At 44.0% G+C, this 144,179-nt stretch overlaps 5 protein-coding genes across 8 annotated transcripts in view; 3 read left to right on the top strand and 2 right to left on the bottom strand.

Moving 5' to 3' along the window:
* The window catches only part of eif2ak4 (eukaryotic translation initiation factor 2 alpha kinase 4), a 25,033-nt gene extending 16,783 nt beyond the window's left edge, over nucleotides 1–8,250 (bottom strand). The window contains exons 1-22 of the mRNA XM_071366173.1: nucleotides 7,875–8,250; nucleotides 7,623–7,738; nucleotides 7,219–7,321; nucleotides 6,895–7,068; nucleotides 6,668–6,748; nucleotides 6,275–6,423; nucleotides 6,085–6,185; nucleotides 5,818–5,975; nucleotides 5,162–5,700; nucleotides 4,502–4,617; nucleotides 4,222–4,376; nucleotides 3,628–4,061; nucleotides 3,468–3,531; nucleotides 3,297–3,383; nucleotides 2,880–3,002; nucleotides 2,256–2,360; nucleotides 1,953–2,019; nucleotides 1,773–1,852; nucleotides 1,353–1,454; nucleotides 1,172–1,222; nucleotides 748–984; nucleotides 267–342 (exon numbers count right to left, since the gene is read on the bottom strand). Of these exons, the coding sequence (XP_071222274.1) occupies nucleotides 267–342; nucleotides 748–984; nucleotides 1,172–1,222; nucleotides 1,353–1,454; nucleotides 1,773–1,852; nucleotides 1,953–2,019; nucleotides 2,256–2,360; nucleotides 2,880–3,002; nucleotides 3,297–3,383; nucleotides 3,468–3,531; nucleotides 3,628–4,061; nucleotides 4,222–4,376; nucleotides 4,502–4,617; nucleotides 5,162–5,700; nucleotides 5,818–5,975; nucleotides 6,085–6,185; nucleotides 6,275–6,423; nucleotides 6,668–6,748; nucleotides 6,895–7,068; nucleotides 7,219–7,321; nucleotides 7,623–7,738; nucleotides 7,875–8,009 (3,253 nt within the window). The 5' untranslated portion in view covers nucleotides 8,010–8,250. The remainder of the gene's footprint in view (nucleotides 1–266; nucleotides 343–747; nucleotides 985–1,171; nucleotides 1,223–1,352; nucleotides 1,455–1,772; nucleotides 1,853–1,952; nucleotides 2,020–2,255; nucleotides 2,361–2,879; nucleotides 3,003–3,296; nucleotides 3,384–3,467; nucleotides 3,532–3,627; nucleotides 4,062–4,221; nucleotides 4,377–4,501; nucleotides 4,618–5,161; nucleotides 5,701–5,817; nucleotides 5,976–6,084; nucleotides 6,186–6,274; nucleotides 6,424–6,667; nucleotides 6,749–6,894; nucleotides 7,069–7,218; nucleotides 7,322–7,622; nucleotides 7,739–7,874) is intronic.
* Nucleotides 8,251–10,109: 1,859 nt separating this feature from the next.
* On the top strand, nucleotides 10,110–13,664 carry LOC139553629 (actin, alpha cardiac muscle-like). Its single transcript, XM_071366172.1, has 9 exons — nucleotides 10,110–10,193; nucleotides 11,238–11,388; nucleotides 11,555–11,683; nucleotides 11,816–11,926; nucleotides 12,036–12,120; nucleotides 12,521–12,682; nucleotides 12,821–13,012; nucleotides 13,129–13,310; nucleotides 13,433–13,664. The coding sequence occupies exons 2-9, from the start codon at nucleotides 11,260–11,262 to the stop codon at nucleotides 13,574–13,576; spliced, it is 1,134 nt and encodes a 377-aa protein (XP_071222273.1). The 5' UTR covers nucleotides 10,110–10,193; nucleotides 11,238–11,259; the 3' UTR covers nucleotides 13,577–13,664.
* A 14,009-nt stretch (nucleotides 13,665–27,673) lies between these two features.
* On the top strand, nucleotides 27,674–39,858 carry LOC139553628 (rho GTPase-activating protein 11A-like). 3 transcript variants are annotated; one of them, XM_071366168.1, is made up of 12 exons: nucleotides 27,674–28,735; nucleotides 31,303–31,370; nucleotides 31,507–31,603; nucleotides 31,722–31,978; nucleotides 32,081–32,244; nucleotides 32,353–32,493; nucleotides 32,651–32,725; nucleotides 33,139–33,312; nucleotides 33,410–33,548; nucleotides 35,404–35,512; nucleotides 36,397–36,517; nucleotides 36,657–39,858. In XM_071366168.1, exons 1-12 carry the CDS (start codon nucleotides 28,604–28,606, stop codon nucleotides 38,174–38,176), a joined length of 2,997 nt encoding a protein of 998 aa, XP_071222269.1. In that variant the 5' UTR covers nucleotides 27,674–28,603; the 3' UTR covers nucleotides 38,177–39,858. The 3 variants fall into 3 exon arrangements, with proteins under 3 accessions (XP_071222269.1, XP_071222270.1, XP_071222271.1); XM_071366169.1 differs by lacking the exon at nucleotides 32,651–32,725; XM_071366170.1 differs by lacking the exons at nucleotides 36,397–36,517; nucleotides 36,657–39,858 and having other exon boundaries at nucleotides 35,404–35,665.
* A 9,512-nt stretch (nucleotides 39,859–49,370) lies between these two features.
* LOC139553627 (gremlin-1-like) lies at nucleotides 49,371–52,025 on the top strand. Its single transcript, XM_071366167.1, has 2 exons — nucleotides 49,371–49,601; nucleotides 50,171–52,025. The coding sequence occupies exon 2, from the start codon at nucleotides 50,172–50,174 to the stop codon at nucleotides 50,721–50,723; it is 552 nt and encodes a 183-aa protein (XP_071222268.1). The 5' UTR covers nucleotides 49,371–49,601; nucleotide 50,171; the 3' UTR covers nucleotides 50,724–52,025.
* A 2,295-nt stretch (nucleotides 52,026–54,320) lies between these two features.
* LOC139553626 (formin-like) lies at nucleotides 54,321–142,575 on the bottom strand. Of its 2 annotated transcripts, XM_071366166.1 has the most exons (19): nucleotides 142,207–142,575; nucleotides 138,553–140,284; nucleotides 122,670–122,833; nucleotides 109,713–109,833; nucleotides 106,090–106,151; nucleotides 103,833–104,524; nucleotides 99,659–99,800; nucleotides 91,845–91,932; nucleotides 86,570–86,631; nucleotides 85,821–85,909; nucleotides 84,745–84,874; nucleotides 84,388–84,534; nucleotides 84,227–84,286; nucleotides 83,997–84,117; nucleotides 73,738–73,830; nucleotides 61,863–61,914; nucleotides 57,978–58,127; nucleotides 56,569–56,650; nucleotides 54,321–56,414 (listed from the first exon to the last, which is right to left on the bottom strand). In XM_071366166.1, exons 2-19 carry the CDS (start codon nucleotides 140,159–140,161, stop codon nucleotides 56,370–56,372), a joined length of 3,909 nt encoding a protein of 1,302 aa, XP_071222267.1. In that variant the 5' UTR covers nucleotides 140,162–140,284; nucleotides 142,207–142,575; the 3' UTR covers nucleotides 54,321–56,369. The 2 variants fall into 2 exon arrangements, with proteins under 2 accessions (XP_071222267.1, XP_071222266.1); XM_071366165.1 differs by lacking the exons at nucleotides 122,670–122,833; nucleotides 138,553–140,284; nucleotides 142,207–142,575 and adding an exon at nucleotides 110,162–113,016.
* Nucleotides 142,576–144,179: the final 1,604 nt, after the last annotated feature.

Here is a 144,179-nt window from a genome sequence, read left to right as displayed (position 1 = left end):
CAGTTTGATTTCACAGAAGTGTGATTGACTTGGAGTTACATTGTGTTGTTTAAGTGTTCCCTTTATTTTTTTGAGCAGTGTATAACCAAACATCTGCCTAGAATTAGTCACTAGAGACAACAGTATATATGGGAGCAGATGTTTAAGTCAAGGCCCCCAGTGAGGTCTTCATAACAGGGAGTTAGAGTGGAATGGGTCAAGTCGTTTGCACAAGAGAGTAAACATGACTTCAGCTCTTAAAATGGGACAAAAAAGTCCAGACTCACCGTGTTTCTTGAAGATCCTGGTAATTGTTTCGTACACATACTGTTGCAATTTAGCACTGTTGAAATTAAAACTACCCTGCAGCAAAACAAAACAAACAGTCTGTTATGAATCAAAAGGCATCGATTAAAGCTTAAACAATCCCAACATCATGTGGAACAGATGACGGGAGAACTGCAGCGGAACACAGGACCAGCATCATTACTGTGTTAACAGTGACACCTACAGGAGGAGATGGGTAGCTCTTCCCACTTTGGACCATTCTATTCTGAGCCAAATTCTCCAATACTTGGAGAAAAAGACAAATTCTCCAATACTTGTCTGTCACAAACAGTGGTTTGAGACGCTATGAAATGGCAGAAAGAATAATCGTACCCAAGCTTTAACGTCTGGTTGGCTTTGTGTTGTGTTTGTGTGGCTAGGTCAGGTTTGAGGGGTCTGGTCCAATGTGTCGGTGTGTTGGCCAGAGCAGTAGCCTGGTACCTTGTGGAGGTCGATATCGTAGGTGTAGTCCATGACGGGGGAGGTGTTCTGGGAGAACAGCTGGTTGACCATGGTGCGGTAGGCCTTGCCATTGACGTTAGCCATGGTGTGCTGCAGGACCTCGTGGAGCTCCGACTCCTCCATCTGGGGCGGGGGCAGCAGATCACTCTTCAGGAGCTCCTGGGCCGTGGGACGCAGCGCCGGGTCATGGTTCAACAGCCAGCCAATCACCTTCCTCTGAGATAGACACAGGGAGATTGATCAGTCAATCGGCCCATACCGTGTAATGTCACTCAGTTTGGTTTCATTAAACTTCCCATCATCAGACTATGTGAACTACTTCTACTTTATACATAGCTTCACAAAAATTCACAGAGCTGAGAGTATAACTTGTGTAACATGAATTGAATATGTCCTTAGTCACCTGCATTCCACTCTTACACTCAGGGAAGTCTTCAGGGAAGTGGATGTCCTCCTGCAGAGTGGAATGACAGAGTAATGGGACAGTGATGAAAGATGAGTGATTGAGACCCTTCCCGTGCCCCCTCCCCCCCCCCCCCCCACACACTACACCCGTCTGTGTTCCCTTCGCTGGACAGACTCACCATGCGCAGCTGGCTCAGGACTGAGATGCGTTCAGATCCGGTGGTCATGGGCCGGTAGGACATCTCAAACAGGATGATACCCAAGCTAAACAGATCCACTTTCTGAGGAGAAACACAGATCACGGGTTGAACCCTCTCCCCTTTTACATCAGGTTCATACAGTCCATTCAGAATGATATATTTCCTAGTGAGAATACAGTAACACCGTTGGGAAAACCTTGAACTGCCTAAAATGACAGAGGACATTAGTCTGTGGTCCACCCAGGAGTCAAGGGCCTTAAAAAGTCATTATAAGATAGTATAATTCTTTTGAGACTTCTTTTGAGATCTTTTATGAATGATTGTACTGAGACAATACCTCTTTATTTTGTTCTTCTGAATTGACTTTGGTGCTTGTTCCATTCGTACTGTATTTCTTACCTGGTTGTAAGTGGCTTTAGTATTTCCTTGCACCTCTGGACTGACATACAAGGCAGTACCAACCATACCAGTCATATTCTCTGTTCAGAAATAACAAGGTAGAAAATATGAGCTTAACAGAGTCACAAAGCCTGAAACACTTGGGACAGTTTAATGTGGAAGGATGTTGCTTCTCAGTACCTGTTGGGTCCGATTTGAGAATCAGAACAGAGCCACTCTCCTCAATATCCAGTTTACCTGCTGCAGCCTATGAGGAAATTAAATGTACAGTCAAAACCACTTATTTGTTGATTCTTGACTTTTTTGGGCTTGCAGAAGGCAATAACGCATTACAATTCTGACATTAAGACAAAAAACACAAGAAATACATTAAATTGATACAGCGTCAAAATTCCACTTATAGACCTCAACATGAACTTCAAGGTATCAGTTAATTCATCTCTATCACCAGGAGACAGCGAAGCTGAGGACATTAAGGCATACCACATTAGCAGGATGGTCTGTGGCCAGGCCAAAGTCTCCAATTTTCACATGGTCCTGAGAGTCCAAGAAAATGTTGACAGGCTTGAGGTCTCGATGAATCATCCCCTGTTGGAAGGGTGATGGGGAGGTGATCAATTAGTGCTAATTGGAACCATGGCTAGAAGCATGTCATGCGCGTAATCATCGTTGTTTTGAGCCGTGCTGTGACAGCTTGGCTTCTTGGTGTATAGGTAGGAAGGAACATGTATGCCAGAACATTTGAGCGTTTGAAAAAATGAGAAGAGGATCCTTTAAAACACCGTTTTGCATCAAACACATTTCAAAACACTTCGTACAGCACAAATTATATCCCATATCAATGTCCACCATGAACCTAGCAAAACCTTTCTTTGACATTGGGATCTGAAGATTTAGCAGATACTTGGAGTGGAACAACATAATCACAAGCAGTGACTGTCCTGGACTTCCTACCTCTTAACCGAATGTGACAGGACAGTACCCTCTCTCTCTCCACTCTTCTCCAACTCTATGATCTTAACATGATATCTCTGTTCCACACCCTGAAGCAGACATTGAACCCTACAGTGCACTCTGATTAGGGGAGATGGGGCTTTACAGACAGACCTGTTCGTGGATGTAGGCCAGGCCATCCAGGATCTCCCTGAAGAACCTCCACAGGCGACTGTTGTCCTGATGGAGGCCCTGGTCAATGGTGTCTCGCAAAGTGCTTTTTTCACAGTATTCCATCTGGAGGGAGGAGAGAACACGGGTTAGATCAGGGTTCTCAAAGTGGGTCAGGGTGTCCACGGCCAGATCAACTATTTAAAAAAAAAAATAATAATACATACATACATACATACATACATACATACATATGCACATACACACACATATATATAAGTTGTGTTCTGATTATGAGGGGGTCTCTGATTAATTTTCTGTCACGGCACAAAAGGTTTGAGAACCCCTGGGTTAGATATCAGACATAAAACAGTGCCCTCTAGTGTAGTATTAGTTAAGTGCTAGTGAACTGAGCCTTACCTGGATGTAAAGGTAATGTGCTATGAGCTGTGGCCTCTCCGAGTCTGTGCTATCTATCGTGTCACCCTCCACTCTCTTGCTTGGCTCCTGGGAATGGAGATTACATTGAATGTAATTGGTGAAATTGTACACACTAGTAACACACACTATGGCAATAATGTGAACACTAACCTGAGATATGCTGCCATTCCCATTGTCAAAAATGATGTCACTCTCTGAGTCACTGTTTGATGGGCTAGACGCAAACAAAACAGATATCAAAAAGTGCATTTTATTTCAGTATATCAAGTGTACAGGGCACTGCACCAGATGTACCCTCAAAGGAACTCACAGGAACGAGGCACAGAAGACATCCTCTTCATCATCATCGTCCTCATCGCTGGTCTCGTGGCCACTACACTTGGCGCTAGAGGACCTTTCGATGGAGGTGCTCCACTCCACCGAGCTGGCCAGGGCGGGGGGAGGGGCGTTGTCCTCCACGTTGTCAAGAATGCTGAAGCCCAGCTCATTGAGTCGCAGAGAGGGGGCTCGGACCTGGGGCAGATTCTCCGCTGTGCTCTTGGGCTCGGAGCTGTCTGAGCTCAGGACCCCCGTTGAGGGGGTCTCGTGCCTCTCGATCCAGGCGTTGTAGTAGCGGACGATGTTCTCATGGTTGAGGCGTGAGAGCAGCGTCACCTCACCTTTGATCCTACGGAACTGCTTACTGGCCGGGTTCACCTGGATACGCTTCACAGCATAGTAACAGCCATCCAACTTGTTCTGGACCTGCACACAAAGAGAGCGGTATGGACAGACAGAAAGAGAAACAAAGATGGGTGGGGAGACAAGAGAATACAAACATTATGTGAACAATAACCATGGACTAAAAGAAAAGGGGAAGGCTATGAAAGCTACTGTCAGCTATGCTATATTAAACATGGTTTACCTTGATAACGGCACCAAAAGCTCCTTTCCCCAGCAGCTGTAACTCCTCAAACTCATTGAAGTAGCGTGAGAACTGCCTCTGCAGCCCAGTGCTGAACGGGGCGTTGAGGATGTGACTGTGAGGGATGACCGACGACGCAAAGTCATCCCCATTGTCTGGGAGAGGACAGAATACACCAGTCAGGACTCTATATGGTCAATCAGAACTCTGAAAGGTAACAATTTTAAGACTGAAAATATCTAGTGGCTCTGTTCTGAACTTTGTAAAGAGAAGTTGTCACCTTCTGGACTAGCATCCTGGCACTGTAGAGGGGTCTTTGGAAGTGGAGGGTTGAGGAAGGGGTGGTCCAAGAGCTGCTGGGTGTTCCAGCGGTCAGAATCATCCAGGCACACACACCTACCACACACAAACAGTGAACGTTGCATTACGCATGGAAACTTCCAATAGAGCTAACATTCATGTAGGGGATTCCTGGCAAGGCCCACTGTGGCCATCAACATCTGGTCCACACTGTGTTACTCTGCATCCACGCTACACTAACACTGGTACCCAAACACAGAGGACGAACTCCGACAACCAAACCCTGATTAACACATTGTCCATGATAGGAGGACAATAGGCCAAAAGGCACAGGAAAGTGAAACACATCAAAATTAACCTGTATGTGCAGTGTGCCTGGTTTCTATCACAAGAATAATAAAGATGACATGTTTCCTAAATCATCTAGCTAGATATACAAAAAAACATATGTGCTAATGAGTCATAATCTGTAAAACACATTTTAATTTAACCACAGAAAAATAAAGTTTTAATTGACTGCCACCATAAAAAGTGAGAAGGTCCAGGCATGGAAGAAGTGGCTGAGACTGGGCTGTCTAGCTGTCACTGAGACTAGCTGTCTGGCCAAACTGAGTTGATGGTTATTGTCAGGCAGGCGCACCTGTTAAGGAAGTCCTGGAAGTCAGCTGGCAGGCTGGTGGGCACAGACACAGGGTACTCCCTGACCTCCTTCCCCTGGCTCAGTGCCAGCAGCATAAGCCCCAGGCTCCATACGTCCCCTTTCTTCCCAGCCTTGGTGGGAAGCATGTCCTCACAGAAGCGCACGCGGGCCTGCACAAAGATGTCCTCATTGCAGATGTCACCCAGTCTCTTGGAGAGGCTGTAGTCTGTGAGACGCACATTGCCCTGGTGGTCCAGCAGCACACTAGAGGCGCCCAGCTGTTTGTGGACAACAGAGTTGGAGTGGAGGTAGTCGAGGGCAGCCAGGAGCTGGGTGGTGAGCAGACGGAGGCGCTCCAGGGGGATGGCGGTCTGGCTGGCCAGGCTCTGGCTCAGACTGCTGCTGACCCCGACATACTCCACCAGCAGGTCCACCACCAGGCAGTCATCCCTCTCACTGGAGCTCAGGGCCTGGTAGTGCACCAGGTTAGGGTGCTCCAGCTTCAGCAGGGAGTTCAGCTCACTCTCTGCTCCATGGATCTATAAAGAAATGGACAGAGGGTATTACTTAGTGTGTAGGCATCTGTGTTATAATATCTTGAAATCTATGACTATAGCATCTGATGTCAGGAAGGATCTCAGCAAGGAATTACTCACCTGCTTTTTACAATTGTCAATCTTCCTGATTTCCTCGCTGGTGAAGAACTTGCCAATCTTCTTGTTCCAGCGTAGGATCCACTCGTATACTACAGCAAACTCTCCGTTGGTCGCATCGAACGCATTATAAACATTACGGCCAAGCCTCTCACTTTCCCCTGCCAGAGACACAGACACATAGCATACTGAGGCGCACAACTGACAGTACAGTAACCTACATTACAAAACAACATAATGAGAGATTTACAGGAAATTATAATCTCTTACCTAGGCACTTCCCTCTATGCACTACGATGTCCCCCAGGGTACTGTTGCTGAAGTGAAGCACTTCCTGTGAGCGTTGGCTATCCTCGCTGTATGTGTCCCGTCTGATGACAACAAAAACAACATGCAGAGTTAACTCCGTGTAGTTCAGGCACAGAGCTATATCTTAGGAATGTATGTTGCTGGTCCGTGCCTGTGGCGGGTGTTCGAGTTGGTTCGTCTCCGGTGGTTGGCCCCTTTTCTGGGTTCAGTGAGCTCAAGTGGAAGCCCAGGGGAACAAGGTGAGCTGCCCAATACAGAACAACTTTCCACGGCAGGCTGGTCCAAACTCTCAAAGCGCTCCTGGGCAGTCACAAAGCCAGAATATGTTTACATTTCATGCTCTGTTTTGTATGGAGGTTTATGTTTAATATGTAGGTCAAGTCAAGCATGATTTTAATTAATTTGGTTTCAAACAATATTATATTAATTGATGATCAGTATCCTAAAAACCTAAAGTCCGTCACTTTTCCAAAGAAGGATAAGAAGTCTTGGTTCTAAAAAAGTGAGTTGGCTAAATGTAAACATTTGAAGATTATGAAGGCACCTGTTTGGCCATTTCTTTCCTCTTCTTCTCCTCTCGTTTCTCCTCCTCTCTTCTTTGGATTTCAGCCATGATCTCAGATTTCTGTAGCGATGAAAGGGTTTAAAGACATAGTACATGTGTGTGTGTGTGTGTGTGTGTGTGTGTGTGTGTGTGTGTGTGTGTGTGTGTGTGTGTGTGTGTGTGTGTGTGTGTGTGTGTGTGTGTGTTTGTGTGTGTCTCCTCCTCACCGTCTGCTCCTCCTGCCTGCGGCATTGATCCAGTCGCTCCTGCTCCTCCAGGGCTAGCCTCTCCTGATGCAGCCGCTGGTTCTTCAGCATCTCCTCATGGAAGGAGCTGGACGGACGCTTGTTGTGTTCACTCAGGAACCCCTGGACATGGTCCGCAAGCTCATAGATCATCACCTGGGGGAAGAGAGGGGGAGGTGATGGAGAAAATATGTCATTTTGAGACTTACACAAAGACGTGACCAAAGCAAAATTATAATTGTAGTGTCTAAGGGTTCAGTGGAGATGTTTGTCATCTGTCTGCCGGCCTGTAAAAGTCTATCTCACCTCCCCACACCGCTCTGCAGCCAGTTTAGTGAGCTCTGTCTGGAGGTTCTGGAGGTTGTCATTGGAGAGACCTTTGGCATTCTTTAAGTCAAGCTCTGGAGGCCTGTCTCCCAAACAAACAAAGTGCTTAAAAACATATACCATTTTGTTCCAGACAGATGAAATTATTAGGCGATTGTATCAAACCAAAAGACACGTTGAACATACAAATCAGGCAAAGTATTCCTAATGCCAGAGGTGGCGGCTGTTATTTATATTTCATCAGACAGCAACAGCTGGCCCGACTACACGTGGCCCCAGTGGTGTATACTAGGAAATATTATCTAACATTATACATCTGAATCTAGGGCAAGATATACTGTATGACATGCATTCCATCGATGGATTGATCTAATGATACTCACACATCTGGGTAGGTTGGTGGGATTTTGACCTGTAAGTCCACTGTCACATAACTTTCCTTCCCATTGCTTAGTCCGTTAGGTCGCAGGCACAGGTATACCTCGGGTGGCCTTTTGATCTGAATGAGGAGAAAGCAGAACACAGAAGGACACAAATATAGGAGTTCTTGTTGGTGTAATCAACACCACGTCGCATTAGCAAGTCAGCAATCAGGAACTCTATTCATCAAACAATTGTGCTGAAAGTAGGCCTACCTTCCATGGACGGTTATTCCGCAGATCCTGAAAATCATCTCCAAAAATGGATGCAAGCGCTTCTAGTTCGTTTTCCTGTTGAACAGAATAGTCGTCGGTCCCACTCCCAGCTGCAGAAGTCTGATGACAACTCATCCTACTAGCTGAGCTACATGGACACACATGTCTCGCGCATACACCCGTCTTAATATCGAGGCGAATTAGTTACAACCTATTGTAACACTCGTCTTTTGTTACTTAGTAACATTACAATATCAACCTCGGATAAAGTTACGCGATCAATAATGTATCTGATTCCAAAACGTTGAACTTCCAGCATTGACAGCACCACGGAATCACAACATAGTCGCAACGCTGGTGCATGGCAGGCGTCATACTTGCCGTCGCAGATGTAACGTCATTACGTAACATTTCCAAAACATAACTGTAGATGGCAGTAATGCACATCTCTAAAGAAAAATGAAATAAAACATTAAATTGAAGTTATGCAATTCATCACACATCTGTCCACCTGACATCTTTATTATCAACCACAATTTGCAACCACAATTTGTTGTGTAATTATCAAGGCCAATAATTCCTGTCTCAAGTGACAAAATACTCTGGATGATGGTGATGAGGAGGCCGAGTGGCTAAGTAGGGAAAACAGGCCGTAATAAAAAACAAATATTCTGGTTAAAATATTTTTATAACAGATATTCATTGGTATAAGTTATTGGTGTAAAAGGCTCTGGGTGTGATAAGAGAGTTCAAAGAGATGCCTGTGCTCAGAACAAGCTGTGTGACATTGAGTTGTGTGAGATTCAGATAACATCTTTCAGATAACATCAGTGTCAGTTTAACTGTTAACTCCCATCACTCATTGGCTGGCAGAAGAACACAATTACACTGCAATGGAATTCTAAACCATAGCATCCAACACCTATCTGTGGACATAGAGAAAGTAACACCTATAAATAGGCAGGCCTAACATCCAGTGGGACAGCCTAGAGGAAAAAAATGCTCTCATATAATCCAGCCATGGATATAAACTAACAGACTCCAAAGACAACCATCTGCTACAGTGTCCCCTGTCTGTTCTACCTGCCTTACAAGTCAAAATATACCTGACAACATCAGATGGACGACTGCCATTTATAATGCACTGTACCAATAGTGCCCAGTTCAGTAATATGGGTAAAACGTGTTATAGAAAATAATAATTCTGATCATTCAATAGGTGATTGATTTTCTCAATACATTTGAAAAGGTGAAACCTGAAAGACTGTATTTCCTCATAAGGTACATAGAGAAAAATAAAGGCTGTTGAAGGGGGTGGGACGAATAAGGATCTCAGTTTGCAAACTCAACAAGGAGGGACCCCACTGGATGGACATTAACGACACCTGTTACACACCGTGACCCTAAAAGGAGAGAGCAGGACCAATCAGGGCTCAGCACGGTGGACGCAGACCAGTCAGACCGCCAGCTCGGAAGAAGGACGAGACGTCATAACCCTCAGCTGTTCACCATGTTTAGGGGCTCAGCTCACATTCCAGCAGCAGCCTAGCCCACTGACATATACAGTGTTTTACTGACTGGACCGAAGCCTCTCTTTTTTTATCTCCTTAACAAGGCCCACAAGTCTACTATTTCCGCTCATACCTAGTGCGTGTCAACGAAAACACTGTGACACATCTGCTCAATGTTTTTAGAGAGAATTGTATGATGTACAATTTCAGTAAATGTCTTAATCACTTTTCAGATTTCTCACAAACCCTGTCCTTTAAAACAACAACACCATCAATCTAAATGTACAATGACCAATGCACCTTTTTGTATGATTTCAGAAATCATGACTGATCAGAACCTTGATTCAGAATTCTTTAAAGTGTCAAATGGATGCACTGAACTTGCTATAATTAAACTATTCTGTTTGTAAAAAAAAAAACACAATTTAAATGAAAGCTTTACCTACAGAAAAGTATTTAAATAAAGACCATTGTAATTGCATTTTAATGGTCTGACACCTTTGTGATTACCATTATAACACCCAGACATCTTAATAAAACAAAACATTCCCTTTTCACTTCTCATTTCATCTCTAAAGCATATCAGTCTGGCATTTCTCAGGAAGCATCTCACCATTTTTGAGGAGTTCCATCTCAACCAATCGCATAATTTCACTTGTAGGTTGTTTTTATTGTTTCTAGCAGCTCTTATTTGGACTTGTGTGAACTCCAGGCTCCACCCCTGGTCCCCAGACCCCACTCTTATTTAAGGGTCCTCTCACCCTCCTCCTTTGTCCCAGTGGAAGCATCAGTCTTGTGCTACAACTTGGTGAGTGCATATTTCTGTATATTACTACTTATTTCTATGGAAAACATGAGACTTTGTGGGGACTAGGTGTCCACATTTGAGTTATTTGAGTACATCTTAACCTGGCGCTGACCAGACAGAGCTGGTCTCTGACATTGGATGATATAGTGTTTTCTACCTGGATGGGTTGTTTGTAGCTTTATTGATGCATGAACTAGAAGTACACTTCAAACTGAAGTAACTGCTTATTGGAATGGATTCATGCTATCTCTCCAAAATAATACAAGGCATTCAGCTATTCAGAGATTTATCATCGGGTGATTGTGGGGAGGGTGCAGGCAAATACAGTGTAATAACTTAGTAAACAGTTACTGATACGCCGACCAACGCTGGTCTGGTCAGGTACATTGAGACAGAACTAAATAGCGTCTAATGAATGAAGCCATTATAGGCAGATGGAGCAAGGAGCCATGCTGTAAACAGAGGTGTTACAATGTGCCGACAGCTGCTCTCTGGGTTGGCTCCAACTCTCCCATGTCTGAAATAGTTCCAGATAGGGATCCATGGAGGTCAATGTAGCACTTGGTGTAGCTGTGCGTGGAGCAGCCAGGGGGTGGAGCTTAAAATAGATAGCTGGTCTTGCTTCCTGCTTCCACTGATATGCCCCTTTTTGGAGCTACCTAGGCAGCCCTAAAATGTCCCAGGAACAATCATGACAGCTGATACATAGTATCAGTAACTTCACAGCATGTTTGGGACACAAATAACATGGGATACATTGTAGATAGCTGATATTTTAAATACAAGGAATTGATAACATTTTCAAAATAAGTTGTACCAATTTGACTACAGTAGTAAAATAAATATATTATTCCAAAAGACAAAAAAACTTCTGTATATCAGATGCAAACATTTTTCATGTCAGTACAGTAATAAATCTGTGGTTGTGAACAAACCAATTAGGATAGGCTTGCTTGAAATTCTTTCAATGGTGGGGGGGGGGGGGGGGGATTGCAGCTGTTCCCACCACTCAGTCTCACCCCTGTGACTCTCTGTCACACACAGACCATCCCAGTAAAGCCTAACCATGTGTGACGACGACGAGACTACCGCCCTTGTGTGCGACAATGGCTCTGGTTTGGTGAAGGCTGGATTTGCCGGAGATGACGCTCCTCGTGCTGTCTTCCCTTCCATTGTTGGAAGGCCCCGTCACCAGGTACTGTACCATAATGTAACTGGGGCGGGTATAGATTGTGCCATTGTACTGACACACATTTATAGGGGGAAACTGTCAAAAATGGTGCAGTATGTTAGTATGCAGTCTGTCATCTCGGCTACAGTGATGATTGTGTCACTCCTAACCTCTCTTCTTTCTCATCCAGGGTGTGATGGTGGGTATGGGTCAGAAGGACAGCTATGTAGGTGATGAGGCGCAGAGCAAGAGGGGTATCCTGACTCTGAAGTACCCCATCGAGCATGGCATCATCACTAACTGGGACGATATGGAGAAGGTGTGTCCTAAATTACTACACACCTCTTACAACATCTTGCTGAGTTTTGGCATTGACTTTGGCACAAGACTAGGAGTAAATACATGCAGCATAATAACATAATAAACAGGGAACTCTTTCGTATCCTTGCAGATCTGGCACCACACCTTCTACAATGAGCTGCGTGTGGCCCCTGAGGAGCACCCCACCCTGCTGACAGAGGCTCCCCTGAACCCAAAAGCCAACAGAGAGAAGATGACACAGGTACTTTTAACCCCATTATTCCCCCCACTTTATTTCAAATCCACGTCTTCTGTTAGAGCATAACATTCCAGCAAACTTCTGAAATGTCTCTCGTATTCTTGTCTTATAGATCATGTTCGAGACCTTCAATGTTCCCGCTATGTATGTGGCCATCCAGGCTGTCCTGTCCTTGTACGCCTCCGGTCGTACCACCGGTCAGTATTCCAGGACACTGCCTCTTATATGTACCAATGTCAACCATGGATAGTTGCTATATTACTGATACAATATGTAGTTCGCTTCCACACATTAGTGGTCAACATAATCACAGGAGACAGCTAAAATCAAGTTGATGCACATGTATAACAATAGTGTTGAGTAAGTGAGCTGTTTAGTTGTCAGAGATAGCTAGATTAATTGTTCCCCTGTTGTCAAGGACATGGTAATCCCTGTTTGGCAGGGTATGTGGCACACCTTTAGCCATTGATGTCAGCGGCATTGTTTGTTTATGATGTGACAAATGCTTGGAGTGATTCCCATATAACAGCCAACCATTCCTCTGTCAGTCAGTCATGTCTGTCTGACTGACTAGCGTGCCTTGCCTGCTCCCTATAGGCATTGTGCTGGACTCTGGTGATGGTGTGACCCACAACGTCCCCATCTATGAGGGTTATGCTCTTCCCCACGCCATCATGCGCCTGGATCTGGCTGGTCGCGATCTGACTGACTACCTGATGAAGATCCTGACAGAACGTGGCTACTCTTTCGTGACAACCGGTAAGGAGAGCTAACTTCTGTCAAGGAGGTTATGCCTCATTTTTTAGATTATTGTAATTTCTGTGTGTTTAGAGCAATCTCTTGCTGTGCAGTTCTGTAAATGTTCTTCCTCTCATCATTGAAACATGCCCCCCTTAGCTGAGCGTGAGATTGTGCGTGACATCAAGGAGAAGCTGTGCTATGTGGCTCTGGACTTTGAGAATGAGATGGCCACCGCTGCCTCCTCCTCCTCCCTGGAGAAGAGCTATGAGCTTCCTGACGGTCAGGTCATTACCATTGGTAATGAGCGTTTCCGTTGCCCAGAAACCCTCTTCCAGCCTTCCTTCATTGGTAAGTCATACTTACAGTATGCATTATGCATTATGGTTGCAAAACAATGTGTTATTACAATTAATGTTTTTGTGTTGCTGTGTCAATTAATGGACTTCTGTAATATCTTCTACCAGGTATGGAGTCTGCTGGTATCCATGAGACCGCCTACAACAGCATCATGAAGTGTGATATTGACATCCGTAAGGACCTGTACGCCAACAATGTGCTGTCTGGTGGTACCACCATGTACCCTGGTATTGCTGACCGTATGCAGAAGGAGATCACAGCCCTGGCCCCCAGCACCATGAAGATCAAGGTAAGGGACAATCCCGCCATGTTAACCTTCAGGAAGTTAACTATCAAGTTAATTGTAATGTTCTGATTTACAGTGGGTCTACGTGAAACTAAGCAATTCCCTGTACTCTGTTAATCTTCTAGATCATCGCTCCCCCCGAGCGTAAGTACTCTGTCTGGATCGGTGGCTCCATCCTGGCTTCCTTGTCCACCTTCCAGGCCATGTGGATCAGCAAGCAGGAGTACGATGAGGCAGGCCCCTCCATTGTCCACAGGAAGTGCTTCTAAACAATCAATCCCCCCTTCACCCATACATTCATACTGTGTTTACTGTATATACATGTACTGTTGTAATAAAAATAGATCCTTGTAAGTACATTTGTTCTAAACTCTTATCGGCATTGTTATAGGCCTATCAAGATGCCATACGCCAACTTTAATCAATTTATCTATATATCTATCTGGAATGTGCATAGAAATACTGAATATTGAAAAAGTAAATATGATTTTTGGTATTCATATTTTCCTTTGACTGATTGATTGCATTTATTAGACTATTTTTTAAGATGCATACATAAGGGCACTCCAGCCGGTGACGCCTCCACATACAATTTAAGAAAATCATCAAGTATAGCACAAAGCTTATTTCCATTGTGGTCCTTTTGGAGGGGGAAGCTCCTTTGTACAGTTCCATTTCCTAATCAACAACTCTGGACAGGTACATCTCCCTTGTCTCACATACCCCTTAGAATATAAAACAATAATACCCTAATATACAGTATACAAGACAATCACAATATGATCCACAATAGACACCAAAAGCCAGACCATATGCTATCCCGGGCATTTTCTTCTCACCCACGTGCTATAGTCTTACAACATGCGGCTATTTGAAGATGGCCCCGGAGGGGCTGGCTGTCGTCTTATCGGCTCTTAACCAACCATGCTATTTTGTTAGTTTTTTTGCATTTTTTACATAATGTTGCTGCTACCATCTCTTATGACCGAAAAGAGCTTCTGGACTTCAGAACTGCGATTACTCACCTCAGATTAGACAAAGAGTTTTTCTTCAATGAGTCGGATGGGAGGGATATACTACAGACACCCGACCAGGCCCAGATCCCCGTCATTCGCTGGAGAAGGAAACGGAGAATTCGTCTTAATTTTGTATTTATTTTTATAGTTTTAAAATGTTATGATTATTTATTTGTGTTGTTCCAAATGTCTGAATAAAGGTTACAGTTAGTGCAGTATGGCGCTTTTTTTGCGGGGGGGGGGGTGTGAAGGGGGGGGTTCCCCCAGGGAGCCATACAAGTTAGAACCACCACTGCATAGAGGAAAAGGTCACATGTACAGGCAGATTTCAATTCATTTATAAACAACAGAAAGAAAAGTGGACCCGGCACACTCCCTTGGGGTTTTGGGTTTAGACAGAGTCCCATCCACACCATCTGCTTTCTTCCTTGCAGATAAGAGCTAACCCATTTTATTGCTAAGATGTTAAAGCCCATGGCTCTTAGTTTGATTAACAGAATGTTATGATCCACCGTATCAAACACCTTTTGAAGACCTCCATCTAAGCTCCTTCCTGATGTGGTCAGTTAGATATTGTAGACAAAGTGTCGGTGGAATGGAATTTCCTAAAGCCAGACTGTACCTCATATAATAGGTTGTAGATATAATTCTACACATATTTCTGGCACAGTTTAAACATTACAGTATAGCTATCCTGAGCGGGTCTAGCAATCTGCATTGGCTGTGTTTTTTAATGCATTTAATTAGTCAAATCTACCTATATTTCCACTTACTTCAATACACAGTCAGAGACTCTGGTAAAGTAGCTGCTCAACAGGAACTGAATGTATAAAGGCATCTGCATTTCCATTGTGTGGGTCAGTGGGATTATCCAATGTTGACGAGTGGGGTGGAAATGGCAGTAATAGATGCGAAGAAGACAGATGATGGCCGAAGCATTTATCCAAGTGCATAGCTCTCCAAATTTGTCAGAGGGGCAGAGGGGAAGAGAGAGAACAAGAGAGGAGCACCCTGGAGTTCTGGATAGGAGGGAGGTTGTAAATGATGCGTTGAAAGCACCATTTACCATGGCAGAGATGAAAAGGGAAATAGGTAAGGCTGGGTTAACTTGGGAAAGATGAGTTGTGTTATGTTACTGTATGTTGGCCCATCTTAGTGATGAGGCACTGGATAAGGTATTGGTGTACAACATAATGTGGGAGGAGGGGAAACTACCAGCAGCTGGAAGTAGGCAGTAGTGGTACCAGGGAAGGATCCAAAGAGGCAAACAAGCTATCCGCCAATAGCTTTAACATCACATGTATGTAAGATTATGGAACGTATGATTACGGAGAGGCTAACTTACTTCCTGGAGAGCAGGGGGCTAGTATTGCCACATCAGAGTGTGTTCAGGAAGGGGACCTTTGGACCCAGTGCTCTACTTGACAAAGGTCAGGAAGGCTCAGGTGAACAAGGAGGCTGTTTTAGCTGTGGAAAAGGCGGATGATATGATGTGGAAGGAGGGGTTGTTAATCAAGCTTGATATTATGGGGGTAGGAGGAGGAACGTAGAACTGGATAAAGGATTTCCCATTTGGAAGGTCTATCCAGGTGAGGGTGGGGAAGTCTCTTTCAGGCAGCTGCCTGATGGGTAATGGTACACCATAGGGGAGCGTGATTAGTCCTCTGTTGTTCTCAATCATAATCAATGATGTTTACTCTCAGATACGGATGGATATTGGGAGGTTGTTATTTGCAGATGATGGGGCCTTATGGAAAAGGGGAAGAAATGTGCCATACATAGTCAGGAAGGTACAGGAAGCAATTGATGAGGTAGAGCGGTGGGCATTAAAGTGGGGAATCAGGTTCTCTGTAGAGAAAACTCAGTGTTCTTTACCAGGGTGAAGGTGGGAGATGAGGTACGCTTGAGGTTATATGTGATACACTTGGAGAGGGTGGGGGCCTTCAGGTTCCTTGGGGTGTACTTTGACACGAGGCTGACCTGGGCAGAACACATTGAGAGAGTGGTGGGAAAGTGTAAGAAGGTGCTAAATGTGATGCACTGTCTGACGGGGAAGAAGTGGGGGGCTGGGCGTTCCTCAATGAGGACCATGTATGTTGCATTGATCCGATATGTAATAGACAGTGGTGGGCCGTCAGGGCCAGCAAGGCCTTCTCTGCTGGCCTAAACATCATCAGAATATAATTTTTTTTAAATATATTTTCCCACAAATATGTATTAAATTATTCCCCAGAGTAAGAGTTATACTCTTCATTTCATAGCTTTCCTCTTGGTTGCACTGCTTCCAGCCCCAGGTTGAGATTTGGAGGGCTGGTCTTTATGTTAGATCTTTTATCCAATCATATTCAGCCATCATGTGTTGCCAGGGGTCTAAAATCTGCCCTCAGGCCTTCAGAATCAACAGTGCGGGCGCTTGTAGCTTAAAGTGAATGGAAATGAAAATTTTGTGTCAACCAATCAGCTTTAGAGTTGGCTATTGTACGCCTGCTGGCTGGCTCCAGTGTTACACAGGAGCCAGCTAGCAGGCGTAGTGCGTGCACGTCTTTTGATTGGATATTGAGAGGCAGGTCCTATGGGCAGGTCTATGCAGAACCTCAGAACTAGGTAACTGAATTTGATAAACAAATTAATTTGCGTACTACTAAGCTGTTTTTTCAACCCACAATGGCGGAAGGAGGAGAAGATATCGATTTTGTCGAGCATATAATTATAACGCCATTCTCAAGACGAACTTTTCAAGAAAAGTTAGACATTGTAAGGAGAGGTCGCCCGACGCCGACGCTACAAAGCCTGTCACAGGCGGGAAAGGGGTTCGTTCGCCACTTTCAAAGTTTCAACTACGAGCGCTATCAATGGCTCACAGGCTCCGAGAAGCACTGCAAACTGTACTGCTGGGAATGCCTATTATTTGCAAGTGATCGATTTGGTGTTTGGAGCCACACTGGCTTTGCAAACTTGAGTTGTCTAACCAAGGCAGCAACGAGACATCAAAGTACGGCTGGGCACTTACAAGCAATGGTGCTTTACGGCTGGGCATCATAATGATGGTAATAAGAGGTGGATTAATTCGGGTGGGACTGTGTAGGACCTCACTGAAGGCCCATGTCCCAGGCCCACGGCACGCCACTGGTAATAGAGTATGGCAGTATAGAGTATAGTTTGGCAGCCTGGACATCATTGGAAAGGCTAGATGTCATACAGGGGGTAAGGACTTAGAAATATGTAGTGGGGCATTTCGGACCTCCCCAGTGTCTGCACTACAGGTGGAGATGGGGGATATGCCATTGCAGATTAGGAGACAGCAGCTGGCAATTAATTATTGGGTCAACCTACAGGGACATGGGGTGACTCATCCTGCAAAAGGTATTTTACAAGCATGCTTAGGAACATGAGCGAGGACAGAACACGAGTCTTGAATGGGTGGCTAATACTCAGACGAGAGAGATGGGACTGTGTGGAAGGGAGTTTAGTCCAACGGTGGCTATTCTTGTAAATCCACCATGGCTACTCCCGCCTCCAGTAGTTGATCTAGAAGTGTTGAAGAGACTACAGAAATATAGGGAGGGTGTTGATCCATCTGATTTCTTTAAGAGATGTCTGGATACTGTGTTTCAGGATTTTGTGGCCATTTACACAGATGGTTCAAAAGATCCAAGGACAAGACGTACTGAGTCAGTATTTGTAGTGCAGGAATGTGAGATGAAAGTCAGGAAATGTATTACAGATCATCTGGCTGTATATACGGCTGAGATGATGGCCATACTGTTGGCCTTGCAGTGGGTGGAGGAAGTCAAGCCAGACAGAGTAGTTATTTGCTCTGATTCATGTGCAGTGTTGATGAGTCTACAGTAATTTTCTCCACGTAGCAGACAAGACCTGCTTTATGAGGTGCTACAAACCCATGGCAGGATTAGACAGATGGGTATACAGATGATATTTACTTGGGTCCCAGCCCATGTGGGGGTGGAGGGGAACAAGGCAGTTGATGTACTGGCTAAACAAGCACTTAGTAGTGGGGATGTTGATGTTGTAGTTTCAATGAGCAAGGCAGAGGCAAAAAGCCTGATATGGACAGTGATGGTGCAGAGAGGGCAGGAGTAGTGGAACAGAGATACTAAGGGCAGGCATTTATTTCAAGTACAGAAGAAAGTCAGGGAGGGGAGTGTAGCAATATTGATGTTACTCATATTGATGTTACACAGGAAACGGAAACCAGTTGTTACTTACTTTATTAATGTGCTGGTTGACAACATGCCTAGTAAAGTTTGTTTAACTATATATCTTTGTCTGTCGTGACTAAAACGCAAAGCATACTGAAACATGGTGGCAGCGGTACTCAAAAGGACCTGGATCTCATCGATGTAAATGAAGAATACATCCCAGGCGGCAGTTTGAAAAAGTGCCTCGTTTACGGGCTAGTCATCGCGCCGACCGTCTACGTTAGCTGGCTATCGTGAGTGACTCTATGCTAAAAGCTAGCTGGCTATTGGATACAAGCAGATTCGTGAGTAGCTAACATTCCATTCCACAAATAAAATCGCCATGGAAAATGCACTGAAACCTCCGGGAAAAATAGACTTTGATGATTGTAATTTAGCACTGACCTGGAAAGATGGAAAGAGGAATTCAATTTGTACATGGCTCTGTCAATGAGAGAAAAAACCGAGGACTAAAAAGTGAAGCTACTGTATTATCTCATTGGGGGAAAAGGCAGAGAGATTTGTGAGACCCTGTGTGTGGGCAGTACAAAAGACAATCTCTCTGTTGAGGAAGTAATTGCAGCCCTGGATGCATTTTGTGATCCCAAGAAAAAATTATCTTTCAATTGTTTCATTTTTCATGTGAAGTCAGGGCCAAGATGAGAGTTCAGACAAATATCTCACTGAATTGAGGACTCTAGTGGCCACCTGCAACTTTGGAGTAATCACAGACTCTCTTATCAGGAACAGAATTGTGTGTGGCACATGTGACCCACACTTAAGAGAGCACTTACTCAGAGAGACTGTTCTCAGTTTAGAAAAATGCATACAGATTGAAAGAGCTGCAGAACTGTCCAGACAGAGAGCTAAAGTCATAAATGTGCAGGGCCCTGTAGCAGTGCATGCAGTAACACAGAAAGAGAGATCGAGAGGAGACCCTACAGAGGGACAAAGCATTATACAATGCAGATACTGTGGACTGACACGTGAGAGAAAAAAGGAAAAATGCCCTGCATATGGACAAAAATGTAAATCCTGTGGAAAAAACTATCACTTCTCTACGGTTTGCAAAAGTGCAGGGATCAGCAAGAGAAAGAGTCCTGGCAATTGAAAATGGGTCAGCTGACTCAGAGAGAGGTGAGGATGTTCTGTGCATCACACTAGGGCCAAAGTCAGAGAGCATCAACGTGGTGCAGGAGAAAACCACAGACCACAATGCAGCACTCTTTGTAACCATGCTGGTCAACAAAAAGTCAGTCAGATTTCAGCTAGATTGTGGTGCTAGTTGTAATGTTATCCCTGCAAACCTAAAAAAAGCCAGTCACCTAGAGCCCTGCAGTCGGGTATTGGTGATGTTTAACATGAGTACTCTGACGCCACTGGGGAAGTGCACACTTAAAGTGATCAATCCACACAATAAGAAAACCTACCGAGTTGAGTTCATTGTAGTCAACAAGAATGTGCACAGGCCCATTCTGGGCAGTAAGGCTATCCAGGCAATGGAGTTGATTACTGTGCAGCATCACAACATCCTGGCCATCGAGAAAACAGTATCCTGGACTAAAGCGCAAATTGAACAGGAGTACTCTGATGTATTCCAGGAAGATGGATGCCTACCTGGCAAACTGAAGCTGGAAGTGGATGAGCGAGTGGAGCCCGTCCAGCTGCCAAAGAGAAGAGTGCCAGTAGCACTATATAAACCACTCAAAGAGGAGCTCAGTGGTCTAGAGAAAAGAAGGATGATAAAAGCACTTGAAAAAAGCACAGATTGGATTAGCAGCCAGATCGTAGTGAAGAAACAGTCTGGAAAACTAAGATTGTGTATTGATCCGAAACCTCTCAACAAGGTGCTCAAGAGGAGCCATTACCCACTTCCCACTGTTGAAGACGTGCTGCCAGATCTGAACAGAGCACGTGTGTTCTCTGTTTGTGATGTAAAAAATGGATTTTGGCATGTGGATTCCAGCTATCTCACCACGTTCTCTACTCCCATGGGACGCTACAGGTGGCTGCGCATGCCAATGGGAATCAGTCCAGCCCCAGAGATCTTTCAGAGGAAGTTGAACCAGGCAATGGAAGGTCTTCCAGGAGTCAAAATCATTGCAGATGACATCCTGATTGTGGGAGAAGGAGACAATGATGAAGCGACGACTCTGGACCATGACAAAAACCTGAAAATGCTCCTGGACAGATGCAGGAAGCTCAATATCAAGCTGAATCCGAAGTAGCTGCAGGTCAGGCTGAATCCGAAGAAGCTGCAGGTCAGGCTGAAGGAAGTGCCCTACATTGGCCACCTGCTAACATCAGAGAGGTTGAAAGTGGACCCAGGAAAAGTGACAGCCATCAAACAGATGCCTAGGCCTACAGATGTGCAGGGGGTGCAGCGCTTCCTGGGCATGGTAAACTACCTAGCCAAGTTCTGCAGCCACGCCACGGAGCTCTGCGGAGCTCTGCGAGCCACAGCTAACACACAAGGACTCACTGTGGGAGTGGTCAGAGAGACATGAGCAGGCTTTCAATAAAATCAGGGATACCATTGCACAGACCCCTGTGCTAAAATAATACAACCCAACAGAGCAGCTTGTACTACAGTGTGATGCTTCAGAGAGTGGGTTAGGAGCAGCCTTGATGCAGGGAGGACAACCAATAGCATACGCCAGCAGAGCCATGACAGAGGCTGAAAAAGGGTATGCACAGATAGAGAAGGAGCTGCTTGCAGAGCCCTGACAGAGACTGAAAAAGGGTATGCACAGATAGAGAAGGAGCTGCTTGCAGTGGTGTTTGGCATGGAGAGGTTCCACCAATTCACATATGGATGAACTGTGGAAGTGCAGTCAGATCACAAGCCTCTAGAGAGCATCATGACAAAGTCTCTCCTCAGCGCACCAAAAAGACTACAACGCATGCTCATAAGACTCCAAAACTACGAGGTCAGTCTCTGATACGTTCCGGGAAAACATGTGGTGCTGGCCAAAACCCTGAGCAGGGCGTACCTCACAGAACAAGACAACAGAGGCCGTGTGGAGGTCGAAGTGGAATCAATCAATATGGTACACTACCTCCCTGTGTCAAGCAAGAGACTAAAGCACATCCAGAGAGCCACTGAGCTGGACCGGGAGCTCCAGACACTGAAAAATGTGATTCTGCAGGGGTGGCCTGAAGTGAAAGAACATGTACCCTTGAAAGTAGCCATGTATTTTCACAACAGAGATGAACTAAGTGGAGTTAAATGGAGTTATCTTCAGAGGTCAGCGAGTCATTGTGCCTACTGCCCTCAGGTCAGAGATAATGCAGCGAATCTATTCCTCACACATAGGAACAGAGGGAAGTCTGAGAAGAGCTTGCGAGTGTGTCTACTGGCCAGGCATGAATGCACAGCTGAGAACATACATGGCACAATGTAGAACCTGCACTGCATGGGGTATGAAGCAGCAGAAAGAAACATTGAGGCCACACGAAGCACCAAAGTATCCCTGGGAAAAAATAGGGACTGACCTGTTCCAGTTCAACGACAGAGACTACATGGTCACAGTTGATTATCTCTCCAACTTCTGGGAAGTGGACCATTTGGAGAACACACAGTCGAAAACGGTCATTCAAAAACTGAAGACACACTTTGCACGCTATGGGATACCTGACATCCTTTACTCAGACAATGGTCCCAAGTACTCTTCAGACAACTTCTGAAGGTTCAGCAAGGCTTGGGACTTTACACACAAAACATTGTCTCCAGGATACCCGCAAAGTAATGGGAAAGTGGAATCGGCAGTGAAAACAGCCAAAAGACTGATGGCAAAAGCAAATAGAGCAGGTGCTGACCCATAATCCAAGATGGCGTAGCAGTCAGACGTCTTTGTCTTTGTCCTGTTGTGTCCCATGTATATATCTTTTTATATATTTGTCTTCGCATTCTTTTTTAAATTATTTTTCCTAATCCTCATCTTCAAAATACTCTCCTGCAACCCGCCTCACCCAATGTGGTGTGGATCTGTTTTTTTCTAAAGTATTTCTATTTACCTCGGATCTGGAATCCCTCAACTGAAGCTAGCCAGCTAACTAGCTACCAGCTATCAGTCAGCTAACCACTGCTAGCAGTCATCAGCTAACCTTTAGCTCGGAAAGCTCTCGCCAGTTCGTACAACGCGTTTCAAACCAGAGCATACCGGACCTATTTTTCTCTCCATATCCCTGGATTCCTACAGTAAACTCTGAACCTTTTCATCTGGATCATTGAAGCTAGCTAACCGCAACCCGGGTTGACTACTCCTGGCTAATGTTTCCGTCCCGGAGCAAGCACCAATTAGCCTGGAGTAAGCCCATGCTAGGCCCATCTCCCGGCTAGGGCTCCTGGGCTATTCCTGAAGCCCACTCCTGGGCTACAATATCCGGACCCCTTCTACTGCCGGTACGGGGCACAGAACCCCGCCGATACTTCACGACTGAAATACCGACATAATCTGCCCGAGGATTCCAACAGGCCCCTCAGGGGCGATGTCCCCCGAAGGCCCATTCTGCTAACCACGGCCTGCTAGCTATCTAGAGCATATTGGACTGTTAGCTGATCCATCGGCCAGTTTCTTGGACCACTATACCCATTTTTCCAATTGGACTTGGACCCATCTGCTACTTGGAACCCTACAAATCCACGACTGGTCTATCGACGTCACCGCACGGAGGAGGCAAAAACAGACTTTCCTCCATCGTGACGTCCCTCTAAGGCTCTTCTGCTAGCTTGCTAGCCCCGGCCTGCTAACTGTCTGAATCGCCGTGTCCCCAGCCAGCCCAACCACTCACTGGACCCATACGATCTCTTGGCTACACATGCCTCTACTCTAATATCAATATGCCTTGTCCATTACTGTCCTGGTTAGTGATTACTGTCTTATTTCACTGTAGAGCCTCTAGCCCTGCTCAATATGCCTTAACCAACCATGTTGTTCCACCTCCCACATATGCGATGACATCACCTGTTTAAACGTCTCTAGAGACTATATCTCTCATCATTACTCAATGCCTAGGTTTACCTCCAATGCACTCTCTTCCTACCATACCTTTGTCTGTACATTATGCCTTGAATCTATGCTATCGTGCCCAGAAACCTATTCCTTTTACTCTGTTCCGAACGTGCTAGACAGCCAGTTCTAATAGCCTTTAGCCGTACCCTTATCCTACTTCTCCTCTGGTGATGTAGAGGTTAATCCAGGACCTGCAGTGCTAGCTCCACTCCTACTCCCCAGGCGCTCTCATTTGTTGACTTCAGTAACCGTAAAAGCCTTGGTTTCATGCATGTTAACATTAGAAGCCTACTCACTCAGTTTGCTTTATTCACTGCTTTAGCACACTCTGCCAACCCGGATGTCTTAGCCGTGTCTGAATCCTGGCTTAGGAAAACCACCAAAAACCCTGAAATGTCCATCCCTAACTATAACTTTTTCTGACAAGATAGAACTGCCAAAGGTGGCGGTGTTGCAATCTACTGCAGAGATAGCCTGCAGAGTTCTGTCTTACTATCCAGGTCTGTACACAAACAATTCGAGCTTCTACTTCTAAAAATCCATCTTTCCAGAAACAAGTCTCTCACCGTTGCCGCTTGCTATAGACCACCCTCTGCCACCAGCTGTGCCCTGGACACCATATGTGAATTGATTGCCCCCATCTATCCTCAGAGCTTGTGCTACTAGGTGACGTAAACTGTGACATGCTTAACACCCCGGCCATCCTACAATCTAAGCTTGATGCCCTCAATCTCACACAAATTATTAATGAACCCACCAGGTACAACCCCAAATCCATAAACACGGGCACCCTCATAGATATCATCCTAACCAACTTGCCCTCCAAATACACCTCTGCTCTTTTCAACCAAGATCTCAGCCTCATTGCCTGCATCCGTAATGGGTCTGCTGTCAAACGACCACCCCTCATCACTGTCAAACGCTCCCTAAAACCCTTCAGCGAGCAGGCCTTTCTAATCATCCTGGCCAGGGTATCCTGGAAGGATATTGACCTCATCCCGTCAGTAGAGGATGCCTGGTTATTCTTTAAAAGTGCCTTCCTCACCATCTTAAATAAGCATGCCCCATTCAAAAAATGTAGAACCAGGAACAGATATAGCTCTTGGTTCTTTCCAGACCTGACTGCCACTGACCAGCACAAAAACATCCTGTGGCGTTCTGCATTAGCATCGAACAGCCCCCGTGATATGCAACTTTTCAGGGAAGTTGGGAACAAATATACACAGGCAGTTAGGAAAGCTAAGGCTAGCTTTTTCAAACAGAAATTTGCATCCTGTAGCACAAACTCAAATAAGTTCTGGGACACTGTAAAGTCCATGGAGAATAAGAGCACCCCCTCCCAGCTGCCCACTGCACTGAGGCTAGGAAACAATGTTGCCACTGACAAAACCACTATAATTGAGAATTTCAATAAGCATTTTTCTACGGCTGGCCATGCTTTCCACCTGGCTACCCCTACCCCGGTCAACAGCCCTACGCTCCCCACAGCAACTCACTCAAACCTCCCCCACTTCTCCTTCACCCAAATCCAGATAGCTGATGTTCTGGACCCCTACAAATCAGCCGGGCTAGACAATCTGGACCCTCTCTTTCTAAAATTGTCTGCCGAAATTGTTGCAACCCCTACTACTAGCCTGTTCAACCTCTCTTTCGTATCGTTTGAGATTCCCAAAGATTGGAAAGCTGCCGCGGTCATGCCCCTTTTCAAAGGGGGAGACACTCTAGACCCAAACTGCTACAGACCTATATCTATGCTACCCTGCCTTTCTAAGGTCTTCGAAAGCCAAGTTAACAAACAGATTACCGACCATTTCGAATCCCACCGTACCTTCTCCGCTATGCAATCTGGTTTCAGAGCTGGTCATGGGTGCACCTCAGCCACGCTCAAGGTCCTAAACAATATCATAACCGCCATCGATAAGACATTACTGTGAAGCCGTATTCATCAACCTGGCTAAGGATTTCGACTCTGTCAATCACAACATTCTTATTGGCAGACTCAACAGCCTTGGTTTCTCAAATGATTGCCTCGCCTGGTTTACCAACTACTTCTCTGATAGAGTTCAGTGTGTCAAATCGGAGGGCCTGTTGTCCGGACCTCTGGCAGTCTCTATGGGGTTGCCACAGGGTTCAATTCTCGGGCCGACTCTCTTCTCTGTATACATCAATGATGTCGCTCTTGCTGCTGGTGATTCTCTGATCTACCTCTACGCAGACGACACCATTCTGTACACCTCTGGCCCTTCTTTGGACATTGTGTTAACTAACCTCCAGATGAGCTTCAATGCCATACAACTCTCCTTCCGTGGCCTCCAACTGCTATTAAATACAGGTAAAACTAAATGCATGCTCTTCAACCGATCGCTGCCCACACCTGGCCGCCCGTCCAGCATCACTACTCTGGACGGCTCTGACTTAGAATATGTGGACAACTACAAATACCTAGGTGTCTGGTTAGACTGTAAACTCTCCTTCCAGATTCACATTAAACATCTCCAATCCAAAATTAAATCTAGAATCGGCTTCCTATTCCGCAACAAAGCATCCTTCACTCATGCTGCAAAACATACCCTCGTAAAACTGACTTTCCTACCGATCCTCGACTTCTGCGATATCATTTACAAAATAGCCTCCAACACTCTACTCAACAAATTGGATGCAGTCTATCACAGTGCCATCCGTTTTGTCACCAAAGCCCCATATACTACCCACCACTGCGACCTGTACGCTCTCGTTGGCTGGCCCTCGCTTCATACTCGTCGCCAAAGACACTGGCTCCAGGTCATCTACAAGTCTCTGCTAGGTAAAGCTCGCCTTATCTCAGCTCACTGGTCACCATAGCAGCACCCACCCGTAGCACGCGCTCCAGCAGGTATATCTCACTGGACACCCCCAAAGCCAATTCTTCCTTCGGCCGCCTCTCCTTCCAGTTCTCTGCTGCCAATGACTGGAGCGAACTGCAAAAATCACTAAAGCTGGAGACTCCTACCTCCCTCACTAGCATTAAGCACCAGCTGTCAGAGCAGCTCACAGATCACTGCACCTGTACATAGCTCATTTGTAAATAGCCCATCCAATCTACCTCATCCCCATACTGTATTTATTTATTTATCTTGCTCCTTTGCACCCCAGTATCTCTACTTGCAACATTCATCTTCTGCACATTCTACCATTTGAGTGTTTAATTGCTATATTGTTTTTACTTCGCCACCACAGCCTATTTATTGCCTTACCTCTCTTATCCTACCTCATTTGCACAGGCTGTATATAGATTTTTCTACTGTATTATTGATTGTATGTTAGTTTATTCCATGTGTAACTCTGTGTTGTTGTATGTGTCGAACTGCTTTGCTTTATCTTGGCCAGGTCGCAGTTGCAAATGAGAACCTGTTCTCAACTAGCCTACCTGGTTAAATAAAGGTGAAATATAAAAAGGTGAAAAATAAAAAATACCTGGTCATGCTGGATCACAGAAATACCCCATCACAAGGAACAAATAGCAACCCTGCAATGGTGCTCATGGGAAGATGTACAAAGACACTACTTATAATGAGTGAAAAACAGGACAGCAGGAAGGGGCAGAATAGAGGAGGCTATTGTTACAAGATTAAGGGTAGGACACAGCCAGTTGAGTAAGACTTTAAATGTGATAGGAAATAATCCGACAGGAAAGTGTGATTATTGCCAGGAAACAGAGACAGTGGATCATGTATTGATACAGTAGCTTGTGGGTGCTTTATATGCACCACAGTCAGTTATGATTGCATGTCAACTTATATTTACTAAATAATTATTAATATATGCCTACTGTATGATAGCAAGCGAACTAATGTTTGCCTGCCTAGCTACTTCTGAAGAAGGCAAACGTTTGACAATTTCCAAAAACTCACCAAACAAAAACATAATTACTTTTAGGAGATGTGTTTGTACAGTAGTAGCAAAATGTCTAACCTATTTACATTCGTTTTTACTTACACTTGTATTTTCACTCCAAAAGGACATTGAGGTTTTACGTTTCGGCGGACTTTTCTTAGCAGATGTACAATCGTCGCGAATTGAATTATGGGGCGTTTCAGGCCCCGAAGTGACACTCGCAAACTCCATTAAAAACAAGGGCTGAGGGCCTTGCAAACTTCCCTTGCTTGGCTAATCATTTGGACCGACGACAAATATGACCGCGGGGATTCCCCCAAGGGCATAGGGCTGTCTACTTTGAGTTTGAAACGCAGCCATTGGGGCTGTCTACTTTGAGTTTGAAACGCAGCCATAGGTTCAAAAATGTTGTTATATTTTTTTTATAGAAACGGGTTTGAGTTAGGATTTAGTTTTTCAAAATCTCTGGCCCACACTCCAGTACATTAGGTGGCGGTAATGCACCATAATGTTGGATGCCAACAGCCGATAAACCCCAACGAAGAAGAAAAATAACATTGCGTGGGTCTTAATATTTTGAACCCACTCTAGCCAATCAGAGCGGAACATGTGAAACGCTATTGCCGTTTAAAAGATGTGCGGAAAAATATTTCAGGGAAACGTAGTCTGCAAGCAATGTAGCTAGCTAAAGCAATTCAGATTATATAAAACAAGAGAATAGCTATGTATTCAGGTAAATGCTAGAATATAGATTTAGGCATACGGTAATATACATTAGTTATGGTTAGCTAGCTATGAGAATTGTTATTTAGCTAACGTTAGATGATTTCGAACGTGGGCTAGCCACACGAGAATGATCGCGCCTAGCTGGGTCGATTCTGCTGGGACTGGATAATTGGCAGTGACTCGGCGGTTGCTTTTGGTCGACCTAGCTAGTTGCAGGTTACGTGTAGAATGATTTGGTATGTCAAGTTAGCTAGATTGTTTTGAATGAGAAGGGAATACGCAAATAATTTTTGGCGATTTAAAAGGAAGGGGACCAGGGCTACGATAACTAATTTAGCTGTTATGCTGACGCGTTAGATTCAAGAGGGATGATAGTAGCTAAGCATAGACCTGCAAGTTGGCTAAGTTGGTACAGTATATGTTGAAAGTTTAAGAAGGCACAGTGAAAGTAATTTGTAAAGTGAAAGATGAAGGTAATGGAAAGAAATGTGATGCGTCTGGCTATTGTGCAACACCTTCGTACTGCTTATGGGATAAAGACTAAGAATTGGAACAAAAACAAAGCACGCACCAGCTGCAAGTTGACAGCTAACAACAAGGTAACGTTAACTACGTCTATTTTTGTTTAGCTTACAAGCTAGATAAACACTCAAATGCTTAACGTTACTCTTAGACAGAATTGTCAGACTTTGTTTGTAAAACAGTGCCTGAATGAGTCAGTTGGTGGGCTAAGTAGCTAACGTTAGCTAGCTAAAATTCCTTGTTTGCAAACCGAGAAACACTTTTACGGAAGTGGTTTGTTTTCGTAACAGATTCATGTAATTTAGGCAGCAGGTTAGGATAATTAACGTATCAGGTTAGGAAAATGGATGGGTTAGCGAAAGTCGCTTCGTAACGAAGTGGCGTGAAAAGAGTCCTTTTGAGAACCATTCTGGCTGACTAGCTAATTTGCATTCTGTCATTGTAATTCACTTTCATTGTTGGATTAGTCTGTCGTCTGAATTGTGTTGGTGGTTCGTAACTAGCTAGTTAAGTGCATCAAGATGGCCACCATTCTTCCTGTACCCAAGAAGGCAAAGAAAACTGAACTAAATGACTACAGCCCCATAGCACTCACTTCTGTCATCATGAAGTGCATTGAGAGACTAGTCAATGATCATATCACCTCCACCTTACTGGCCACCCTAGACCCACTTCAGTTTGCATACCGCAGGTCTACAGACGATGCAATCGCCATCACACTGCCTTATCCCATCTGGACAAGAGGAATACCTATGTAAGAATGCTGTTCATAGACTAGAGCGCAACATTCAACACCATAGTACCCTCCAAAAGCATTATCAAGCTGGAGGCCCTGGGTCTCAACCCCGCCCTGTGCAATTGGGTCCTGGACTTTCTGAAGGGCTTCCCCCAGGTGGTGAAGGTAGGAAACATCTCTACTTCACTGACCCTCAACACTGGGGTCCAATAAGCGTGCGTGCTTAGCCGCCTCCTGTACTCCAGTTCACCCACAACTGCGTGGCCATGCACGCCTACAAACTCGATCAGGTTTGCAGACGACACAACTGTAGTGGGCTTAATTACCAACAACTACAAGACAGCCTAGAGGGAGGAAGTGAGGGCATTTGTAGTGTGGTTTTTGGAGGAAAAAAACTCACTCGTCAACAAAACACAGGATAAGATCGTGGACTATCCACATCGAAGGGACAACGGTGGAGAAGGTGGAAAGCTTCAAGTTCCTTTGTGTACACGTCACAGACAAACTGAAGGCGCAACAGCACCTCTTCAACCTCAGGAGGCTGAAGAAATGTGGCTTTTCACCCAACAGCCTGACATACTTTTACAGATGCACAATCGAGAGCATCCTGTCAGGCTTTATCACAGCCTGGTACGGCAACTGCACCACGCTCAACCGCAAGGCTCTCCAGAGGGTGGTGTGGTCTGCACAACGCATCACCGGCGGTAAACTACCTGCCCTCCATGACACCTACAGCACTCAATGTCACAGTTAGGCCAAAAAGATCATCAAGGACAACAACCACCCGAGCCACTGCCTGTTCACGCCGCTATCATCCATAAGGCGAGGTCAGTACAGGTGCATCAAAGCTGGGACCAAGAAGCTGCTTTTCAGTCTATCTCAAGGCCATCAGACTGCTAAACAGCAATCACTAACTCAGAGGCTGCTGCCTACATGGAGACCCAATCACTGGCCACTTTAAATGAATCATTAGTGACTTTAAATAATGCCACTAATAATGTTTACATATCTTACATTACTCATATTATATGTATATACTGTATTTTATACCATCTTATTGTACCTTGCCTATTCCGCTCATCCATATATTTATATGTACATATTCTCATTCACCCCTTTAGAGTTATGTGTATTAGGTAGTTGTTGGGAAATTGCTAGATTACTTGTTAGATATTACTGCTGTCGGAACTAGAAGTACAAGCATTTCACTACACTCACATTAACATCTGCTAACCATGTGTATGTGACCAATAAAATTTGATTTGAAGTGAATTGTTGCTAATGTTTCAAATGATTGACAATAGTAGACACATTTGGCATACATAATAGTGCCGTGGACTGTTTAATTGGGCTTGGTGATGAGACGGTAGTACATGGCACATGCTTGCCTTTGGCAGTTAGCCTAATTTGATTTAAGGCAGTTGGTTTGGTCCATTAAACTTGTACTTTCTTTCCATGGGGCAGGTGAAATTTACTGGCAGAAAATGTAGCAAGTAAAAGGCACAGGGCTGTCATTATACTGTAGTAGGCTGTTGTTTTTCAAAAGCACAACTAGGCACCTATTTTCCAGTCTCTCACTAAAATACTTAGCGGAATGTTTGACGCTTGGCAGCCACAACATAGCGCTAGCTTGTATTTTGATCAGGTGATGAGTTACAAACTACTTCCTTTTGGTAGGGGAATGCCTAACTGTTGTAAAACAGCTTTCAGGGCCTTCTGTTAAATGGGGACAAATCCCATGTAAAGACGTGTGCCCTTTCACAGACATTTCCGTGGCGGGAATTTGGATGGGATACCAAGTCGAAGCTTATTAGTGAGCTTAGGCCTATGTAGGATAATTAAACCAGCTGCCATGCAAAGCCTTCCTTATTGAAATCAAACATAAACTTGTTTTAACATGTTTTCCAGGTGAAAGTGTTTGGTGTACCGCTGGAAAGCCTTCTGCAGTACAGTGTGGAGAATGGGAGTATACCATGGTAAGATAGGTGTTTATCTTAGCTAGAACTTCTACTTTCTAACAAAATATTTTGTCGTCCTTCATTTGTGTGTGTTAGGCCTATTCTCTGTCCTTTTTTTAGGCCTAATGTTTCTCCTATCCCCTTGCTCGCCCAGCTTTCTCATAGATGCATGTGCAAGTCTGCTGGAGCATGTGGATACAGAGGGCTTGTTCAGAAAGTCTGGCTCCGTTGTTCGTCTGAAAGCACTCCGGGTGAGTGATGGCTGGAGATTGACCCTGCTGGAGTTGACCTTGCTATAAATAGGAAGGCCCTGGCTGCTGGAATAGTTAAACACAAGGCCGTATTGTTTTTTGTTTTTTTTCTGTGCAGGTGAAGTTGGATAAGGGTGAGCGGTGCCTGTCCACTGCCCTGCCGTGTGATGTGGCTGGCTTGGTCAAGCAGTTCTTTAGGGAGCTACCAGATCCTGTTATGCCTACAGAGCTGCATGATGCCTTCCTCAAGGCCCAGCAGCTGCCCACAGAGGAAGAGAGGACCTCTGCCACCCTGCTGCTGTCCTGTGTACTGCCTGACCGGAACATGAGCATTCTACGTTACTTTTTTGGCTTCCTCAACAAAGTCTCTCAAAGGTATGATTTCACAAGTTTGTCTCATTAAATAGTATCATTTCACACTACCATTTGGACTTGGTCAATCATTCTTTCTCAATCTGGTTTTGCTTTTTCTCTCAGGAGTGGTGTGAATAAGATGGACAGCAGTAACCTGTCTGTGATCATGGCTCCCAACCTCTTACACGCTGGAGACGGGGCAGACAAGATGAACGCCAGCACAGAGAAACGCCTCAAGCAACAGGCAGCTGTGGTCCACTGCCTTATAGAACACGCTTCAGACTTCGGTAGCAGTTCAAGCTTTGTTATTGTAGTGTCATCAATCAACTGGTGATTGAAAGTTAAAAGGGAATGTTCATAGCAAACAGTATCTAAAATGTGTCTCTGTGTGGTAGGTGTGGTACCTCAGTTCATCATGGAGAAGATTCCAACCATGCTGGGCTGTGAGGCAGGTGTTCTGTCCCCTACTCTTGAGCGACTAGAGGACTTGGACACAAATTCAGGGGCCAAGAGGAGATGCAGGCGCAGTCTAGGGGGTAAGATACCCTGGAAGAACATTGCCCGTAGAATTTGTATTTTTTCCAGCATTGGGTCGTCTTTGAAGTTATATTAAATGATCCAATGTTATAGGCTTATTCTTCCTCTGTAAATCTCCATTGAATTTCAAGATATGGAATGGTTTTTGCATTGCAGATATGGTCAATGGAGCTCTGAATAAGTTAAAAACAAATAGAACACCCACAAATACTCCCCAGTCTGACAGATATGGTAGGTACCTCGGTTAGGTTTCGCCTCCTGCCGTCGAATGAGAGCATCAATGCCCCATAGCTCTGACGCATTCATTTAATCCAGCCTGCAACAAGGAATCGGCTGCTTGTCTTTCACAGAAATGCAACTCTTAATTTTTTTAAGATTTTTTTTTCATTTGCGCTTATGTAGTGAATGAGTAGTAACACTGTCTTGTCATTTTTTTTCTTGCTATTACATTAATGATTTGATGCCTGCCCAAATTGTCTTGCCTACTCTGTCTGTGTGCTTGTATTTGGCTTTAATTTTATCAATCGATGCTAATCAAGAATTTTAGCAAATTATTTCAGCTGTTCTGAATATTTATGTGGGAGACTGTGACCTAATAGTGAATTCACTCTTGTGATTAAAAAAAAAAAGTTCTTTCCCCCCAGTCTTTTCTTCTGCAACTCCTGTGATAATTACTCCCAGCTCCAAGAGAGAAATTCCTTTGGAATCTGGTCATAGTTATGGATTCTCCAACAAGAAACGGAGATCCATCAAAAAGAACCTTGGTTTAGAATTATTTCCTAATACTCTGTTCGGTGGAAGCTCCACTCCTGGACCAGGTAACTCCACAATGACTCACAGCCGTATTTAATCAAAGTTTTTATTTTTTACTAAAAAGTATTCATGTGCATTGAGTGTGTTGCTCCTGTTTTTCAGGATACCTTGACCCAAGTGCCTCAAAAACCCTCGACTCCTCCCATAATGCTTTGGCCTTAGTTGGGAGGTCCAGCGGGCAGTCTGCCAGGTCTGCAAGGAGAAAGAGCAAACGACTGAGTCACCGACATTTTGTCGACAGGTACATACAGTGGGGAGAACAAGTATTTGATACACTGTCGATTTTGCAGGTTTTCCTACTTACGAAGCATGTAGAGGTCTGTAATTTTTATCATAGGTACACTTCAACTGTGAGAGACGGAATCTAAAACAAAAATCCAGAAAATCAAATTGTATGATTTTTAAATAATTAATTTGCATTTTATTGCATGACATAAGTATTTGATACATCAGAAAAGCAGAACTTAATATTTGGTAGAGAAACCTTTGTTTGCAATTACAGAGATCATACTTTTCCTGTAGTTCTTGACCAGGTTTGCACACACTGCAGGAGGGATTTTGTCCCACTCCTCCATACAGACCTCCAGATCCTTCAGGTTTCGGGGCTGTCGCTGGGCAATACGGACTTTCAGCTCCCTCCAAAGATTTTCTATTGGGTTCAGGTCTGGAGACTGGCTAGGCCACTCCAGCACCTTGAGATGCTTCTTACGGAGCCACTCCTTAGTTGCCCTGGCTGTGTGTTTCGGGTCGTTGTCATGCTGGAAGACCCAGCCACGACCCATCTTCAATGCTCTCACTGAGGGAAGGAGGTTGTTGGCCAAGATCTCGCGATACATGGCCTCATCAATCCTCTACTCAATACGGTGCAGTCGTCCTGCCCCCTTTGCAGAAAAGCATCCCCAAAGAATGATGTTTCCACCTCCATGCTTCACGGTTGGGATGGTGTTCTTGGGGTTGTACTCATCCTTCTTCTTCCTCCAAACACGACGAGTGGAGTTTAGACCAAAAAGCTCTATTTTTGTCTCATCAGACCACATGACCTTCTCCCATTCCTCCTCTGGATCATCCAGATGGTCATTGGCAAACTTCAGACGGACCTGGTCATGCGCTGGCTTGAGCAGGGGGACCTTGCGTGCGCTGCAGGATTTTAATCCATGACGGCGTAGTGTGTTACTAATGGTTTTCTTTGAGACTGTGGTCCCAGCTCTCTTCAGGTCATTGACCAGGTCCTGCCGTGTAGTTCTGGGCTGATCCCTCACCTTCCTCATGATCATTGATGCCCCACGAGGTGAGATCTTGCATGGAGCCCCAGACCGAGGGTGATTGACCGTCATCTTGAACTTCTTCCATTTTCTAATAATTGCGCCAACCGTTGTTGCCTTCTCACCAAGCTGCTTGCCTATTGTCCTGTAGCCCATCCCAGCCTTGTGCTGGTCTACAATTTTATTCCTGATGTTTTTACACAGCTCTCTGGTCTTGGCCATTGTGGAGAGGTTGGAGTCTGTTTGATTGAGTGTGTGGACAGGTGTCTTTTATACAGGTAACGAGTTCAAACAGGTGCAGTTAATACAGGTAATGAGTGGAGAACAGGAGGGTTTCTAAAAGAAAAACTAACAGGTCTGTGAGAGCCGTAATTCTTACTGGTTGGTAGGTGATCAAATAATTATGTCATGCAATAAAATGCAAATTAATTACTTAAAAATCATACAATGTGATTTTCTGGATTTTTGTTTTAGATTCCGTCTCTCACAGTTGAAGTGTACCTATCATAAAAATTACAGACCTCTACATGCTTTGTAAGTAGGAAAACCTGCGAAATCGGCAGTGTATCAAATACTTGTTTCCCCCACTGTACATCATGTGGTTTCTCAAAGGCTATTTCCTGATCCTATGTGGAATTGAAAATGCACCCTGTTCATGTACTGCTCAAGCAGATGACAACTTAATGTCTAAGCTGATAACGATCTCAAACACACCAACCTTTTCATTTCACACTCTGTTGCATCGGAGGAGAGGCCTTCTTATTAAATGTTTATATTGTATAATATTTATAACTTGACAATGGTTGAAACAGTATGTTCTTGTCTGTTTTTCAGAGTAGAGTCGGGGAAGGCTGGTTGCTTCTCTCCCAAGGTCGCCAAGAAAGAAAATGTTCGCAAGTCCCTGCGTCTACGCTTCAGCCTGGGCAAGAGCAGCAGAGACCCTGTAAGTGCAGATACCCATGTATGACCTCACACTGATTATCTGCCCCTCAAATGGGAGGAAAAGACTGCTCTCAATCCCAGCCTTGACGATGAACCCCCCCCCCCCCTAGCTAATTTACTAATTGTATTAATCAGAATAAATCATCTACATTTATGCATGGGGTACAATTTTGCACAGTAGCACTTATTTCTAATCTTTTTAGGTTTTCTTTTTTGGCTGTTGGGCATATGTTTACTTTCAATAATGCATGCTCAGATAATAAATTGACTGGAGCCCATTTTGAGGTTGTGAGCTTCTACTTTAAATCAAATGTTCTTGTTTTCAAGGCGAGAATTCTGTTATTTCCGCAGGACTGTTCTGTAACATTTGATGGAATGTTTATACTGATAAACTAGTGAACCAAGATGTTTATATTCTAGGATCTGAAATATTTAATATAAGTGAAATCTAACATTTTAAGACTTTAAAAACATTTAATATTAACCAAATATTATATTTACCTAAACTGAACTGTAACTTGGTTTATGCATGGGTCACTTTATAATGCACATACTGATGTATATTTGCAATTTAATAAAACAATATTGACCAACACTAATTTCATCTGAGTAACTTTTTACCATACACCGAAGACCCTTAAATTATGATGCATCAGATTTTCAAATAAACTTTATTTGTCACATGCGCCGAATACAACAAGTATAGTCTTTACTGTGAAATGCTTACTTACAAGCCCTTAACCAACAGTGCAGTTCAAGAAGAGTTAAGAAAATATTTCACATAACTTAAAAAGGTTTTAGTGTAAGGCAACATTATATGATTGACTAAAAAGTATATGGCTCCATCCCAACAATGTAATTTCTTATTCCATGCTGGCGATTCAGAGAGAGGGTTCAGAGTTCATTGGTTGGCGACTTGCCACTCCAGAGAGCACCACCAGTTTTTGCTTCACCAAAGATGCCAAATTTAGCCCTACTGTTTTGCAAAACAAGAGTGCCTCAAAGGGTGAGTCCCTTTTTTAAAAAACTTACTAACATTATTTATAATGTACTTTCATAATTTGTGCTAAAGTAATGCATGAAATGGATCAGTGTTTGTTGTCCCTTGTGGGAAGTGATGTCTGCTAATGCCCACTGCTCCACAGGCTCCAAGTTTTACAGTAAGTCAGAGGACAACCTGCTAACCCCCCAGTGTGACGGCAGTGCCCTCCGGACGTCTTGGAGTGGGGAGACCCCTGATGAGGGCCATGTCTTCAGCGGAGGCTCCTTCACTGACACCCCCATTAACATGTGTCTGAAGAACAACTACTTCTCTGAGCCTGCCATTGTGGTGGCCAAGCCCCCCATGGTGGCCAGCTTCCCCTTCCCCTCCAGAGCTGAGAGCCTCGAGAGTGAGAGCTCATTCAGCCAGACTCTGACCAGGCCCACCCTGCTCAAGATTAAAAGAGCCTTCACTGAGTCCGGCAGCGACCTACAGGGAGTACTGAGGGACGACAGTGCCCCCTCTGAAGGGGGCAAGGCAACACAGCCTGAGAACACTCAAACCGATTCAACAGATTCAACTCCTTCTGAATCTTCTACACTCAAATGTGTGTCACCAAACAAAGAGCGTTCTGGCATGCCAACTCCTTGGAGGCATCTGGCTGATGACCAGAACATCACATTTGGTCAGATTGAGTTTGTTCCTCTGTCTCCCTTGTATATAGATAGTGCCCTGTTTGAAGTGGAAGGATGTGGCAGTCTGTCAGAGAAGGCCTGTGACTGGTCGCTGTATGCTGGTGACAGGTCTGTGGCGGGAGAGGCAGATACTGTGGCTGAGCAGGTGAACTGCAGCAAGCTGATCGATGCCCTGGACATCCAGAGCCCTGCTCACTTCACACGCAGTATTGCTGCTGGGGTCCAGTCCACTCCATACAGAGCTTCAGGGCTGGAGTACTTTCAGGAGCTCAAGACCCCTCTTCCCCCTGTGGGTACAGTGCCTGTAATGGTACATGTTGATGTGGCATCCCCAGAACCCAGTGCCCACCCCCAGAGGCAGGAACAGCAGCCAGTGGAGCTGCCTTCCCCAGGCACCCTGGAGACCCGCAGGCTAAGGGTGGTAGACCACATCCAGCGCTTCAACAAGCTCACCCTGTGTTCACCCAAATCACAGGCCAAAGCAGTCAGGTCCCCCCTCAGGTTCCAGCGTACTCCTGTGCGCCAGTCTATCCGCAGGATCAACTCCTTGCTGGGGAACAGGTGGCCTGTACCGGCTGGTATCACCTCCTCCAGCCAGGTAACCGCCATCCCTGTGGGAGGGGCTGTCAGCCTGGAGAGTGGCCTGTCTGCTGGGGCTCAGCGCCAGCCTCACCAGGGCCAGGCAGATGACCAGAGAGGCCCCACACTTGACACGGTCCACTCCACAAAAAGCTGTCCTCCTCCAGTCCCACCCAAGAAGCCAGCCAGCATCGCCCGCAAACCCAGGAATTACACTCTAAGCGACGTGACCAACAAGGTACAACTGAAGGCCAAAGGTGACACACCTGTTAAAGACCCAGGAGGTGAAGGTGGGAGGTCTGTGGTACAGCAGGTGGTTGAGAAGGATATGTGTTACTACAGAGGCTCCCCCAGGAACCCCCTCAGCGAGGGCAGACTGCTGTCAGCCACCAAGCCCATAGACGTCTAGTAGAACTCACCCTTCACTATGCAGGTCTCCCTATCTGGATATATACTGTCTCATAGTATGGCTTCAAAACATTCCTGCAATTTTTATGTCTTCAGTTGTTTTCAGGGATTTAATTTATTTTACTTCTTAGATACTGTTCTTTGAGTGCTTGGGGTGATTGATCTGTTGCACTGCCTTAGTAGTTTACTCTGTTGGTAAAATAGTTTTTCACATGCATATCAGTGTAAAGGAATGTGTATTTTTGAAGGTGTTTGTAGTCTGTTAGACTAGTGTGAAAGGCAATTGCTGAACGGTTGGGTGTATGGTATGAAGTTTTTAGAGTTAAAGGACAAAACCACTTTATAACCAGTTATTATGCTGTTAGTATATGCCCCACCATAAGATCTGATACTAATTTTTGTCTGTCATACTGCACGATTACTAGTTTTTGTCATTTAAGCTTCTGCATTGCCCATATCTACAGTATACTACAATTCCCAGGGTGCGTTTCACCTACCAGGATGCAATGCTCTGTCCAGTCGGCAGTTAGCTTTACAAGCTTCATCTGAGTGCATTTCATATTATAATGCTTGCATGTATATCATGCTGAATATATGTTCATCCCACCTTCACCAATCAACTGCATTACACTCAAATAATAGAATTTAGATGCTAAGCATACGTTACTGTATCTGATGGTTAGCTAGCATTCTAGCTAGCCTGACTGCTACATCCAAAATAGGTTTTTGCAACAATAACAGCTGAGTTTAATCTTAGCTACTCTCTTAAACAACAGTCCAACATGTAGGCCTGTTAGAACACATTTATTATGACATTTACAGGCAAATCACTATGGAATCCTAGTCTCTCATTTAATGTATATTTTGTGCTGACATTAGCAATGCTAGCTAAGTACCTAACCCTGTTGCATTGGAAGTAGTGTGATCAACAATAGCTGCCAAATACAGCCTTAGCAACCATCCAACAATATTAGGCCTATTGGGAACTAATGAGAATATAGGCTATTTGGAGCTGCAACTTTGTTGATGGTGGGAGTGGTTTTGCCAAATGGAATCATGGCAATTTGAGCCTTGATCAACAGAAACGCATTGATGTAAACTAGCTATACATATCATTCTATAGGTTTTTGAGCGTCTATTTATTTACAGATATTAGACGAAGACAACCGAGCAACATATGATCAGAACTAGATGGGTTATATCGATAGCTGAAAATTACTGTCCATTTATTTTATTAGTCATTTCAGGGATCCTACTTGAAAACAATTTCTGGTTTTGCGCATCACTAAACAGTCAATATACATGAAATCATAAAGTTACACAAACTATGTAAGACATCACTAAATACTTCATAACAACCTAGATGTTGAAAGTGGCGGAGTTGCCCATTAAGATTTTATTTGTGCTTTTATTTATTTTTTCATTGCGGTCCTAATTTGGTAAAGGTCTACGAAACTATTTCCCTACTTTTATTTTCTATAATTTAAGGGCTATTTTTTACTATGTTAATTTGCTTTGGATTAAACATGTTAACTGACCAATACACCTTTGGGGGAAATGTATGAATAAAACTTGTCATGCAGTATTTATTTAAAGCACCTCTGCATTGCAGTCTGACCATTTCAAAACTTGTCATTTTTGTTAAATAGAAAAATCCAAACATTAAAAATATGTTTTTCTTAACTTGGGAACAATTCATAATACTGTCTGCACACATGCTCTTTAGGACATATTATTTAGGGCAGAGTTCCCCAACTGGCGGATTTTAAAAGACAAAAAAAAACTAAATCCGTTCCAAGTGATTAGAAGTTTTGGAAATCTGTTCCAAAGTATTCCCATGCATAATAGAGAGATGTGATCATGTAAATAATGAAAGAAAGGTTTGACATGATTGTTTTAGTCAAATGTTATAACTGTTTGGCTACATGACCATCCTTCAAGAAGAAATTTGCCCGATGCTGAATCGAGCCAATCACCTCTGGTAATTGCAATTTACTTCCAGAAGGGGGTGTACTAAAATCACTTGTTGGAGCAGCTGCAATGTATACTGAACAAAAATATAAATGCAACATGCAATAATTTTCAAAGATTTTACTGAGTTATGTTCATATAAGGAAATTGGTCAATTGAAATAAATGAATTGGACCCTAATCTATCGATCTGAATAGGATACCTTGAAATGCTGTTTAATCAGCTTCTTCATATGCCACACCTGTTAGGTGGATGGATTATCTTGGCAAAGGAGAAATGATCACTAACAGGGATGTGAACAAATATGACAAAAGCTTTTTGTGCATATGGAACATTTCTGGGATCTTTTTATTTCAGCTCATGGAACATGGGAACAAGACTTTTCATGTTGTGCTTTTTGTTCAGTATACATTTTGGAGTATATAAAAATGGTGGAACAATAATTTGGACCACAATATGCTATGAAAGTGATTGTGGTGGCATCAGGTGATCATTCCAGTCATTTGATAATGCCATTAGTAAAACATCTGTTCATTTGGCGGTTCTGCATTGGTTATCCCTGTCAGGTATTGTTGCTATATTGCTATGTGCACATGTAGAAAAATATCCCTAGTGCTTGAACTGAGTAAACATTAACAATAGTGCAAAACCCAAACTGCACACTGCAGTAGAAAATCAAACCCAATGACCAGTCCCTATCATAGCGTATTGCTTTCTAAATAGACATATAGACAAAAAAAACAATTGGAGCATTGACCCTTACCCTAAGAAAGGTAGAATGAACATTACTGAGCGATAGACGGTGAAGAGCTGCGAGAGACGAATTGCCATCTCTAGTTTGTTAGCCAACATGAATTGCTTAGAAAAAAAGAGAGTATATTCAAATTCATACGATAAAAAAAAAACTAGACATCTGTTTTCTGACACAACTGCACATTTTAGAGTGGCCTTTTATTGTCCCCAGCACAAGGTGCACCTGTGGAAAAAATCATGCTGTTTAATCAGCTTCTTGATATGCCACACCTGTCAGGTGGCTGGATTATCTTGGCAAATGAGAAATGCTCACTAACAGGGATGTAAACAAATTTGTGCACAAAATTTGAGAGAAATGTGATTTTTGTGCATGTGGAACATTTCTGGGATCTTTTATTTCAGCTCATGAAACATGGGACCAACACTTTACATATTGCGTTTATACTTTTGTTCAGTGTAGCAGCACTACTGTATTTCATATGAGATTTATATGTGATTTATGTGACTGCTTAATCCAGCAGATGGTGCCCTGTCTGTCTTTTTGAGAATGTCTGTGCCACAAGCTGACACTACTCTCACCTACAAGGGAAAGAGAGCTTGTGAAGGCATATCACTATTGATCCATAGGAATGTAACAAAATTTGGATAACAAAATTTGATCAACATGATATCACTAATTCCTCTCAGTTGAATCAAAAGCTTGTCTGATAACCTCAGGCAAATGACCTTACCACTGCACACCTTTAGCACTGGTAATGGAGTATTCATGAGGACATCAATAAATAAACTATAGTTGTTATTGAGGTGTTTAGACCTCAAACATTATAGACAGAGGGAGGGGATATGTGCATCAGTGGGTCGTTAGGGACATCATATGCACTACATCCAGGATTTTTATTCCAGATAGTGACCATTGCGCAGTATTCAAGCATATCCACATATCCCCTCCCTCTGTCTATAATGTTTGAGGTCTAAACACCTCAATAACAACTATAGTTTATTTATTGATGTCCTCATGAATACTCCATTACCAGTGGAGTATGGATGTTTGTTATCCTATTAAAAATATACATTTGTAGATTGTTTTATTATTTAGGTTAAAAGAGGAGACCATTTTTCACCAGAGTTTAGATTAGCAGTAGGCTATCAAGCCATGATGGCGTGTTAAATCTGAAAATAATAATTGCGCACAATGCATCCTGACGAGGTCTGTCAACTAATTGAATTGATTCAGCAATAGGAATACCATCACATTGCTGGCGCGTCAATTAATTGCCTTCACACCTCACTCACCACAGTCCTGTGCACAACCGTAAGGTGCGCTGCATGTCTTTTTGTTTGAAAGACCCTTATATTATCATGGCTTTGCATTATGTTGACGTTGCTGCGAATATTGGCCGCCAACCATGTGTTGCGCAGATGGGGCCAGTAGACCTACAAATAATGCAGGACTCTGACGAGCAACAGAGTGGAAAGACTCAGGATTACGGTTATAACTGCAAACATGGCCTAATCAACAAATCCACTCCTTTCAGAACTCAACATATCCTGTGCAGACCTTCAGCATAGGCGCTGTGCCAGTCATTTGGCACACGGGTGTGGATATGTATGCCTCAGGAAAAACGCCTGACTACCGAATATGAAGTAAAGTTGCCTAAAATAATCAAAGGTGTAGATTACTGTGACTGGTTTTTTCGATAGAAAAACATAGTTGTTTTATTTTTATATTCTAAGATGCATAGCTAGCAGCTTATTTGCCAAGGTGAAATATGGATCGTTCCTGTCCTAAACAACGTGTAGGCTATAACCTATAGGCCTACTAAAGCTTAAACATAACACATATTGACGCACTGTCTTTGCCCCATAATCAATAAAAGCACTTTTTATGAAACGGTCTTAAAATGTGTAAATGGACGGGAATGAAGTGAGACAAAGGAGTCTAGGCGGAAATGTCAGGAATAAAATGTGACTTGTCTTGTGGGGCTTATGTTTTCATTTCGAAACAATCCATTTTTGCCGTGGGGTGTGTCGGGCTTTTCTCTAATAGATATTCAAACGCCATGCTCATTTCTCAGCATTTCTTTACAGCACACATGTGTCCATGACAGTTTTTAATGAGAGATTTTTACAACTTTTGGCTGTTTTCTATAAGGCTAAACATACGTCTAATTAAAATCAAACATTTCTCAATTTGGCGAGACAGGTGACAAACACTTCGGTCAGAATTTTTTTTGTGGCTTATTCGTTTCGCAATCGTAAATATTAGTAGGCCTAATTTATAGCAATTTGGGTCTTTGGCAAAGTAATGCATCCAAATAAAAAAATATATAAAAAATTATTTTGTATTTCTCCAAATCGGAAACAGGTCACTGAAATTATAATTTCAGGATACAGAACATGATACATTTCGCATTAACATACCCCATACTACCTATCCTAAAATGCTCATATCATAAAGCCTATGGATTGGGGACAGTTTGAATAATTCAGTAAATACGTTTATTCTATTGAAAAATGAATTTAACTGCAATTTAGTCTTGTGGAACTATGCCTATGCTATGAAATGTGATCAATTTATTCCGAGTCTATCATTTACTCCTCATTAATATATTGCCAAAACTAGCTCTGTCATTATAAATTGAATCAATAAATGGTAGCGTGCAATCCAGTTGGGCCACATGCATTGTTAGCCTATTTGTGGTAAAACTTTCTTATAGCCTACAATCCTATCACATGGCACTGTATCAATTGGCATCCCCAAAAGGAATTAATCAAATCAAAGTTTATTGGTCTCATACAGATTTGCAGGTGCACAGAAATGCTGTGTTTCTAGCTCCAACAGTGCAGTAATGCCTGTAAATACAAAACAATAAACACATAATCCAAAAAGTAAAAAATTAAGAAATATCGGAACGAGCAATGTCGGAGTCCGGGAAATAGTGCATTAACAAAATATTCAGACCCCTTGACTTTTTCCACATTTTGCAACCTTAGTCTTATTTCTATTTTATTTATTTTTATTTTTATTTCACCTTTATTTAACCAGGTTGGCTAGTTGAGAACAAGTTCTCATTTGCAACTGCGACCTGGCCAAGATAAAGAATAGCAATTCGACACATACAACAACACAGAGTTACACATGGAATGTCCCACCGTACCTTCTCCGCTATGCAATCTGGTTTCAGAGCTGGTCATGGGTGCACCTCAGCCACTCTCAAGGTCCTAAACGACATCATAACCGCCATCGATAAGAGACATTACTGTGCAGCCGTATTCATCGACCTGGCCAAGGCTTTCGACTCTGTCAATCACCACATTCTTATTGGCAGACTCGACAGCCTTGGTTTCTCAAATGATTGCCTCGCCTGGTTTACCAACTACTTCTCTGATAGAGTTCAGTGTGTCAAATCAGAGGGCCTGTTGTCCGGACCTCTATGGGGGTGCCACAGGGTTCAATTCTCGGGCCGACTCTCTTCTCTGTATACATCAATGATGTCGTTCTTGCTGCTGGTGATTCTCTGATCCACCTCTACGCAGACGACACCATTCTGTATACTTCTGGCACCTCTTTGGACACTGTGTTAACTAACCTCCAGACGAGCTTCAATGCCATACAACTCTCCTTCCGTGGCCTCCAACTGCTCTTAAATGCAAGTAAAACTAAATGCATGCTATTCAATCGATCACTGCCCGCACCTGCCCGCCCGTCCAGCATCACTACTCTGGACGGTTCTGACTTAGAATACGTGGACAACTACAAATACCTAGGTGTCTGGTTAGACTGTAAACTCTCCTTCCAGACTCACATCAAGCATCTCCAATCCAAAATTAAATCTAGAATCGGCTTCCTATATCGCAACAAAGCATCCTTCACTCATGCTGCCAAACATACCCTCGTAAAACTGACCATCCTACCGATCCTCGACTATGGCGATGTCATCTATAAAATAGCCTCCTACACTCTAATCAACAAATTGGATGCAGTCTATCACAGTGCCATCCGTTTTGTCACCAAAGCCCCATATACTACCCACCACTGCGACCTGTACGCTCTCGTTGGCTGGCCCTCGCTTCATACTCATCGCCAAATCCACTGGCTACAGGTTATCTACAAGTCTCTGCTAGGTAAAGCCCCGCCTTATCTCAGCTCATTGGTCACCACCCACCCGTAGCACGCAACACCCACCCGTAGCACGCGCTCCAGCAGGTATATCTCACTGGTCACCCCCAAAGCCAATTTCTCCTTTGGTCGCCTTTCCTTCCAGTTCTCTGCTGCCAATGACTGGAACGAACTGCAAAAATCACTGAAGCTGGAGACTCATATCTCCCTCACTAGCTTTAAGCACCAGCTGTCAGAGCAGCTCACGGATCACTGCACCTGTACATAGCCCATCTGTAAACAGCCCATCTATCTACCTCATCCCTCTATCTATCTCATAATTTATTTATTTAACTTGCTCCTTTGCACCCCAGTATCTCTACTTGCACATTCATCTTCTGCACATCTATTCCAGTGTTTAATTGCTATATTGTAATTACTTTGCCACAATGGCCTATTTATTGCCTTAACTCCCTTATCTTACCTCATTTGCACTCACTGTATATAGACTTTTTCTTTTCTTTTTTTCTACTGTATTATTGACTGTATGTTTTGTTTATTCCATGTGTAACTCTGTGTTGTTGTATGTGACTTTACCTATTTTAGAAAGAGAGGGTCCAGATTGTCTAGCCCGGCTGATTTGTAGGGGTCCAGATTTTGCAGCTCTTTCAGAACATCAGCTATCTGGATTTGGGTGAAGGAGAAATGGTGGGGGCTTTGGCGGGTTGCTGTGGAGGGTGCCGGGCTGTTGACCGGGGTAGGAGTAGCCAGGTGGAAAGCATGGCCAGCCGTAGAAAAATGCTTATTGAAATTCTCAATTATAGTGGATTTATCGGTGGTAACAGTGTTTCCTAGCCTCAGAGCAATGGGCAGCTGGGAGGAAGTGCTCTTATTCTCCATGGACTTTAGTGTCCCAGAACTTTTTTGAGTTTGTACTACAGGATGTAAATTTCTTTTTGAAAAAGCTAGCCTTAGCTTTCCTAACTGCCTGTGTATATTTGTTCCTAACTTCCCTGAAAAGTTGCATATCACGGGGGCTATTCGATGCTAATGCAGAACGCCACAGGATGTTTTTGTGCTGGTCAATGGCAGACAGGTCTGGAGTGAACCAAGGGCTATATCTATTCCTGGTTCTACATTTTTTGAATGGGGCATACTTATTTAAGATGGTGAGGAAGGCACTTTTAAAGAATAACCAGGCATCCTATACTGACGGGATGAGGTCAATGTCATTCCAGGATTCCCCGGCCAGGTCGATTAGAAAGGCCTGCTCGCAGCAGTGTTTTAGGGAGCGTTTGACAGTGATGAGGGGTGGTCGTTTGGTCACAGACCAATTACGGATGCAGGCAATGAGGCAGTGCTCGCTGAGATCTTGATTAAAAACAGCAGAGGTGTATTTGGAGGGCGAGTTGGTTAGGATGATATCTATGCGGGTGCCCGTGTTTATGGATTTGGGGTTGTACCTGGTAGGTTCATTGATAATTTGTGTGAGATTGAGGGCATCAAGCTTAGATTGTAGGATGGCCGGGGTGTTAAGCATGTCCCAGTTTAGGTCACCTAGTAGCACGAGCTCAGAAGAGAGATGGGGGGCAATCAATTCACATATGGTGTCGAAGGCACAGCTGGGGGCAGAGGGTGGTCTATAGCAAGCCGCAACAGGGAGATACTTGTTTCTGGAAAGGTGGATTTTTAGAAGTAGAAGCTCGAATTGTTTGTGTACAGACCTGGATAGTAAGACAGAACTCTGCAGGCTATCTTTGCAGTAGATTGCAACACCGCTCCCTTTGGCAGTTCTATCTTGGCGGAAAATGTTATAGTTAGGGATGGAGATTTCAGGGTTTTTGGTGGTTTTCCTAAGCCAGGATACAGACATGGCTAAGACATCCAGGTTTGCAGAGTGTGCTAAAGCAGTGAGTAAAACAAACTTAGTGAGTAGGCTTCTAATGTTAACATGCATGAAACCAAGGCTTTTACGGTTACAGAAGTCAACAAATGAGAGCACCTGGGGAATGGGAGTGGAGCTAGGCACTGCAGGACCTGGATTAACCTCTACATCACCAGAGGAACAGAGGAGAAGTAGGATAAGGGTACGGCTAAAGGCCGTCTAGCACGTTCGGAACAGAGAGTAAAAGGAGCAAGTTTCTGATCCTATTCTAGAATGGAATAAATTGTTTATTTCCCTAATTAATCTACACACAAATGTAGACCTGCACCAGGCTGGGAAGACTGAATCTGCAATAGGTAAGCAGCTTGGTTTGAAGAAATCAACTGTGGGAGCAACTATTAGGAAATGGAAGACATACAAGACCACTGATAATCTCCCTCGATCTGGGGCTCCACGCAAGATCTCACCCCGTGGGGTCAAAATGATCACAAGAACGGTGAGCAAAAAATGTCTGTGTTCTGGCAGCTTCATTAAATAGTACCCGCAAAACACCAGTCTCAACATCAACAGTGAAGATGCGACTCCGGGATGCTGGCCTTCTAGGCAAAGTTGCAAGAAAAAGCCATATCTCAGACTGGCCAATAAAAATAAAAGATTAAGATGGGCAAAAGAACACACACTGGGCAGAGGAACTCTGCCTAGAAGGCCAGCATCCCGGAGTCGCCTCTTCACTGTTGACATTGAGACTGGTGTTTTGCGGGTACTATTTAATGAAGCTGCCAGAACACAGACACTGGACAGAGGAACTCTGCCTAGAAGGAACTCTGCCATTTTGAGCCTGTAATCGAACCAACAAATGTTGATGCTCCAGATACTTAACTAGTCTATAGAAGGCCATGTTTATTGATTCTTTAATCAGAACAAGAGTTTTCAGCTGTGCTAACATAATTGCAAAAGGGTTTTCTAATGGTCATTTAGCCTTCTAAAATTATAAACTTGGATTAGCTAACAAAACGTGCCATTGGAACACAGGAGTGATGGTTGCTGATAATGGGCCTCTATGCCTATGTAGATATTCCATAAAAAATCAGCCTACACTGTATTTCTGAACAATTTGATGTTATTTTAATGGACAAAAAATTTGTTTTTCTTTCAAAAACAAGGACATTTCTAAGTGACCCCAAACTTTTGAACAGTATATATATATATATTGGTATGTATGGACAGTATGTATAAATAAAGCTTGATTTGATTCGAATATATAAAAAGAAAAGGTGTATACAGCAGTAGTTATATAGGATGAGACATGACTAGAATTGACTATATACATATAAAGTGGGAAACAGCATGTAAACATTATTAAAATGACCAGTGTTCAATGACTCTATGTACATAGGGCAGCAGTCTCTAAGGTTCAGGGTAAAAGTACCGGGTGGTTGCCGACTAGTAACAATGGCTGAGGCCTTTGTTGGTCTTCTTGGCCTTCCTGTGACACTGGGTACTGTAGATGTCCTGGAGGGCAGGCAGTGTGCCCCCGGTGATACGTTAGGTTGACCGGGCTGTAGAGCCCTGCGGTTGCGGACGGTGCAGTTGGCATACCAGGCGGTGATACAGCTCGACAGAATGCTCTTGATGGTGGATCTGTAGAGGTTTGTGAGGGTCTTAGCTTTTGACCCTCTTCACAGCCCCGTCAATGTGGATGGGACGTGCTCTCTTTTCTGTCATGTAGTTCACGATCAGCTCCTTCGTTTTGTTGACGTTGAGGGAGAGTTTATTTTCCTGGCACCATTCCGCCAGGGCTCTCACCTCCTCCCTGTAGGCTGTCTCGTCGTTGTTAGTAATCAGGCCTACCCCTGTTGTGTCATCAGCAAACTTGATGATTGAGTTGGAGACCTGCGTGACAATGCAGTCATGGGTGAACATGGAGTACAGGAGGGAGCTGAGCATGAACCACTGTGGGGCCCCTGTATTGAGGATCAGCGTGGCTGAGGTGTTGTTGCCTACCTTCAACACCTGGGGTCGGCCAGTCAGGAATAGGACCCAGTTGCACAGGGCAGGGTTCAGACCCAGGGCCCTGAGCTTAGAGATGAGCTTTGACTAATATGTAATTATCATTATCATGTAATTTCTATCATGTAAAAAGCAGAATGTAAAATAAACCATGACTGCTCCCTCTCTTCTCTCCCCCTCTGTAAACATAGCCTATAGAAAATGTGAGATATTAGAGATAACATGCAGATGAGTAAAATAGGCTAGACTTACTTTATATTTATGACATGCATTACATTCCCAAATGTGTGCCCAGTTCAGCACTGAAGTTTGCATGGTTTCCATGAAATACGTGCCAAAGTTCTCCTACACCCCCTCCCCCATGATATTCCTTGGTTGTCTGTTTTCTTAAAGTGGATTCGGGGAAGTGTTGAGGGGGCGGATAGTTTTGATTTTCCTTGCATCATGCTTAGCCAATAATGTTGAGGGATCTGTTGTGCACATCTCAGCTGGCAGACATTTAAAAAGGAGACAGTCCGGCGCTGCAGCATTTTGTATTGAAACTCCAGCCGCTTTCTATGGAATCGTTAACGACTCCAGACTCCCACCAACGCGCGCCCCGTCTGCAGTACTACAGTCTCCACCATTAGCTGCCTATTGCCTCGGGAGATTTCATAAAAACACCCACCACAGATTATTTCATTTGCGGCTACTTGGAGCTTTTGACAGGTGAGTGAAGTGAAGTTCAACGCTTAACATCTGAGAAAGTATGTGCGTAAAACTTGGGCATGTTATCGAATTAGGTTCCTTATCATGTCACACGTGGTTGTATGTATACCTATTCTGTAGTTAGAATACATGTCTCAATGATTATTGTAGACTATTGTAAATATAAATGTGAAATTAAATGATTACTTTCATGCAGAAAGATTGTTTTTCTTTATTCGGTTTTACTCAATGGCTTTCGCCCTATAACTTGGCTATACCGCAAAATCCATAAAATATACATTTGTATTCTGATAGCTTTTATCTTCTTTCTGGTTTGACGATTGAGTTGGGTAATGTGGACTATATTGTGAATATAAAAACAAGAAAATAAATATGTTCATTAAAGGCAATGTTTAATGTTTCTATTCCTCTTAAATCGCAAGTTGTGTGTAATGTTTCGTGAGGCCAAAACAGACGAGAAAGCCCATGCATTAATTACGCAGCGTAAATCTGGGTTGTCGTTTACAACAAATATTAAAATGCTAGGCTATGGATGATGATTCAACATTCACGTATCTTTCCTCTTCAAGGATGGCCAGATCGGCGCGTATCCTCTGTGGCATGGTTTTCGTCCTTGGGCTGCTGTCATCTCCAGTGGTTTCCAAAAGGATCAGGGGCTCCCAAGGCGCCATCCCTCATCCTGACAAAAACAACCCAAACGAATCGGAGCAGCAGCCACAGACACCGCAGGCGGGCTCTGGTTCCCGAGGGCGGGGAAAGAGCTCTGCTGCACCGGCTGAGGAGGTGCTGGAGTCCAGCCAAGAAGCGTTGCATGTCACGGAGCGCCGCTATCTGAAACGCGACTGGTGCAAGACCCAGCCACTCAAACAGACCATCCACGAGGAGGGCTGCATCAGCCGCACCATCATTAACAGGTTCTGCTACGGACAGTGTAATTCTTTTTACATCCCCAGACATGTCCGCAGGGAAGAGGGAGCCTTCCAGTCTTGTTCATTCTGCAAGCCGAAACGATTTACAACCATGACCTACACTTTGAACTGCCCGGACCAGCAGCCGCCCACCAAGAAGAAGCGCATCCAGCGCGTAAAGCAGTGCCGCTGCATATCCATAGAATTGGACTAGTCCTGTGGTGTGATTGACCGGGATGCAGCCAATAAGTCTGCTCATCATACCGCTATTGGATTGCTCACATGAACGAAAAAACCCATATGACTGACTGGGAGCATATTTCCCTCTTCCAAATATGGGAAAATGTTCAATCTGCAAGGAAAGTAATAAATTACAAACATGTGCATCCCATGTTATAGGCTTGTGTAGATAGGCCTATACGTGGGCATACTATTTTGTAAACAAAGCCTGCTGTACCATATACTTTTATGTGTCAAATGTTGTATTAATCAAATTGCAATAGCAGCCTGTGGCAAGCAACGTTGCATGGTATAATAACATGGAATGAACACAAGCTGCCGATTGACTTGTAACCAAGCGCACGGCTTTTCCAACCTCCGCAAATAGGACTGCAGAACCATTTCACAGAGGATGTTTACACTCTTTTGGACAGAAACATCCTTAGGCAATCACAACAAATTTCAATGGAAGGGAATATGACGGGACAATGCATTTAAATAATGGTTGAAGACTAGTTTCCACTATGTGGAATTCGAAGATAAGTGACGACTATTTAATGTGGCAAGAATGTTCCACTGATTTGTGACTCCAATGTTCAGTATAGCCTAGCGGAGAAAAGAGAGCTTTTGTAAAGTATGCTAGGCCTATACCTATGTTCGACGCTATAAATCGAAACAAACAAAATGTTTGTATTAGTTTGACATTTAAATAAAAATGGTCGATGTTCACTGAATGTATAAAACATTATGAACACCAGCTCTTTCCATGACATAGACTGACCAGGTGAATCCAGGTGAAAGCTATGATCCCTTATTGATGTCACTTGTTAAATCCACTTCAATCAGTGTAGATTAAGGGGAGGAGACAGGTCAAAGATGGATTTTTAAGCCTTGAGACAATTGTGTTTGTGTGCCATTCACAAACTATTTAGGTGCCTTTGAACGGGGTATGTAGGTGCCAGGGGCACCGGGTTGTTTCAAGAACTGCAAAGCTGCTGGGGTTTTCACGCTCAACAGTTTCCCGTGTGTATCAAGAATAGTCCACCACCCAAAGGACATCCAGCCAACTTGACACAACTGTGGGAAGAATTGGAGGGGGATGGGGTGCAACTCAATATTAGGAAGGTGTTCTTAATGTTTTGTACACTCCGTGTACATAATTGTTTATAATGCTATAGATGGAAGCGTTTCTTTTAGTTTTAAAATGTTATTCATACACCAATTGTATATGCAACCGGTTTGATAATTATATCAAAGCAAGTGATCCACAAAACAAAATAAACAGTTATTGACATTGTTCAGTGTTCACTGAACGTGCTTGTTTTTTGCTCACATTCTTTGTCTGAAAGTTGCAGTAAATTAACCCACACCCAAACTGCAAAGACTCCCGATTTCATACAGAACATTTTATGCATTAGGTTAACCCGAAACACCAAATAAAAGCATCTTCTCCAGCGATGGGGTTATTTTCTTCTTGCTTCGAGCCAACCTCTTGCTGGGACTTTTATACGTTCCTTAGACCCGTGGACAGCTTACATTTCGTCGTAAAACGAATATAATTTATGAGGGAAGACCACAAGAAACGCAATTACATGTCAGGCACAACAACCTTTTCAAGAACCCCATTGAAACGATGTTATCAGAATTTACAATAGCCTCTACCTCGGCTCACAGCCACAGGCCCAAGTCTTTCTGTGGACAATCTGACGCTAAATGGACAATCTGACCTAAATGGACAATCTGACGCTATGACGCATTTGTAAAACCATTGCTGCGTTACTATTTTTTTGTTCAGACGGTGTACTGTAGATGGTTCTCTACACTGTTCTCTAAAAATAAATACATCAACCAATCAATAGCCTTTCGCTAAAAATGTAATGCCGAGTTTTCTTCATCAAATCTTTATTGTCCAGTTGTTTAAGCCTCGTGCGCATTTGCCAAATGGTAATTTGCCACCCCATGCGTAAAAAAATACATCCGCTTGTAAATGCAAGGTTTTAGGCTAACGCTTGCAAGGTTTTAGGCTAACGCTTCGAACACACCGACTGCGTTATTGCATCACTGCTGCATAACATTTTGCGCAGCTAGGCAACTATACTGATGCAGGTACCTTTTGCAAATGGTCGCATGCGGTTGGACACATGGAGGAGAGAATAATTTTCGCAGTATCTTCAAAACCGTGTCTTTTTGACACAACTGCTGACAGCTACAGGGACATAAACACACAAAATGCTGCTTGGAGACAAGCGTCCACGATAGTAGGATTGCCAGGTCAGTTTAGTAGTGAGCTTGTGCTAGATGTGGCTAGTTAGCGTTAGCTAGCAGACCCACACAGACCTGCGCTTTCGGCGGGGCTGGTCCCGGCCCAACAGCGCGATCAAGACCACCTTCCTCAACGTTGGTCTCATTGTTGAAAGAGCCTACTCTGCCTATCTTTACTATTTATTATTGCATTTCGCTCCAAAACTGCATTTGAGGGAAATTATATTATAGGCTCTCACAATTAATTTGAGGATGTCATCGAATAAATAATATACTTGGCAAATAAATGTATAAAAAATGTAAAGAAATTATGCAATCAAACTGTTTTTATGTAATCACAAATTTTTACTGAATGTGTATGCAAAAAAAAAACGACATTCATATTTTGCTACTTTCTGTCAAGTCCACTCATACAATTTGATGCATACGTTCGGTATGCACCACACAGAACGCACTGCAACTGCCTCTGCAACGCAATGCTGCAAGGCAAATGCAGCGTTCCATTGGAAATGAATGTACTTCTGGTGTATCGAAGCGCAATGACGCAGTCGGTGTGTTCGAAGCGTTAGAACATGTCAGTTGCCTCGCTTTTCTTCGATTTAGCCTTGCCATGCCTTCACTGTACTTAATGTAGTGCAGAATAATCAAGTTTGCGGCCAATTGTAGGCAAATACACAAGTCATGTTTTCAGGGAAATTGATTGTTTCTATCCATTTCTATCCATTTAACTTAGGTCTATTTTCTCCCATTATTATCGCGCTTTCTAACATGTTTCAATTATTCATTCATAATGAAAATATGCATTTTGAGAGGAACAGGTGCAATTTAATAAATAATAGCGCATAAATTAACCTCTTAATATGTATTAATGAAACAATTTGGCTACTTGAGTCATTGTAATAAACATATTTTCACCTTTGTTTAGTTACTGCATCATTACTGAGTCTGAATGTTAAGCCTATTAGGGAGTCCTGAAAGTAGAGAAACAATTTACAAGGATGCTTATTCATTTCGTTCATTTCCATAGCTGCAAAGTTCCTCATCTATAGACTCCAGTTAAGACTTTGGTGACTGAAATGTTGTGATGTTTGTGATGTTTGTCATCTATTACTTTGACCTCGCGCAAATTATTTATTTTACGATAAACATGTAAAAAACGTGGAAACATATATCGGCCTGTAACTAAATGAACCAATATACATTATAGATAGGCCTTCATAATATTTAACTTCTAGCCTACTAATTTGGTTTTGAAAAAATGTAAAGTAAACAGACAATTTGCAATTGTAAGATTATGAAAACTCTTCATGCAAAATAATGGCACATTCAATGATTATGAAACAACGATGTTATTTTTTACACTCAATAGGTTCTGACAGGGGTAAAGTATACACATGGCTTGATATGAGTAATCGTTTCTATTTTTAAACAAAGTAAAAATGTTCTTGATTTAAATAAATCAAAAGGCAATATATTTAGCCAAATTATACTCTCCCTATCAGTTTGGATCAGGTATGAAACAAGATAATTTGGGGTAAATGAATAAGGCTCTACATAATATGTCACATCCAAATGAAACTAAACACATTTTTCACCTGACTATTGAGCCATTCATGTATCCTCCTCAAGCTAAGGGTAGGAATCAAATAATACACAAAAATACAGCCTCAAAGAGAAAACAGTTCATGTTTTGGCATAAAATAAATCTTTCATATCATTTATAGTTTCCCCTATCATTTATAGTTTCCCAAGACAACGTTTAAATCTTCCAGAGTTAAATTACAAATATTTTGTTAAATAAATATAATATGGTTTTCTCTAAAAACTCAAAATGGATGATGCAATTTTTATTGCAACATTAATTCATAAATGTTCTTATCATAGCACGCAAGCCATAGAATTGCATAGGAGTTTAAACTGAGGTGTAAAAAAGTGCAATACATTTGATTAAGTACCATTCTGAGAATAACAGGGGATGTAGCTTAGCTACTAAATACAGCTGATGCAAGAAGGAAAGTGCTTAGAATTGTGACATACATATGTCATGAACGACATTCATTGGGAACAACTAACGATTCTATCATATACACTTAAAAAATGTGTCAGGGCAGCCATACTCAGAAGACCTGTTGCTTTTCTCAGCGTAGCTTATAGCAGGGTTGTTTGTTCATCTCAGAGCGTGATGTCTGACTCGGGGGATGAGAGCAAGGCATTGCTGCCAAGGTCTGGCATTCTCTGGCTATCACCCAGGAGGGGTCAGTCTGGTGCAGTGAGAAAGTTAACACCGTTACATCCAGTTTCCACCTTCTGACCAGGACCCATATCGCTATGCCTTCAACAGGACTCTCCGTCCAATAAAGACTACTGATTCTCTTCATAATACATCAGGTCAAACGTTTCAGTCTCTGCTCATATGAAAACAAACACCATATGAAATGCATTTACAAGACACACTTCAAAAATGGGCCACAGCAGACGAATAGCTATTCTTTACATGATAGTATTGTATATTGCTTTCATATTCTGAATCATTGTTAGAATAACAACTCCTGAATGTCTTACTCATTCAATCGTAATAGTTTCTCTGCATGAACATCACCTGGTAGCCATATCTGTTAACATAGCCCAACAACAATGAGGCCTCCTCTTTATTTTTGATGTATTTATTGTATTTGTATAACCTAGCTACAATGCATTGGATTATGTCATCAGGATGTGTGATGCTGTCCTTAAAGAAACCCAGACTGAGGAATGAATGTAGGTCCTCAGCTCCAGCAGGCCTAGGAAGCCTAGCGGTCAGGGGTCAGCATTGTAGATATGTCAGCTGCAGTGCTCATTATCCTGACCTCCAGCACCCCTCAGAGCAGGCTCTACAGGCTGGCCATTCAGAGGTCACACCAGTGTGGATGAATGAGGTTGACCTTTGACCCCTGTGATTCTCATCATGTAAGCTGTTTAGTCAGCCATGGACCCTCTGTGTAGACTTAGCAGCCTACATAGACTTAGCAGTCGGCATATCTACAGCAGGGTGTCAGGCAGACAGGTTCCTATTTCCCATGGTGTAAGTGTTGGTCTGGATGGTGGTCCTAGGGATACACAGTGATGGAAGCCACACAAGGTGCCTCTCACCTGGGAACGAGGTTGAGGTGAAAGAGGGGTGCCCCATGGAGAGCGGTGGAGATGGTCCAGTCAGTAGGGATGGTAGAATGGGGCCGTAGTAGAGAGGTCCACAGCGTGGGGGCACGGAGGGCTAAATGAGGTATGATGTTGGGTAAGAGGCAGGTGGTAAAGGCGAGAAGTGGTGAAGCCAGCAGACTTTCCCCATCTGCCATCTCTCTCCACTTCCTCTCTCCACTCTGTCCTTCATTGGTCATCCTCTTCAGCTGGAGGACACGCTGGCTTCCTTCTGACGCAGTCTCTCTTTCTATTGACAGAGGAGAAAAAGGGATAGCTGAGATTTATAGCATTGTGTTATATGATATGATCCACCATGATCGACTGTGTTAGTAGCCAAGGTAATAGCAACCATGTTACTGATCAAAATATTTGAGGGAGGTTGAAGGGAGTCCAGTTCTTACCAGACTGTTGGCATTGATCTTCTTGGTTTCCACCCTGTTCTCAGCAGTGATCTTTTTCATGTTCTCCTGCGCTTCCTTCAGCCTGGAAGAAAGAGTAAACATGTCTCTATCTATCCAGGTTAAAATAACCTTTGATAATATTACATAAACCATAACAACTCCCTCAAATCTGTACATTGTGTCACATATCTGACCATGTGGCACAACACTGTCATGTCTAAGACAGAAAACCTCTTGATGTCTGTTAGTAACATTGGCGTACATGAGTTAGTTAGCTAACAACGGCCTCAGTCCCTCCAGAAGGTATTTGTACTGTAATAGCAGCATGTACACACCACAGTATGTATCCACCCTGGGCACTATTGTATGTGGCACAGCGAAGCACCACCGCAACATGTTATATTTTACCGCGAACACTGCATGGAAGCATGGCACAGAGAGTCCTCATCCTCCCTCACAGCCCCACTCTGTTCTGTTGAGCCTTCTGGAGTTAGCAGGTAGTGAAGCCCACCGCTTAAAGCAGGGAGAATGACAGTGGGCCAATGAGATAATGAGCTAGACTTAAAAACACTTGGGTTTTATGGGTGTGCAAACCGTATTTAAAATAAAGTTAATTGTACATAAGCACAATCAGCTGTGTGTAATATGGGACATGATTGCCTAGTAAACAATTAAGAGAGCACATGGATCCATGGAATGGCTGGGAGAGCATTACCTCTGTCATAACTCACCAGTTCAAAGATAGCTGCCCTGCTTTACTGTATGTATGGTGACTGTATGTGTGCATGTCTCCATATGCAGTAAGCCTGAAGCCCTGTGGACTGGTCAGATCATGACAATGTGTTTAACAGTCCTCCCAGAACACACAGTCTTTAATGAGCCTCTGTCTCCTCCCAGTAAAGCCAGAAGGACTCCAGGAGAGCTGCTATCCAGCAGTTGGACTCCCATCCAACACCATGCCTCGGGTCAGATGAAACACCGTAAATCCAGCCCCAGGCTTTGACTCTGTACCAGGCCCTGGTCCCGGCCTGCCTACCTTCTCTTTGATGCCCCTGTGCTTTAATAAGAACTGGTAAAAGCATCTCCACTCCACACTGTCTACAGAATTTATAACGCCCTGTTGGGGTGTTTTGTACCACACATAAATATGATGAACACCAACAATCTGCTACGTGTTAATAAAGATGGGTAAGAAAAGAGCGACTAAAGGTACTGTTCAACATATTTAAAGTGTAAAGAATGAACTTTGACCCTATCACAAAAAAATCCCCCTTTTATGTCATCAAAAAAAGAACACTCAGGGTTCTGGAAATAGATACAGTTGGAAAGGAGCTGTAGAACTGTCCCCTTCATCACAAGCTGTGTGATTTAATATGATCTCTGATGCAGGCCTGGATTCTTACACTCACCTCTCCTTGGAGATGTTCTTACACTCCCGCTTCCACGTGTTCTTGAAGTCGCTGCAGAACTCATACCAGAGCATGAAGACGTAACCAGGGGCCACCTCCTTCTCCCCAGACTTTGGCTTGAGCCCAAAGTAGCCCACCATGTCCAGGAAGCTGTGTGGGAGAAACAGAGGGAAGAAGAGAGAGGGAAGAGAGATAGAGTGAGAGGACATCCTGCTGGGTCACAGGGGAGAGCCGGTAGCGGAGGTCCCGTTATCACATTGACCTCTACTACAGCCTGAAGGGGAACAGTGCCAGGGGATCTAGCCAAGATCTGGCTGACACACACACACACACGTTGTTTCGATCCAGGAACAATGGTTATTGGCAGACAATATGCAAGATGATCACAGGAATGTGTAAATGTTACATCAAAACACAGCACGGTGCTGGCAGATATTGAACATGCACACACACACACACACACACACACACACACACACACACACACACACACACACACACACACACACACACACACACACACACACACACACACACACACACACACACACACACACACACACACACACACACACACACACACACACACGTAACGTTCATCATCCTGCACTCTGAGACATGCTTGACTCAAACATGTTGTGGATTAGGTCTTAAAATCGACAAATAGAAGGGAGTACTACTTGAAGAGATTCAAGATTCTCAGTCTTTATGAGAAGAGAATCCACAACCCTGTGTATGGCAGATCCTCAGACTAATTCAATTGTAACCAAATCTAAATTCTTCACAAGGCTCTCAGCAGTGCTCACAGGGCTTGAAAAGCAGCCTGCTGCTCCGGGGTTTTCTCTAACCCAAACATTAAAGGCATTTTCTAGGCCTGTCTGTCACACGCTTGATATAGAGGAGTCATGATTCAGGAGATGTTCCCAGATTGACACAGAGGTTTTGACCTCCAGATGGTAGGTGGCTGTTGCGACGCTAATGTAAGACATGTTGGGCGGGGATTGTTGGGGGACGGGGCAATGTGCGCGGCAGACGGCTGCTCCCAATTCCTCAGATAACTGTCATGTGCTCCTCCTCCGACGGTGCAGTATATCATTCTCGCCTTGCCTCGCTCTACAACCAGAACAGACCAGGCCAGCAGAACCCAGGAGGAACACAACAGAGGGAGGACAGCCGGGCATCAATTCTGGAAGCCTTTGTAGACCCGACCAGCATGGTCCAGCGTGATTAACTAGGCCGCTTTTGTATTGGCTCCTTCCCTGACCCTGGGTCAGGTGTCAGAGCTCACACAAATCACACACAGTCTGTAGTGTGGTGAGCTTAGCTCTTTCCCTTGCGTTTTCTTACTCTTTCGCTCACACACACACATTAACACAAAGATGCACCACACACACACACACACACACACGCACACGCACATGCACACGACACACCCGCACACTCCAAGTCCTACAAACACATATCACGTACTTCTGGAGGGCTATGACGCAACTACCGTGAGACGGTTTATTACTGTACCTATGTTCAGCATTCCTCACTGACGGCTGTAAAATAGGCCAGTTAAAAAAGCCTGTGCAACCGGGTATATCAAGAGGATATTTGGACCGCTAAAACATTCCATACAAAAACAGATTAGAACGATAAACACACTTTTGTGATCATCTGTTGTTTCTTTAACAGAGATAAGACATCTTCAATATACTATGGATAGTGGAAGTTGGGACAGTTCAAATATCCCTCAACGAATCACCCTGTAACCACATACGTATGTAAGCAGCACACACGCTGCAGTCGTGTCATATGAAATTGAGCATGATGAGGGAGGGGAACTGTAATGGTCCATTAACTGTGGACGTATCAGGAGACCTCAGGGAAACTGAAAAATAAGGAACAAATTAGGATTGCGTGTTCTGGAGAGGACCTCATTACTCACTGCATAGGATGCCCAGGAAAACTATAACAACCCCCAAACCTGATGTCATAAACTGTGTATCATATCAGCTTCCCATAAAGTCATTTTACCAACCAAGTATCCAAATTCACTACAACCCATTTAGTCCTATGATGGTGGTTGTCTTGAGGCCACATGGACCATAACAAACAACCGTAATCCCATTCCTTGACGGGTTGGCCCAGGGTTGGCCCAGGGTTGGCCCAGCGTTTCAGTAGCTAGCTGTGGTGATGTCTATGAGCCTTATTAACACGGGGCCCCAATGTGAGGGTCGGTGCCCACCCAGGGCCCAAAGAACACACAGCACACACACACTATAACCGACACACATCACAGCACACACACACCAAGGCCCACTGCCCATATTCATCACCAGCGTGTCACTTTTATGAGGTGCGTCCCTGGGAACCTGAGAGCCCCCCCCCCAGCGCCAGGCAGCCCCCGGCCTCGTTTAGGTGAAATTAAAGGCAAACTTCATTAAAGGCTGGGGGCTGTTAGCCGCGGGACCCTTTTGATCAATATCCCCAAGTTCAACATCTTCATTACACTGGTGTCAGTCACACAGCCACAGACAGAGATATCACAATACCACCAGGAGAGGGAAAGGGAGAGAGAGAGGGATAGTGGAAAGAGAGAGAGCGGAAGAGGGGACAGAGCGAGTGAGAGGAGTGAGGGAGACAGAGAGAGAGATGGAGAGACCCATGCATACCCAAGCTGAGTGCTTCTCTTGGCTTGAAATGGAAACATGAAACAGGGACGTTTGGAAACTTTCTCCTTTATGTGCTTTTCATGATTTATGTTGGAATTGGGAGAGTTATGATTTAAAGCAAACAATTCTGGTCTCTATCTAAACAAGGAAAATTATTTTTTTGTTTGCTCTTTCTAGTGTGTTTTTCCGATATGACATTTTCCAGATATGGTTTCGCTCTGACACTCGTTAAACGTCTGCCAGTTGACCATATCTCCATAAATCAGATGGGCCGCTTCTTACAGTGACTCTGTAACGTCGTTCGTCTGAGGAAGAAGGAGAGGACCAAAGTGCGGCGTGGTACGTGTTCATGACTTTTAATAACACTGAACACTAGAACAAAAAATAACAAAACGGAACAAACGAAACAGTCCTGTCTGGTGCAGACACAAAACAGAAAACAACTACCCGCAAAACACAGGTGGGAAAAGACTACCTAAGTATGGTTCTCAATCAGAGACAACGATAGACAGCTGCCTCTGATTGAGAACCACACCCGGCCAAACACATAGAAATAGACAACATAGAACAAAAACATAGAATGCCCACCCCAACTCACGCCCTGACCAACCAAAATAGAGACATAAAAAGGATCTCTAAGGTCAGGGCGTGACAACCACACACGGAAGATAAGGCTTGACAACAACTGGAGTGGAGTGAGCACAGTGTGTGTATGTAAAAGTATCGGCGCGGGAGCAGTGTGTGTATAGGGAGGTGTATGTGAGTTTGGTGTGTCTAGATAGGCAGCCATTCCTGTCTCAGGGCCAGTCTACAGTGGGCCAGGTTATGACCTGGGTTTTCTGCTACATGACTGAAGAGCCTGGATACCACAAGGCCCCAGTACTGAAGCCTCTGTCTTATCACAATCCGTATCTGATTACTACAGACAGCTTTACAAATGACCTGCATTACTTTTATCTGATGTAAGCCATGTTAGCTATGTGAAACATGTTAAATAACCATCATGCCCTCATGAAATCCACCATCCATTATACTTGGCTGGGTTCCCTTCTGAATGTCAAAAGGTCTTATAAAAGCCAACATTAGAGTATTCCAGAGGTATGCAACCAGCCAGGTCAGAAAATAAAGAACTCCTCTGTTACACAGATGACATGTTGTTTGGTCTAAGACCTCTAGGTAAATCATGTTGTGTTATCATATTAGAATGGATAGAGACGATTCATACCTTTTCTGTGCTGCATTGAGCCTGTCATCCTCAGCAGTGTGGTCCTTTTGAGCTGGAAAAGCCAAAAAACAATATGGAGTAAACAAACCTATGTGTGAGGCAGTATTCGTCGAGGCATTGAGGTCAAAGTACATACAGTAGTGGGAATAGATATTTCCAATGGGAGGTCAACTGAGGTACAACAATGAGACTCCATACAGTCCCACTGATACAGGGTCACACTGGGTGGAGCCCAGATGGGGGCACTGTGGGAAAAGACCTATCCTCTCCCAGGTGGAGGGATGAGTGTCAGGGTGGAGGGTCACCAGGTTGACATGTCTAGGGTGAAAGAGCATGTGATAGAGGTGTCTGTGCATTTCACTGAGATTGATTGTAAGAGATAAGATAATTGTGTGTCAGTTGGTAGAACATGGCGCTTGCAACGCCAGGATAGTTAGTGGGTTTGATTCCCAGGACCACCCATACATAAAATGCACGCAGTATATATATATAGAGTACCAGTCAAAAGTTTGGACACACCTACTCATTCAAGGGTTTTTCTTAATTTTTTACTATTTTCTACATTGTAGAATAATAATGAAGACATCCGAACTATGAAATAACACATATGGAATCATGTAGTAACCAAAAGTGTTAAACAAATCAAAATATATTTTATATTCTTCAAAGTAGCCACACTTTGCCTTGATGTCAGATTTGCACACTCTTGGCATTCTCTCAACCAGCTGCATGAGGTAGTCACCTGGAATGCATTTCAATTAACAGGTGTGCCTTGTAAAAAGTCAGTTTGTGGAATTTCTTTCCTTATTAATGCGTTTGAGCCAATCAGTTGTGTTGTGACAAGTTAAGGGTGGTATACAGAATATAGCCCTATTTGGTAAAAGACCAAGTTCATATTATGTCAAGAACATATAAGCAAAGAGAAACAACCGTCCATCATTACTTTAAGACATGAAGGTCAGTCAATCCAGAACATTTTACAAACTTTCAAAGTTTCTTCAAGTGCAGTCGCAAAACCCATCAAGTGCTATCATGAAACTGGCTCTCATGAGGACTGCCACAGGAAAGGAAGACCCAGAGTTACCTCTGCTGCAGAGGATAAGTTCATTAGAGTTAGTTGCACCTCAGATTGCAGCCCAAATAAATGCTTCACAGAGTTCAAGTAACAGACACATCTCAACATCAACTGTTCAGCGGAGACTGCGTGAATCAGACCTCCATGGTCGAATTTCTGCAAAGAAACCACTACTTAAGGACACCAATAAGAAGAAGACACTTGCTTGGGCCAAGAAACACGAGCAATGGATATTAGACCGTTGGAAATCTGTCCTTTGGTCTGATGAGTCCAAATTTGAGATTTTTGGTTCCAATGCCATGTCTTTGTGAGTCGCAGAGTAGGTAAACGGATGATCTCCGCATGTGTGGTTCCCACCATGAAGCATGGAGGAGGAGGTGGGATGGTGCTTTGCTGGTGACACTGTCGGTGATTTATTTAGAATTCAAGGCACACTTAACCAGCATGGCTACCACAGCATTCTGCAGTGTCCCATCTGGTTTGCGCTTAGTGGGACTGTCATTTGTTTTTCAACAGGACAATGACCCAACACACCTCCAGGCTGTGTAAGGACTATTTGACCAAGAAGGAGATTGATGGAGTGCTGCATCAGATGACCTGGCCTCCACAATCACCCAACCTCAACCCAATTGAGATGGTTTGGGATAAGTTGGACGGCAGAGTGAAAGAAAAGCAGCCAACAAGTGCTCAGCATATGTGGGAACTCCTTCAAGACTTTTGGAAAAGCATTCCAGGTTATGCTGGTTGAGAGAATACCATGAGTGTGCAAAGCTGTCATCAAGGCAAAAGGGTGGCTACTTTGAAGAATCTCAAATATAACATATATTTTGATTTGTTTAACACTTTTTTGGTTACTACATGATCCCATATGTGTTACTTCATAATCATGATGTCTTCACTATTATTCTACAATGTAGAAAATAGTAAAAATAAAGAAAAACCCTTGAATGAGTAGGTGTCCAGACTTTTAACTGATACTGTACAGTATATATATACAGTGTGTTGATGAGGAGTGTGAGTTGGTGATGTCTGGGGTGTGGTTGTAGTAGAAGAGGTCTCAGTGGACTTTGTTGAGGAGGGGAAAGGAGCAGAGGCGCGGAGCAGGGGCACAGGCAGCACAGAGCTGGGCTGAGGAGTGAGTGTATGAGGCTCGGGAACTGGAGGCTCCTGTGGACTCCTGCCATGTAAAAGTGTCTAAATGCAAGGCAGATGTGTGCGGCCGGCCAGGGCGAGGTGCAAGAATTTATCTAGGGCCAGAGAGTGCCTGTGATCTCAGATTTATTGCATTTTTCCAGATTCATCCTTTTTACAATGATGGGGGACCTTTCCCACTTGAAGATTTAAGAGGGGGAAGTCTCCCAAAAATTGTTCAAAGGCAGGTTTGCGGGTCTTTTGGGAGAGGGTGAGCTTAAGCTGCAACCACCCCATTTTTTATTTTTTTTTACATAAGGAGGCTGATTGTCTGAGATAAACCTAATGAAAGGAAGGGGTGGCCATGGCTGGGAAGGGGGAGGAGGGGGGAGAGTCATGACCAATGGCGTTAGTCACAGCGGGGGGGTCGAGCAGGCGCCTGAGGTCCTCTCTGGTGCGGTTCTGTGTAGAGGTGGCACCAGGCTGGCCGGCGCTCTGAGAGAGAGTGGTCCACAGAGCGAGAGAGAAAGAGAAAGAAAGAAAGAGAGCGAGAGAGCGAGAGAGCGAGAGAGCGAGAGAGAGAGAGAGAGAGAGAGAGAGAGAGAGAGAGAGAGAGAGAGAGAGAGAGAGAGAGAGAGAGAGAGAGAGAGAGAGAGAGAGAGAAAGAGAGAGAAAGAGAGAGAGCGAGAGCGAGAGAGAATGTGTGAAGTTTCTCTTCCTCCGCTACCTGTGTAAACATGAAACCAGTAGTGGCTAACTAGAAAGTTATGAGACACGCATGCTGAGAGGGACAATAAATTAGGCCTTTAAAACTCTGACACACTTTTCCAAACCACTGGTTTACCAAGCATTCAGATAACGAAGGGCTAGGGAACTACATATATAAGCTGTGTTAAGGGACTGGAAGCTTTCTGTGAAAGAAAATTACACAATCTTTACTGTATTGGTTACTACAGCTCCACTGCTATAAAAAGGTTTTGATGTACAGTGAGGGAAAAAAGTATTTGATCCCTTGCTGATTTTGTACGTTTGCCCACTGACAAAGAAATTATCAGTCTATAATTTTAATGGTAGGTTTATTTGAACAGTGAGAGACAGAATAACAACAAAAATATCCAGAAAAATGCATGTAAAAAATGTTATAAATTGATTTGCATTTTAATGAGGGAAATAAGTATTTGACCCCTTCTCAATCAAAAAGATTTCTGGCTCCCAGGTGTCTTTCATACAGGTAACGAACGGAGATTAGTTTCTTACCTAATCTCAGTTTCTTACCTGTATAAAAGATACCTGTCCACAGAAGCAATCAATCAATCAGATTCCAAACTCTCCACCATGGCCAAGACCAAAGAGCTCTCCAAGGATGTCAGGGACAAGATTGTAGACCTACACAAGGCTGGAATGGGCTACAAGACCATCGCCAAGCAGCTTGGTGAGAAGGTGACAACAGTTTCTGTGATTATTCGCAAATGGAAGAAACACAAAAGAACTGTCAATCTCCCTCAGCCTGGGGCTCCATGCAAGATCTCACCTCGTGGAGTTGCAATGATCATGAGAACGGTGAGGAATCAGCCCAGAACTACACAGGAGGATCTTGTCAATGATCTCAAGGCAGCTGGGACCATAGTCATCAAGAAAACAATTGGTAACACACTATGCCGTGAAGGACTGAAATCCTGCAGCGCCCGCAAGGTCCCCCTGCTCAAGAAAGCACATATACATGCCCGTCTGAAGTTTGCCAATGAACATCTGAATGATTCAGAGGACAACTGGGTGAACGTGTTGTGGTCAGATGAGACCAACATGGAGTTCTTTGGCATCAACCCAACTTGCCGTGTTTGGAGGAGGAGGAATGCTGCCTATGACCCCAAGAAACCATCCCCACCGTCAAACATGGAGGTGGAAACATTATGCTTTGGGGGTGTTTTTCTGCTAAAGGGACAGGACAACATCACCGCCTCAAAGGGACGATGGACGGGGCCATGTACCGTCAAATCTTGGGTGAAAACCTCCTTCCCTCAGCCAGGGTATTGAAAATGGGTCGTGGATGGGTATTCCAGCATGACAATGACCCAAAACACACGGCCAAGGCAACAAAGGAGTGGCTCAAGAAGAAGCACATTAAGGTCCTGGAGTGGCCTAGCCAGTCTCCAGACCTTAATCCCATAGAAAATCTGTGGAGGGAGCTGAAGGTTCGAGTTGCCAAACGTCAGCCTCGAAACCTTAATGACTTGAAGAAGATCTGCAAAGAGGAGTGGGACAAAATCCCTCCTGAGATGTGTGCAAACCTGGTGGCCAACTACAAGAAACGTCTGACCTCTGTGATTGCCAACAAGGGTTTTGCCACCAAGTACTAAGTCATGTTTTGCAGAGGGGTCAAATACTTATTTCCCTCATTAAAATGCAAATCAATTCATAACATTTTTGACGTGCGTTTTTCTGGATTTTTTTGTTGATATTCTGTCTCTCACTGTTCAAATAAACCTACCATTAAAATTATAGACTGATCATTTCTTTGTCAGTGGGCAAACGTACAAAATCAGCAGGGGATCAAATACTTTTTTCCCTCACTGTATGTACAGCTGAGCCAAATACATTTAAACTCAGTTTTCACAATTTAATATTAGAGATCGCGCACCAGCTGTTGTTAACAAAGAGACACACACCTCCCCCTTGAGCTTACTCGCGGCTGCCATTCGATCCTGCCGATCGAATGGCAGTGATTGTACTTTCGCCAATAGAACAGAGGGTAAAGGCGGTTTATGTACTCGCCGACGTAGTTTCGTCAGGGTGCCCGCACGTCGAACTCTCTTACGTCATCTTTTCCTTTTTCCAGTCTCTGGGATTAGGGCCTGGTCAGGGGTGAGCAGTATGTCCTATGTTGCCAACTCGTTGAAGTAGAAATCTTCATCCAAATCGAGGTTACTGATCCCTGTTCTGATGTTCAGAAGCTCTTTTTGGCCATAGGAAACGATGGTGGACACATTATTTACAAAATAAGTTAAGATCAACAACAGAAAAAAAGCACAAAATAGCAGAATTGGTCAGGAGCCCGTAAAATGGCAGCTAGCTATTGCAGCGCCATTCATTCTCATCTTATAAAGAGGCTGAGAGCTGCTGCAGGCACGACTCCAACACCATCCTTAAGTTTTCAGATGACAGTTTGTTTCTTCAACAAGCAGGAAGCACAGGATATGCTGCGAACACCCGACAAGACCAACATCCCCGTTGTTGGCAAGTGAAAGAGACGCAGGTACAGAGGACACAGAGCGGGGTGCCTCGTAAGGATCCGCAGAAGGCGAGTGGGAAAGCTGCCGTTACCGTCAATATTACTCGCCAACGTACAATCATTGGACAATAAATTATACGAGGTATGATCACGAATATCCTACCAACGAGACATCAAAAACTGTAACATCTTATGTTTCACTGAATCGTGGTTGAATGATGACATGGATTCAGCTAGCGGGATATATACGCTGCACCGGCTAGATAGAACAGCACACTCCGGTAAGACGAGGGGGGCGTTCTGTGCATATTTATAAACAACAGCTGGTTCACGAAATCTAAGGAAGTCTCAAGATTTTGCTCGCCTGAAGTAGAGTATCTTACGATAAACTGTATACCACACTAATTGCCAAGAGAGTTTTCATCTATACTTTTTGTGGCTGTTTATTTACCACCACAGACGGATGCTGGCAATAAGACCACACTCAGTCAGCTGTATAAGGAAATAAGCAAACAGGAAACCGCTCACCCAGAGGCAGCGCTCCTAGTGGCCGGAGACTTTAATGCAGGGAAACATATCAGTTTTACCTAATCTCTATCAACATGTTAAATGCGCATCCAGAGGGGAAAAAAAATCAATGACCTGTACTCCACACACAGAGACGCGTACAAAGCTCTCCCTCACCCTCTATTTGGTAAATCTGACCACAATTCTATCCTCCTGATTCCTGCTTACAAGCAAAAATTAAAGCAGTTAGCACCAGTGACTCGGTCTATAAAAAAGTGGTCAGAAGAAGCAGATGCTAAACTACAGGACTGTTTTGCTATCACAGACTGAAACATGTTCCGGGTTTCTTCCGATTACATTGAGGTGTACACCACATCAGTCACTGGCTTTATCAATAAGTGCAACGAGGACGTCGTCCCCACAGTGACTGTACGTACATACCCCAACCAGAAGCCATGGATTACAGGCAACATTCGCACTGAACTAAAGGGTAGAGATGCCACTTTCAAAGTGCGGGACTCTAACCCGGAAGCTTATAAGAAATCCTGCTATGCCCTCCGACAAACCATCAAACAGGCAAAGCGCCAATACAGGGCTAAGATTGAATCGTACTACACCAGCTCCGATGCTTGTCTTACGTGGCAGGGCTTACAAACTATTACAGACTACAAAGGGAAGCACAGCTACAAGCTGCCCAGTGACACGAGCCTACCAGACAAGCTAAATAATTTCTATGCTCGTTTCGAGGCAAGCAACACTGAGGCATGCATGAGAGCATCAGCTGTTCCGGACGACTGTGTGATCACGCTCTCCGTAGCCGATGTGAGTAAGACCTTACCAGGACGTGTGCTCCGGGCATGTGATGACTAACTGGCAGGTGTCTTCACTGACATTTTCAACATGTCCCTGATTGAGTCTGTAATACCAACATGTTTCAAGCAGACCACCATAGTCCCTGTGCCCAAGAACACAAAGGCAACCTGCCTAAAACCTATTCCCCCTCAGGAGACTGAAACGATTTGGCATGGGTCCTCAGATCCTCAAAATGTTTTAAGCTGCACCATCGGAGGCATCCTGACGGGTTGCATCACTGCTCGGCCTCCGACCGCAAGGCACTACAGAGGGTAGTGCGTACGGCCCAGTACATCACCGGGGCCAAGCTTCCTGCCATCCAGGACCTCGACACCAGGCGGTGTCAGAGGAAGGCCCTAGACATTGTCAAAGACATTGTCAAAGACTCCAGCCACCCTAGTCATAGACTGTTCTCTCTGCTTCCGCATAGCAAGCGGTACCGGAGCGCCCAGTCTAGGTACAAGAGGCTTCTAAACAGCTTCTACCCCCAAGCCATAAGACTCCTGAACATCTAATCAAATGGCTAAAATACCCCTTGTATATAGCACCGCTATTGTTATTGACTGCTGCTCTTTAATTATTTGTTATACTTATCTCTTACTTTTTTTTAGGTATTTCCTTAAAACTGCATTGTTGGTTAAGGGCTTGTAAGTAAGCATTTCACTGTAAGTTCCACACCTGTTGTATTCGGCGCATGTGACAAATAACATTTGATTTGATTTGAAGTTAGGGACTCAACATTACAGCATTCTATCAAAAATGTCCAAAATCTGAGCAGATAAAACAAGAGGAAGAGCAGTACTGTATCTATGGAAGGGAAGCAGGGGTGGGTCACAGCCCCCACAGCTTCCTCACAGCCTCCTGACAGTCTCCCAGGCAGTTCTGGGTCAGCGCTCCACAGACACGGTCACATGAGCTGCTCTGCTCCCCTGCCTCGCACAGGAGCAAGCATGGAGTGCACTATGACCAGCAGACTCTCCCTCCTCCATAAAAAAGCATACAGTGTGTATGAGTTAATACTGTTACACATGCTTGCTTATGGTTATCACTGTCCATCAATACCGATGACGAGATTGCTACCAGAAGCACACCGGCACGCCTGGACGCCTGGACAACACTAATACTGTTTCCACAGTCAATTAAATATTCAGATCCTCCACAACCCTTTTGTGTGAGAACTGTTCATTTGTTCTGTATATTGAAGTCATAGAATCATCCTCAAGAGATGAGCAATGGAAGGGACCTGTCACCAGCACTAAACCACACTGCTTCACAAGTAAGGGTAACTGCTGGAGGAGCTCTGTTTATTAAGAATGGTTTATATGTTTCCCACTGGAAAGTTTATGTTTAAGATGTGTTTTTGTTAACCAATACCATTTTGTAGCCAGTGGCAACCATCATGGTTTAAAGACCTTTCAAATATTCTGTGATTTTGACCAATAATACAGATAGAGGTTTGACACTCTGGAATGTTAAAAAGAGTAAACATTCTAGAACACATTTCCACTTGCAATGTGTAACTAGGAGACAAACATACCAAGGCAGACTTTGTTTGCAACACATACAGTACATTAATCATTTCTATGCTGAAAACACTGCCCTGCCTCCAGTTCTCACTCTGTACCTCCAACAACATATGGATGCAATCTCTCTCTGAGATACCTCATTTGCATTTTTTATAGAAAGAGCCTATTGTTTAACAATATTCTCTGTCCGCCGCAAGTAATGTGTGCAATTTGCCCTTTAATGTAGTAAAATGTAGATCGCCTTGCGTGACGCTGACACTTTTGTCTGTCACTAGTACTTTGTAGAGATAAAAGACGTTGTTGAGAATGTTGGCCTCAGAGGAGGTCCACTTTAAGCCAACTCTGATGCTCTACCAGACCTATAGAGGTTTATAGACCTGAGTCAGTGTGTTTTGTTAATAGCCCCCTCTTTGTGGCTCTTTGTGGCATGCAGAAATGTGAAGGCCCTCGCCTGTGGCAGCTATGTGAAGATGGTGAAGGTGGCGAGATTGCATGCAGGTGGTTGTTGGCTTGCCAAGTTGCTTTGAGATGAATTCTGTTTGGTTGCACTTATGTTTACCCACTGCGAGACTGATGAGAGCTTGATCGTTTAAAACCAGTGAACTGTGTGAGAACATTGGCAGAAGCACACCTAAGTACTGTATGGGAGTCCTAGTTGGCACTCATTCAAATGGGGAAGAGCTTCTGTATGTATTATGGTGCTTTAGCGACACAAGCCTGGCATCCACTCTGCATAAGCCTGACACAAGGCCTCTCCCTCTGTCTGCAAGACACATTGTAATGCAAGTTAGGATCAGATGTGTCTGCTATGTGAACAATAACTTCTGGGAATATTTACACAGTAATTTCCAGTAAATCAGGGATCACACCCCGTCTCTGTAAACTCCTTCCCTCTGCCTCTCACATCCCTATGATCAATAGTAATCACAGTTGAACACGTTGGGCCGTTGGAGGAACGCTCTGAGATGGATGTCCACTTTCTCTCTAGGAACACTATGACCTCTGGGTTTCCTCATGCTGCATACCACAGAAACCATACAGGAGCCTGTGTCTGCATGATGGAAGTGAATAAGCTTTATGTTTTCAATGGCAGCAGCTCTACTGGCTGACTGGCTGCCTTTGCAAGGCACTGGAGGGGGCTGTAGGAAGCGTCTGGGGTGAAGATGTCTAGTGGAGGGGGGAGAGGTAGAGGGGATCAGAGCGTCTCCACCTCGGTGCAGTGTGTCCCTGGCTAACACAGTGGTCCCCAAGCTGTCCAACCAGCCTTTACGAGGCCTCAGCCAGGGATGTCCTGCCAGCTTTATAGCAGCCATGAGTACAGGCAGCATGTTAAGGGCAATGTGATCCTCTCTGCAGGGTTAGGCTTTAGACACCTGTCCCTGACAGGCAGCTCTGTCTCTAACTAACGCTGGCCCTGGGCTCCACCACCACCCAACTAACGGCCTGACAGGGCAAACAAATATAGTGAAGAGCTAAATTACAGCTTTGGGAAAACAGGATCTTTCTAGTTTCTCTCTGAGTTTGGTTTCTTTACATGACATTCTCCTCAGCAATAAATAGTCTATGTGGAGAATATTTAATCTCTGAAGACAGATTTGGAGAACAGTGGGTTCATTCTCCATTCAGAGAGGTGACAGGCTGGCTTAGAGACATGACAGAGGGGGTGAATATACATCATCACTATCTACTGGTAGAACTTGGGAGTGTGTCACAGAGTATGATTTGGCGGTAGGATGAGGGGGAAGGTCGTCTCATCACTCAGTCCAGTGGATGGGCTCTGACACAGGCCTCTGCTTGCCTCAGATACAGTGAGTGATATCAAAAAATCGAGGATCCTCATTTCCAAGAGCTGCCATTATAATCAGTAGAGAAAAAGTGGCTTACGGAGAACAAGGGGAGTGTAAACACATCTAAACACCCAATCAGGCCAGACCAAGTGCAGTCACTCTGGCCTCTGGCTTTATTAGCTCTCACTGGGGATCAAACAGCCTGCGCTGCCCTGCCATGCCTGGGTTAGGTGACACGCTATGAGTCTGCTGGAGCAGTATTTACTAAAACAACATATAAAAACAACACATAGCACCCCCTGGAGGTCAACACATGGGGTCATGTTTAGGGTTGCAAAGCTATCGGTGATTGACCAAAGTTACCAGAATCTTTAGTAATTTTGGTAATTAACAGAAAATATATGGCAATCTATTGTAACTTTGGTCATTTATACTTGAATAACTTTAAAAAAAAATATTCATATATAATAATATAGTTTTATATCTATATTCTATATTGTCCATAAGTTTCTAGTAGATGGACTGAATGGTTGAAGAGAAAATAGCCTAATAATGAAAAAATTTATAATCTAATCAACAATGGCATTATTTTCAATCAACTCTGCAACTCTTCCAACTATTGACTTTTCTTCACAACTGCTACCAGTTTGACGCCAAAACATTGACAACCAATACATATTGATATAGTAAATTTTAAAAATATATATATAATATAAATATATATATATATATACACAGTGCATTCGGAAAGTATTCAGAGCCCTTCCCTTTTTCCACATTTTGTTACGTTACATCCTTATTCTAAAATGGATTTAATAAAAAAAATGTTACTCATCAATCTACACACAATACCCCATAATGACAAAGCGGAAACAGGTATCTAGACATTTTTGAAAATGTATTTAAAATAATTTACATAAGTATTCAGACCCTTGAGATGTTTCTACAACTTGATTGGAGTCCACCGGTGGTAAATTCAATTGATTGGACATGATTTGGAAAGGCACACACCTGTCTATATAAGGTCCCACAGTTGACAGTGCATATCAGAGCAAAAACCAAGTCATGAGGTCGAAGGAATTGTCCGTAGAGCTCAGAGACAGGATTGTGTCGAGGCACAGATCTGGGGAATGGTACCAAAACATTTCTGCAGCATTGCAGGTCCCCAAGAACACAGTGGCCACCATCATTCTTAAAATGGAAGAAGCTTGGAACCACCACGACTCTTCCTAGAGATGGCTGCCCGGCCATACTGAGCAATCGGGGGAGAAGGTCCTTGGTCAGAGAGGTGACCAAGAATCCGATGGTCACTCTGACAGAGCTCCAGAGTTCTTCTGAGGAGATGGAAGAATCTTCCAGAAGGACAACCATCTCACAACCATCTCTGCAGCACTCCACCAATCAGGCATTTAAGGTAGATAAAAAGTAATGGGGTCTGCATACTTTCTGAATGCACTGTACATGCAATATACTTTGTGGACTTCAGCGGACAGAGGTTGCTCTCCAGTTTTGTGATGAAACAAAGGTGTTGTTGAATTTATTCTGCCACTGTATCTTCTTATTGTCTCAGCCTTATGCCTATATATCATGCTGGCAAGGCATATGACTAACAGGTTATAGAGCAAGTAACGCAATTAACACAACACATACAGCAGGTTCTGATATGGCTTTTTTTCCCTGGCTTCCCCAGTGATTTTACCCATGCACCGCTACTGTCCTAGTCATGTCTCTTCTCCTCCCCTCTCTGGTTATGGTTTGTTTTACTCACCGGTCGAGACGAAGGCCTCCATTTTCTCCTTGAAGGGCTGGAGGTCCTTCTCAGAGGAGCTAGCACACACCTTCTGAACAGCCTTTTCACACACTGAGGGAGAGAGAGAGCGGGAAATGTTAAATATCTGACATTTCTCAGCAGGAATGGATTAAAAAAGCTCTGGCCTCGGTTGGGTGGGGGAGAGAAAGTGTGAGTGAGAGTAGACTGTATACTGCGGTGTACTGTGTGAATTTGGCATTTATTATTGGGCTAAGCTGTAAAACAATAACAAGCGTGCCCAAACAGCAAATGTAGCACATTTCCAGCACTTTCATAAGTGAGTTGACCAAAACCTGCCGAGGGAAAACATTTGAGGGGAAATGTGTGTGAATCTCCTCCAAAACATCCCAACCAGATGGCTATTGAAAAGACCTTGCAATCACTTAAATGAGCTTGGTCTGCATTCAAAATGAGAAATGTATTATAAATCTTCATAAACACAGACTGTTCTTTGAATGTGAGTAGGGTGTTCAATCTGTTACTCTCAAAAAATGTGAGGAGATAACACATGTTGACGCCACAGATACTGGGGTAAGACAGTCATCCAACCAACACCATGAGTGTTTGGCCCACTAGCTGATATGACATGGTGGCAGTAGATGGGCTGTCCTGTTCTGGCTCTCCCCAGTGGAACTGTACATGTGGGTGACGGCTGAATGTCGAAGCCTTGTTTGTTGTGGATGGGTCTTTGTTGCCCTGCCAAACCACCTAGCTCACACAGGCTCAAAGGAAACAATGATGACTTGGGCAAACGTGAGCCAAACTATTTAATTTCCTCCTAACAATCAGCGTGGGACGCTATATACAGAGCGGCCTGCCGGAATAACTTTTGCAACTTTACTCAAACCTGCAAGTCATTAATGAGTGCAGTAAATACCTTGTGTTGGTTATTACTGCATAGCTAAATGTCTTAACAACACAACAGGAACACTTGGCTGGTCAGAGTGTGAGACTGCTTCACTGGTTTCCAGAATAATCCAGAGGGATGTATTAAGAACAGGTGAATATGCCCAGTTACCCACAATCCTTTTCCAGGGTCTCAGGAGTAGTTGCTCTTGAAAGGTGAGGGACTAAACTTGAACTACTGCACACTAATTGAGTAAGAAAATACATAATCTACAGCTGAGGGACAACCATGACACAAACCTGATCAGGTGAGCCAGCTGAAACACCACTGAAAAGTTCCTACTTTAAAAACAAGTCTTAGATCCCTCGCTCCTTAAAATCCCCCTGTCTCAAACAGGCACATTAAAGGGTGTTCAAAACAGAAAGACTACAATTAAGAGGCGGATCTCCTCTAAATGTGGTCCAGACAGTGTAGGCCACAAGAAGGAAACCCCCAAAACATCAGCAGCTGCATGAAATAAAAACCCAGTGGGCTCTGGTTTAGGACATTGTCCTACAGTGACAATACATAGGCACAGAGGAGGGGTAGGGGTGGGGGGAGAGGGAGGAGGAGGAGGAGCTGGAGCCCTTTCTAAAGCAGTCTCCTGATGATATGCAGGCTACAGTGTAAAAGTATTACCACAGTCTAAAAGTATTTCTACAGTGTAAAAATATTACTACAGTGAAACAGCATTACTACAGTGTAAAAGTATTACTACAGTGTAAAAGTATTTCTACACTGTAAAAGTATTACTACAGTTACAGTGTAAAAGTATTTCTACAGTGTAAAAGTATTTATACAGTGTAAAAGTATTGCTACAGTGTAAAAGTGTTGCTACAGTGTAAAAGTATTACTACAGTTACAGTGTAAAAGTATTGATACAGTGTAAAAGTATTAATACAGTGAAACAGTATTACCACAGTGAAACAGGCCAACTGAAGGCCCACTTTGCTCCCAGGGGCCTGCTCTCCCCACAGCCACCTAATCCCATTACTGTAAATATGTCCATGCTGTTCTCTAATTGGCCAGTGAGTGTTATTCTGCGTCCTCTGTCCCCAAACAGCCGTGTCAATTTCCCTGGGTTTACAGCAGCAGAGAGAGAGCGAGAGAGAGAGTGACAGAGAGAGAGAGACCTGGCCCCTGGCAGTAACATCCCAAAAATACAAAAATAATGATTTTCCAAAGAAGATCCAGATCTCAGGGAATTAGACCAAAGTTCTCAATTGGTACAAAATATATAGAGTACTGCACACACTACAATTACTTAGGTTTAAAAATAAGCTCAACTGGACACCTTAATGAGGCAGTGAATGAACTGAGAGAGAAAGCATGCAGGGCATTCTACGCCATTAAAAAACAAATTCAAATTGAAATACCTATTAAAATTTGGCTAAAACTAATTGAATGTGTCATTGAACCAATTGCACTTTATGGCAGCGAGGTGTGGGGTCCACTTGCAAAACAAGATTTCACCAAATGGGACAAACACCCAATTGAAACCCTGCATGCAGAGTTCTGTAAGATTCTCCGACATATCCAGAGGAAAACTACAAACAATGCATGCAGGGCAGAATTAGGCCAATATCCAATAATAATAATTTAAAAAAAAAAGAGCACTTAAAGTTCTCAAATATAGTGACCCCCTCTCATATCATTACGAAGCCCTGCAATGCCAAGAGCTGAGCAAAGAAAAGAGTCCCCTCATCCAGCTGGTCCTGGGGCTCGAACCGGTTCTACTAACACACTGAAGCCTCAGGACCAGAACATCCAATCAATCAGAATAAAACAAATTACAACACAGTCAAAACAAAACTACATTGCTTATTGGGAAGCACAAGCACAAAGCAAAATGCAGTGCTATCTGGCCCTAAATCGACAGTACACCGTGGCTAACTATTTGACCATGGTTACTGATCAAAACCTTAGAAAAACCTTGACAAAGTACAGGCTCAGTGAGCACAGCCTTGCCATTGAGAAGGGTAGACACAGGAAACCTGGCTCCCCGTAGAGGAAAGGCTGTGCAACCACTGCACCACAGCAGAACCTGAGACAGAGCTGCATTTCCTGACAAAATGTCAAAAATATAAAACATTTCCCCAAATTTGAAACCCTCATTCAAGTTTTCCCCTGTTGGGGAACCCTCATTCAAGTTTCCCCCTGTTGGGGGAGGACGCAGAGAGCTGTGGGTTGGCAGCGCACTACATTGCTGCCTGCCATTAGATGAGGGACAGTGTCTGACAGACCAACCAACCTGCACGTTTCCTCTACTGTATGCTTAGTTATTGTTCAATGTATGGTTATTTTGACCCTTGGTTATTGTTGTTACTGTTGTCCCGTTGACAATTTTGATTCTTATTATTTTAATATCGTAAATATCCAAATTAAGCTTTGGCAATATGTACATTGTTACGTCATGCCAATAAAGCAAATTGAATTGAATTGAGAGAGAGAGAGAGGGATGGAGGGGGGGTAGAGAGAGAGGGGGTGGGGGAGGGGAGACAGAGACTGCAGTTGAGGCTCTTCCTTCATAGAGGAAAAGACTCTGTTGCAAATGACCACCAAAAGGTGCTTTCCTATCCATCATCTGTGTTAACCAGATAAACATTGTACACTTGGATGATCATTGAGCTCTACATATTTGACTGCCATATAGAAAAGGTTTCTGTTCTCAATGTTCTACTGCTTGAACTCATTCCAGATTCATGTTGATTCTGTTATGCCCTCCTTTATTTCTAACGATCAGTGACAATAAAAAACTCACACAGATAAACTGACACTACAGTGAGGGAAAAAAGTATTTGATCCCCTGCTGATTTTGTACGTTTGCCCACTGACAAAGAAATGATCAGTCTATAATTTTAATGGTAGGTTTATTTGAACAGTGAGAGACAGAATATCAACAAAAAAATCCAGAAAAACGCATGTCAAAAATGTTATGAATTGATTTGCATTTTAATGAGGGAAATAAGTATTTGACCCCTCTGCAAAACATGACTTAGTACTTGGTGGCAAAACCCTTGTTGGCAATCACAGAGGTCAGACGTTTCTTGTAGTTGGCCACCAGGTTTGCACACATCTCAGGAGGGATTTTGTCCCACTCCTCTTTGCAGATCTTCTTCAAGTCATTAAGGTTTCGAGGCTGACGTTTGGCAACTCGAACCTTCAGCTCCCTCCACAGATTTTCTATGGGATTAAGGTCTGGAGACTGGCTAGGCCACTCCAGGACCTTAATGTGCTTCTTCTTGAGCCACTCCTTTGTTGCCTTGGCTGTGTGTTTTGGGTCATTGTCATGCTGGAATACCCATCCACGACCCATTTTCAATACCCTGGCTGAGGGAAGGAGGTTTTCACCCAAGATTTGACGGTACATGGCCCCGTCCATCGTCCCTTTGATGCGGTGAAGTTGTCCTGTCCCTTTAGCAGAAAAACACCCCCAAAGCATAATGTTTCCACCTCCATGTTTGACGGTGGGGATGGTTTCTTGGGGTCATAGGCAGCATTCCTCCTCCTCCAAACACGGCAAGTTGGGTTGATGCCAAAGAACTCCATTTTGGTCTCATCGGACCACAACACGTTCACCCAGTTGTCCTCTGAATCATTCAGATGTTCATTGGCAAACTTCAGACGGGCATGTATATGTGCTTTCTTGAGCAGGGGGACCTTGCGGGCGCTGCAGGATTTCAGTCCTTCACGGCATAGTGTGTTACCAATTGTTTTCTTGATGACTATGGTCCCAGCTGCCTTGAGATCATTGACAAGATCCTCCTGTGTAGTTCTGGGCTGATTCCTCACCGTTCTCATGATCATTGCAACTCCACGAGGTGAGATCTTGCATGGAGCCCCAGGCTGAGGGAGATTGACAGTTCTTTTGTGTTTCTTCCATTGGCGAATAATCACAGAAACTGTTGTCACCTTCTCACCAAGCTGCTTGGCGATGGTCTTGTAGCCCATTCCAGCCTTGTGTAGGTCTACAATCTTGTCCCTGACATCCTTGGAGAGCTCTTTGGTCTTGGCCATGGTGGAGAGTTTGGAATCTGATTGATTGATTGCTTCTGTGGACAGGTATCTTTTATACAGGTAAGAAACTGAGATTAGGAGCACTCCCTTTAAGAGTGTGCTCCTAATCTCCGTTCGTTACCTGTATGAAAGACACCTGGGAGCCAGAAATCTTTTTGATTGAGAAGGGGTCAAATACTTATTTCCCTCATTAAAATGCAAATCAATTTATAACATTTTTGACATGCATTTTTCTGGATATTTTTGTTGTTATTCTGTCTCTCACTGTTCAAATAAACCTACCATTAAAATTATAGACTGATAATTTCTTTGTCAGTGGGCAAACGTACAAAATCAGCAGGGGATCAAATACTTTTTTCCCTCACTGTACATATGTTTTCACCCGTCAAGCATGAATGTTTTGAAAACCCTTTTTAATCAGAGAGAGAGAGAGAGAGGGAGGTTAGTCTTGTCCGTGGTCTGGCCTGGCAGATCAGTGTTATTTACGCCAGGCACTGGATCATTTTCCATCAGCTCTAAAGCACAAGGAATTCTCTCACTAATCCACAATTATATACAACCCACCCCAGTGCACTGTCAGGCTCCCAGCTTCCTCCTCCCTCCCTTCCTCCCCTCCCTCCCATCCAGGCTAGAGCCCTGCTGTTACCCAGGCTACATTGGGCCAGCCAGGAGATAAAGGTCAAACACGCACACCTCCCTTTAAGATAAATCTATCTCTTAATTAATTAATTTTATTTAACCTTCATTTAACTAGGCAAATCAGTTAAGAACAAATTATTATGTACAATGACGGCCTACCCCGGCCAAACCTTAACCCGGACGACGCTGGGCCAATTGTGCACCGCCCTATGGGACTCTCTATCAACCTGGACCTATCCAGCATCCAACCCTGGCCCACGTCTTACATAGAGCCTGTCTGAGAACACAACTGCTGTAAGACATGGTACTCCAATGTTCAGGGTTTCAGCTGGTCTGCTGTAAGGGAATGCTTGGGATGTCATAGTTTGAGGAAATCATATTTTTTTTTTAGATTTTCAGGAAATTAAAGGGGTTTGGGGTCAGCCAGGATGTTCTGGAGAGGGTGTACAGAAGCTTGGTGGAGAGCATCCTCACGTTCAATATGACAGTCTGGTATGGTTATCTGAGTGTGAGGAGCAAAAGCAAACTGACCAGAATAGTAAACACAGCCAGCAATGTAATTGGTCAACCACAGGCACATGAGCATTCTGTTCCACAAGGCTACCAAAAAGAAGACACTGGCTGTCATTGGCGACCCCTCCCACCCTCTACACCCTCAGTTGGAGAGGCTTCCCTCAGGCCGGCGCTTCAGAATGCCCATGGCCAAGAAGAACGGGTTCAAACATTCATTAGTTCTTTGTGCTGTTGGACTACTAAATGCAAAGTAAATTGTATCGGTATATGTACTTATCTATCTGGTGCAGTTGGGACAGTTGTCGTTTGTTAATGAATGTATTAATGTCCTCTATGTTGTTAGTGTTCGCAACATGATGGACTGACTGGTTTAAATGTGTATGATGTGAAAATGTATGTGATTCTTTTAATGAAGGTGATGCCAAAGAAAAATGTCCATCCTGGATGGACAATAAAGTTTTATTCTATTCTATTCTATTCTAGTTGATAGATTTAGCTTCAATTGGCTCCATATCTAAGAAGAAAACAAGGTGAGGAAATGTACGGACAAATCTGTTGAAAAGGCAGTCATCATTTAATATATGGCCTGCTACCAAGACAAAATAATAGAAATCATAGAACATGGTTTACAATTCTTATGTGAGGGTCTTGAGTTTACAAAGACAGTATTATCTACACTCTGCATGTTCCCTGCATTTTGTGCCTGTATTTAAGCAAAATTAGGAGTAGCCTATATTTAACCGTTATGTGGGGAGGAGAGGTAGCGGTACTCTAACCCAAACTGGAGCTTCTGTCATAAAATGGACTTCAGGGTAAAGGCCTTGCCTCGACTTGACATTACGGGTCATTTCTAATAAAGACACGGTCTGATTTGCCATGGTGATGAATGCCGAACCCTGCACAGGCCTTCTGTGAAACACTAAACTCCCCTGGGCAGCAAATGAGCTCTGACTGTTCTTTTTTATTTGATACAATTTCATTCAGTAGCGTCCCTGCTTCGCTGTCCTCCCCAATTACCCAGCAGTTAAAGAGCTTTACGTGGCCGTGGTCTCCGCTGACCCTGATTGGATGAAAGGTCAACTCAGTGCCCACATGAGCCCAGGGACAGGGTGAACCAAGGATAGTCTCCAGGAACATATACATGTACCATAGCCCCCAAACGGACAGACACTCCTCCTGACAGATAGAACCAACAACGACGAGACAGCCTATAGGGAGGAGGTCAGAGACCTGACGGTATGGTGCCAGGACAACAACCTCACCCTCAACGTGATCAAGACAAGGGAGATGATTGTGGACTACAGGAAAAGGAGGACCGAGCACGCCCCCATTCTCATCGACGGGGCTGTAGTGGAGCAGGTTGAGATCTTCAAGTTCCTTGGTGTCTACATCACCAACAATCTAACATGGTCCAAACACACTAAGACAGTCGTGCGTGAAGAGGGCACGACAAAACCTATTCCCCCTCAGGACACTGAAAAGATTTGGCATTGGTCCTCAGATCCTCAAAAGGGTCTACAACTGCACCATCGAGAGCATCCTGACTGGTTGCATCACTGCCTGGTATGGCAACTGCTCGGCCTCCGACCACAAGGCACTTCAGAGGGTAGTGCGTACGGCCCAGTATAACACCGGGGCCACGCTTCCTACCATCCGGGACCTCTACACCAGGCGGTGTCAGAGGTAGGCCCTAAAAATAGTCAAAGACGCCAGCTACCCTAGTCATAGACTGTTCTCTCTGCTACCGAACGGCAAGCGGTACCGGAGCACCAAGTCTAGGTCAAAAGGTCTTCTTAACAGCTTCTACCCCCAAGCCATTAGACTTCTGAACTGCAAATCAAAGGGCTACCCAGACCCCTCTTTTACGCAGCTGCTACTCTCTGTTTATTATCTATGCATGGTCACTTTAACTCTACCTACATGTACATATTACCTCAATTACCTTGACTAACCGGTGCCCCCGCACATTGACTCTGTACTTGTACCCCCTGTATATAGCCTCACTATTGTTATTTTACTGCTGCTCTTTATTATTTTCACTTTTTCTACTTATCTATTTTTTACTTAACACATTTTTATTCTTAACTTCTTAAAGCATTGTTGGTTAAGGGCTTGTAAGTAAGCATTTCACTGTAAGGTCTACACCTGTTGTATACGGTGCATGTGACAAATACAATTTGATTTGAACTGAAAGCCTCAGAAGACACTAGGGAAAACACAGTGCAATATCCAGGTCTTACACTATAGTTGCCAGGCTTCTTGTGCAGGAGAGAAGGGATGGATCCTACCCCCCCCCCCCCCCCCCCCCATCCCCAGAGAGAAACCCAGAGAGAGGTCATCACCTCCTGCCCAAACAGGAAGGGAGATCAAATGAGGATCATGTTTCTGCACGGCAGAGTGGAGGAGAGGGCAGCCGCCAGGCTAGGGAGTCTGACCTACGCTTTCCATTGTCTCAGACCAGACACACACATACATCTGCCTGGCTACTTACTGGAGCCTCACTCTCGGGAAGAGGGATATGGAGGAACACCACTGAACCTTAGCAAAGAATTAAAAAGTGGGGCAAGTGGATAAGGAGAACTGCTTTCATATTGCTAGCCTCCTCTCAGTTGAGAGCCCTTGTAGCTACAGAACCCATAGGGGTGTGATCCTGTGTCAGCACCAGCCACACAGAGTTAGACATAATTCAGATGTGAATGGAAGTGATCTGATATAATTAAGATCAGTTGGTTTCTTTAGGGTGGTTTATAATAGCGCAGCATAAATATTTATTCCTGGAGGCTGGCGAGGAGGATAAAAATGGGAGTCATAGGTGGACCTCACCAAACACTGAGAATTCAGGCTCACCGCTCCCTGCCAATACCCAGAGGACTCCGGGCGAGACTGCTATTTTCTTCCTGCAGTAGATATAAAATACATTAAATAAATGTATTGTCTTTAAGTGTTTAATTTTTCCTAATAAATGACTGACAGCTGGGTCTGGGGCTCTTTTGTAGACTCTTTGTATTTTCCCAGAGGGCAGCAATCTGAATGAGGAGAGGAGAGTGGAGAGCATATCTAATTGCTTTCATATTCTGTATTATTGGTTGACTGAAATAACGCCTTTAACCCCCGGACGGCCCAGCTGACCACTGACTGGCTCGATGACTGACTCACTGACTAACTGACTGCCACGGGGGCAACGCCTTTAACCCCCGGACAGCCCAGCGGACCAATGACTGACTAGATGACTGACTCACTGACTAGCTGACTGACTTACTGACTAACTAACTGATTGGCTGGCTGGCTGACTGACTCACTGACTAACTGACGTGCTGGGTGACTGACTCACTGACTAACTCATTGACTGGCTGGCTGGCTGGCTGGCTGACTCACTGACTAACTAGCTGGCTGACTGACTCATTGGCTAACTGACTGGCTAGCTTGCTGACTGACTCACTGGCTAACTGACTGGCTGGCTGGGTGAATGACTCACTGGATAAGTCACTGGCTGGCTGGCTAACTGGCTGGCTGGCTAACTGGCTGACTGACTCACTGGCTGGCTGACTGACTCACTGGCTAACTGACTGGCTGGCTGAGTGACTGACTGACTCACTGGCTAATTCACTGGCTAACTGGCTAGTTAAATGGCTGGCTCACTGGCTAACTGGCTGGCTGGCTACCTGGCTAACTGGCTGGCTACCTGGCTGGCTAACTGGCTGGCTAACTGGGAGGACCATGCCAATGAGCACTGAGCTCCTGATACCAGCCATGTGGTAAAGTTTCTCCTGTGAGTGTTGCTCCTTTATTGCATTTCCATCCAGCTTTCATATCATCTGTAAACGTTTCAGACAGATAGACTTGCTTTGGCTGAAATGAAGACGCTGACACCTCTGACATAGGATACTGTAAGTAGAGCATGTTCATGGCAGGGGGAAATGGGGGAGTGATGACATGCCTGTTATGGCATGACACGATGCCTGGGAACAAGGAAAAGGTGCTTCAGAGAGTCTGAGATCCTGAATCTACCCTGAAACACCTCTGATGGATGATGGTGGAAAGTGTTCTTACAGGATAAGACAGAATGTACAATGAGTATCATACTACATACTACAGGATGCCTCTATGTATGCCTGATGTTACGTGAGTTGCTTAGAAAAAAGTGAAATAACCTGTGTCTCACCAGTCAGGTCTCTCCCCAGCTTCCTCATGTCCTTTGTGAGGTCTTCAAACTTGACCTGAGCGGCCAAGAAGAAATCCTGTGGCTCAGGCAGTGGGAATATACTCTTGTCTGTTCCTGCGTGCTGCAAACCAACAGACAACCCACCAATGACAAAACATCAGGAAACAACAGAAGAATTTATCTTTTAGTCCATCCTGGGATATTTGTTCCCTTCATCTGAAATACTGTACCTCGTCAAAATTGCGCAGATAGTATGCAACTACGTAATCCACCAGACTGATACGATTGTCCTAAAGATACAAAGGGTCAGACAAAAGAAGCCAGTACAACTTCTCAGTAACATACTGTAGATTAATATAATGTAATATGGCTGTGTGTGTGGTGAATGTACCCTGCTCTTGACGTCCTTCAGTTTGGGCAGGATCTCCAGGCCAAAGCCATCAGCCTGACCCCGTGTCCTGTTGCCTCCATTCATGTAGTTCCCAAAGGCTAGGACCAGCCCCATCACATCCTTCACACTTCTACAGTCCAGCAGATCCTGACACACACACACACACACACACACACACACACACACACACACACACACACACACACACACACACACACACACACACACACACACACACACACACACACACACACACACACACACACACACACACACACACACACACACACACACACAGGGTCAGCATGATAAAAGCTCATACACTGACAAATCAATAAGATTGCAGTCATGTCTTACTTTGCTCACGGTGGAGACTATTTCTACTTTGCGGTGGATGGAAGATATGCAGTCAAGGAATACAGACTGGAATATGATGCAGTGGGACCGGCCAGAGAAGTCTGGAATCTGGGAGAGTTCATACAAGAACCTGCACAAGAGGAAATAATGTGTTATGACAAAATTAAACAAAATGTCCAACAGGAAGAACTATTTTTAATCCTTGGCTGCGCTGCTTCCACACACACACGGCTGAGTCAGTATGGCTTTTAACTAGCAGCTGATAGTCATGAGTCTTTCTGCTCTAATAGTTTGATAGGTCCAAGGTCAACTAAAGGAGGACCGGAGCACTGATTGGTCAAACGTAGTGTCAGGCCGACTCATGTAAACAGGGACATGTCTGTAATTTCCTGTGGGATTAGGCTGCTGATGGATCAGACACTGAGTGGGTATGAACATGGCCCTCAGCCCCATAGTGACAAGTCATTAACAGGCCAGCTATGTTTAACCCCCATGGGAGGGACGTCGCGCTGAGGGCCAGCAGCCGTCGATCTCTGCCATTCACTCTGAGACACACACACACACATATGCACGTGTATGTACACCCACACACACACATACACACATAAGCCCATTCCCTCAGTATGGGAGACATGAAGGTTGCAAAACAGACCAGGAACAAATATTTACTGTCTGAGGAAGACTAAGGAGCTTGGTTTATTTACTGCTTGAAATGATAAATAAACACAAAAGTGATGCCACCTTTTCTAAGTGATGTTTATATAAAATATCTTCCTATAATGGTTTGGCTGTAAAGAACCATCAACGTGATGAGTGAGCTCAGGCTGTCAAAGACCAAAGTGTTTCATAATCAAACTGTTTGTCTCTGTCTGTACACATTAAAAACCACATGATGTGTTTCTAAAAAATCTCTAAGACAAAACCAAAGTACCCTCTGAAATTGACATGGTGAATTCACTGGAGGGGATGGTTTTCTGTGTGTATGAGCATCTAGTTCTCTGACTCCAGTAGAAGTCAGGGTCCAGTGTTCTACTGCCCTCTCCCTGAACCCTTGGATGCTGGAGAAGCACTCTTACTGTTCAGGCTTGTCCAGTAGCTTCACCTCGTCCTCCTTGGACGTCTCATAGTGTGTTCTTATCTTCTCCAGCTCGTCATTCGTGGCCCTCTGTGATAACACACACAAACAAAACAGGTGAGTAGACAACAATACAGCTGTAGCAATGAATGATATAGACAGTCATTACAAAACAAGAGGTAGAATAGCAATAGATAAACGTTGCGTGTGACATCCTTGAGAAATGAGCTGTAGACTAGCATATGTTATAGAGCCCTGGTGTAGTGTCAGTGGTGTAAAGTTCTTAAGTAAAACTACTTTAAAATACTACTTAAGTCGTTTTTGTTGGGGTATCTGTACTTTACTATTTATATTTTTGACAACTTTTACTCCACTACATTCCTAAAGAAAATAATGTACTTTTTACTCCATACATTTTCCTTGACACCCAAAGTACTTGTTACATTTTGAATGCTTAACAGGACAGGAAAATGGCCCAATTCATGCACTTATTAAGAGAACATCCCTGGTCATCCCTACTGCCTCTGATTTGGCACACTCACTAAACACAAATGCTTCATTTGTAAATGATGTCTGAGTGTTGGAGTATGCTTTTTTCTTTTACTTAAGTATGGCAATTGGGTATTTTTCCACCACTGTGTAGTGTTAACAAAAGCATACTGAGTGAGAAAAACACTTAAAAAGGAGTTTAGATTCTCACATTTCTCTCATGCTATTGAATGACTTTACAGCACACTTTGGAATACTCACATTTTCATATAAAGCCTCGATGGTCTCCAAGTCCACCACAGAGTTATCTACACTCAAAACAGCTGGAACAATAAATTCATTTATTAGAGACAATCTCTTATAAAGATGGAATATGTTGGGCAGGCATGCTGTTTAAATTCCCTGCTGCCTGGGTTTGGTGCCCAGGCCTGTAATCCTGTGAGGGAGATTAAATTCATATAGACATGCTATGTACAAAACTATACTTTACAGAAATAATACCCATGTCTATTATTTGTTAACTCATTTCAACATTAAACATCTTTTGAGATCTGAAATGTCTGACAAACTTAGATTTTGTAGTGAACTATCACTTTAAAGTGACTGAACGAGAGTATTAGGGAGTGGTGGGTATTGGGGCGTGTGGTCAGGCAGGCCAGGGCAGTCGTTGTGTCAGAGCAGAGCCCAGGGCTCACCCCACACAGGAGCTTTCCTCTCAGGCCAGGGGTCACAGGAGAGAGCCTGTAACTGCTTAACCCCAGGACCTGCAGCCAGAACTACCACAGTCTCCAGTAATGATCTCTAAAGTGGGGCCACAGAGAGAGAGGAGGGGAGAGAGTAGAGAGAAGAGAGAGCGAGAGAGGAGGCTCCACACTTAGATAAAAAGGTGCTATCTAGAACCTAAAAGGGTTCTTCGGCTATCCCCATAGGAGAACCCTTTGAATAACCCTTTATGGTTCCAGGAAGAACCATTTTGGTTCCAGGTAGAACCCTTTTGAGTTCCATCTAAAACCTTTTGCACAGAGGGTTCTACATGGAACCAAAAAGAGTTCTACCTTGAACCAAAAATGGTTCTCCTATGGGGGCAGCCAAATAACTTATTTGGAACCCTTTTTTCTCAGAGTGTAGAGGAGAGAGAGAGAGAGAGATAACAATAACCGTTTATCAGAAGGGGTGAAAGTAAGCTGGAACGGTCCAGTACGGATAACCGGCCAAAAAAATAGTAGGGGTACTCCGTACCGGTAAAACATGAGCCTATCACAATAGTTAAAACATAGATTCCAAGAAAACTGTAGGCTATTACACTATTTATCATGACCGCATGTCAGTCATATTTGTCAGTCATTTTTAGCTGCAACATCGAGCGCATCCTGACCGGTTGCATCACTGCCTGGTACGGCAATTGCTCGGCCTCTGACCGCAAGGCACTTCAGAGGGTAGTGTGTACGGCCCAGTACATCACTGGGGCAAAGCTGCCTGCCATCCAGGACCTCTACACAAGGCGGTGTCAGAGGAAGGCCCTAAAAATTGTCAAAGACCCCAGCAACCCCAGTCATAGACTGTTCTATCTACTACCGCATGGCAAGCGGTACCGGAGTGCCAAGTCTAGGACAAAAAGGCTTCTCAACAGTTTTTACCCTCAAGCCATAAGACTCCTGAACAGGTAACCAAATGGTTACCCGGACTATTTGCATTGTGTGCCCCCCAACCCCTCTTTTACACTGCTGCTACTCTCTGTTTATCTTATATGCATAGTCACTTTAACTATACATTCATGTACATACTACCTCAATTGGCCCGGCCAACCAGTGCTCCCGCACATTGACTAACCGGGCTATCTGCATTGTGTCCCGCCACCCACGAACCCCTCTTTTACACTACTGATACTCTCTGTTCATCATATATGTATAGTCACTTTAACCATACCTACATGTACATACTACCTCAATAAGCCTGACTAACTGGTGTCTGTATATAGCCTTGCTACTCTTAATTTCAAATGTCTTTTTACTGTTGTTTTATTTCTCTACTTACTTACACACACACACCACACACACACACACACACACACACACACACACACACACACACCTTTTTCACACTATTGGTTAGAGCCTGTAAGTAAGCATTTCACTGTAAGGTTGTATTCGGCGCACGTGACAAATAAACTTTGATTTGATATGAAAGATAGACAGTGAAATCTTGCTAAGGCAGAGATGAGTGGGTGAGAACGAGATGCGCGGGGACAGCAGTGTACACATAAATTCAGCTTACAAGACTTGTTTAGGCCGAATGATGACAATCACTGAATGTCATTCATAATACTTTTTGGTGTTTTGTATGTGATGTCTCTTTGCATTTATCAAATGGCCCTGTATGGATGCCGGAATTATTTTAGAGTGGAGTAGCCTAATAGTTGGAATAGTAACTGGATGTAGGCCTCACACATAGCCTAGCCTATTATAATATGAACTCCTGCAGAATGAAGTGTTCCTCGTAGTAAAATGATAGGCCAAATGTAAATTTTGTCTCGGGAACAGGAGTGGAGAAATATGATTTCTTTCTTTCAGCATCTTGAGAGAATGCAAATGTACAGTTAGGGACCTGTTGTTTATCCTAATGTGCAATTTATTTCAGCGACTTAAAAGCTGACAATATTTCATTTTCATCCACATACAATATGCATCCAAGACAAACTGAAATACTACCAGAAACATGATGGATCTTTTCCCCAGCTATTCATTTCCTTAAAACTGGCCAAACTTCCTTAAAACCGGGCAAACTTCCTTAAAACCAGCCTAACTGGCCAAACTTCCTTAAAACCAGCCTAACTGGCCAAACTTCCTTAAAACCAGCCTAACTGGCCTAACTTCCTTAAAACCGGCCAAACTTCCTTAAAACTGACCAAACTTCCTTAAAACCGGACAAACTTCCTTAAAACCGGACAAACTTCCTTAAGTAATTTGGAACCTCCCTGGTCCCTAAACGTCCTCGTTTTGAAATGTCATAAAACTACTTCCATACTTCCATTAATTTGTATGGGTTACCTTCAGACAAATCCTGTGACACTTGTGGGGGGTCACAGAACAAAACGGAGTACATCATTGTGTTCGTAAGATTGTCATCCTTCCATTGTTAGTAGGCTAACCTCTTCAGACACTACAGACATTTTCGGAAGAATATCGATTTTCGGGATGTGTCCTGGTCTGACAAACAGCGCTGTAGCTTAGCCACAGATGCGGAAAGCCCACATAGACGGACGTGGTGGATTGAGATGCAGCCCATGAAAAAAACGGACAGATTTTGAGGGGATTCTTTTATCATGTTGATTGCCGCACAAGTGTAAAAGTCAATGTAAAAAGACAAATCTTTCCTATTAGGCCCATAGAGACCCTATTAAATAAAAAATTATTCTATATGTAATTCTGTGATTAGGCCCATGAAAATGACAAAGTGCGTTCACGTACCAGGAAGACATTTGATCTACTTTCACCCCTGCTTAACAGCAGTGCGAGAGAGAAAGAAAGTAAGAGAGGGAGAGCTCTGCTCAGTGTCTCAGAAAGAGGAGTCACAGCTTTATGGCTGGGTACAGGTCAGGGAGGAGAGAGGGAAGGAGGGGGCAGACTGGGAGGGATGGCTCCTGGTCTCAATGGCGATATGGATCTGAGTGCTGTTAGCTGTCGACTGCAGAGCAACGCCTGCACTCAGATCAGCCCAGAACAGACCCAGTGTGAGTGGAAACAAGCCCCTCTCTACACCACTGTGGCTGTGTCATGTCTCACAGTCGCATGACTAGCAAAGAACCACCAGGGAAGTCGAGCCAAAAGCACATGACTGTACTGTATACAGCGACACCCCTGGAGTCATTAAGACATGTCAACTTCTATCTCCACACAGTGCCTCCAAAATAAGAAGAAATAGTTCTGCATCCCAGAATCCAAGCATTCTTCCAATGATGTCCACAGCTTCCCCAAGCCCCTACGACCAGCTGAGGCAGCAGGGCAGCCCAAAATGATGGATCAAAGTGGAGAGTATGCTGGATAGCAGGCTGGAGCTGGAGGGCCATTTCCTACCTCTTAATAGAGTGGATTACTTAAGGCCCGCCATGCACCCGTCAATCACACACCAAAGGGGGGCCGCAGCGCAGTGCAGCACAGTGCTCTGAGCCAAAGGAGGCCAGGCCCGGATATCTCTCCACACCGTGAGATCAAAGGAACCCTGTCGCCACCTCACTCCCTTTCCCTTCACTTCACACCCATCGCTCAGGGTGTGTGTGGTGTGCCTTGAACTGCGGTGGCCCAGGAGGTCCCCCAGTCAGGCTCAAGCCCTCCGTTGGCCCCCACTCTTCCCTCTCCCTGCCCTGGGCCACCAAACCCCTGCCTCCCCTCACTCCCAAGTGGCTGTAATTACATGACATGTCCCATGTCCTTTTAATTTGCCAACAAAGGGCAGGCAAGCAGGCGAGGCTAGGGACCAGGGCCCTTAGAACTGCTTATTAAGCTGCTCTGCTGCATTGTCAGATTCAAATTGTCCATTTCACCTACACCTCCCATTAAGGCTGTAGGAAGCAGGCTCACGCTGGGAGAGAGCAGACTCTTTTATTGGGGGTTCTTTACCTTGACACTGACAGAGGGAGAAGGAGAGAGAAAAAAATATCACAACCAAAAATGGCAGCTTGGCCCAATGTGTTGTTTGGTTTGCATTGGGCAAGCGTTTTTATGTGGCGGTGCTGTGTCTGCTGACTGCGAAGGTGGATTTATACACACTCAGATCATTAGCAGGGTGTCGCTCCCATTAGGCGGTGGAAACCGTCACTGGCAACAATAAACAAATCTGCCAGGCTGGCCGCATGCTCAGACTGCCAGGCGCTCCACTCCCAGTCCCAGTCCCAGTATCAACCCAGTGCACCCGGGCTGTCACCAACGGCCCTAACCCATGCACGCCTAAGCGCTGCCTCAGACATTCCCCGCCCCATTCACATACATAAACATGTGCAGTCAAATACACATACACAACCAAATACTCCACTCCTCTTTAGTGCAAGAAGGAAAATATTGATGTGATTTTGACCAGTGCATGAACGATTGAATCTGGCGAGACAGAATTGCAAAAATGGCTAATTTCATTCCAATGCTGTTCACTCACAACATGATGTACTAGTCTGGGAAACTGGGGGCACTAGTCTGGAAAACTTGGAAATCTTCCACATTCGACATGAAACACAACTTCATCTATAAAAGTGGAACTATTCACACATTAGGGTCTGTCAAGAGGCAGGAAACAATTTGCAGCGGGCTTCAACATTTCTTCTTTCTAAAATAACTACTTTCATCATTTTTATGGCATTTAAGCATATTTTCTAATCAGGTGAAAATAGGATTGTAACTGAAGTTTATCACTATTTAATTGAAAAAATGACTGTTGGACGGAGAGGAAATGACAGGTTGTCAGTAATATAGACAATATCCTCCAGTAATAACGCACCAAACAGCGTGGTTTTAACACAGTTAAGGAATTCCTATTTGTATGCGCTCACCTTTCTGAATGTCCTTCATTTCAAGGTGTAGACTTGAGATGAGGATGCCGACTGCTTGGGAACGTTTCCCATCCAGCAGCTTGATAATCTGCAGAAAAGACATAAACATCATATTTTAATCACAGTGATTACATTGAAGAGTGAGAATTCCATTGGATTACACATCCTCTATTTGATCACCATTACCATGTGACTGAAGTGGCACAGTTTATACAGTTGATAAGATGCAGAACAGCAGTTATTCTTAAATTCAACTAATAAGATTTATTTTACTAGAATACTAGCATATGATATAATATGATATATTCAGATGAAACAGGGACACAGGTTAACATCATCCACAGTCTTTTTCCCAGAGAGGCCAGAAGAAAGTATCAGTTAGTCACTTCCCAGAGCAAGACCACTTGAAGATAGATTGACTCTGGGAGGGGAGAGAAGGAGTGCTCTAGAGAGGAGCCATTCTAACATCTCTGTGGAGCGTCTGGATTGACCCTTAAGCCACACTAATCTACACAGTGTCATAATCCTTCACGGTCCATGATAACAGGCTGAGAGACAGTGAGGATAGAAACCCACACGCCACAGACAACAGGATTTATCGAATGACATCACTAACAATACAGAGCACAGAGTATAGAGAAAAAGTCCCTCGTTAAAAGTGCATGATATAGTCGGAAACATAAAGCCACAGGAAAGTAAAAAAGTAAACCATAAAAGGACATCTTTTCAGTCTGGAAGAGCAGTTTTTTATTTTTATAACAAACTATAAACTATAAATTCACAGGATTTGTATTTGTGCCTACACATGGTCACAATTACTTATTACTGAATTACCCATTAAGCTAGAAACAGTTTTGGCAAGGTAAAGCCCAGCTCTAAAACTTAATGTCTCAGCCTTCTTCATTAGGAAGCACTGGCCGTTATTACTGCATCTTAGCTACTGGGCCATCCAGTGGGAACCAAGGAGCAGAAGCCTTAGAAGTGAGTATTGCATTACAGAAGGTAAGATGCATACTGCTTCCACGTCATTACTATTATCACTGAGGATCTCCCTGTATGGGGACATGAGAGGGGAAGCTGGCAGAGTGAGAGGCCTTCCCAACACCTTTAATGAACTGCACTGTTCGGCCCACACTAAAACCTTCCCAGGAACCCTGGCCACTCGCTGTGGCCCCAGAAGCACCAATTAGCCTGACTAGTTCACTTACTGAGAAATTACAACTGATCTGGAGGAACAAGCCTGGATGCTTACTCTCAAGCACATAAGGAAGGAACGTTCTGATGCTGATGCTGAGAGCTCTGTTAGAAACCCATGATGAATATAACAGCTACATCCAGTGGACACTGGGAGAACTACCCACCAGTCCAAGTCAAGGTGAAGTCCTTCCAGCAGACCAAAAAAACACTTGAAATATAGAGGAGACATTGGTTTGACACTGAAAGGAAGATTAAAATAACAAAAGGAAGAGGGAGTGCTTTGAGCAGTAGCAGGTGGCTGGTGTTGGGGAGAGGGCACCAGGTTCATCAGAGAGCTGATAGTTTACACAGCCATGGCTGAGGCGGCAGGCAGCTATACAGGTGGCTGGTGTTGGGGAGAGGGCACCAGGTTCATCAGAGAGCTGATAGTTTACACAGCCATGGCTGAGGCGGCAGGCAGCTATACAGGTGGCTGGTGTTGGGGAGAGGGCACCAGGTTCATCAGAGAGCTGATAGTTTACACAGCTATGGCTGAGGCGGCAGGCAGCTATACAGGTGACTAGGAGCCAACCCTGTCAGAGTTCACCCACCCTGGAGATACGTTACAATAATACATGGATCAAGAGAACACATCAATAACACCCTCCACTGAATGATCAACATCCCCACACAACGTTCTGCAAATCTTACAACCACTCTCCCACTCAACACTCAAAATACGCCTTTAATAAACCCCAGTGTGAACGATTATGTCATCCCTAAAGACGTTAGGTCTGAACAAATTAAAGCCACTATTTGTTTTACAGAGATCCATGGGTGGTGGGAATTGCTGTGCAATGTTTACGCAGGCTGTATTACTGGTGTAAACGCAGGGCAGGGGGGCAGTGGGTGGGAGTGGGGGGCTGTCAGGGTTTCCTCATCTCCTTAACGCAGCGCAGCACCCGGATCCTGTAGCTCATTATCCTCACACCCAATATGCAGCGCCACGCGCATCCTCTCCTTTCCACTTCAAATGCCCCTACAGGTGTCATCTCATCTCCTCCAGCCCCACATGGCTACAATTACCCCCAGTCTGGTCTGGTGTGGACTGTGGAGGCTGACAGAGAGCTCATTCCCCTGCATGTCATCTCTGCTGCTTTGATATGATAATCAGTGGCGGGAAAGAAAAAGGCCTCCAGAGAAAACAGCAGCTTTCAGTTGTATTGAACACATGATACAGATTAGCACTCCCATGTACAGACTCACCCCTCTACCATTCCCTTACCGCCCCAACTTCCACTTAGGGTCCTGTATGTAGAGTTGTGCATTAGGAGGGATGGGAGAAAAATGGCTAATCTCCATAATGCACATACACACTCCATTCATTCCCCCCCATCACACCCCCGACTAGGCCCACAGGTGTTATCTGATCTGGCAATACTTTCTAAATAAGTTACAAGTGCGTCAGGCATGTATAGGTGTTCTGTCATCACACACACCACTGTGTGCCCTACGGCGAACATGCTTACTACAGTGAAAACCATCATGTGTGCAGAGTGTAGCTGCTCTTCATAAAGTTGATGGAGACGACTACAGGGCAGAGATTGAATTACTTGTCTCTGTGTCGTGTAGAGCCGTATCGGTGTGGTGGTGAGGCCAGGACAGGACTATTGGCTTGTCAAATCTCCTCGGGGGAAGATATTGCAGAGTAAGGCAAGACAGCGCTCTTGATTGACCCCATGTCTCCACAGGCCCTGTCTGGCTCTGTCTGTTAGCTAGCTGGATGACAGTCTGCTCCCCCCACCACCTCTATCCAGCTCCCCTCATTCCAGACCCCCTCTCCTTCTCCCTTCCCTTCCCTCCCCCCTCTCCATCCTCATCTCCTCCGCCTTTCCACTCTCCTCTACACTCTCCTCTCTTCCCCATTCTCCATCCCCCTCTCCCCCCTCCTTTGTCTAGTCAGAGCCAGTACTTCTGGGAACCTATCAACAGACGATGATTCAGAGAGTTTGAACGTTGGAAGATAAACTTTTAGGGATAAAAGATGAAGCAGTAAACAAGTTACTTTTGTTTAGCTGACCCTTCTAAATGTGTTCGAGTGCCAAGGGGCTGTAGCCAACCCTTTCCACAGTTGTGGTAGTGTCTCCAAGTAATCATAGCTGAACACAGGCTGCTGTCTCTGGCCTGAGTATAGTACGGCCCCTAGTACAGCTCACTGCTCATGGATATCTATACCACATACTGTATCTACTATCTCAAATAAGAAAAGTATTCCCATTTCTAATGGGTTATGTGCATTTGTGCCCACACAGCTCAGGCCAATGCTCAGGCCCCATGTTGTTGTCAAGTCCAATGCTGCAACTCTGCACTCCTGCAGCCGTGTGTGTCAGCATTCCCACTAACCCCATGGCACTGAATGTGGCGTCCAAGCAGTTAAAAATCGTCCACTAGCCCAGACTGTCCCCTTCCCAATCCATACACATTGTCATCAATCTGTCAAGGCTCCAGTCCACTGTAGAGGCCTCAGTGTGGGTGTATCCATCCAGTCTGGTCACTCTGAACCCACAAACATTTGATCCAACTCAGATAGCCACAGAGAGACTCCAGGGTGGCTTAAGTTAGCGATTAAGGCGTTGGGCCAGTAAACTAAAGGTCGCTGGTTCAAATCCACGAGCCGACTAGGTGAAACATCTGGCATTGTGCCTTTGAGCAAGGCACTTCACAGCTATCAATTCTAGGAAGAGAACATTATCGTAATGTTCCCCTAATGTTTGAGTGTCCTGTTTTCCGATTGTTAGGGGAACATTCGATCTATGATAGCAAAAACCTTCTGAAAACCTTTCTAGCATGTTTTGGCGTATGTTTGGTGGAACGTTGGTGGAATATTCTCCTAACCCACAGAAAACTGGACACATGAATGTTCTTGCAATGTTCCCATGAAACGTGTCTAGAACACTAATATATTACATTCTGAGAACATGGCAACCATGTTCTGTGTACAGTACCAGTCAAAAGTTTGGACACACCTACTCATTCAAGGGTTTTTCTATATTTTTACTATTTTCTACATTGTAGAATAATAGTGAAGACATCAAAACTATGAAATAACACATATGAAATCATGTAGTAACCAAAAAAGTGTTAAACAAATCAAAATATATTTTTGATTCTTCAAAGTAGCCACCGTTTGCCTTGATGACAGCTTTGCACACACTTGGCATTCTCTCAACCAGATTCATGAGGAATTTTCCAACAGTCTTGAAGGGGTTCCCAGATATGCTGAGCACTTGTTGGCTTCTTTTCCTTCACTTTGCGGTCCAACTCATTCCAAACCATCTCAATTGGGTTGAGGTCGGGTGATTGCGGAGGTCAGGTCATCTGATGCAGCACCATCACTCTCCTTCTTAGTCAAATAACCCTTACACAGCCTGGAGGTGTGTTTTGGGTCATTGTCCTGTTGAAAAACAAATGATAGTGCCACTAAGCGCAAACCAGATCGCATGGCATATCGATGCAGAATGTTGTGGTAGCCATGATGGTTAAGTGTGCCTTGAATTCTAAATAAATCATGGACAGTGTCACCAGCAAAGCACCCCCACACCACCACACCTCCTCCTCCATGCTTCACGGTGGGAACCACACATGCTGAGATCATCCGTTCACCTACTCTGCATCTCACAAAGACATGCGGTTGGAAACAAAAATCTCAAATTTGGACTCATCAGACCAAAGGGCAGATTTCCACCGGTCTAATGTCCATTGCTCGTGTTTCTTGCCCCAAGCAAGTCTCTTCTTATTATTGGTGTCTTTTAGTAGTGGTTTCTTTGCAGCATTTCGACCATGAAGGCCTGATTCACGCAGTCTCCTCTGAACAGTTGATGTTGAGATGTGTCTGTTACTTTTATTTGGGCTGCAATCTGAGGTGCAGTTAATTCTAATCAACATATCCTCTGCAGGTAACTCTGGGTCTTCCTTTCCTGTAGTGGTCCTCATGAGAGACAGTTTCATCATAGAGCTTAATGGTTTTTGCAACTGCACTTGAAGAAACTTTAAAAGTTCTTGAAATTTTCCGGATTGACTGACCTTCATGTCTTAAAGTAATGATGGACTGTCGTTTCTCTTAGCTTATTTTAGCTGTTCTTGCCATAATATGGACTTGGTCTTTTACCAAATAGGGCTATCTTCTGTATACCATCCCTACCTTGTCACAACACAACTGATTGGCTCAAACGCATTAATAAGGAAAGAAATTCCATAAATTAACTTTTAACAAGGCACACCTGTTTATTGAAATGCATCCCAGGTGACTACCTCATGAAGCTGGTTGAGAGAACGCCAAGAGTGTGCAAAGCTGTCATCAAGGCAACTTTGAAGAATCTCAAATCTCAAATATATTTTGATTTGTTTAATACTTTTTTGGTTACTACATGATTCCATATGTGTTATTTCATAGTTTTGATGTCTTCACTATTATTCTACAATGTAGAAAATAGTAAAAATAAAGAAAAACCCTTGAATGAGTAGGTGTGTCCAAACTTTTGACTGGTAATGTATGTGTGGTGGGACATTAATGGAATATTCTCCTAACCCACAGAAAATTTGCCACATTAATGTTTTTGCCACATTGCATGAATTGTGTCTATAACATTAATATCTTAGTTCTGAGAACATGGTAACCACATTCTGGATAAGTTCTATTTGACATTAAGGGAAGGGTCTCTTGCAAACATTCCTTGCACATCACAGGAACATTCTTATGAAAACGTTAGTTAATGACCTAATGAGACCCTTAAGGGAATGCTCTCTAAAGTTGTGGGAAGTTTGTTGTTAGCTGGGTTGGCTCTAACTGCTCCTGTAAATCATTCTGGATTGTAAATCAGTCCTGCCAACTGTCTTCTGTCTCATTGACCCTGCCTGCAGGACTGGCTGGCCCCTAAGTCAGCTTCCTAGCTCACATTGATATCTGACCAAGCTGCATTAGCACAGGAAAACATTAGTAATTGTGCATGTTCTATAATTTCTCTCAAACAATAACTATGACCAGGTTCAGTAGGAAAATAACTATCAAACTTAGTTGAAAGTACAATCCAAAGAACATTCCAAGCCATGGCATAGAACAGTTTAGTCTGCAGCTGATTGTGAAGTGTAAGCAGAAGGTCTTCGAAAGGTGGATTCTACTCAGCTCTGCTTCCATTCACAGAGCCAGAGAGAGGAGAAGAGAACTGAACTCACTGCCACCTGATAGCTTACTTTGACCTAGCACAAGAGCTGGCTACACCAATCACCAGGAATTGGACAGTTGGGAGTAAGAGGAGAAAAGGGAGGGGAGCGGTTTACTCCTTGCACACTTTGTGTTCTTTCTAGATTAGACTCCATGTAAGGCTGGGATCCTTACTTGGGCTAATTCAGCAGAGCTCTTAAAGGAATGTTCCAGAGGTAAGTGGTCTAGGGTTGGAGAATACGGGATAATCTGCTGACACCATTGTACTCATTTAGCAGATGCTCTTAAAGGAATGTTCCAGAGGTAAGTGGTCTAGGGTTGGAGAATACGGGATAATCTGCTGACACCATTGTACTCATTCAGCAGAGCTCTTAAAGGAATGTTCCAGAGGTAAGTGGTCTAGGGTTGGAGAATACGGGATAATCTGCTGACACCATTGTACTCATTTAGCAGATGCTCTTAAAGGAATGTTCCAGAGGTAAGTGGTCTAGGGTTGGAGAATACGGGATAATCTGCTGACACCATTGTACTCATTCAGCAGAGCTCTTAAAGGAATGTTCCAGAGGTAAGTGGTCTAGGGTTGGAGAATACGGGATAATCTGCTGACACCATTGTACTCATTTAGCAGATGCTCTTAAAGGAATGTTCCAGAGGTAAGTGGTCTAGGGTTGGAGAATACGGGATAATCTGCTGACACCATTGTACTCATTTAGCAGATGCTCTTAAAGGAATGTTCCAGAGGTAAGTGGTCTAGGGTTGGAGAATACGGGATAATCTGCTGACACCATTGTACTCATTTAGCAGATGCTCTTAAAGGAATGTTCCAGAGGTAAGTGGTCTAGGGTTGGAGAATACGGGATAATCTGCTGACACCATTGTACTCATTTAGCAGATGCTCTTAAAGGAATGTTCCAGAGGTAAGTGGTCTAGGGTTGGAGAATACGGGATAATCTGCTGACACCATTGTACTCATTTAGCAGATGCTCTTACTGGAGTAACAGTAATAATGTCCTCAAAAATGTGTTCATGTCAATATTTTCTTTCTGACTACCTAATCTCAATCATTCCTAATATTGACGAGGAAACTCTAGTAAAGGAAATATGAATTTAAATGTGCCACTAACGCCCTCGTGTGGTAGCAATTAAACACCATTACAATGACAAAGCATTTTCTTTAGAGAAGACAGGTGTCTGAGAATTACAAAGTGCCATGCCAAATATAGTGTGTCATCGTTACTGATAACAGCTTTAGAGTTACAGCATATGGGTCCCTGCATGGAAAGTCCAATAGCACTCATCACTTTCCAAGCCCAAGATATTTAAGATGCTCCTCCTGAGAGAGGAAAAACAGTAGGAGCCAACACAATATAATAGCAGCAGCATGGGGGAGAGAAGAGAATGTATGAGTTAAACCAACCTTCTTAGTCTTGGCCTTCTTCTCATAGGTGTCTGAAAGGGGCTTCTTCTTTGGCTGCAGAGTGGCCTTGGAGAACAGGTCCTCAAACTCCTTGGTGTCTACGATGTCTGGCTCCTCCAGAGAACCCCACAGTGTATTATTACTGGAAACAAGAGACAGGCTTTTAGTCTGGGGCTGGGGGAGAGATACCCTTCTATATGCTGAGGAGCACCGCAATTCAACATAAAACCCTCTTTAGTGACAGTGTTACTGTGATGAAAGAAGAGTGTGTTACAGAGGTGACTTCTTGGGAAAAGTAGAATAGCTAGTGGACTGCTCAGTACAAATTGTCCTGTGACAGAGATAAACAGATATGAAGCAGTTTATTTGATGTTTACTCGGGCTGTCCAGTGTTTACTTCCATCTTTTGATTTATAGCAGACGTTTGCTGGAGTGAGAATTTGAAGAATGCATTTCCACTTTTTAATAAAGTGACATTTATGACTGAGGCTTCTGAAAATCATGTGAGTTAAGTGTCCCTGAGTTTGAGATGTGAGATTTCAGCACTAACGGAGCATTTCAAATAAACTACCAGGAAGATAGGAGGTATTCTGTTTCCTCTGTTGCTGGGTAACGCTGAAAGCAAACAGAGAGGGAGTCTGAAGATGTCTCTGTACAGGAGTCTTCCAGAGTTCAGCCCTGCTCTGCTACCATTACTTTCCATTCCTCTTTTAACTCACAGAAGACAACTACCCCTTGGGTCAGACAGTGCAGTGGCCTTAGACTCGGCATGATACGTGATCCAGCCTCCTAGTCTCTGATAATGCAGGGAGAGGAAGATGAAGTCAGCCATAACTCAGTCTGTTTATAGCCCAGGTCAGGCAGCTTCACAGGCAGCAGGTTTATTGAGACAGGTTCATCAGGACCCACCCACGTGAGCAGAGTTACTGTATGTACACTGAGTATACCAAACATTAGGAACACCTTCCTAATATTGAGATGCACCCCTCTTTTTGCCCTCAGAACAGCCTCAATTTTTGGGGGGCATGGACTACAAGGTGTCAAGTGTTCCACAGGGATGCTGGCACATGTTGACTCCAATGCTTCCCACAGTTGTGTCAAGTCGGCTGGATATCCTTTGGGTGGTGGACCATTCTTGATATACACCGGAAACTGTTGAGCATGAAAAATCTAGCAGCGTTGCAGTTCTTGACACAAACCGGTGTGCCTGGCACCTACAACCGTACTCTGTTCAAAGGCACTTACATATTTTGTCTTGCCCATTCACCCTCTGAATGGCACACATACACAATCCATGTCTCAATTGTGTCAAGGCTTAAAAACCCTTCTTTAACCTGTCTCCTCCCCTTCATCTACACTGATTGAAGTGGATTTAACAAGTGACATGAATAAGGGATCATAGCTTTCACCTGGATTCACCTGGTCAGTATGTCATGGAAAGAGCAAGTGTTCTTAATGTTTTGTATACTCAGTGTATAACAGGTCATGTTAACTTTCAAAGTAGAGCTGATCTACTGATACTACTGTGTAATGTTGCATGATTTAGCAACTTTCTATAAAGGATCCCTTTGTAAAATGTAATAGGCCTACTGTTTGACACTTTTTACACTGCTTCTGTAGATGTAGGTTAAAGCACTGTATCCATACTGTATATACAGTAGATATGCCTTAAATGTGTTTGGGTTCTCTCTACTGTCCAGTCATGAGGTCAGGGTTTGGCAGGCCCGGGCTGTTCCTCCAGATAGGAGACATTTTACAACTGTGGAGACAAAGTGAACTCAACAAACATTCTAAAAAGTTGGCAAGCTAGTGATGGCTGAAATACCACAGCAATCAACCACATAGCCAGAGACTCAATTAGGGTGAAGTGAGTCCAATTGGGTCCTATTTGCTATTGGCTTCCCACAGCGGTGGTGAAAGTATCTGTCTGGGACAGCCCAGAAAAGGCTTTAACCAAGAACATAATGTTACTCCTGAAAATCCACCCTTTCATTTCATACTGCCTTCAAAGGGACCAACTCAAATAACTCCATGCAATGGGCTCTGACTGACTCCAGCATGCTGCAGTGGAGAAAACAATGTCAGAAAATGTTGGGAAAGTAAATCTACATAAACTCCACAAAGCCTTTGTGATTCCACGGTAGACAACATTTATAAACGACCGGCTCATGCCTGTATTGTCATTTATGCATTTCCCCTATATGTCATGTATGCAATCCCCTATAAGTCATGCATGCAATTTCCCTATATGTCATGTATTCAATCCCCTATATGTCATGTATGCAATTCCCCTATATGATATGTATGCAATTCCCCTATATAGTGCATTCGGAAAGTATTCTGACCCCTTGACTTTTTCCACATTTTGTTACGTGACAGCCTTATTCTAAAATTAATTAAATTGTTTTTTCCCCTCATCAATCTACACATAATACCCCATAATGACAATGCAAAAACAGGTTTTTATAAATTTTTGCTAATTTATTTTTAAAAATACAAAACTGAAATATCACATTTACATAAGTATTCAGACATTTTACTCAGTACTTTGTTGAAGCGCCTTTGGCAGTAGATTACAGAATGGAGTCTTCTCGGGTATGCCGTTACAAGCTTGGTACACGTGTATTTGGTGAGTTTTTCCCATTCTTCTCTGCAGATCCTCTCAAGCTCTGTCAGGTTGGATAAGGAGTGTTGCTGCACAGCTATTTTCATGTCTCTCCAGAGATGTTCGATCGGGTTCAAGTCTGGGCTCTGGCTGGGCCACTCAACAACATTCAGAGACTTGTCCCGAAGTCACTCCTGCATTGTCTTGGCTGTGTGCTTAGGGTCGTTGTCCTGTTGGAAGGTGAACCTTCAACCCAGTCTGAGGTCCTTAGGGCTCTGGAGCAGGTTTTCAAAAAGGATCGCTCTGGACTTATCTCCGTTCATCTTTGCCTCGATCCTGCCTAGTCTCCCAGTCCCTGCCACGGAGAACATCCCCACAGCATGATGGTGCCACCACCATGCTTCACCGTAGGGATTGTGCCTGGTTTCATCCAGACGTGACGCTTGGCAATCAGGCCAAAGTGTTCAATCTTGTTTTCATCAGACCAGAGAATCTTTCGCCTTTTGGCAAACTCCAAGCTGGTTGTATTGTGCCTTTAGTGGCTTCTGCCCTGACATGCACTGTCAACTGTAGGACCTTATATTGACAGGTGGGTGCCTTTCCAAATCATGTCCAATCAATTGAATTTACCACAGGTGGACTCCAATCAAGTTGTAGAAACATCTCAAGGATGATCAATGGAAACAGGATGCACCTGAGCTCAATTTTGAGTCTCATAGCAAAGGGTCTGAATACATATGTAAATAAGTTATTTCTGTTTTTTATTTGTAATAAATTTGCACACATTTCTAAAAACCTGTTTTCGCTTTGTCATCATGGGGCATTGTGTGTAGATTGCTGAGTTATTTATTTCATCCATTTTAGAATAAGGTTATAACCTAACAAAATGTGGAAAAAGTTAAGGGATCTGAATAATTTCCGAAGGCATTGTATATCATGTATGCCATTCCCCTATATGTCATGTATGCATTTCCCCTATATGCATGTAGAAGATGTACCCCCCCCCACCCTGCAGGAAGGTTCCAATAATCCCCTGCTAAATTTGCTGAAAGAAATCCTAGGGGAAACACTAGTGTTAACAATTCCTTCCTATTACAGGTTCCTCATAAAGCCTGCTCTGTGTACACAGTCAAATTGTGTATATCTTCACATTTGTTCGTTGACCTGGCCTTATTTCAAAGTGTACTGTATTTCCCCTCATAATGTCCATTAGCCCAAAAACTTGTTACAGTTAAGAGTCCTGTTTAATTCTGTTCTCCTGTAAACTTTTTAGCAGACATGAAACCGCTGTGGCCCACTCAACCCTCCACCATTAGCCAGGACCAGAGAGTGTGAACCACAAGTCAACTTCCTCTACTAATCCAGCCATAGAAATACAAGGCCATAAAGCTGGGAGCCTGGTATCCAGCAGTACAAACCACAGCCACTGGAAATTAGCTGAATAATCCACTACATCTCACTGGGGCACCTGTCCTCATCCAGAGTGTCTCTGTACCGGATGGCAGTGACACACTGGGGAGACAGGGATGATAATAAAGCTTGTGAATGGGCTATAGAAGTAGTACATACTTATTGTCTTGGATCTGTATCCTCGTCCAGTATAGAGGCTTCATGGGAGTAGCAGGTTCCAACGCAGGTTTCCTTGGGGCCTTCTCTGCTGCCTGGCCGAACCCAAACCCAAATAATCCACCCCCAGGAGGAGGGGGTGGGCCACACCCAGGTGGAGGGGGAGGAAGGGGAGGGCCAGCTCCAGGTAACCCCGGAGGAGGGGGGGGGGGAGGGGGAGGTGGGGGACCAAAACCTGGGAGCGGGGGTGGAGGCGGTGGCCCCATGTTGCCAGGTAACGGGGGAGGGGGAGGTGGAGGTGGAGGAGGTGGAGGCGGTCCTGATTGGCCAGGGAGGGGAGGAAGGGGAGGAGGGGGCGGGGGAGCTGGGCCGGGGAGTCCTGAGGCTCCTCCATGCAGACTCAGGTTGAGTTTCTTAGGCACGTTCTGACTGGGGCCGAGACCGGGCCGACTGGCCTCACCCTCGGGCGTCCTGAGGAAGGTCTCCCTGTCTGTCTGGATGCAGACATTCCGAAAAGTTTTGGGAGGCAGGTCGTCCTCGGTGGACACGCAGGCCTCACGGAGCTCGCCCCTCTCGTGGCCCAGGCTGAAGGCCTGTTGACGGTCTGTCTGCATCATGCAGATGACTCCCTCCAGATGGGACATGGCGACAGCATGCTCCCCTCGCACCTGGAAGATCTGGAGCTCAAAGTCTGCCTGTGTGGAGCAGCAGCACAGAGATAAGTCAGAAACATCCCACTCAGCCATATGAAACAGAATCACATACTGTGGGGCTCCAAAAAGACCCCTGGGTGACTCAAAATGTTCATCATGACCTTCATGAGATGAAATGTAGTAATTTCTAACATAATGCCCATTTATTTTCATTCCAATATTTCATTGCCAACCAAAAAGTACAATGACTGACACCATAATGAAGAGCTAATAAGCTGGATGTTGATTGACGTTTCAAACATCAACACAATCCAGACAAACTTGAGGAAAAGTGAAAAGGAAAATATTTTGGTATGTATCTGACACATGTTCCTTGTTAGCATGTGGTCAGCTAGGAAAATGTGTTAGGCACGTTTCTATCCTTTCTCATGGTTTAACTACATATTTAGGAGTGTCAATATCATGGCCTAATGCAAGGGATCAGGGACAAATGACAGGGTAACACACAGAGGAAGACAGAGTAACCTATATCTGCTGAATCAGCACTGCTGTAATAATAGTCATTTTAAGACACACTTTCCAGACACTTTGCTCCAATAAGCTTGATCTTCAAATTTTTTTTCTCCATAAATAAGGTCAACAGTTTGCTCTATCTTCTGGCATGTTTTGACATGCATTCTTATTAATCTCAGGCTGTTCTTGGAAGACAGAGAAAACATAACCAATACATTTGACTACTCCACTGAGACCTGTGAGAAACTATTTGAAATACTGTTTTCAGTTGCACCACCTTGGCACTGGTGGCTCAGTTGAACAAACAATGTGTTATAGTGCTTCAGTGGAATCGACTAAATTCATAGGGTGAACTCAAAACTAGATGTTACAAGAAATAATGGAGACATTTCCAGTTGGAGAGAGACAGTTCAGTAAATTAGATATCTGTGTGCATCCAGCATCCAGGTTGTAAATGGTGATCTTATTTCATATGAGGACATCACAGCTTCCAGAATCAATGCTGACCGCATATCAAATGTGAATGTGGTCTGTCCTACTGGAGGTGAGCACTATCATTCAAACAGAGTCAAACACATTTGATCATTTCTATGCTGACAAAACCTTGGGACTGACAACAGTGTTATGCCACAGAGGTGTGTCAATTACTGAGATGCTTTAGTTGAAATGACCATTTGAAGGAGTCAAAAGATGACACCAGACCCACTTTGACATACCGTTTTGAATAAGCCCAACAGGTGAGGCCAATAACATTTAGATAGACACTAAAGGCTGTAAGTGTTCTATGGTGATGAGGAGAAGTGTTAACTACACTATGGGACAAGCTCAGACATCAAGCGTGGAAAATCCAGTCACTAAAGACACAGGTTGGCTTTGCTTCTGTGGTTGATTGGTGACATCTAGTGTCTCTGAAGAAAACTGCAGTTTCCTGGGTTCACTAACTATAAGTTACTTTGTTATTACATTCCAGGAGGACATGGTGAGGTGACTACATTTGCAGACCTCTCTTTCTCTCTTGATTGAAACAAACCCCAGCGCTGAAACCAGTAGGAACTATATGTAGTGAACTGCTTCGAACAAGGAGATTAACTTACATGTACTTTCTCCACCTCCTCTTTGCATTCTCTCTTCAGCTGTAAGAGGGCAGCCTGGTGCTCTGTGAGGGGAAAGAGCACATACACTTACACCATAATGTAATAAATATTTATACATAAATACAATTACACAGCATAAGACCATCTCAAATGTCATATTAGTTCGAAGGGTTATTTTAATGTCTGCCAGAGATGACACTTTCAAAAGCCATCAGATGTACTGGCCATTCATGAGATCATTTACTCTGTGATCATACATTAACTAGTAAAATAGTGACATGCACACAAGATTAACCTAGCATTGCAGGGGTAACTAATATGGCAGTAAAACATCATCTTCTCCTCTTGATGTTGAGAGACAAAAGAGACATGCCTTTGTCTCGACGGACCACTTGAAGAACAATAAAGGACATGAATCTACTTTTTAAGACAACAGTAACATCTGACAACAGTTACTGTAGGGTGGATCAGTTACAGCTATGCCAGTAAAAGCGCCTATTTAGGAAACTAAACCAACCTGTTTTTAATGTCCTTGCTGGTACCGTGAAAGATATTGAATTTTCAAAGACTGCTTTATTTATGTTGCCTCGTTATCCCACAGTAAACTACAGTAATATATAGTTTATAAGGTCAACATACACTGAGAGTGAAAACATTAAGAACACCTTCCTAATATTGAGTTGCAACCCTCCTTTTGCCCTCAGAACAGCCTCAGTTCGTCGGGGCATGGACCTTACAAGATGTTGAAAGTGTTCCACAGGGATGCTGGCCCATGTTGACCCGAGTGCTTCCCACAGTTGTCTCAAGTTGGCTGAATGTCCTTTGGGTGGTGGACCATTCTTGATACACACGGGAAACTGTTGAGTGTGAAAAACCCTGCAGAGTTGCAGTTCTTGACACAAACCGGTACACCTGGCACCTACTACCATAACCCGTTCAAAGGCACTTCAATTTATAATATTTTAATGTTTTGTACACTCAGTGTATGTGAGAATAAGAATGTCTTCGACAACCACATCAAAATAGTTTTTTTTTCATCTAATTGTGCAGTGAACTATATAAAGAGGTTTTGGCAGTATGAACAAGTTAGCACACTCAGCAGTAAAGATATTTGCGCTAAGCAATCTGTTGTAGAGGGGATATCACAGTATGCTTTTTTGGTGTTTTAAAGTATGTATGTGTAGTCATGGTTTTAGAATAAGAAATATATATTTTATACTGACAAATATATAAAAATGCAACATGTAAAGTGTTGGTCCCATGTTTCATGAGCTGAAATAAAAGATTCCAGAAATGTTCCATACTCACAAAAATATAATTTTGTTAAAACAAATTACACAAATTTGTTTACATCCCTGTTAGTGAGCATGTCTCCTTGCCAAGATAATCCATTCACCTGACAGGTGTGGCATATCAATAAGCTGATTAAACAACATGATCATTACACAGGTGCACCTTCTGCTGGGGACAATAAAGGGCCACTCTAAAATGTGCAGTTTTGTCACACAACACAATGCCACAGATGTCTGAAGTTTTGAGGGAGTGTGCAAAATTGGAATACTAACTGCAGGAATGTCCACCAGAGCTGTTGCCAGAGAATGTAATGTTAATTTCTCTACCAACGTCGCTTTAGAGAATTTGGCAGTACGTCCAACCGGCCTCACAAGCGCAGACCATGTGTAACAACACCAGCCCAGGACCTCCACATCTGGCTTCTTCGCCTGCACGATCGTCTGAGACCAGCCACCCGGAGAGTTGATGAAACTGTGGGCTTGCACAAACGAAGAGTTTCTGCACAAACTGTCAGAAAGCATCTCAGGGACGCTCATCTGCGTGCTTGTCGTCCTCACCATGGCTTCGTAACTGACTTCAGTGTGCAAATGCTCGCCTTCGATGGCCACTGGCAAGCTGGAAAAGTGTGCTCTTCATGGATGAATCCTGGTTTCAACTGTACCGGGTAGACGGCACACAGTGTGCATGGCTTTGTGTTGGCGAGCAGTTTACTGATGTCAATGTTGTGAACAGTGCCCCATGGTGGAGGTGGGGTTATGGTATGGGCAGCCATTAGCTACAGACAATGAACACAATTGCATTTTATCGATGGCAATTTGAATGCATAGAGATATCGTGACGAGATCCTGAGGCCCATTGTTGTGCCATTCATCTGCTGCCATTCCCTCATGTTTCAGCCTCATAATGCATGGCCCAATGTCGCAAAGATCTGTACAGAATTCCTGGAAGCTGAAAATGTCCCAGTTCTTCCATGGCCTGCATACTCACTAGACATGTCATCCATTGAGCATGTTTGGGATGTTCTCAACTCTATGAGAAGGAAATGTCTCGTGCTGCATGAGGAAAATGGTGGACACACTAGATACTGACTGGTTTTCTGATCCACGCCCCTACTTAGAAAAAATAAAGATATCTGTATTCCCAGTCATGTGAAATCCATAAATTGGGGCTTAATGCATTTATTTCAAATTACCGATTTCCTTATATGAACTGTAACTAAAAGTAAAATCTTTGAATTTGTTTAATGTTGCATTTATATTTTTTGTTCAGTATATAATCAGAAACATGTAACGTGTATCTGAGACTTTTATTATGGCATTGCAATATATATTTTATGTTGGGACTTCTGGAAAAATACCCTTCCCAGACTCACCTGCACGTGAAGAGGAATTCACATGAGAGATGATGTGTGACAGATAAGTGAAGATGTTACCTGTTGAGCCCCTAAAGTTTGTGTTACTGCTACTTGGAATGATTAAACTATAGAAAATAACTTGATGGTAACCAGACCCATCATCGGGCCCATCGTGGTAAACAATAGACAATGCTGTTTCAAGGCTAAAATTCTGAGAGAGTGAAAGCACGAGAGGTAATGGTAATGGTGTGTGTGTGGGTGCGTGCCTACAGCATGGGTGCGTGTCTATAGTATATGGATGTGCACACACACACACACACACACACGTAAACATGTTTTCCTCAACCTTCCAAACTCCATGAGATGGCCTGATATAGCTGCCACATACTTGCTCTACTCCAGTACAGCAGGTTTTCTGCAACCAACACATTAAGATAAATGAATTTCTCGCTGTAATGTTATTATATCAGCCTATTTGGAGTCCTCTGTGCCTTTACCCTATTTGTGTGAGTATTCTTCTTCAAAGAGAGACAGGCTGAGAGAATGGCAGGCTGCCCACCCCCAGCCTATCCCCAAACTACCTCCCAAAGATCCACTATACTGTGTGATTCTACCAGACGTCTCAACAGACAGCAGCATAACTGTGGAGGGAAGGTTTCAGTGCGTTCCTGCTTTAAATGGATTTAAGGGTTATCTTACACCCTGTCACTGGGATTAGCTGGCTCTGTAGATACCAGCAGGGCTGCACTACATGTTTGTGTCACCTCTCAGTTAGACTAAATAGACCGATTATGTAAGGAGAGCGCCTGCCCTGGATAAAACAGGGAGGAGCCACTCAGTTTACTTTTGTTAAGACTATCTTGTCTTGTGAGAATTAGTTAAGGCAGACAACAGCATACATGCATTTCTTAACAGGACATTGTATGATACTTTAGATGCAGTGTAGAGTAAGCTCCAGGATGGCGCAGGTCCTTACCTGCCTCGGTGTACCTGAGCCCCACCTTCTCCTCCTCATCCTTGGGCTTGGGCGGGGGCCAGATGGCCTGGAGCCGCCCGGGGGTCCGGTCCTCACTGTCTGTAGGGGAGGTGATCTCAGACTGAGAGGAAAGACAGCAGATCATTCCTCAATTAACACAGAACATACAGACTTACAGAACAGTTGGTGCCCAGGATAAGAGTATCTGCAATCTGACTGAAAAGTCAACATGCGATAAGACATGAGAACATCTCAAATCAAGATCATGACCAAAACTAATACCCTACTGTCCTGTCTGCCTTGCAGGTCACAACAAAACACAACATACACTTCAAATGGCTCTACATTCCTACATTTCAAAACCTTGATGATCTGAGAACAAACAAACAATAGGGTTCTATAAAATACAGAAGGAATAAACCTTTGAGTTAGACACAAACAGTACATACTTTAGACTCCGCTGGACCTTTTTGCTCACTGCTGGGAGACTTGGAGGTTCTCTCAAAGATGGATTTCAGCAGCTCCTTCTCACTTTTATTTTTTTTCTTGACAGCCTCTAAATCCACAGGATCCGCTGTATCCCTTTTAGCAGGTTTGGAGCTGAAGAGACTCTTAAAAGTGTTTAATGTTGTGTCTGAGGCTTTCCTGTTGTCTGCTGGTGGGGTGGTGGGGATCAGCTCTGGACCCTGGTCTGTCGCCCCCTCCTCCCCCCTCTCAGGCTCCCTGTCTCTGAGCTCTAGCAGTGGGTCCGGCTTGTCCTCGGCCTTGGTCCCGTCAAGGTTGAGCAGCTGGTTGAGCTGCCCCAGGAGATGACCCTTGGTCTCAGACACATGTTTGGGCTCGGGACGTTTTTTGGGGGTGCGGCTACTGGAGGTGATCTGCTCAGGGAAGTTATTGGCTTTGTTGACGGTCTTCTTCAGGCTCAGAAGGGCCAGGTCAGCATCTCTCTGTTTGATCTCAGACACGGTCTCCCTCTCCTCCCCCACAGCCCCTTTCTTCAGAACCCGCAGTCCACTGAACAGGGCAGGCAGCTGGAAGGAGGGGGCATGGGAGGAGACTGTTCCACTGGAGGGGGAGGCGGAGGGTGAGTCTGTGTCAGGCCTCCTTTTGACAGGCATGTCGCCTTGGCCCCTGGGTGAGACAGAGACAGGAGTGGCACTTGGCTGGCTGTCAGTTGGGGACTCTCCAGGAACACGCGACACGGCCAGACCAGTCCTTAAAATACCTTTTCTCACTTCAGTGTCAGGCTGCTTCTCCAGGCTACGAGAAGATGTCTCTGCTGCTTCAGGTGGCTTTGACTCAGAGAGGGTGGAGGGGGAGTCCAGGCAGTGGACATGATCTTTATGCTCCTCAGTTCCAGTGTTTTCCCCCAAAATCTCCTTCCTCTGTCCAGAATCTTGGTCCTCTGGCTGTCCTGACTGCAAGGCAGTGTCATCTGCTGCATGCTCTGATTTCTGTGGTTCAGAGGTACGAGACAAGTTAAGAAGTGAAGCCACTGCAGAGTTGTCTCCAGCACACATGTCAGTAAGGCCCAATACTTCCTGGCTGGTGCTGACGCCTTTGGCTACTTTGTGGTGATGATGGCTGGACCCCTTGGTACCCATGGCTGCTGCATCCACACCCACCTCCACAGGCCTGGGATCAGTGTAGAGGTCGGTGCTGCAGCCGTCTCCAGGCACTTGTGTTTTGGAGACAGAGGAGAGCAGTCCAAGATCTGTCCCACTGTTAGATCTGCCCATAAACCTCGCAGAGTACAGAACAGAGGTGTCTTTGAGGGATCCCTCCACAAGACTATGTGGCTTAAACACAGGCAGCTTTAAGTCTGTCTCAATGGCACCTCTCACTGGGCCAACGGGTGGCAGCTGACCCTTGTTATCATCGAACACTGCCACTGCCCACTGGTCATTGTCAGGTGGGAAGAACATTCCAGGGGCGTCATGCTTGTCCGATTGGCTGAGGCTGCTGATCCCCTCCTCATCTTCCATCTCTGTGTCGCTACAGATCTCCACCATTGTAACCTGGACCAGACCTGGGTCGGCCGTGGAAACAGACACCTGGCCTGCGTTAGGAGAGGTCACAAAGCTACTGGACTCATTCTCCCATGATTCAATCCTGTCCTCAGTATAAAGGAAGGTGGCCTCTCTGTTATGAAGTACCACACTCATACCCCTCACATCACTGATAACATCCAGGGCACTTTGATCAGTGACCCCTGTGTCGTTCTCTTCATCAGACAGGGTCCTGAAAGCCGTCAGCACCGCAGTCTCTCCCGCCAGCCTCTGAGGCTCAGTCTTGTCCCCACGTGTAAACATAGTGGATATCTTATTGCGGAACAAATTGGATTGCTGCTTCCCCTGACCCTCAGAGTTATTACTTACACTGTCCATTTTCACAGAGCCCTTAACTGCACTGTAGCATGTACTTCGGGCAGTGAACTCTGGGTCGGCAGGTAGCCTAGCGTTAAGAGCGTTGGGCCAGTAACCAAAAGGTTGCTGGTTCGATTCCCTGAGCCGACTAGGTGAAAAATCTGTTGATTTGCCCCTTGCGCAAGGTATTTAACCCTAATTGCTCCTGTAAGTCGCTCTGGATAAGAGTGTCTACTAAATTACTAAAATGTAGTCAGCCAGCCAGGTAGAAAGGCTACCCAAGTACAGTGTGTCCATTCAGAGTGTCACAAAAGGCTCATCTCTACACCTCCAGCTGTCTAACCTGCCAAACTGTGTCCACTTCTACTGGTTCCAATGAACAAAAGGCCTTTGTGAGGACAAATCCCCTAGCTCTTCTTACCCTCTCCAGGAGAGCTCCAGCTATAACCCCTGCTATCCTGTAATCCCGTTTGGCAACACAAAACCTTGCTGTGCTGTGAATAGACAACTTTCTTCAATCACAAACGGCCTCTACTCTGCATTTTCCAGAGTTCCAGAACATCCAGTTTTGTAGAGCAGAATTCCAATGACGTGCCCGGTCAAGTCAAACTGTTCAGAGGCAGGAAGCATGTCCCGGAATAATCTCCCTGGGAATCCAGGAGAAACAAATTCTCAGTTTCTCAGGAAAACAACGGAACAAGTTATTTGAATTTGGCCCGGAAGGTTCCAATACTCCTCTCCTACTATATGTGTAGATACAGAGGCCTGAGTCAGAGCTACTGTCCGAGTTGCCCTCCTGGCATGGTTCTTTCCCCTCTCTCCCTGTGTGTATATGTGTACAGAAGATCTCTGTGTTCCTGAGAAAAGCCTCCAGGTTGGAAAGGAATGCGGCACACTGGTCTATCCGGTCTGGCCCCGCCTCCCCCCGCCCTGCCTGGGAGGGAACTGTGGCAGCAGGCAGCACAGGTGTCCGGTTACTCCTTCTTACTTCCGCAAAATGGCAGCCATGGGTAGCTGGAGCTCTCTGTTGATTAGCGCTGTGCTCTCTGAGTGCAGTGTAAAAGTGGGGCTGCTAGCTAGTTGGCTAGCTAATCTCCTGATGGTCAGGTGGAGCGCAGGGGAGATCCAGCCCCGTGTTACTCTGCTCTTTGCTCTCTGTACTATTACAGCATAGGGCTTAAGCTGTAGTGATTAGTCAGTCTGCTGCTGCTGCCCAGACCTGACCATCCCTGACCAACACTGCAATCTTGTGCCGTCAGTAGCTCCGCTAATGTCAAGGGGCTAACGCTGCTACAGTTTGGTGAGAAGAAAATAGGTCTCAATTACCTCATCTCATAGTGTGAATATCGTTAGATAAGATTTGTCTTGACACTAAATCATAAACTGCAAACATACAAATCATCAAACAAGTTTTCTAGTACAGTGAGTTTATATTGAGTGTACACAGACAAGCAACACTACAATATGTATAGTCTACAAAACCTGCTGCTTCAAAGAGGTACGATGGGTTCAACAATCTATCTAGCACCAAGCAACTTTTATTTGAACACAATGTGCACTACCACTTGACAGATTTTAGCACAAAACAGAGCACAGAGGCCTGAAAAGTACTTGGTGAAATTAGGGCTGCTTGGTCATTTAACTTTCAGAGGGTGCTCAAAGCCCTACTAAGGCCATAGTTGGCCTTAGCAGCCAATGTTCACTGCTCAATGCATTCCTTCAGACATAGGACTATTAAGAATTACCAATGGTTGTCAATGTGATTTAGAGCCCCATACCAAACCAGACATGCAGTTTGTGTTCAAAGACAAAAACATGCCATTAGTAAACATTAATAATATATTAGATAATCATATTTATAATGTATTAGAAAATACTATTATTGTACTTAAACATTATTTCTGATCTTCTGGGGTTTAAAACAAATCCACAGATAGTCAGTCAGTGGCTGTCAAGCCTGGAGCGAGGCCCAATATGTAATCAAATCAATAGCATTGTGTCACACCCTGACCTTAGTTCCTTGTTTATGTCTCTATTTTGGTTTGGTCAGGGCGTGAGTTGGGGTGGGCATTCTATGTTTTGTTCTATGTTTTGTATTTCTAGGTGTTTGGCCTGGTGTGGTTCTCAATCAGAGGCAGCTGTCTATCGCTGTTTCTGATTGAGAACCATACTTAGGTAGCCTCATTCCCACCTGTGCTTGGTGGGTAGTTATTTTCTGTTTTGTTTATTGCACCTGCAGAACTGTTCGTTTGTCGTTTTTTGTTCAAGTGTTCGTATTTATTAAAAGTATTATGAATACTTACTACGCTGCACCGTGGTCCTCTTCTCCTTCTCCCGACGACATTCGTTACACATTGGTGTTTAATTTACTAAGTGTAAATCCATCAGCTAGCCACATAGCCAGGCCTCAGCACGACTTACCCTGTATTGAAGGGCTGAGAGGAGCTGAGTAACAGTGACAGTAAGGAGGTTCTTCTTTAAATCTCCCACTGACTACAACTAGTGTTTTTAGCACAGTATCGAATCACAATACATATAGAATCGTGAGAATCATAATACATATCGTATCAGGACCTAAGTATCATTAAAATATTGCATCATGATGTCGCTGGCAATTCCCAGCCCTAACCACAACTACTGTACAATGGTTGAAAAGCAGTCTATCAATCAAGTAACAAGTGACTTGAAAAACAAGTCACCACAATGGATGCCATGGCATTTAAGTCACCACAATGGATGCCATGACTACAATGCCAGCGTAGGCCACACCACACATGAGTATGTGGGTATCTTCATGTTGAGACAGTCTACCACTAGTCTAGAGGTAAAACCAGAGACAGGTTACTTTTGTTATGATATGCTACAACAAAGATCAGGGAGTGTCTTTTGATTAAACTATGCTATGTCACAACTGACACACAACCACACCCAAACCACACAATAATCTACCCTTCAAATCTAGTCAAATGGCATGATGGAATCTTGACAGACAGACACAGGAATTGTTAAGTTGTTACATTTTACAGTGCATTTGGAAAGCATTTTTCCACATTTTGTTACATTACAGCCTTATTCTAAAATTGATTAAATCATTTTTTCCCTCATCGATCTACACACAATACCCCATAATGACAAATCAAAAATAGGTTTTAGAAATTCTTGCAAATGTATGAAAAAACAAAAACAGAAATACCTTATTTACATAAGTATTCAAACCCTTTGCTATGAGACTCGAAATTGAGCTCCGGTGCATCTTGTTTCCATTGATCATCCTTGAGATGTTTCTAGAACAAATTCTATTGATTGGACAAGATTTGGAAAGGCACACATCTGTCTATATAAGGTCCCACAGTTGACAGTGCATGTCAGAGCGAAAACCAAGCCATGAGGTCGAAGGAATTGTCCGTAGAGCTCCGAGACAGGATTGTGTCGAGGCACAGGTCTGGTGAAGGGTACCAAAACATTTATGCTGCATTGAAGGTCCATCATTTTAAAATGGAAGAAGTTTGGAACCACCAAAACTCTTCCTAAAGCTGGCCGTGGCCAAACTGAGCAATCGGGGGAGAAGGGCCTTGGTCAGGGAGGTGACAAAGAACCCGATGGTCACTCTGAGTGAGCTCCAGAGTTCATCTGTGGAGATGGGAGAACATTTCAGAAGGAAGCATTCCACCTTCATCAGGCCTTTGAGAAACAGACGCCTCACAAGTCCTCCACTGGCAGCTTCGTTAAATAGTACCCGCAAAACACCAGTCTCAACGTCAACAGTGAAGAGGTGACTCTGGGATGCTGGCCTTCTAGGCAGAGTTTCTCTGTCCAGTGTCTGTGTTCTTTTGCCCATCTTAATCTTTTTTTTTATATTGGCCAGTCTGAGATATGGCTTTTCCTTTGCAACTCTGCCTAGAAGGCCAGCATCCTGGAGTCACCTCTTCACTGTTGACGTTGAGACTGGTGTTTTGCGGGTACAATTTAATAAAGCTGCCAGTGTAGGACTTGTGAGACGTATGTTTCTCAAACTAGACACTCTAATGTTCTTGTCCTCTTGCTCAGTTGTGCACCCGGGCCTCCCACTCCTCTTTCTATTCTGGTTAGAGCCAGTTTGCACTGTTCTGTGAAGGGAGTAGTACACAGCATTGTATGAGATCTTCAGTTTCTTGGCAATTTCTCGGATGGAATAGCCTTAATTTCTCAGAACAAGAACAGTGTGACGAGTTTCAGAAGAAAGTTATTTGTTTCTGGCCATTTTGAGCCTGTAATCGAACCCACAAATGCTGATGCTCCAGATACTCAACTAAATCAAATCAAGTTTATTTGTCACATGCGCCGAATACAACAGGTGTAGACCTTAGAGTGAAATGCTTACTTACAGGCTCTAACCAATAGTGCAAAAAAGGTGTTAGGTAAACAATAAGTAAGTAAAGAAATAAAACAACAGTAAAAAGACAGGCTATATACAGTAGCGAGGCTATAACAGTAGCGAGGCTACATACAGACACCGGTTAGTCAGACTGATTGAGGTAGTATGTACATGTAGATATGGTTAAAGTGACTATGCATATATGATGAACAGAGAGTAGCAGTAGCGTAAAAGAGGGGTTGGCGGATGGTGGGTGGTGGGACACAATGCAGATAGCCCGGTTAGCCAATGTGCGGGAGCACTGGTTGGTCATCCCAATTGAGGTAGTATGTACATGAATGTATAGTTAAAGTGACTATGCATATATGATAAACAGAGAGTAGCAGCAGCGTAAAAAGAGGGTTTGGGGGGGGGGGGGGGGGGGGGCACGCAAATAGTCCGGGTAGCCATTTGATTACCTGTTCATGAGTCTTATGGCTTGAGGGTAAAAACTGTTGAGAAGCCTTTTTGTCCTAGACTTGGCACTCCGGTACAGCTTGCCATGCGGTAGTAGAGAGAACAGTCTATGACTGGGGTGGCTGGGGTATTTGACAATTTGTAGGGCTTTCCTCTGACACCACTTGGTGTAGAGGTCCTGGATGGCAGGCAGCTTAGCCCCAGTGATGTACTGGGCCATACGCACTACCCTCTGTAGTGCCATGCGGTCAGAGGCCGAGCAATTGCCGTACCAGGCAGTGATGCAACACGTCAGGAGGTGAGGAGGGGGAATAGGCTTTGTTGTGCCCTCTTCACGACTGTCTTGGTGTGTTTGGACCATTCTAGTTTGTTGTTGATGTGGACACCGAGGAACTTGAAGCTCTCAATCTGCTCCACTACAGCCCCCCCGTCGATGAGAATGGGGGGGCTCAGTCCTCCTTTTCCTGGAGTCCACAATCATCTCCTTAGTCTTGGTTACGTTGAGGGATAGGTTGTTATACTGGCACCACACGGCCAGGTCTCTGACCTCCTCCCTATAGGCTGTCTCGTCGTTGTCTATGATCAGGCCTACCACTGTTGTGTCGTCTGCAAACTTAATGATGGTGTTGGAGTCGTGCCTGGCCATGTAGTTGTGGGTGAACAGGGAGTACACGAGAGGACTGAGCATGCACCCCTGTGGAACTCCAGTGTTGAGGATCAGCGTGGCAGATGTGTTGCTACCTACCCTCACCACCTGGGGGCGGCCCGTCAGGAAGTCCAGGATCCAGTTGCAGAGGGAGGTGTTTAGTCCCAGGATCCTTAGTTTAGTGATGAGCTTTGAGGGTACTATGGTGTTGAATGCTGAGCTGTAGTCAATGAATAGCATTCTCACATAAGTGTTCCTTTTGTACAGGTGGGAAAGGGCAGTGTGGAGTGCAATAGAGATTACATCATCTGTGGATCTGTTTAGGCGGTATGCAAATTGGAGTGGGTCTAGGGTTTCTGGGATAATGGTGTTGATGTGAGCCATTACCAACCTTTCAAAGCACTTCATGGCTACGGACGTGAGTGCTACGGGTCTGTAGTCATTTAGGCAGGTTGCCTTTGTGTTCTTGGACACAGAGACTATGGTGGTCTGCTTGAAACATGTTGGTATTACAGACTCAATCAGGGACATGTTGAAAATGTCAGTGAAGACACCTGCCCGTTGGTCAGCACATGCCCGGAGCACACGTCCTGGTAATCAGTCTGGCCCCGCAGCCTTGTGTATGTTGACCTGTTTAACTTCTCTGGGATATGTGGGACGGTAGCGTCCCACTTGGCCAAAAGCCAGAAAAATGTATCGCGCCAAATTCAAATATATTACTATAAAAATCAATCTTTCATGAAATCACACATGAAAGACACCAAATTAAAGCTACACATGTTGTGAATCCAGCCAACATGTCTGATTTAAAAAAGGATTTACGGTGAAAGCACACCAAACGATTATGTTAGCTCAGTACATAGCCACAGAAAAACACAGCCATTTTCCCAGCAAAAGATAGTAGTCACAAAAAGCAGAAATAGAGATAAAATTAATCTTTGATGATCTTCATCAGATGACACTCATAGGGCATCATGTTACACAATACATTTATGTTTTGTTCGATAATGTGCATATTTATATCCACAAATCTCGGTTTACATTGGCGCCATGTTCAGAAATGCCTTCAAAATATCCGGAGAAATTGCAGAGAGCCACGTCAAATAACAGAAATACTCATCATAAACTTTGATGAAAGATACATGTTTTACATATAATTAAAGATACACTTGTTCTTAATGCAACCGCTGTGTCAGATTTCAAAAAAGCTTTACGTAAAAAGCACACCATGCAATAATCTGAGACGGCGCTCAAACATAACAACATTTCTCCGCCATGATGGAGTCAACAGAAATTACATCATAAATATTCCCTTACCTTTGATCATCTTCATCAGAATGCACTCCCAGGAATCCTAGTTCCACAATAAATCGTTGTTTTGTTCGATAATGTCCATTACTTATGTCTAAGTAGCTACTTTTGCTAGCATGTTTAGTGCACATGTCCAAACGTTCGCGCAAATGCAGGCGAACTCGGACGAAAACTTCAAAAAGTTATATAACAGGTCGAATAAACTGGTCAAACTAAGTAGAGAATCAATCTTCAGGATGTTGTTATCATATATATCCAATACCGTTCCAACCGGAGCATTCCTTCATGTCTGTAGAAGTTATGGAACGCAAGGCGATATCATGAGGAAAGCGCATGACCAGGAACTGGCAATCTGCCAGACCACTGACTCATTCCCCTCCTATCCGGCCCCACAACACAGCAAAAGCTTCATTCCACGTTCTACAGACTGTTGACATCTAGTGGAAGGCGTAGGAAGTGCAAACAGATCCATATCTTACAGGGAATTGAATCGGCGATGAGTTGAACATTGACCAGTCTCAGAATTCTCACCTCCTGTTTGGATTTTTTCTCAGGTTGTTGCCTGCCATATGAGTTCTGTTATACTCACAGACATCATTCAAACAGTTTTAGAAACTTCAGAGTGTTTTATATCCAATAGTAATAATAATATGCATATATTAGCATCTGGGACAGAGTAGGAGGCAGTTCACTATGGGCACGCAATTCATCCAAAAGTGAAAATGCTGCCCCCTATCATAAAGAAGTTAAAGGTCTTACTCACGTCGGCTACGGAGAGTGTGATCACACAGTCGTCCGGAACAGCTGATGCTCTCATGCATGCCTCAGTGTTGCTTGCCTCGAAGCGAGCATAGAAGTGATTTAGCTCATCTGGTAGGCTCGTGTCACTGGGCAGCTCGCAGCTGTGCTTCCTTTGTAGTCTGTAATAGTTTGCAAACACTGCTACATAAGACGAGCGTCGGAGCCAGTGTAGTATGATTCAATCTTAGCCCTGTATTGACACTTTGCCTGTTTGATGGTTCGTCGCAGGGCATAGCAGGATTTCTTATAAGCTTCCGGGTTAGCAGCAGCTCTACCCTTTAGCTCAGTCCGAATGTTGCCTGTAATCCATGGTTTCTGGTTGAGGTATGTACGTACAGTCACTGTGGGGACGACATCCTCGATGCACTTATTGATAAAGCCGGTTACTGATGTGGTGTCCTTCTCAATGCCATCGGAAGAATCCCGGAACATGTTCCAGTCTGTTATAGCAAAACAGTCCTGTAGTTTAGCATCTGCTTCATCTGACCACTTTTTTATAGACACAGTCACTGGTGCTTCCTGCTTTAATTTTTGCTTGTAAGCAGGAATCAGGAGGATAGAGTTGTGGTCGGATTTACCAAATGGAGTGCGAGGGAGAGCTTTGTACGCGTCTCTGTGTGTGGAGTACAGGTGATCTAGAATTATTTTCCCACTGGTTGCACATTTAAAATGTTGATAGAAATTTGGTAGAACTGATTTAAGTTTCCCTGCATTAAAGTCTCCGGCCACTAGGAGCGCCGCCTCTGGGTGAGTGGTTTGTTCTCTTTTTGTTCTATGCAGCTGACTGAGTGTGGTCTTAGTGCCAGCATCTGTCTGTGGTGGTAAATAAACAGCCACGAAAAGTATAGCTGAAAACTCTCTAGGCAAGTAGTGTGGCCTGCAATTTATCACAATATACTCTACTTCAGGCGAGCAAAATCTAGAGACTTCCTTAGATTTCGTGCACCAGCTGTTGTTCACAAATATGCACAGACCGCCCCCCCTCGTCTTACCGGAGTGTGCTGTTCTATATTGCCGGTGCAGCGTATATTTAGCTGAATATCCATGTCGTCATTCAGCCACGATTCCGTGAAGCATAGGATATTACAGTTTCTGATGTCCCGTTGGTAGGATATTCGTGATCGTACCTCGTCTAATTTATTGTCCAATGATTGCACGTTGGCGAGTAGTATTGACGGTAAAGGCAGCTTTCCCAGTCGCCTTCTCCGGGTCCTGACCAGGCATCCAGCTCTTTGTCCTCTGTACCTGCGTCGCTTTCTCTTGCAAATAGCGGGGATGTCGGTCCTGTGGGGTGTTTGGAGAATGTCCTGTGCGTCGTCTTTGTTGTAGAAAAAATCTTTGTCTAATCCGAGGTGAGTGATCGCTGTTCTGATATCCAGAAGCTCTTTTTTGCCGTAAGATATGGTTGCAGAAACATTATGTACAAAATAAGTTACAAATAATGCGAAAGAAAACATATAATAGCACAATTGGTTGGGCGCCCATAAAACTGCTGCCATTTCTTCCGGTGCCATTTTACAGCAAAGGCTAACTAGTCTAAAGAAGGCCAGTTTTCAGCTGTGCTAACATAATTGCAAAAGGGTTTTCTAATGATCAATTAGCCTTTTAAAATGATAAACTTGGATTAGCTAACACAACGTGCCATTGGAACACAGGAATGATGGTTGCTGATAATGGGCCTCTGTACGCCAATGTAGATATTCCATAAAAAAATCTGCCATTTCCAGCTACAATAGTCATTTACAACATAAAGTCTACACTGTATTTCTGATCAATTTGATGTTATTTTAATGCACAAAAAAGTAGCTTTTCTTTCAAAAGTAAGGACATTTCTTTTGAACGGTAATGAACGGTAATGTATAAGTATATTAAAGTGGTAAAAAGTTTAGTATTTGGTCCCATATTTCTAGCACGCAAAGATTACATCAAGCTTGTGACTCTACAAACTTGTTCGATGCATTTGCTGTTTGTTTTGGTTGTGTTTCAGATCATTTTGTGCCCAATAGAAATTAATGGTAAATAATGTATTGTGTAATTTGGAGTCACTTTTATTGTAAATAAGAATAGTATATGTTTGTAAACACTTCTACATTAATGTGGATGCTACCATGATTACGGATAGTCCTGAATGAATCTTGAATAATGATGAGTGAGAAAGTTGCAGATGCACAAATATTATACCCGCTCAAAAATGCTAACCTCCCCTGTTATTGTAATGGTGAGAGGTTAGCATGATGGTTAGCATTGTAGGTATGATATTTGTATGTCTGTAACTTTCTCACTCATCATTATTCACGATTCATTGCAGGAATCGGTTACAGCTTGAAGATTATTTTTGAGTGGACAGCTTGATGACAATCAGTCAATACTTAGGTCACCCAGAAAATATACTTAGGTATCTGTTGATATCAAATACATTATCAAGCATTTCACACATATAGTCCAAAAACGGACTTTTAGCGGTCGGGAGTCTACAGCAACTTCCTATGAGAATAGGCTTTAGGTGAGGCAGGTGAACCTGTAGCTATATTACTTCAACATCATCTGACACTACCCTGCCTGCGACAAATGGCTGATGTTTGGATGGATGATTGGCTTCAGTAGTGAAAACACCTTGAGACACATTGCACCTAGGTGAAGGGGTTAGTAGAGTAGCTAGAGTCCGTCCTGGGCTCTGAACCACCAAGGACCACAGCACCACATCCCAGATCTCTTAATGTTAACGCAACTGGCGGAAATCATGATCAGGTGGTTTAGCGCTTCAGTAGATTGGAGTACTCGCTGGCCTGGAACCCTGAGGGAACAACACTGTCATGCTACACTGCTCTGAAAGCGGATACGTAATGGAGGATGACTAATGCTATTGTGTAGTGACCTTTATACAGTATCAATTAGGGCCAGAGGTGTTCCTGACCATGTGACCCACCTGACCAGGAAAAACTCTAGGGCCTAGTTACACCTTGGCCAGTTCTTTCCTATGATCTATTGCTGTTAGCTAAATGTGTGGGTGCAGCAGCTCTCACCGTGCACTCCAGTTGAGGGTAGTAGGGGGTATCTCCGATGATGTCATCCTCTGGGGGCGTGATCCTGAGGAAGTCCAGGTGATTGGGACGGGAGACACGGTTCAGGGAGTCCTGGGTCTGGGAGATGGTATCATCACCGTCCAGCATCCAGATATCGGCCTCCTCTACACACACACACACAAACACACATATGCACACACGTAAACACACAATAATGAGTTGTAATGAATTGTAATAACAGGTGTATTAGAATAGACTGAAACACACCCTCTGTTAGGGAGGGATTTTACAGAGCAACAGAGCCGGCATGTATGCTGAATGGATCAAGTGGGTGGAGGTAGAAAGCAGGCATCGTAGCTTTAAAAAATCAAAGACAAGCACATCTCTGCTGCAGGGTACAGATGTGTTTTATATACTGCACATAGCTAGACTTGCTTCAGCCTGAGGACCACCAACCGCCCTCTGATCTGATAAAGAACAGTGCCCTCTAAAACAAATGACACTATAACCAATATGGATTTCTGTATATGAGTCAATGCATTGGCCATCGCAGGACTGTAACAGAGTACATTACCTAGGGAATGGTAATACGCTCTTCTCTAAAACAATTGGCTAAAGAAACCAGACCAACAGCGTGTTTGTGTTTCACTCACTGTAACACATCTTTTCTGTTGTCAGGGATTGGAGAGGAGAGCAGCCGACATCTAGCCCACTCAGAGAGACTAAACCTGACTAAATCTGACTAGATAAGGCTAGGTTCTGGCTAAACTATGGTGGAACAGAGCTGCAAGAACAGGGCTATTGTGAGTAGAGTCTCTCATCCATATCCTAATCCATATTCTGAGATAATCCTCAAACACATCCACTCCCTTCAGCCTACAGGGAAAGATGGATTCAGAGTCATTTGGACTTTGTGATTCATAGCTCAGAGACAACCTCATCCATAGTCCATCACCCCTCCAGCCTATGAGCACAAATAATGTCAAGGGTAGACTAGTATTGTGCGCTCCCCAAAAACATAACACAACAGTGCATCTCACAAAATAATACTGTCACATCCACATTGACACGTACACATATGCACACGTGGTACTCTCACACACAGTGAAAATACTTCCTGCATTCTTCGCCTTGGGAGTAAACATTTCACTTTTAGTCTACACCTGTTGTTTACAAAGCATGTGATGAATACAATTTGATTTGAGAAGCGCTGAAGTACGATAAAGACAGAGGTGGGGGAGAAAGAGGAATAGAGAAACAGTTCACAATGAACGCACTGATGCTCAACAACCTCAACTCAGGGTTTTCTCATGCTGTAATACAACACCTTCACAGGAGGGTCACACTGCTATCACTTCAACCTGTTGTTTAGATAAATAATAAGTTTAAACTGAGAGGTACAGTGGTTTGCGAAAGTATTCACCCCCTTGGCATTTTTCCTATTTTGTTGCCTTACAACCTGGAATTAAAATGGATTTTAAGGGGGTTGTATAATTTGAATTACACAACATGCCTACCACTTTGAAGATGCAAAATATGTTTTATTGTGAAACAAACAAGAAAACTTGAGCGTGAATAACTATTCACCCCCCCAAAGTCAATACTTTGTAGAGACACCTTTTGCAGCAATTACAGCTGCAAAGTCTCTTGGGGTATGTCTCTATAAGCTTGGCACATCTTGCCACTGGGATTTTTGCCCATTCTTGAAGACAAAACTGCTCCATCTCCTTCAAGTTGGATGGGTTCCGCAGGTGTACAGCAATATTTAAGTTATACCACAGATTCTCAATTGGATTGAGGTCTGGGCTTTGACTAGGCCATTCCAAGACATTTAAATGTTTCCCCTTAAACCACTCAAGTGTTGCTTTAGCAGTATGCTTATGGCCATTGTCCTGCTGGAAGGTGAACCTCCATTCCAGTCTCAAATCTCTGAAAGACAAACAGGCTTTCCTCAAGAATTTCCCTGTATTTAGCGCCATCCATCATTCCTTCAATTCTGACCAGTTTCCCAGTCCCTGCCGATGAAAAACATCCCCACAGCATGATACTGCCACCATCATGCTTCACTGTGGGGATGGTGCTCTCGGGACGATAGGAGGTGTTGGGTTTGCGCCAGACATAGCATTTTCTCATTTGACCAGAGCACCTTCTTCCATATGTTTTTGGAGTCTCCCACATGCCTTTTGGTGAACACCAAACATGTTTCTTATTTTTTTCTTTAAGCAATAGCTTCTTTCTGGCCACTCTTCCGTAAAGCCCAGCTATGTGGAGTATACGGCTCTAAGTGGTCCTATGGACAGATACTCCAATCTCCGCTGTGGAGCTTTGCAGCTCCTTCAGGGTTATCTTTGGTCTCTTTGTTGCCTCTCTGATTAATACTCTCCTTGCCTGGTCCGTGAGTTTTGGTGGGTGGCCCTCTCTTGGCAGGTTTGTTGTGGTGCTATATTCTTTCCATTTTTTTTATAATGGATTTAATGGTGCTCCGTGGGATGTTCAAAGTTTCGGATATTTTTTTATAACCCAACCATGATCTCTACTTCTCCACAACTTTGTCCCTGACCTGTTTGGAGAGCTCCATGGTCTTCATGGTGCCGTTTACTTGGTGGTGCCCCTTGCTTAGTGGTGTTGCAGATTCTGGGGCCTTTCAGAACAGGTGTATATATACTGAGGTCATGTGACAGATCATGTGACACTTAGATTGCGCACAGGTGGACTTTTTTAAAAGTAATTATGTGACTTCTGAAGGTAATTGGTTGCACCAGATCTTATTTAGGGGCTTCATAGCAAAGGGGGTGAATACATATGCACGCACCACTTTTCCTTTTTTTTTTTTTTTTGAATTCTTTGATAAAAGTAATTTTTTTCATTTCACTTCACCAATTTGGACTATTTTGTGTATGTCCATGAAATCCAAATAAAAATCCATTTAAATTACAGGTTGTAATGCAACAAAATAGGAAAAACTCCAAGGGGGATAATTACTTTTGCAAGGCACTGTAACTAACCTCATGCTGCATAAGATGCTCAACTCTCACACACTATAAGATCCCTTCTCTTTTGGTTTTGTTTCCACTCTCTAAAGGAGTCCCTCTTATTGTATATTCCTGGCTCATATATGGTGTTAATAAACTCATTGGTCATTCCAAAAGTTCAAATGTACAGTAGTATGCTTGAACAAAGGACACGAGAAAATATACTTCTGTGAAAATACAAATTAATACATTTGTTCAAGATAATAATTATTGAGTACAAAATAAAAAATTTCAAGACATGATTTTGAAGCTTCAAATGCTTTATATTTTCATTGCAAATTATCACAAGACAAAACAACAGGTCTTTCTCATTTGTATATTGATAAAGTAAGACAGTTTAAAGATTTGTAAGATATTTCACTGGCTCCAGGTCATCTACAAGTCTCTGCTAGGTAAAGCCCCGCCTTATCTCAGCTCACTGGTCACCAAAGCAGCACCCACCCGTAGCACGCGCTCCAGCAGGTATATCTCACTGGTCACCCCCAAAGCCAATTCTTCCTTTGGCTGCCTTTCCTTCCAGTTCGCTGCTGCAAATGACTGGAACGAACTGCAAAAATCACTGAAGCTGGAGACTCATATCTCCCTCACTAGCTTTAAGCACCAGCTGTCAGAGCAGCTCACAGATCACTGCCCCTGTACATAGCCCATCTGTAAATAGCCCATCCAACTACCCCATCCCCATACTGTATTTATTTATTTATCTTGCTCCTTTGTACCCCAGTATCTCTACTTGCACATTCATCTTCTGCACATCTACCATTCCAGTGTTTAATTGCTATATTGTAATTACTTCGCCACCATGGCCTATTCATTGCCTTACTTCCCTTATCCTACCTCATTTGCACATACTGTATACAGACTTTTTCTACTGTATTATTGACTGTATGTTTGTTTATTCCATGTGTAACTCTGTGTTGTTGTATGTGTCGAACTGCTTTGCGTTATCTTGGCCAGGTCGCAATTGCAATTGAGAACTTGTTCTCAACTAGCCTACCTGGTTAAATAAAGGTGAAATTAAAAAATATATATATAATAAATAAATGTATAATTTTAATATTCTCCAAAATCAACAGAAATATGGCATTTTATTTCACATTAATGGAAACAAAACACAGACATTGACTACTAATGTTGACAGTAGCACTTATACAAAACTTGTACAAAACTTCATCCCATGGCTCAATGTAATCTACCACTCATCCATTATGCTAATGTCTCTGACCTGAGACTTTATATTCAGATGATGGTACATTGCATGTAAGGTTGTTCAGATGGATTGAATCACAGTACAGTTGAGTTAGATTGTTGACAGTTCAGTTGGAATTTGTCTAATTCTTGTCTTGATTAGCTTTGGTTAGGACTGTCCAGCCGGTAGGTAACGTAGTATGTCTGTAGGGAGATAAATAAATAGCAAATAATAACAAGCAATAATGATAGATACATAAATGCACAATTAGGTTATCTAATGCTATAATATTTATAAATTGTAATATAAAAATATACAATTATTAAACAAATCAATAGCAATATGCATACGTGATTAAGCTATGCAAAATAGCAACAAGATAACAAAATGTCTAAGTGGGATGCAAAAACATGTGGTGTGGTTGTATAAATTGGCAGTGGCTATTTACTGTAGCATTTAACATGTGGGTCACACATCAAACAATAGATGAAGCTCATAAAGCTAGTAGGCTTTCCAGCAGTATTAACTAAAAAGCAAACCTCAATTTGCATAAAAACAAGTGCACGAAATGTTCAAACAATGACGTGTCGGGCCTCCCGGGTGGCGCAGTGGTCTAGGGCACTGCATCGCAGTGCTAGCTGCGCCACCAGAGTCTCTGGGTTCGCGCCCAGGCTCTGTCGCAGCCGGCCGCGACCGGGAGGTCCGTGGGGCGACGCACAATTGGGCTAGCGTCGTCCGGGTTAGGGAGGGTTTGGCCGGTAGGGATATCCTTGTCTCATCGCGCTCCAGCGACTCCTGTGGCGGGCCGGGCGCAGTGCGTGCTAACCAAGGGGGCGAGGTGCACGGTGTTTCCTCCGACACATTGGTGCGGCTGGCTTCCGGGTTGGAGGCGCGCTGTGTTAAGAAGCAGTGCGGCTTGGTTGGGTTGTGCTTCGGAGGACGCGTGGCTTTCGACCTTCGTCTCTCCCGAGCCCGTACGGGAGTTGTAGCGATGAGACAAGATAGTAATTACTAGCGATTGGATACCACGAAAAATGGGGAGAAAAGGGGGAAATTATTATTTTTTTTAAGTAAAAAAACAATGACGTGTCAATTTACAATTAGAGTACATGACTAAAAGTATGTGGACACCTGCTCGTCGAACATCTCATTCCAAAACCATGAGCATTAATATGAAGTTGGTACCCCTTTTGCTGCTATAACAGCCTCCACTCTTCTGGGAAGGCTTTCCACTAGATGTTGGAACATTGCTGTGGGGACTTGCTTCCATTCAGCCACAAGAGCATTAGTAAAGTTGGGCACTGATGTTGGGGGCGATTATGCCTGGCTCGCAGTCGGCGTTCCAATTCATTCCAAAGGTGTTAGATGGGGTTGAGGTGAGGCTCTGTGCAGGCCAGTCAAGTTCTTCCACACCAATCTCAACAAACCACTTTTGCATGGACCTCACTTTGTGCATGGGGGCATTGTCATGCTGAAACAGGAAAGGGCCTTCCCCAAACCTTTGCCACAAAGTTTGAAGCACAGAATCATCTAGAATGTCATTGTATGCTGTAGCCTTAAGATTTCCCTTCACTGGAACTAAGGGGCCATGAAATACAGCCGCAGACCATTACTCTTCCTCCACCAAACTTTAAAGTTGGCACATGATGGCGCAGGAGGGGAGTGCTGCCCTCTTATCGGCTCTTAACCAACCATGCTATTTTGTTAGTTTTTTCGTGTTGTTCTTATCTTGTTTGTACATAATGTCTCTTATGACCGAAAAAAACTTCTGGACATTTGAACTGCGATTACTCACCTCAGATTAGACAAAGAGTTTTTCTTCAATGAGACGGATGGGAGGGATATAATACAGACACCCAACCAGGCCCAGATCCCCATCATTCGCTGGAGAAGGAAACTGAGATTTCGCGGAAAAAGATCAGGGTGCCTTGTAAGGATCAGGCGACGAGTGGCTAATCTGCCTTTGCCTTCCATTCTGCTAGTTAACGTTCAATCGCTGGAAAATAAATGGGACGAACTGAAAGCACGTATATCCAAACAACGGAACATTAAAAACTTTAATATCTATGTTTCACAGAGTCGTGGCTGAACGACGACATTAAGAACTTACAGCTGGCGGGTTATACACTCTATCAGCAGGATAGAACAGCAGCCTCTGGTAAGACATGGGGTGGGGGCCTATGCATATATGTAAACAACAGCTGGTGCACGATATCTAAGGAAGTCTCAAGGTTTTGCTCGCCTGAGGTAGACGGGGCTGTAGTGGAGCAGGTTGAGAGCTTCAAGTTCTTTGGCGTCCACAAGTCTGGTTCATCCTTGGGAGCAATTTCCAAACGCCTGAAGGTACCACGTTCATCTGTACAAACAATAGTACGTAAGTATAAACACCATGGGACCACGCAGCCATCATACCGCTCAGGAAGGAGATGCGTTCTGTCTCCTAGAGGTGAACATACTTTGGTGCGAAAAGTGCAAATCAATCCCAGAACAACAGCAAAGAACCTTGTGAAGATGCTGGAGGAAATAGGTACATAAGTATCTATATCCACAGTAAAACAGAGTCCTATATTGACAGTCCTATATTGACATAACCTGAAAGGCCGCTCAGCAAGGAAGAAGCCCCTGCTCCAAAACAGCAACTGCACATGGGGACAAAGATCGTACTTTTTGGAGAAATGTCCTCTGGTCTGATGAAACAAAAATAGAACTGTTTAGCCATAATGACCATCGTTATGTTTGGAGGAAAAAGGGGGCGGCTTGCAAGCTGAAGAACACCATCCCAACCGTGAAGCACGGGGGTGGCAGCATCATGTTGTGGGGGTGCTTTGCTGCAGGAGGGACTGGTGCACTTCACAAAATAGATGGCATCATGAAGCAGGATAATTATGTGGATATATTGAAGCAACATCTCAAGACATTAGTCAGGAAGTAAAGCTTGGTCGCAAATGGGTCTTCCAAATGGACAATGACCCCAAGCATACTTCCAAAGTTGTGGCAAAATGGCTTAAGGACAACACAGTCAAGGTATTGGAGTGGCCATCACAAAGCCCTGACCTCAATCCTATAGAAAATTTGTTGGCAGAACTGAACGCGTGTGCGAGCAAGGAGGCCTACAAACCTGACTCAGTTACACCAGCTCTGTCTGGAGGAATCGGCCAAAATTCACCCAACTTATTGTGGGAAGCTTGTGGAAGGCTACCCGAAACGTTTGACCCAAGTTAAACAATTTAAAGGCAATGCTAATAAATACTAATTGAGTGTATGTAAACTTCTGACCCACCGGGAATGTGATGAAAGAAGTTAAAAGCTGAAATAAATAATTCTCTCTACTATTATTCTGACATTTCACATTCTTAAAATAAAGTGGTCATCCTAACTGACCTAAGACAGGGAATCTTTACTTGAATTAAATGTCAGGAATTGTGAAAAACTGAGTTTAAATGTATTTGGCTAAGGCGTATGTAAACTTCCGACTGCAACTGTAAAAGTCATTTTAGAGAATCCAGTTCAGAGGCCCAGCTGATGAGCTCCATCAGCAGCAGATGTTAGAATGGAAAATGAATATGTTTATGCAACAAATCAAATCGTATCGAATCGTGTCAATTTGTTCCTCTAATCAAACAGAATCCCACCAAATCGTTTGTAACTAAAACGTATTGAGTAGAGAATAGCACTCTTCCATCTTTTCATCCCTGAGATATTAAACATTTCCTGACAATTGAGCTTTGAGACTAGTTTGTGCACATCTGTAAACTGTGACTACACGGCATATTCTGAGCTGAGGACACAGGCAGCAGTGTTAAAAATGCATTAATAGGGCCACGCTGCCACCATCTGGACAGGAATAGGTAGAGAGGCTTTGTGTCCCTGTAGACACACTCACTGCAGTGCAGCTCTGACTGGCTGTCTTGCTCTGAGCAGAAAGACCACCCTAAATACAAAGGTACACAATGAATTAATGCCATCATCAGGGGATCTTGTGTCTTCTTCTGAAATGATATGTATGCCAAAACATATTATATACTTGAATCTATTAAACGTTTGCTTATTACACATATGAAAAACACAATACTAGTACACTGAAAAATAATACACTCAAACAATTGAATGAGAGTGAGCCTCCATTCCACTATAATAATAGAAAGTTAAACTCATAAAGTGATGACTAGAATCTGATTTAGAAAGCACTCTGCTGCATTAGGTAATACATTTATTAGCGTGTGCTCTGAGAACACTTGGCAGTTACTTCATTACACACACACACACACACACACACACACACACACACACACACACACACACACACACACACACACACACACACACACACACACACACACACACACACACACACACACACACACACACACACACACACACACACACACACACACACACACACACTATGCTAGGTGAAGCAAAGTTCACTGGCACTGGGGAAAACTCTGCTCTAATTGTTATTTAATCTCCAACTTCTCTTAAACAGAAGCCAAGGTAGGCTGAATCGATGCCTGTAGTTCACTGAACACAGAGCCAGATACACACTTCTCTTTCTCACTGATGACATGGGATCTGATAACAACACTCTTTTCCAGGCTATAGAGTGGACTGAACCTAAGACAACATTATCATCTTGCCAAACTCATTCCTACTGGATAGTGCTACTGTTCTGCTCCTGCTACTTTACTAGTTGCTACTCTGACTTATAAGACTTACAATAACTCCTGTTTCCACACCTCCTCCCTCTCAGTCAAGGCCAGGCAGGCAGACAGGCAGACAGACAGGGAATGCTGTGGTCCTGCAGGTGTTCATTGACAGGGTTGTGATGTGACAGTGAATAAATCAAGAGCTTGTGAACTGAGCAGCTGTCAAACAGACAGTGAGAAAGAATATAGTATTTTTTTCATTTTTAAAAATTATTTTTCAATTTCTTTTTTTACCATTTTCCTTATTTTATTTCACTTAGTCCTGCATGTTGGCGCTCGAAGCCCTGTAATCACACCTGCAACCCTTTACATGTGACTATTAAACACTCTGAATCTGAAAAAGAGCGCATTGGGCTGGGTGGGGTAGGGACAGCACAGGGCTAATAGAACAGGGCCTGTGTTAGTTAGGTCACATGGTGCTGAAGGCAACTTATGGCTGATCGTGGAGTGCCTGGAGGTGTCAGTGGTGATTAATGACTGGAGATAATACGCAACTCACCGCTCAACAATCTCAAGGTGAGTAGGAACAACCCTTTTCTTAATGCACTCCATCGAACAGGCTGAAGCCATACATTATAAACAGTGCACTCTTCTCTCTCTCCCTCCCCCTCACCCACTAACCCTCAAAGTGGTGTCCAGTGCCTAACTCCTACCGTACTATACAAACATCTATAAACTCATTATTCCAATATAAAGACTGCCCATGTGCTTGGTTAACTAGAAACTCCATCATCTCTGTGCTGCAGGCAAGTTTTATACATCTTCATTTCCTGTCTGTCCTGCATGGTTTAACCCTGCTCCCGCTGCTCTCTGTGAGCCATTGGTTGGTTGTCTGGGGCCTGGTCTACAGAGGCAGGGTGGACATACAGTAGCTGAGAATGGAGATTCTCTCTCTCTCTCTCGTGCCCTGAAGGGGAGAACTATAATGTAGCATGACGTGATGGTCACAGATTCATCATCACTCATCTCCTGTGTAGCACTAGCAGAGCGATGGGCCGAAGAGAGCGAATGGAGTGGGACTTGTGTGATGTCTGCACGTCAACATAAAGCACAACAACTAGAGGCTAAACAACTACAGTAATAATACATGTAAGCAATAAAATAGGTTTTCAACAGATAACATCAACCTAAAAGTTACATGATACATAAATACGACTATTTAGGATTATGATAAGAAAGGTAAGATTATTCTGAAGAGCTCCAACAGTAACAAGTTCCTCCGTAGAGGGACCTTAGTGCAGAACTATTCCTCTGGCTGTGATACAGCTTAGACAGGCAGCGTGAGAGCTGAGCACAAACCCTCCTACCCAGACGGGCTTCGCACAATCTATTTCATTATCTGAATAGAGCTGGCCCTTGTCCTCACTGAGAGGAGCAATGTTGCATGACCGGCATTTTGCAATTGACGCTAGGAGAGGGGAGGAAAGACAACTGACTCCAGGCTGGAGTGATCAGTTCCATATGGCCTGGTTTATGTCATTAAGGTATTATTTAAGGTACCTCAGAATGAGCAGGGAACATTCACTCATACTCAGTCTCTATTTGTGTCAGTTGCTGCTGTCTCTGCTATAGACAGTGGGAGGGAGTGAAAATCCTTTAAGAAAATTTAAAAATGGGATTTACATTTTCTCTCCTGCTTAGAGCAGAGTAATTACAATGAAAATGAACATAGCATAGATAATCCGAGCAGAAATCTCTAATATAACGTGATTGTTATATATTCCCGATTGTACATCCATAAACAGACTTTAGGTCTAAAACATAGCGAGCGCAGAGCATTTATATTGAACAAAAATATAAACGCAACATGTAAAGTGTTGGTCCCATGTTTCATAAGGTGAAATAAATTATCCAAGAAATGTTCCATACTCACAAAAGTGTATTTCTCTGTATACAAATTAGTTTACATCCCTGTTAGTGAGCATGTCTCCTTTGCCAAGATAATCCATCCACCTGACAGGTGTGGCATATCAAGAAGCTGATTAAACAGCATGATCATTACAAAGGTGCACCTTGTACTGGGGACAATAAAAGGCCACTCTAAAATATGCAGTTTTGTCACACAACACAATGCCACAGATGTCTCAAGTTTTGGGGGAGTATGCAACTGGCATGCTGACTGCAGGAATGTCCACCAGAGCTGTTGCCAGAGAATTTAATGTTAATTTCTTTACCATAAGCTGCCTCCAACGTCGTTAGAGAATTTGGCAGTACGTCCAACCACGCCAGCCCTGGACCTCCACATCTGGCTTCTTCAGCTGCGGGGTTGTCTGAGACCAGCCACCTGGACAGCTGATAAAACTGAGGAGTATTTCTGTCTGTAATCAAGCCCTTTTGTGGGGAAAAATTCATTCTGATTGGCTGGGCCTGGGTCCCCAGTGGGTGGGCCTTGCTCACAAGTAGGTGGGCCTATGCACTCCCAGGCCCCCCAATGCTGGGCCCCTGCCCAGTCATGTGAAATCCACAGATTAGGGACTAATTAATTAATTTAAATTGACTGATTTCCTCATATGAACTGTAACTTTATATGAACTGTAAATTGTTGTATGTTGCGTTTATATTTTTGTTAGTATAGAAGGGGAAGGGGAAAGGGGATACCTAATCAGTTGTACAACTGAATGCATTCAACTGAAATGTGTCTTCTGCATTTAACCCAACCCCTCTGAATCAGAGAGGTGTGGAGGGCTGCCTTAATCGACATCCACATCTTCGGGTGCCCATGGAACAATGGGTTAACTGCCTTGCTCAGGGACAGAGGACAATAGGTTTCTAAATGTTACATATATTTATACACTCTCCCCTATGTACAGTTTCCTTTGACCAATTAAACATTGATAACTGAACCTCACACAGACAACAGAGATGACAGAGATCGTAATTAAATGAGAATATTATTGGCAGGACCAACCATGAAGGGCAGCCTTTATTCTGACCTACATAGTAGCAATTCTATTGTGGACTTCAGGAAACAGCAGAGGGAGCACCCACCTATCCACATCGACGGGACAGTAGTGGAGAGGGTAGTAAGTTTTAAGTTCCTCGGTGTACACATCACGGACAAACTGAATTGGTCCACCCACACAGACAGCGTTGTGAAGAAGGCGCAGCAGCACCTCTTCAACCTCAGGAGGCTGAAGAAATTTGGCTTGTCACCAAAAGCACTCACAAACTTCTACAGATGCACAATCGAGAGCATCCTGTCGGGCTGTATCACCGCCTGGTACGGCAACTGCTCCGCCCACAACCGTAAGGCTCTCCTGAGGGTAGTGAGGTCTGCACAACGCATCACTGGGGGCAAACTACCTGCCCTCCAGGACACCTACACCACCCGATGTCACAGGAAGGCCATAAAGATCATCAAGGATAACAACCACCCGAGCCACTGCCTGTTCACCCCGCTATCATCCAGAAGGCGAGGTCAGTACAGGTGCATCAAAGCAGGGACCGAGAGACTGAAAAACAGCTTCTATCTCAAGGCCATCAGACTGTTAAACAGCCACCACTAACATTGAGTGGCTGCTGCCAACATACTGACTCAACTCCAGCTCACTTTAATAATGGAAATTGATAAAAAATGTATCACTAGCCACTTTAAACAATGCCACTTAATATAATGTTTACATACCCTACATTACTCATCTCATATGTATATGTATATACTGTACTCTATATCATCTACTGCATCTTGCCGGCTTTATGTAATACATGCATCACTAGCCACTTTAAACTATGCCACTTTTATGTTTACATACCCTATATTACTCATCTCATATGTATATACTGTACTCGATACCATCTACTGCATCTTGCCTATGCCGTTCTGTACCATCACTCATTCATATATCTTTATGTACATATTCTTTATCCCTTTACACTTGGGTGTATAAGGTAGTAGTTGTGGAATTGTTAGGTTAGATTACTCGTTGGTTATTACCGCATTGTCAGAACTAGAAGCACAAGCATTTCGCTACACTCGCATTAACATCTGCTAACCACGTGTCTGTGACAAATAAAATTTGATTTGATTTTGATTTGATTTTAGCCCCTCTGTTGTCCATTTGTCCTTTTAACCTTTCAAGTGTAATTAATTACTGAACGTGGACAAAGGATGGCTCAGAACCCACTGAGGTCCTTCCAAATGAACAGTAAGACTGTTTTCAGATCTCTATCAAAGGGGAGATTTAGAGGGGACAATATGCAGCATGGAGAAATATCATGTTACTATCTATACATTCAGACACTATACTATACATACAGACACTGTTCATGCAATTCAATAACGGCCAGTCTTCATGTTATATGCCTGTAGATTAAACTGTATCCTGTTCACTCAGGCCAAGAAAAGTTATTTATAGAACTCATATTGATTAATCATGAGCCACAACAGCCTGAAAAGCACACCGTGGCACAGACAGGCTAACAAGGGAAAATAATTATACCGCTTTGAATCCTATTTCTCTTATCATTTAAAGGCAGAAGCCAATTTTGACCTTTAAAAGAAAATAGGATTTTCTGTCTGTTTGAATCTAGTCTCAGTAGTTTTTGCATTCTGGGAAGCCTGGCGATCTAGGTTCAGAAGATGAATGAAAAATGGAAGCGGTGAAGACTTAAGCCGGCTCTGCAGGAAATTGTGTGTATGTGGTCTGTGTGAATGGGTGGATGGGGGGGCATTACCACGATGAGAATTGATTCAGATTATTCCCACATGAGTAACACTATCTATCCGCCTGCATACCCAGCCTTCCTCCAGCCATGACTATACTAGGCTGAACATTGGCTGTCAAGCCCGTGCCCCTTGTAGTTCCTCAGCATTGTAAAGGAATCCTGGCCGGATAGGAGTAACAATGCTTACTGGTCCAAAATCACAGACTAAGAAAGGTTCATTATTCAATCATTCTTCACAGTCTATAAACAAACTACCTGGACAGTGAAAAAGCAAACTGTGGGCAATTGCTGTTGAAAAGAGAGAGAGTGTCAGCTACATTGGTGAGTAGGTGCAGTGGTGAACGTAGATTTACTTTCTTCCCGGTACAGGACCTTCTATTTGTGCACGCACCTAAACAATGTATGGGCCTAATCATAGAACTACATATAGAATCCCTATTAATTCATAAAGATTTGTCATTTAACTTTTAAAATGCATTAACTTTTATTGTTGCATAAACACAACCAGTCATGATGTTTTCATCTGATTCACAAACAATCACTTCAAACAGCTCCTTTACTAGGCTACCAGTGCACGTTCATCCACTCACAACATATTTCCACCTTCCAAACAGTGGTGAATGGAAGGATACATCTGTTACACCAAACACCAAAAAGTGTAATGACATTTGGCAAATGTCATTAGGCCAGATTGTATGTGTCCACTGCTGTCTGCGCTCCTGTCGGTTTCGGCCACGCTACCACATCGCATTTTGCAGCGTAGGCTGCTATACTACTCGTTTTCAAGTCCATTTGTCATGCCTCTGACATGCAGTAATGATAGATAATGGTGTAACAGTGTACAGTTTTCTTGTTTTACCGGTACGCTTAACCCAACTATTTATTTTGCCGGGACGCTGTACCGGACCGTACTGCCTTACTTTCACCCCTGGGTAGACGTCATCAATGTAGTTACAATGTAATTACAGGTAACTGTCTAATGGAAGCACCAGGCAAACATTGATACAATCAACTTGCTTCATGACCTTTGTATCTTTCTTTACCAATTTGGACTGATGGGATGTACCCAAACACTAAGCCACGCTACAGCACTCTTACACTGATCAAAGGTTGGGAGGTCACATGGCACTACCAGACAACCTGCCTACACAACGTAAAAGCAGGCTACTCTTTGCTGTAGGGACAAGGCATTTGGGGTACAATGGCTGACAGTCAACGTTACATTTTTCAATGGCCGAGGCTTGTGACACTTCTACATGGATTTAGAAAGAGGATATGGGGGAGCAATACTTTGTATCACATTTATGCTGTCGATGTAACCATGGAGATACTGCAGTTTATTAATTCCAGATTAAGAGGCGGTCAGGCCATTCGGAAGTTCTGCTGCACTTCTGCTTCTTAAACTACATCCCAAATCCGAATCCTTTTTTTCTGTAACCCGTGTGCCTATTGAGGCTGTCTTTGTCACCTGGCAGTCTGTGAACTCGGTAGGCAGTGGTTTAGGAGGAGGTGCAGAGCACCGAGAGGACAAATTGGCAATGCTTCAGTTAACATTGTTTTCATGAGAGCGGTAGTGGGTTTGAACTGCATGTCAACCCAGAGCCTTTGATCTGGGACCCCATCACAGCCCCTCCTTCCCTGCCCGGTGCTGAAACGGTTAAGAGTGTCTCATCAGCATGGGTTAGAAATCAAATCAGTCTCAGGCTCTGCTCTCTCTCTCTGTATGTTGGGTAGCTTTTAATACGGAGTCACATGCCAAGGGCAAAGCAAGCATATCAGGCCAGTCACAACCAAAACAGGACGATCAGAAACCATTTTAATTTAAACAGATTGGCAAGGGATGACTGTGCATCAGCTAGCACTGGGACATGCTTTACTCTGTCTCTGACCTAGAGGGGGGAACTACAGAGAGAAAATAGCTTCAATCAGTAGGGAAAACTCCCACAGTGTGCAGTAGAAATAGTTTGTTGTTTGACAGCTACCACACTGCAGTAACCAAGCATTTCCAAAACATCTCCAGGCTGAACAGACTGGGTAAATTGTTTTAGCTATAGTGCTAAGGTGCTATATTCTACACATCAATCACTATGTAATCTCTCTTACAGCTAAGTTAACATAACAGCCATTGCATTCCAGTTTGTATTGATGCCTGATTAAGGACCAATTCTGAGAGGCACGTCCCACGAAGGAGTGAAAGCATTGATGTCAACATTAGTGTCAAGACAGGGGGACATTACAGGAAAGAATGCAAGCGGTGTACAGAGTGCTTTTGATTGTTAATAACACTAACTCACCTGTTGCCGTAGATAGGCCATTGAAATTCCATTTGGAAGTCCCTGGTAGTCTGCTGAGGTTCAGGTCCAGCCGTGTGATGGTCCGCTTGTTGCCATTCTTATCTATGACCTCTGTGGTGACTTTGGGCTCCTCTTCGTATCCAGTCATGGGGCTGTCACTGTCCGTCCCCTGGCCAACGCCAACGTCAGAGAGGAGCAGGATGCGATGGTTGAGCTTGGGGCTGGGGAGCTTGTACGATAGGGGGGACAGCACTGGGGACATGCTCTGCAGACTGTTGGTGGCAGGGTAGGAGGTGTTGAACACCCCACACAGAGAGGGTGAAGAGGGGCTTTTCCTGTGGAATTTGACAGAGGCGGCCTCAACAGGGAGTGAGAGATGCAGCTGCAGTCCCTCTGAAGGTTTGGTCCCTCCCGTATCTTTAATGTTCCTGTTTAGACTCCTCCACTCCCCATACCCCTGCTGACAGCTGCTCGTCCCCGGCTGAGGTACATCTGATTCAGCCTCTGGATAGAACTCTTTGGACCAGTCTGGGCTAATATGGCTAACATGTTGCACTGTGCCCTCCATCTCCTGCCCCTTGGCAACCATCCTAACCCCCGTGTCCCTCCTGTTGACCTCATCATACAGCTGGTGGGCTGACTTGTCCTCAGACCTCATGGGACGAATGTTGTTCCCACTCATCATATGCTCTCGTTGAACATGATCCTGCACGTCTTCCAATAAACTACAGGACGAAGCTTTGTAGCCCAAGCAGAGTTCACTGTCGTACTCAGACATGTTGTTGCAGAAGTCCAGGTCTGGCTCAGAGGCACGAGAGTCTTCCTCCATGAAGTCCCAGCCCTCCCTAGCGATATGGAAGTGCTCCTCCATACCGAGGATGGGTTTGCTGGCCACACTGACATAGGAGCCTGACATTGGAGTGTCCGAAGATTGGAGAAAGGCTGGGGTCCCAGGAATCATTTTCTCCTCCGCCACTGGGATGAGGTTGGATTGATACCGGGTCTGAGCCGAGGACTGAAAAGATAAAGACTCTACTGCAGTGCTCCCTATCCCTACTTTCTTCTTCATCTTGCTGTGCAGGAACTGCTCTGCACTGTTTAACTTCTTTCCCCCCAGCTTCTTCAGCTTCCTGCCCAGTGAGGAGGCTCTATTGTGCCCCAGGGACATAGAGAGAGCATGTTGAGCATTGCTGCTGAGGACCTGTCCTGAGAAGCTCCCACGACCCTCCCTGTGATCCTGGAGCTTCCCATCCTGAATACCCATCCTGACTCTGTCAGCGCAGTCTCCACACAGAGATAGGAGATCAGCCAGCAACTGGTGGTGCTCTGCGGCTAGCCAGCAGAGCTCAGCAACAGCCTCCTTTGTTGCCTGGCAGCAGTTGAGGAGTTCGCCTGCGGACTCAGAAGACTGGCTTCTTCGTTTGGCTGCCGTGGGATCCACCTCTCCCTGGTCTTGGTCATTACAGGACTGGGCCCACCGAGGGGCGTGGCTCTTGTACATAAACCCTGGGGCCCTCCCCTTGGGTTGATAAAGACTGATACTGCACAGTTCCCGGATGGGCTCGTATAGACACAGGACTATATGCCTGCCCTCCATTATGGGCGCCATGTTAATTGCTTAAGCTCTTTAATAAAATGGACTGTTGTCCCCAGACGCTGGTGTGTTTGGCGTTGGACTTCAGAGGAAGAGTCTGAAGAGCTCTAGCTGTTCATCATCTGGTTGATTGAACTCCTGTCAGAGAGAAATATGCTTCATTGAGACAAACAGCCATTTATCTGCCTGAGTAAATATAAAGCATGTAACAGCTGTCAATCAAAACCTTTAAGGCTTTGTTATTTGTCTGTTATTCTATTGAAAATAACAGGTGCATAAGTGGAAATGCTTAGCACAACAGAAGTGTCCCCGTTTTACAAATAAGCAACACCAGCCAGACCGTTTTAGACAGAAGATCTTTGGCAATACATCAAGAGTAATAGTTCTTAGTTTCATTATTTAATGCACCCCACTGCAGCAGTTCTGAATATAACCTTGAATAGGGATGTATTTCATTTATATTTAGGCTATGCATTTGCACAGATGAGAGGTTTAGAACAGTGGTTCCCAACCAGGGGTACTAGGTACTTTTTTGGGGTGGCAGGTAGCCTAGTGGTTAGAGCGTTGGGCCAGTAACCGAAAGGTTGCTGAATCGAATCCCCGAGCTGACAAGGTAAAAATCTGTTGTTCTGCCCCGGTAGGCTGTCATTGTAAATAAGAATTTGTTCTTAACTGACTTGCCTAGATAAATAAAGGATAAATAAAAGGATAAATAAATAAATAAAAAGGACCCAGGGGATACTTGAAAAGACTCATGAGAACATAGGCTCACTGGTAAAATGCTCAAGCGGGTACATCAGGGGTACTCCGGGCAGAGCAAAATTCAGTTGGTGGTACAGTAAGCGCAAAAGGTTGGGAACCACTGGTTTAGGAGATAAATCACCTTATCAGATATACACTGAGTGTACAAAACATTAGGAACACCTGCTCTTACCATGACATAGAGACTGACCAGGTGAATGTAGTTGAAAGCTGCTGTATGATCCCTTATTGATGTCACTTGTTAAATCCACACCAATCAGTGTAGATGAAGGGAAGGAGACATGCTAATGATTGATATTTAAGCCTTGAGACAATTGAGACATGGATTTGTATGTGTGCCATTCAGAGGATGAATGGGAAAATATTTAAGTGCCTTTGAACGGGCTATGGTAGTAGGTGCCAGGCGTACGGGTTTCAGTGTGTCAACAACTGCAACCCTGCTGGGTTTTTCACGCTCAACAGTGTCCAGTGTGCATCAAGAATGGTCCACCACCCAAAGGACATCCAGCCAACTTGACACAACTGTGGGAAGCATTGGCGTCAACATGGGCCAGCATCCCTGTGGAACGCTTTTGACACCTTGTAGAGTCCATGCCCGACGAATTGAGGCTGTTGTGAGGGCAAAAGGGGGTACAACTCAATATTAGGAATGTGTTCCTAATGTTTTGTACACTCAGTGTATACCCTACATATGCCCTTACAGCACATTCATGGATGACTGTCTTAAACTGGTGACCAAGACTGGTGACTAAGACCAGAACATACTGTAGCATTGGGAGTGGGACATGCAGGACTGCGCTGCTGGTCAAATCACAGTGGGCTCATTCAAGAGTGGAAAGCAGGATCGAAGTGAATTAACAGCATGGAAAGATGTCACTAATGGACATTGGATCTGTTGACGATGTATTGTATATCAATGTAATATTAGTCTTGCGGGGTCATCCTTTCAAATGTAAGAAATCCTAATCTACCAACAAAAAATGGCATGCTATTTGATGGATACCTAGAAAGACAGAGATTTCTCATCACTGTTCTAGTCAATTGTTGCAGTCTTCATCCACATCATCGTCATCATCAGCAAAACAAACTATCATCTTTATTGAAGCATCAACAACTCACCTAAAAGGCATTCTATCAACATTTTACAAGCTGCGTCAACAATGTCCCAAAAAGTGAAGATGAAGTCACAAGCAAACAAATATGTTAGTACCACATATAAAAGAGATATAATTTCCACTTTAAATAATGTATCTGTACTGTACTGTAACGTACATCTCTGAGTTGAACTGTTTACATACCTGCCTCCGTAGGGTTTCACCTTGCAGCAGCAAGCCATTTAATGCACGCGTCTCTATTCTGTTTCCTGTTTCACAAACTATGCACATGATATATCGTCAAAATAAACTATTCCATTATGTCTTACGTTATTAAATTCCATAGGAAAACTGTGCACCATTAAGTTGAACGTCTCCTCTAAATGTTCTCCAAAAGGAAGGATTCCAGTGTCCTAATTCAATAATCAAAAGCATGGATACATCCAACGCACCTCCTGCAGTTAAATGATTTAGCTGTTTGAAGACGATAAACTGCGATTTACCAATTTTAGTTGCGTGACAAATAATTTATCCATATCCTCACTGCAGCCAGCGTCCACCGCTGCTTCTTGGAGGGTAGCGTTAATCCTTCATGACAGACAAGCGTTTGGGCTAACTGGAGAGCTCAGTGTTTTTTTGACACTCTCTTATTGGTGCACCGGGACAGTCCTCCCCTAGCACACTGAGTCAGAGCAGCTGCAGCTCTCAGGTAACGATAAGAAACTCACAAAATAGACAATCCGAATTTAGAGAGGACCTGGTAGAGGACAAGAAGGGCTGTACATCAATGCACTGTCACTATTTAGGTTTATAAGGGGGAGTCATATTATGTGAAATAGTAAAGAGTCACATTGTGGCTTTAAGAATGAGTTGAAAGTGGTTGAATACAATTAATAAACTGTAGGCGTATTACTTGATTCTCTCCCTCGACCCTGCATAGATCAGCTTTATCCTCTGATACACGTAAAGTAGGCAACTCAAACAGCAATATGACAAAATGGCAAATAATAACATTTTTGGGAGACTTGGCTCTGGCTGGGATCTAACCAGCAACAATTCCCTTATACATTATATACCAAGTGTATTGCTGTAGGCTACTTCAATGAGTGTGTAAGGTAGTGTACCTTACTGTCTTGTCAGACGGGTGCAAAGCGTCAAATCAAGCAGAATTCAGGTGCAAAATGGTGGGATTTATTTACAGGTGCTGGTGAATAAAGCTGGATCCAAAATATGTAGCTAGGCTACACAGAAGGTTGACTGCACAATAATTTAGTTGTTGCATATTTCTAAATTATTTATAAAATCATTATTTGCTAAAGTCCTTGTTGCCTATTTATACATTATTTATAAAACCATTTTTGTCTCTTGTCATCATTTAACCTCTGCTACCGTAGCTAGCTAGCTACATGGCAACGATTTGTTTAGCATAGCAACGTGGAATAATTACAATGAAATATACATTCACTGCAGTCCCAGAGCGTAGCCGCCTTTTACTAAAACCCGCCTGTCACTAAATGTATTATTCTCTACATAAATCCGTGTCACCCCATTTAGTATGATATGTTATGTTACTTGGCCACGCCTAGCTACCTTTCGCAATTTCCTTCTTATTTTTGGGCGAGTAGCCAGTGTATGTATGTACATTTACATTTACATTTAAGTCATTTAGCAGACGCTCTTATCCAGAGCGACTTACAAATTGGTGCATTCACCTTATGATATCCAGTGGAACAACCACTTTACAATAGTGCATCTAACTCTTTTAAGGGGGGGGGGGGGGTTAGAAGGATTACTTTATCCTATCCTAGGTATTCCTTAAAGAGGTGGGGTTTCAGGTGTCTCCGGAAGGTGGTGATTGACTCCGCTGACCTGGCGTCGTGAGGGAGTTTTTTCCACCATTGGGGTGCCAGAGCAGCGAACAGTTTTGACTGGGCTGAGCGGGAACTGTACTTCCTCAGAGGTAGGGAGGCGAGCAGGCCAGAGGTGGATGAACGCAGTGCCCTTGTTTGGGTGTAGGGCCTGATCAGAGCCTGAAGGTACGGAGGTGCCGTTCCCCTCACAGCTCCGTAGGCAAGCACCATGGTCTTGTAGCGGATGCGAGCTTCAACTGGAAGCCAGTGGAGAGAGCGGAGGAGCGGGGTGACGTGAGTTGGAGTACACTCAATGACGATAACGTT

The sequence above is a fragment of the Salvelinus alpinus genome, chromosome 25 (genome assembly GCF_045679555.1).
Source record: "Salvelinus alpinus chromosome 25, SLU_Salpinus.1, whole genome shotgun sequence".
Taxonomy (NCBI): Eukaryota; Metazoa; Chordata; class Actinopteri; order Salmoniformes; family Salmonidae; genus Salvelinus; species Salvelinus alpinus.
Note: the sequence above shows the minus strand (reverse complement) of the source record. Positions and strands in the feature narration are given on the sequence as shown.

Bases quoted from the DNA above. Each gene is read 5' to 3' on its own strand.
- LOC139553629 (XM_071366172.1), top strand. From the start codon at position 11,260: ATGTGTGACGACGACGAGACTACCGCCCTTGTGTGCGACAATGGCTCT. The intron at 12,121-12,520 runs GTCAGTATTCCA...TGCTCCCTATAG, and splicing joins CGCCTCCGGTCGTACCACCG to GCATTGTGCTGGACTCTGGT. The intron at 13,013-13,128 runs GTAAGTCATACT...ATCTTCTACCAG, and splicing joins CTTCCAGCCTTCCTTCATTG to GTATGGAGTCTGCTGGTATC.
- LOC139553628 (XM_071366168.1), top strand. From the start codon at position 28,604: ATGAAGGTAATGGAAAGAAATGTGATGCGTCTGGCTATTGTGCAACAC. The intron at 31,604-31,721 runs GTGAGTGATGGC...TTTTCTGTGCAG, and splicing joins TTCGTCTGAAAGCACTCCGG to GTGAAGTTGGATAAGGGTGA. The intron at 33,313-33,409 runs GTAACTCCACAA...CCTGTTTTTCAG, and splicing joins AAGCTCCACTCCTGGACCAG to GATACCTTGACCCAAGTGCC.
- LOC139553627 (XM_071366167.1), top strand. From the start codon at position 50,172: ATGGCCAGATCGGCGCGTATCCTCTGTGGCATGGTTTTCGTCCTTGGG.
- LOC139553626 (XM_071366165.1), bottom strand. From the start codon at position 112,099: ATGGACAGTGTAAGTAATAACTCTGAGGGTCAGGGGAAGCAGCAATCC. The intron at 91,933-99,658 runs GTTGGTTTAACT...TCTTTTCTGCAG, and splicing joins AGAAGGCCAAGACTAAGAAG to ATTATCAAGCTGCTGGATGG. The intron at 84,535-84,744 runs GTAAGACATGAC...TGTGTGTGTCAG, and splicing joins TAGTCTCCACCGTGAGCAAA to GATCTGCTGGACTGTAGAAG.